The sequence below is a fragment of the Caloenas nicobarica genome, chromosome 23 (assembly GCF_036013445.1).
Source record: "Caloenas nicobarica isolate bCalNic1 chromosome 23, bCalNic1.hap1, whole genome shotgun sequence".
Classification (NCBI taxonomy): Eukaryota; Metazoa; Chordata; class Aves; order Columbiformes; family Columbidae; genus Caloenas; species Caloenas nicobarica.
In genome coordinates, this window is record NC_088267.1 from 744,727 (window position 1) to 877,027 (window position 132,301).

A 132,301-nucleotide genomic window follows, 5' to 3' on the forward strand; every position below is an offset into this window, starting at 1 on the left:
AATGTGAATGGATCCGCTTTAAATTGGCAAGCAGATGAGAGGGGAACAGGGCTCTTGAGTTCCCTGAACTTTTTGAGTTTTCTTGATTTGTCAGAGGAAACAAAATTTCACAGAACTATGTTTTCTCCTTTGCCATTTAAGTGATTCCTTTGCTGGTCACTGTAGTGGTAAAGAGCTAAGTGCACTAGAGAGCTCTGATTCAGACTAAAAACATCCAGGCGAAAGACAGGCAGGGCGATGGTCACTTCTGTGTGAATTGTCTCCTTTAAACAGACTTAGTCTAGTGTGCTCTCACTGATTCCTGTCTGAGCCTTGTCCTGCGCTGCTCTGCGTGAAAGGAGACCTGATAAACAGGGCTGGCAGTCCAGCACATATATAAGCATCCTGCCTGTAAGTGCCTTTAGGTGATAAGTGTCCACACCATCCTGTGCGACGCCTGTATTGAACATCCAGCTCCTGAGCACATCCTACATCTGAGACTTTTCCAACATCATGCAACATCTTTGAATTTGGGTCTTTGCCCTTTCTGGTCCAAGCCCAAGAGCTCATACAGCTCTGAGCACATCACCTTGACTCTCTCTGAAAGCAGTATTTGGGAGTTTGGGGACACAACTGGACAGCAGGAGCTCAATCTTTCCTGTTTTGTTGGCTGGTTAGAAAGGAAACCTTTATCCTTGCATGGCTGGCTAGATGCACGGGTGGGAGGGGTGGTCACGTTCCTCTAATGCCTTGAGGGTGGGTGGTTACTGCCAGAAGCAGGATGCTGGTTGATCAGGCCAATGGTCTTACTCAGGACAGCAACCCCTGTGTTCCTCAGCCCGACTGAGGGTGAAATCTTTTGTCTGATCTCAGCGTTGCTTTTCACAGCTGGCTGCAGGGAGAAGGGAGGAATGGCCTCCTGCAGAGCCGGGACTTACAAAGCAGCCTGTATGGGATGGAACGTCCCCTGCTCTCCGGCTCGAAAGAGCATGTAAGGGTGTGCATGTGTGTGCAGTGGGGGGAACACTTCTGTCAAGCAACGAACTTGTCCAAATAAACAAAAGGCCAAAACCAGCCCATCCTCAGCCCCTTGAGAAACCTCAGAGCAGATGTTGCCAGTGACTGCAGGTCCTTTTTGGGAATCCCATGGATAATCACTGACAGCAGGGGGACACATGGCAGCGTGCAGCAGCTCAGAGCGGGGCCTCTTTGTTCACTGGGATTGCTGGAATATCTGTCTTAGTGCTGGAGAAAAAGCAGCGGCTGGTTCAAGCGAGGAGCGAGCAGAGCTGCCGTCTGCGCTGTGTGGCCTCCAGCGAGTTGCCCCTCTCCTCCATGCTCAGCTCCTCCTGTGGCGCATTGAGGTCAGGGATGGAAAGCTGCTTCCCTGGGGATTTGTGGCCGAGCTTGTAAGCTTTGCAAGGTGCTTTGTGGCTGGAAGACACTGTGTTCAGAATAGAGAAATGTTCAATATTAGTATAATTATTTGCATGTGATTCGCAAGATGAGGAGGGGCTGAGAAGTTCAGCTGGAAGGTCAGCTTGTTATGAGACAGAATTTTTTTTTTTTCCCCATCAGTGAAAATGAGAACTGAAGCAAAGAGAGAAAGAGACTGGCTGGGCGTGATCAGAAATGACACTGGAGCAGGCTTGGCCTTGCTCACATTTAATCGTTTTCCCTCTTTTTGCTGCATTATGAGTTTACACTTTCAGATTTCTCCTTATCACAAACAGCCAGTTAATTGTCCTGTGGTAAAAATGAAAATGCTAAGCAAAGCCTAAATCTATAAAACCCTTGGATATAGTTCTAAGTGGCACTAAGCAAACCAACCTCATCATTCCTGTTATACCTGAACGCTACATAGCAGCATGGGAAGTGATAAGATTTTAAACTCATGCTCTGAAATCATGTTTTATGGGTTAGGGGCATCCCAGGGACACAGAAAAGCACACATCATATAGCACAAGACTGGAAAATACTCTGGGTCACCAGCTGCTAGTGGAAGTGTACGGATGTGGGTCAAATCTTGTCTTCACAGCTTCTGCTGAGTACTTGTTTATCCCTCATCTCCAAAAAGGAGGATATTTACTTGCTTTTGAGATTCTTGAATGTGGCCATTTCATGTTCCTGGGAAAGCCTGGCAGCTCCCTTTGTTTGGACAGTGCTGGTCACAGAAATCCATCATTCGGAGACGTGCTGTTAGTGCAGGAAATAGGCACCTTGAGGAGTGGAGTGTCAAATAGCTGCTGCTTTTCTGTGGAGAAAGAAAATATGTGCTCACAGGCACTGGCAAAACTTCTTAAGAAACCCTGTGATACTGTAAAACTTGCCAGGAGATCTCCAAATAGATACTTATCAGTTTATTTGAGATTAGTTCTCCTTTGGGCCATAAGGTTTAAATACCTCGATCTCGAAGAAGGCAAATGACTGATTCTGCAGAAAATTATTTTCTCTGTCTTGTCACACAAGTTTTTATTGATGAGATCAGAATGACTTTAGTGGTGCAAATAGGCTCCTGAAGCACTTAAACACTTCAGGAAGCCTCACCTGTACCTTCTTGTAAACTCTTAATAATAAGAGTGCATTAGCAAACAGTTTGTTCTAACTCTCCTGCTGCATAAACTCTTAATAGAGGCATAGGAACTAGTTCTCTCTTAACTTGCTTTGCCCATGTAACACCGCAGATCTGTTAATTCAAGAAGTTAGTCTTTCTTTAACCTAACCAAAAGCAGGATTGGCCTACAAAATCTAGAATACACTTTTTCCATTGTTTCCTTGCTGTCTTGGTAATCCCAGGGACTAGTTAGAAACTGTTGCGGTGGGTTATTTGGGAGGACAGATATCCCTCCAGTACAAACTGTGTTTTGAAATATCTTGGCTCTCTTTAGCCTAGGAAGGTTATAAATACTGTTCCCAGGACAAACATTCTCCATGTCTGTGAGCTAATGAGCCAAACAGCTGCTCTGAGGCTATCCACCTCTGACACCAGTAAACACTAAGCCATGTGAAAAATATTTTAACGTGCCCAGACACTCTGATCTAAGAGGTTGTACAAGTGTCTAAAATGCAGTTTTCTTGCCATATCCATTTTGCACCTTCAAAGGAAAAAGTGCTTTACTGACCATCTTTGACACCTGTAAATGTCAGAATAAGACGGGCACAGACTGTTATCTCTTTGACACTGGTGCAAATCCAGCTGTTTTCAGTAAAATGCATAATGTTTACAGAAGGAAGAGAGCACAAAGTGTCACAAACATCTCTCCTAGGGAGATATGCACTTTTTGTGAGGATCCATCGGAAATGTGCCATGTGCAGACGGTATTCACTGATATCCTCTGGCTGTCTGAGCAGCTTCATGTCCAAAGCACCAGCAAATCCACTTTAACTGGCCAGTTAAAGTGGATTTACAGCTGCTTTGCGCTACCAGAACATTGAAAGGTGTCCTGGCTCATGCTGACACATCTGAGCTCAAGTAGAAAAGAATTTGTAAACAGGATCTGGGAACCATTCAAAGAATCAAATAACCTTGTCCATAAATTTGTATCAACACAACACAAATGTCCACGGTTCACTTCAGAAGTGACACAAGCAGGAGACTTAAGTGTGTGTCAAACCTAAATTAATCAGAAAAAATGTGCAAGGGATCCTCCTCTGGGGCTGTGGGAACGGTCTTTTTGCCTGATGTCTGACCCGTGTTGACTTAAACCCAAGTGACTTTTAGTTCAGGCAATGTCAAGGCAAAGTTGCGAACAGGACCTTTTCATTCACGTTCCCAGTAAGCATGTATCTTCTTAAAAAAGAAAAAAAGCATATAAACTAGGTCAGTTGAGCACAGCAAATGGTTTTGTCTTTCTTGTTTGGGGCTTTAAAAAAATGTCCCAGTTGCTTAAGTGAAAATTGCTGCAACTTAGAGAAATGTGTCCCAAGGCTCCTCTTTTGTTTGCCTGTTTGTCATTAATTATTGTAAAAGTCTTTCTCTAAGAAATGCAGTTGGTCAATTTGCTTTGAGTAGCTCGGGGTTGGGTGCTGATCTTAGTTCCTCTGCTTGCATCTGTCATTAGTCTGCTGAATGGAGTGACTCAGGATTTATAGTTGTGTAAATGAGAGCAGATGCGATCGTCTGAAGCCTACTTTGTTCTTTAGCATCTGGAGAAAATCATGTATTTATTAAAAACAATACAAAACAACCAAACATCTAGTGATAACTGTTCTTTGACATCCCAGTCATGACTTTCTTTCTAACAGGGAGACAGGGCAAGTGTGGGAAGAGAACAAAAGCAGTGGGCAGGCAAAGGAATTAAGAAATCTGGCCCTCATATGTTCATAGAAATGAGCAGGATCCACTTCTCATGCTGGGTTTTCTCTGCTCCTGGCCCCTTGAGTTCAGTGGAATTACTCCTGATTTACACCCGTTTGAGTGGAACAGGATCACTCCCCGTTTTTCTTCAGCAAAACAAACATTTGTTACTTGGAAAGAAAAACAGAAGAATCTTAAAATGTGACCCACAGCTGAGCGGAAATTCTCAGTAATGCAAGAATTTTGGTTTCTTTAGTTTGTAAACAAAGAAGGAGCATGTTGATTAATGCCACGGGGGACTGCGGAGGGACTGATCCTGCGGCCGTAGAGCTGGGGACTCATCCTGCTGCGGTCACGGCAGTGCCGGGTATTTGCCATGGGAACGTGGGGGAGCAGGATGCTCTGTCAGAGGAGGGAGTTGAGCTTTGGGGGTGCTGACAGTGGCTCCTCTGCTGGCTCTGAGCCCTCTGGGCAGCCAAAACCTTCATCAAACAGCCCAACTGCCAGAAGAAATGGAGAGCCAGTGCTGAACTGAGGGTAGCTGTGGTCTAAAGGTGCAGCTGAGGAGAGAGTCTGATAGAGAAGAAACATGAGGACTGATGATTGCTGGCTGTTCCTGCCATGGCTCTTCTGATGCCCTCTAAAATCCAGAGGTTCATGCTGCCTGTCAAGCTCTTACCTGAGGCAGAACAACCCCAGATACTCCAGAATTAGGAGCTCCTTTGAAAGCTGCACATGGAATTGTCTGCCCAGGAGCCGCAGGGCAGATATTTCTCTCTTGGGAAATAGAAAGGACCCAGTTCTGATCTTGTAGGAGAGACCTGACTAGTGCAGAGGCTGAGGTGACAGTGGCACTGAAGAGATTGGGACAGACCTATTGTTGTTCCCTCGTAGCTTCACCCTGCCATGAATTGATGGCAGATGTTGCTGACTGTACAAAAGGGTCTGCTCTCCCTCCCTCCTTTTGAGTGAGCTGCAAAGAGCTTTAGAGTTGTCCAATTAAAACAACCTAGGACAAAAATAGGATGGGTGAGTGCTACTTTAAAATAAGCAAAGCCTATCCCTTCCCCTCCCCGGAGGCTCCTATGGAAGAGCCAGAAATCTCTGCTGAGTTGGGTATTTCTGGCATTCGAAACTAAAGCGAATACTGACCTCCCAGTGCTGGCTTTGGAGGAGAGGCTGTACCGTGGTGGCAGATGAGATGGAGCTTGCAGGCAGTGACACGTCTCCCCTGAAGGCTGGTGATGCTGTAGCCTGTGGAACAGCAGAGATGAGATTCTGAATGTGGGAAAGAGCTGAGCAGCCCCTGGCACAAGCTGCACGAGCAGCCGCCAAGGCCCATGGGGGGCTGTGCAGGAAACACCATTTCGGGCCTTAAAACTGAGAAAGGAGAATGGATTTGGTCTTGAGGTCACAGATCTGAGTCCAGGTCACTGAAACCTGGTGCGAACACTGCTTCATGGACTGGGTTTGTTGGAACCCCTCTTCAGAAAGCTGAGCTCTCTGCCTGCTGTTTGTGTGGCTTTGCCCTTAGCAGGGATCCTCACGTCTACTTGTGAAGACCGGCTGCTGCTGATGAAAAGGCACATGGCCAGTAGATGCACTGGGAGAAGGTTTCCGTAATCTTTTTCGAACGTGACAGCCTTGCCGACCACAGCAATGCTGCTTTAAATGTTCTGTACCTCACAACGCTTTGTTTGAGCTGGGGGATGACAATCCGTAAAGTCAGGCTCAAAATGACTAGAGAAGGAGCGACTGCCAGTGCTGTGTGTGTAACCTCAGAAGTTCAGCCTGCAGTGAACACATCCTTGAGCCCTACTGCCAGCTGAAATCATTCTCCGATGGAACCGGGGACTGGCATAATCACTGTGCAGTTGCCACAGGAATGCTAGGGGTAAAGTTCTGGCTTTAGTTATATCAGCGCAGTGTCAAATTAACCTCATGCTTCTGTTCCTGAGGTCCCTTTGTTGCGGGCAATTTTTCTGCCACAAGATTCTTTCTTTCAACTCTAGTTTTAGTCTATGTGAAGGATGACAAAGGGTCTTACATCCTTGTCATGAGGCTGGTTTGTGGGATTCCCCTCTGACTCAGCACAACCTGGCCTCTTCAGCTGAGGTCTCCTTGAAATCCACCTAAAGCCTAAAATATCATCACAAGCTCTTTCCCATGTACATTCTGGTAAAGCAAGCAGCCCCAGTGCGACCATGGGAATTTGTCTCTTTCCTTTTGTTTCTCCAAATTCTTTTTACAGGATAGCAGCACAGACTATGCCAACATATTATTTTGAGAAGAATTTGAGAAGCTGGAAGTAATTTTGTTTGTTTCCTTTGCTCTAGGAACCTCCTTGTTTGGGGCAGAATGAACAGGCTCGCAGGAATTTAAGCTGTGCCCTGGCCCTCGCTGTTTCCTCTGAAGGAAGATGAGCATAGCAGAGGAGGAACTTCACTGTTCCGTGGAGAGCACGAGTTTCACTGTTTTAGCAGAAAGGCGATGACACTGGTGAGTCTGTGCAGCTGGTTGGTTGTTTCCTCACTTGGAACATCAGGGAGACACAGAGTTCTAACAGTTAACACCAGGGTCAAGAACATCGCTAGTGGTTTTTGAAGGTGTTGAGTGCCAAGTGACCACGAGCTGCCCTTCTTTTTTGAGGTCAGAACACCTTGGGCTCAAAATTGTAATAATTTGAGAATCTCCAATAACCGTTTTTTAACAAAACCTCTTGACCTCACAGATTTGCCTATCTCTGCCAGGCAGGTCATTAATTTCCAGTCTAATGCACAAGGGAGAACATTGTGAAATGACTGCAAAAAAAGGCATTAGAATAAAGATGATTTGGGGCTACTTGCCTGGCAAAGAATTTGAACCAGCTACAGCTTTTCTTTTACCTGAGTGATGGCTGTGTTGCAGGGATCAGACTGGGAAAACAAACAAACAAAACAAAACAAGTGAATATTATTCACCTAAACTCTTCTTTCAAACCCATCTCTGTTGCCAGATGACATCACGCTTCTGAGGATGAAACGGTTTAAACTACAGAGATGAAAATTATCACTTCAAATAACTTCCTTAAAACAGCAATGACAACAGCAGACTGAGGCTTTGTAAAACTTATTTGAAAAAACATGTTGCTGTGTCTCTGGGGTAAAATGGCCTAAACCGTAAGAGCTTTAGTAGTCTGTTATAGTCGTTGCTTTACCAGCAACAGGGTAGCTAAAAGATAGTGTGGCAAAAGCCATACTGAAAATAAAGGCTCTGAACTTTAAGTGGTTTAAGCAGGTTTGTAACAGTAATGCTGTTGTACCTGTACATAAGATGGTATGAAAAAATGCAGCGTTTGTAGGCAGAACTAACAACGTTCCACTACTAGCTAATAAAACTGTCACCTCTAAATTTATCCAAAGAGTTTCTAACATCACACGAGTTTCTGGGGAAGAGAGACATTCTTATAATAGGACTGTTCATGGAGCTTGAGACTTGTCTTTTCTTAAACATTTGTGATGTGAAACTTGGAAAAAATCTATTAGTAAGGAAAGATCAACCTCATAAATGTGTGCCTGTAACAAAAATGAAGAACAAGTAAGTGAAAGTCTCACACTTAACGCATTATTTTTCGTCGGTGTGTAACTTACAGCAGTGTGTGCAGAGCAGATGACCTTCCAACTTAAATTATCCACTGATTCCATGTAATGAGCTGGAACTTTTCCACAAACCTGAATGGGAAAGGTGTGGGCAGGCTCCTGTTTGAATCCCAAATCCCTAATGAGAGCTACCCAGGTCCTGGGGGGCCACCCACCCCTCCAGGTCCTGCCCGCCTGGCAGAGCTCAGGGGCCTGTTGCTGCCTGTTGAGTCTGTGTGAGATGTGAGATTACGGAAGCCTGATTGATTTCAGCAGCGTTATTTTGATATTGATTTCAGCAGCGTTATTTTGATATTGATTTCAGGAGAGTTATTTTGAGTGAGGAGCTGATTCCTGGATTTTCAGGCAGAGATCTCTTGAGCTTTGGTGATGCCAGAGGTCTTTGGAGACCTGGAATCCGGTGGAGAATTCCCCCTTGCACCCTCGAGAGGTGTCTGTATAGACACAGCAGTGCCTGCCTTATGTGTTAGAAAAAACTCCTGGCGATTACGGCAGAGTGGCTGCTTATTCAGCGGGTAGCAGAGCCCGGTGATTGATGCAGTAGCCGTAATTAGAGAGCCCTCATGTTAGTCCCTCCTCTTTCACAAGCTGTATTACCCTGAGCACATCCTTTTGTGCTTCATCTGTGCAGGGACCACATTCCTTAAAAGACGGAGCATATTCAGATACATCAGAGCACCAGAGGAGTCTGTAGATCAGGCATCTTCCTTAACTGAGCTTAAGTCCACCTGAAACATCCCCTCCCTCCCTGCAGTTTTCCTTCAGGATAATTAAGCATGCAGTAAGCTAAGAAGTGGAAAAACCCCAGGAAGCATCCATTTCACAGGTGGGTGCAGTTGGCTCTTTCCTCCCAGGGCCTGTTCCTCCTGCCTTGGCACAAACCCTCCTGGCTGTGATGGTGACTCACATTTGTACCCAAATTTTGCAGTTTTTAAGGGTATCAGAAGATCACCTGCTATTGCGCTACCACATGGAGACTCGTGCTGGTCTGCAGGTAGTAGGTACTTTTTCATTGCGCCTTGGCAAACCCGGGGGCACAGCATGATTGCACGCAGCTTTCTCTGCATTGCCCTCCAGGTCTGATTTTCCACATGGACCTGAACGCTGAGCCCCAGGGATCCTTTTCTTTCAGGAAAGCTACTGGTTGGGGATGGTGAGTGAACACAGAATGTAACAAGGTGAATTAAACACCCAGTATTCTTTGCTTGGGGGAGATCTTAAGCAGGGTTGACATCTTTATCCCTTTGCTTGAGGCAGCTCAGGCAAAAAGAAGAGGCACAAATCGGTGTTAACATGGGTGTTTCCTCCCTTTGATCATTCTGATTCACTCAACCTTCACGTTCTTCTCTTGCTTCTTGGCAAGTGGCACATCCAGTGGGTGAACAGTTCAGGTGCTTGCATTAGGGGTGGTTTTGGTTGTCCCAGTACCCTAAGAAAATCTTGACCCAGGGGTGTAGGGAGCTCCCTAACACTTGTCCTTCATCCTGCTGCTCCTTTGCTTTTTTTTTTTATTTAAAAGGTGCCTTTGTGGCAGACCTGCTCTGGGCTACAGGAAGGTACTGGTGCAGGATGTCAGTTCTATTACCCAGTAAAGGAGCTGGAGTGGATCTGGGTGTTCCTCTCCTGTGAAGGCAGGTATACGGCTGGCTGGCCGTGGCAGAGCTAAAGTGACTTGAAGGATGAGCAGGATTGCAGCTCAGTACATTTTATTTATGCTGCTGTTCTGGGAAAATGAAAGCATTCAGGTGGATGTTGGTGAGCAGCTCAGTAAGGATGTTTTATAATAAAATTATTCTTTATTTGTGTTGTAGGTTGAAAACTTGATCAGCCATCATAATGCTGGTTTAGTGCTGAATATTCCCCACAAAACTCCTGACAGGTGAGCGAGCGTTATGATTTGTGTTGAACAGTTCATTTGAGGTCATGCAGCAAGTTGAAAGAAATTTTCAAAGCAGAATTTGGCAGATTATGGCTCAAGGTGCAATTGCTGCTTCTTGGACAAGGAGCAATGTGTGAATCAAGCCATACATTAAGCAATGTCCTTTTTAAAAGGCACAAATATAACACCTTCAAGTGCCCGGTGTAGCTTGGAATTCAGCTTCTTGCTGTGTGAGAAAGTGAGAGCAGAGGTGTGTAGCACTTTATCCCCATCTTATTTACAAGCAGTAGAACATCCTGCAAAATGTGAGCAGCTAATTTTAGGTGACAACATATTTTAAGGTGCCAAGCCTTCCAAACAGGGAAGGAACGTATATCCAGCTAGACTGCCTTTAGCTCCCAGCTGCTCTAGGACACTGGATGTTTATGCCACCTCCAGTACATAAAGTCTTTTGTGCAGAGACATAATCCTTTGTTGTGACATTGGTAGAGGTAGCTAGTATGGAAACGATTGTGAAATCCCTCGTCATATGGAAGAGGAGGAGAAGGAGGTGCATCCGAGGCGGTTAGCATGGCGCTAATGCTCTCTCGCCCCAAATCCCAAGGGGCTTTCCAAGTTCTAATTAGTTTACGGTCAGAGTTATCTGTTTTCAGCAGTGGACAAACAAGTGGCACAGGGAGTGTGGAGCCTGATCTGGTGTTGCATAGAGACCTAAAAGGACCTGAGTAAAATGCAGGGCTTGATTCCCAGCTGAGAACTTCCCTAGGAAAGTCTCTGACTCAAAGACACGGCTCCATCTTTTTAAGGCCACTCTGTGAACAGCACCGGGGGTTCCTGTCCGGTACCCAGGCCAGCAAGGACTGAGAGTGCCCTCTGCTGCACTCCTCCTCATCCTTCCATGGCAGCATTCCGCCTGCTGCTTGGGAATAAACAAAACAACTCTTTCATATTCTAAAGGTCTTTTTGTGCAGCTTGTGTGGAAGCCTGGTTCTATATTTCAGCAGCAAATAGAAAAGATTATGTCCTAATATAAAAAATATATATATATTCTGCATCAATCCCGAGGTGCAATTAAAGCACTGCAGGGAACTGCTGTCCTTTATCAATAACCTTCACCCCAGAGCTTTTCATTGCCTCATAAAACAAGCAGCTCCTCCTTGCAGGAGTTCAGACAGCAGCTTTTATAATCATGAAACTTTCATTTCTCGAAGCTGGCAGCAGCGAGCGCTGGTGATGCACAGTTGGTTATGGGACCTGTTTGCACCTAACAGCGCTGAACTTTCCGTCCCTTCCTCCTGTTCAAAGAGAAAACATTGAGCACCACAAAGCTCTGCTTATTTAAGTCCTCTATTTCTTGCAGCCAAAAAGGAATGGACGTAGGTGAGGAAAGGGGGGTTGTGTCAAGAAAGCTGTCCCAGGCATCATACTTCTGGAGTTAAAAAGAGGAAAAAAAAAAAAAAATCCTGCTTGTACTGGGATTTGATTTACTCACGTGGAAAGTAACCAAGCTGCGGGCTGTGCCGGCAGTCCTGTAACCGCCAAGGCCACAGGAATCTGCTCGTGTTCCCTGGAATTTGGACATTTTTTGTTGCACCCATTTCAGCTCGCTTTCCAGATTGTCACTCAAGCACAGGGCACGCCCCCTCCAGGAGGCTATTTAAAGAGGAGCTGGTGTGCAACTTTCTCCAAAGAGAGAGGAGAAACTATGAAGGAGTGGGACCGAGTTATTTGGCAGCCTGGATCCCCTCTCTTCCCTTTCCTCGGGATGCTTGGCAACTTGGGGACAGCGACCTGGACCCTGTTCCTCCTCCTCCTCACTCCTGGCTGGGTACGTATCACACGGCACGGCAGCAGCTCCGTTTGTTGGCCGGGCATTGCAGCTTCTTGCTTTGATGCATGTGGATGCTTTAGGCTGAATAACTCTCCGCAGTTGCCACCTGCCTCTTGGCAGGTTTCTGAGAGAAGCTTGGCTGTTCGCAGAGCAATGCAAATGCACCACGGAGCTGAATCACGCTCGGAGCTGCACCGTGCGTGACGCCTGTCATCTGCAGGTCTCAGAGCTCGTCGTAAATACAGATGGATTTTGTTTCATTCCACTTGCGTGAGCATGAAGCCAGCCCTGGTTTACGAGGAGAAGAGAACAGAGAGAGGTGAAGTCTCTGAGTTTATGTCACTGCAAAGAATAAATTCTCATACCACAGTTCCTTAGCATCACCATCACTTCCTCAGCTGCCACTGAATCCACCCAAAACCAAGGGGGAAATGGCCTGGCAGCCTCTCCAGAGCAGGATTTGTGCCTGGTTTTGTGTTAATACAAGTGCTTGACAGAGCAGCTGATTTTGCTTAGGACTTCTGTATGCAAGTACAGTGCCAGCAACAGCAGGAATATTGCTGCAGTCATTAATGTATCTAAATTGCAGTAAGTGCCTTTTGGATTGCTGAAGAAATCACCGCTGTGCCTTGCAGAGTTTATTATACTGAGAGATGCAATAACCTCCTGGGTGACAAGGTCTGATAGTTCCTGGCAGCACCCAGCGTGTTCCAGCCCCTTCCTGCTAGGCAGGGTGCCCTGTGCACTCTGCACTGCTGTGACCTAGGGGTAATTCTGTGATTTGGGATGTTTGTCTGGTTTCTTGCACCGGCCCAGCTTTGGCAGCATCATATGGGTCATATAAATGACAGGGATGCTTTGTGATTACTCTGAGATGATGTCGTTTTCCCTAAACTTTCCCACTGCCTTGGAAAAGGGACTTGTGGCTTTCTTTGAGCTCTGAGAGTGATGTTTAGTGGATCGTGCAAGGAAACAAGAGCTGTTGACCCGAATTTGCCTCCTGTGTTGTTCAGAGGTCAGAGTAGAACCAGGATTGCTGGGAGTTGTGTTTAGCTCAGCCAGGCTCAGCCTGGGTAAGTCTCCATGCTCTGTCTGTGGGATGTGGGTCTCATCCCCTGTAAGAGGCTGTTGTACCTGAGAAGGTGGGAGAGCAGGGATTATCCATGATAAATCGGTGTTTGGAGGATGTGAATGGCTGTGTTTTGACTGATTTATCTACTGCCAGGCTTGGAGGGTGAAAGAGAACCAGGTACGTGTTTATCATATTATTTCTACCTTACAGTGTTAACCCCTGGCTCCCAAAGAGTGAGTTCAGCTTCAAAACTCTCCTCTCCCAGCCCTTTGAATGCAGTTATTTTTAAAATCCTCTTTGGCTTGGCCCTCGTAGCTGATTTCCTGGGCTCATGTGGACATTGATCAGGACCGAGAAGTCCTGATGATGCCACAGAACTGCGTCCCTCCACTCCTGCCTTCCCAAGGGTGTCAGGGAGGAGGTTTTATGTGAATATGAAGCAGGAAGAACATTCTCACTTTCTCTTTCCCCCCAGATTTGGTGCTGGCAGTTGGGAGGAAGCTTGTTCTGGCTTGTCAGGGAGCAGATGGGACCTGGGAGTCAGTGGTGGAGAAGGTGTGTGGGCACAGGCGAGGAAATCCTCCCGTTTTTACTGGTTTAACTCCCGCTGTGGCTTGGCCATCGCTCAGCGGCCCCGGGAGTGGCAAATTCAGAAGCGGTGTTTGGGATCAATACAAGAGCTGCCAGCAAAGCTGGAGAGCTGATACTCTAGGTTTTAGCACTTTCTTAAATCTACAGCCTTGATCTCTAATCCTGGTTCTGTTCTGCTGCTCTTGAAGTTCATGGAAACGCACTGCTAACCTCACCAGAAACAAGGTCAAGGCTATAGTGAAATTGATGTGAAAATCCTGTTCAGTGAAGGTAAAAGTGTCATTTTGGGGACAGACCCTTCTGCAGAGGGGAAGGAAATTAAACGTTTTCTGAGTTGAACCCCCTTCACCCAGGTTGGTGGCATCATATGTGGAAATGCTGGTGTTTGTGGCACGTATGGGTCTGAATGTGAGTCCTTGCTATTCTTTGGGACAGTTTGGGCAATTTCCACACTGTATTGAACCAGCTCCTAGAAGCAACCCTTGAAAATCGTACAGGATGCCCCATGCGAATGCCATATAATCCGTTATTTAGCCTGTTTGAAATTGCTGTGAAAGCAAATTAACTAATGGAGAACTCCAGGAAGCTGGTTCAACATTGACTTTCTACCAGCTATTCCCAGCTCAAGAAGTTCCCCTTGCCAGCCAGTTCTTCAGTGCTCACTGCTGAGAGTCCATGAGCCCAAATCGATTTCAGCTCATCCTCTCCTCTCTTGGGCGCGTGAGAGGAGCGGGAGTTATAAATAGCACGAGCCAACTTTGCTCAGTAATAAAACAAGCAAACAGGAGCCCCAGCACACCCAGGTGCACTGGGTGACGAAAAGGGGCAGGTCTGAGCTGACCGATGGGAAAACTCAAACTAAAATCCCTGCAAATACAGGTGAGTTGGGCTTTTTCAGCCGTGCTTGTGCTTGGAGTGGGAAAAATGGGGCACGGAAGAGGTGGGGGTGCAGAGTCATCCAGCAGCTCTCTGGTACACCCGAGACCTGGATCCAGATGTTCTCATGCTGAAAACCAGCTGTAATATAAGGAGGAAGTGGAGCTGGTTGTAAACAGAAGGTAAAACCAGGAGGTCTGGTTTCTTTGGGTGAGTTATTAAAGGAAATAAATGGTGCCAACAATGATTAACAAAGGCGAGAAAGAAAACTCAGTCGCGTTTAATTCCATCACATTCTCTGTTACCCTGAAAGAGCTTGTTTTAGTTGGTTTTTCAGTAGGAGAGCTATTTCGAGAGCGTTTCTTTATATGGCCTGTGGCTGACACTGCATTGGAAAATCCTTGTTGTCATTATTTTTTTTTTAAGTGGATGAATTGCATCTTAATATAGGTCCTGTGTTATGAATGCTTCGCCTCTTTTATGATCTTGTGTACCCCCCACCCACTCATCCACACTTGAATAACACGTCCTCCTGGCAGCTACAGTGGTTGCATACATGAAAAACAGAATTTCTCTATTTTTAGTGTCTTTTTAATGCACTTCAGCAGTGGGGAAGAGATCCCTGTGACGTGCCAGCTCCCAGCACCGCTCCGAAACCGCCGTCGGAGACCAGCTGGCCTGCAGGCCGGAGAGAATTGTTTCCAAAATACTTTGCGCTTGGAGTTTTTGAGGAGAATTCCGCCGGTTCCTGCTGAGCGGGGTGAGACTCTGGGAGGGCTTGTGAGCGAAGATTTAATCTGATCTCTGTCATACACCAAACTGTGCGGATTTTCACTGAAACACAGAGCAGTTGGCATCTCCTGACCCCACGTGAGCTCAAGTCAGAGAAGCTGTTTTGAGCAACAGTCAAAACAGCTGGAAAAGTTTGACTCCTCTTATTAGTGGCAAACACAATATCCGAGGAAGCTGTTTCACAAGCGAGGGCTGGATGAGATGTAACAGGTGCAAACTGAGCTCTAAAAAGAGGTATATTGGCCTGTGTTCCAGGTGTGCCCCCCTCCCTGGATTAACAGTTGGACTCAATGATCCTGAAGGTCTCTTCCAACCAGTGCTCTGATGTTTTCTCCTGAGCTGGGAATTACTTACTGTTTGTAATGATTATTTTAGTGCTTCCGGGGAAGCAGGGGGCTGAGCTGCGCATGGGACTCTAAGATACTTCTTGTCCTGTTTGTTTTGGCCTTGCTTCCTAGAGGCATCTTTTTTTTTAAAAAAAATTTCCTTGAACTCCAGATGAATTAGGGATGAGAAGAAGCTTAATCTTGCTTAATCCCCTGCAGCAGGGCTCTCTGCTCGAGAGCCAAGTCATTCTTCCCTCCTCTCGTGGGGTGTCTGAACCCTGTTTTTCATTCCCATGCCTGCGGGACACTCATTCTCTCCATGGTTTGTCTCCCTCCAGGTGGAACCGCAGGCCTGCGCGTCCCCGTGCCGCTGTCCCCCCCAGGCTCCGCAGTGCCCCGCCGGCACCAGCCGCGTCTTGGATGCCTGCGGCTGCTGCAAGGTGTGTGCCAGGCAACTGGGCGAGCTCTGCTCCCTGCAGAAACCCTGCGATCACCACAAGGGACTCTACTGCGACTTCTCCAAAATCCACAGAGGCAGCGGGATCTGCTTAGGTGAGAGCTGTGCATTCTGTTATCACTTGGTTTTTCTTGCGGGCCCTTCTAGACCTCCCAGAAAATGTCATCAGAAGTTCCTGGAGCGCTTGGACCTTTGTCCAGCACCACATTGTGTGGTCTGTGCCAACCCCATGAGCCAACAGATTCACTGATACCAAGATAACCCACTTCCTCCTGCAGTGAGGATGTTTCCAAAGGCACCAGTGAGGGTTTGGAACCCTCCTTTGTGCCCATGATGTTTTTAGGAGACGTCCTCCAGCCCTGTAGTGCCTGTGGGTAGATATCAGAAATCTGGACTGGTACTGGAAAGTATATTGCTCGTGAAATCTCACGCAAAATCTCACTGCCTTGTGCTGGAGGTTGGCATTTTGCACTTGAGCGCTTACATGCGAGAGGGAAACTGAATTTCTGGCCATAGCACGTGGGTGGAAAGAGCTGAGCAACTCCTTTGCAAAATAGTGTATATGTAGAACATAAGAATTACTGAGCCAGGCAAATACAAATGCAGACTTGTTTGCTCTAAGTTAATCCTAGTGCCTCTTTTCAGCCAGAAAAGACTTTTTTTTTTCTTAGTAGCTATTTTTAAAGCATGCAAAAATTATTTGGGTATATTGTATTTCCTCAATCTTTGCTTGAAAACAAGACTCCTCTGCTCCTGTCTCTGCCAGGAGCTGACCATTTTTTTAATCCAAGCTTTTCAAAATAGCCAGGAGAGCTGGAAAGCTGATGGGAACACTTTGGGAAGCGTTTGGCCGCTGCACGGGGCATCTCTGGAAATGCTGCAGCAGCTGCGCCACTCGCTCCAACCCCAGATGGGTGTTGCGGTTTGGAGTGGAACTGCACTATTTGCTGTGCCAGGATCACATACAGTATTTTTTTTTACTCTAAATAATAAATTTAACTTGTAGAAGGTGTTTTCTCCTTTCTTATGAGAAGTTTTTATCAGTTGTTTAATTTTCCTCCCCCAGTTATCATGATCTTTAGAAACCACATGAGCTTCCTCATTCTTTCTGTAGGCATCGAGACACCTAAGAGCTGAGAAATCAAGTTTAATTAGGTAAACATAGGTGTAATGACATCCAGTGGGTGTCAGCTGTAAACTGCCTAATTACAACTGGAAATGAGGTGTGTGCTTGTAGAGTGAAGGTACTTAAATCACCGGAACAATTTACTCCACAGTGCGGAGGAGTCTCCATCCTGAAGACTTCATGTGAAGACTGGACATCTGTCTAAAAGTGCTTCGTGTTCACTGTGCCATAGGGGTTTGGTATGAGGATTTTGGAGGGGGAGTCCCAGCTCCCTGCCCTGTAGAAAATCAAAGACAAATGTCCTTCCTGCCTTTAGGTGAGAAATTAACAAAAATCCCGGATGAAAACAGACCAGGATATCTCCCTAAATTGGACAGAGGATTAGGGACATAATGTCCTCGGGTGATCTTTTTGTGATGTCCACACTGATCTCTTGGAACACGGGGGATTTGGAGGCAGTGAAGGAAGGTGGAGGTGGAGTAATGGATTCAATGAAGGGAAAGATGTTTTTTTGTGAATCGAGAGGACTTAGAGGTGTCCAAAAAAGACAGATGTGATGGGAGCAGAATGGAGCAGAGATGTTCAGGTGTCATGGGAGAAGCTTCTAGGTTGGGTACCAGCCTGAAGAGACAGGAGGGGAACAATCAGACTGAAGATTGCTGTATATTTGTTTAAAGTTATCACAATATGTAGCACTTCACATATTACAGAGGAATTAATGCCTTCTGCAGAGACCTTGGAGTATCAGAAAAGTCGAGATGATCCTGTAGTAACTCTAGAGTAGGGGAGAGCCCAGTGTGGTGGGTGGTGCAGGAGCTGGCAGAGCTGCAGCAGTTCGCTTGAGTTTGGCCGTATTTCCTGCAGAAAAGGGCAAAAGTCTCCTCAGCTGGACGTGGTGGTTGGAGGCGGGAGGTGGCTGGTAAATGAAGAGCCCTCTCACTCCGCTGGCACAACCCGTTTTGGGGCTTTAATTGGATCAGGTCGAAGGGAAAGTAAGGTCATTTTTATGGTAACAAAGGGCATGGAAAACGATTTGAGTTTTGAAAACATCATAAAAGCCCCTGGCAGACTGCTGGGCCCTGGGTGGGGAGGAGAGCGGCTGAGGGAACAGCATGGTTGGTTGCGAGAGAGAGAACTCAGGCTGAAAAACAGGGAAAGGGGATTTAAAAATAAATATGAATGGCTGTGCAGAGGGAAAGCGGATGGCTTCCACTTTGATGGAAAAAGTGAGGATTTTGCAACTGCTAAGTAGGAGCACAGGAGTATTTTTATACCCACGGCATTGAGAGGAGTTGCAAGTTGAGATCCAGCTCTGGTTAGAAACAAGGTATGAGCAGCCTGAAGGATTTGCGTCCCCTCAGGACTAGGTGGGATGGAAAGAGGCTTCACTCCTCCTTCGGTCCAAACACTTTCTGTCTGAAACAATGTTCCACAGGCAAGTGAGACCAAGGGGAAAATAGATCAAGTTTCCTGGTAAGCCTCTGCAAGCAGCCAAGAATCCTCCGTTTTGGTAACTTCCCAATAGAGGTTTGCATGGATTTTTTTTTTTTTTTTTTTTTTTTTTAGATTTTTTCTTTTTAAGGGTCAGGATTGCAGAAAGCAGCAGCTGATGAGAACTCAAAAGCAGGATTTCTGTTCTGTGAACAAATCAGAGATTTCAACAGTTCATTTCAGGCTGAAAGAACAACAAGATTCTCAAAACTTTCCGTGAGTTATTTAGGATACTCGTTTGGCTGTGTCAAAACTTTCCACTTCCATTCTATCAAAATGTTTCATCTTGATCTTTATAGTTTCTAAAATAATTACTTGAGCAAAATGCTTCCCCCTATGAAGACTGTCCAACAAGTATTTTGGTTGAACCATTGTAAGAGAATAAAGGAAATCTTTGATAGCAAATTGCAATGCTTCAGTTGTTTCTCATGAAAATATTCCTGACATTGATCTGTGCCCGCAAAACTCTTAATCAAATGAGAGTTTTCTGCTGGAAAATTTCCACTGGAAAAAAAAATTGGCTAATACAGACGTAAGAACTTATGAGCACGTCTCACACCTGCAGACTGAGGATTGCTCCTATGTGTCAGATATTGGTGCGTTTCCTCTTTTCCTTCATTTAAGTTTTATCAGGAAGGAGTGACAGACCCGTAGCAGGGGTGGAGATGAGAGATGTGCAGTTCAGAACAGAGAGAAATAGAAAAAGTTGTGGCTGGAAGGAAGAAGAGATTCCTGCATCACAGCGGAGCCAAAAAGGTCATAAACCCAAACCGTTATTTTCCTTTTGTAGATACCTTTAGACACGTGGGGAACCAGCTGCTCTTAGGAAAATGTTGCCTTTTGGTCTTGTAGGAGCGATGAGGAGTAAAAGCCGTTGACTCGTGTTGTGTCAGGAGTGGATCTTGCACACCAGTGCTGACTGGAGCACTCTCAGCTGGAGGACACCCCTGATGGGAACAAGCTCTTTACAGGCTATAGAGACAAAGTCCCACTTAGCAGCTCATCCAAAGCCGAGAAGAGATTTTTTTTAGAGAATTTTGGGAGGTCTGGCACAGCTGGAGCCAACCTCCTAAAATTGGTGTCGGGAATAACCTTGGGTCCAGGGAGCCAAATATTAAACGTGCTCAGCATCTCCTCCTCTTCCTCCTTCCCCCAGCTCAGGAGGGCGCGACTTGTGACCTGCTGGGCAAGATCTACCACAACGGGGAGAGCTTCCAGCCCACCTGCAAGCTGCAGTGCATCTGCATGGACGGGGCCATTGGCTGCATCCCCCTCTGCTCCGAGGACCTGCGCCTGCCGTCCCCCGAGTGCCCCAACCCCCGGCGGGTGAAGTTTCGCAATAAGTGCTGTGAAGAGTGGATCTGCGAGGAGGGCAGCGAGGAAAACCGCTTCGAAATGGCCATGGCGGGTGAGCGGTGGGCAGAGGTGACAGGGCCAGGAGCTCTTTGCTGGGGGACAGGGGTGAATCCAAACTGCCGGTCACGAGTGGTGACCCCCAGGGCTCAGTATTTGGGCCAGTTCTGTTTAATCTCTTTATCAATGGTCTGGATGAGGGGATTGAGTGCACCCCCAGTAAGTTTGCAGCTGACACCAAGCTGGGTGGGGGTGTTGAGCTGCTGGAGGGTGAGAAGGTTCTACAGAGGGATCTGGGTCGATGGGCTGAGCCCAGTTGTCTGAGGTTCAACAAGGCCAAGTGCCGGGTCCTGCACTTGGGTCACAACAACCTCATGAACGCTGCAGGCTGGGGAAGAGCGGCTGGAAAAGGACCTGGGGGTGTTGGTGACAGTGGCTGAACATGAGCCAGCGTGTGCCCAGGTGGCCAAGAGGCCACCAGCATCCTGAGTGTGCCAGCACTGGTGTGGCCAGCAGGACTAGAGAAGTGATTGTGCCACTGTGCTGGGCACTGGGGAGGCCAAACCTCAAATCCTGGGGGCAGTTCTGGGCCCCTCACACCAGGAAAGAGCTTGAGGTGCTGGAGCAAGTTGAGAGAAGGGAACGGAGCTGGTGAAGGGCTGGAGCACAAGTGTGATGGGAGCAGCTGAGGGACCTGGGGGGTGTCTTACTTCTGCTCATGGGAGGGATCAGACCTTTGCTACTGTCCCTGAAGCGTTAGACAGGGTTGGGAGCAGCCGTGGGAGCTGCCACACTCTGTCCTCAGCCCTGAACCTTGCCTTGTGTTTCTTCCACATGGCTCAGTTTTCAAGGAGGATCCTGCACACAAGCCAGAGCTGAATAACCTACAGGAGAACTGCTTGGTGCAGACCACCGAGTGGAGCGCGTGCTCCAAGAGCTGTGGCATGGGCATCTCTGCCCGAGTGACCAACGACAACCCCCAGTGCCGCCTGGAGAAGGAGACCCGGCTCTGCATGGTCCGGCTCTGTGACTTCCCCATGGAGAAAACCAAGGTACAGGGCTTGGGGAGTGATGGAGACAGAGCACAGGCCTGGGGGGAGCTTGTCATGTTTTGGAGTGCAAATGTGCTGGGGAGTGGCTGAGGGACCTGGGGGGTTCAGCTGGAGAACAGGAGCTGAGGGGAGACCTTCTGATCTCTGACCTGCCTGAAAGGAGCTTGGAGCCAGGGGGGGTCGGGCTCTGCTCCCCAGGAACAAGCGCCAGGACCAGAGGAAACGGCCTCAAGTTGTGCCAGGGGAGGTTGAGGGTGGATGTGGGGAACAATTTCTTCCCCAAAGGGCTGTGGGGCACTGCAACAGGCTGCCCAGGGCAGTGCTGGAGTCACCATCCCTGGAGGGGCTGGACAGACGGAGATGAGGTTCTCAGGACATGGGGCAGGGCCAGAGGTGGGGTATCGGTTGGACTCGATGAGCTTGAGAGCTTCTTCCAAGCAAAATGATTCTATGAGTCTATGTCCTTGTTAACCCACCTGCTCTCTCTCTAGAAGGGGAAGAAGTGTGTACGGACCCCCAAGCCACGCCAGAGCCTCCGCTTTGAGTTTTCTGGCTGCACCAGCACCCATTCCTACCGGCCCAAGTTCTGTGGCAGCTGCACGGATGGTCGCTGCTGCACCCCGTACGTCACTAGCACTGTGGAGGTGGAGTTCCGCTGCCCCGAGGGGGACTTCTTCCAGCGGAAGATGATGTTCATCAAGATGTGTTCCTGCCACTATGACTGCCCCCGAGACAATGACATCTTCCTGGCCACATATCACAGGAGAATGATTGGAGACCACGTCAAGATGGAGAGGCAGTAGCCCTCTCGTGTCAGATCCACAGGCCAAGGTGTCAGGAGGGCTCTGCAGCGCTTTCGTGGCTGTGTTCCCAGACAATGCAGCCTCTTCCCCCTCTGTGAGGGGCTGTGATTTTCCGAACAGCACCAGTGGTCCCTGTGGCCTTCCGAAAAAGCTGAAGTGTGGGGGGGATCAGCCTCATCTGCCCCAGGCTCCTGGCCTCCCCCCGTGGTGCTGTGAAGGTCAGTGAGGGAACCAGAAACAAGCCCATAGCTCCGGTGAGGCCACCGGCATGGGGACCGTTGGCCCCAGCCTGGCTGGCGCAGCCAGCAGTGATGTGGCCCCCGTGTGCCTTGGCACCTCTGAAAACTCACCCGTTGTGTTCAGTCTCTGCTGAGTTTTAGCAGAAACATCCAGGTAGGAGCCCGATTTCATTCCTTAAATCTTCCTGGCCTTTCACCACTGGAAATCATGATGAATTCCCGCTCCTGCCTGGAGCAGGGGCCATGCCGCAGCACCGAGGCTTTGCCCCAGCACATCTCCCACCCCACAGCAGAGCATGGTGCCGGAGGATGATCCCAGCATTGGTAACTGCTGCCCTGCAGCCCATCACGCCGCTGGAACACCAGCTCGGGGCCCGGCTCTCCTCTTGGCCCCTCTTTTCTTGCTCCCTCAGCCTGCAGAAGCTCGTGAGCCTTCAGCCTCCTTTTACCTGTAATCAATTTGAACTGTAAATAATTTATCTGATGTTTTTCTTTCTTTTTTTTTTAAGCCTTTATATGGTTTTTGTGTCCTTTTAGCACGACCTTGCTCAGGGCTTCTCTTCCCCTTGCCCTCCAGGTCTGCTCTGAACTTTTCTCAAGCTGATTACATGGCTCCTGCATGTAAAACTACGTTGAGGTTGCACTTTACTTCAACGCTAATAAATCTCTTTATTTTTTATATCCCTGGCAGCCATCCCTCTGTGTGAGGCTTCTGCCTGATGTCCCCCCTGGCCTTTCCCCAGTGTCACCTGCTCACTGGGACCAGTGCTGGGACCCTCTGCAAAGCTGATGGCTGTGTATGGATGGGAAGGGGGTCCTGGGGGGCCTATTCCCCCTCCCAAACAGCAGCACGGCTGCAGCTCTGCCTGCTTAAGGCCCCAGAAGTCCTTAATACCCGGTTAAAAATAGCCCCAGGAGCAGATGTGAGCAGAACCGGCAATAACGGGGCCAGAACACGAGGGGCTTTGCAGTGGCTTAACAGCTTATGGACTCATCACATTAGCCAGGGGCTCCCCCTGCAACCCCGGGAGTGGGAGGCTCTTTCTCCCCCTAAAACCCTCCTCCTCCTCCCCTGGAGAGGTTTAGGGGGTCTCTGGGGAGGGGCAGGTGACAGAGAGGACAAGCTGGAGGGGGTCGAGGCACTGAGCACGGAGCAGGACCCCTCCTGCCGCTCTCCGGGAACCGGAGAGGCCCCGGGGAGAGGACACGGGGAGGGGACACGGGGAAAGTCCTTGCCAGTGTCCCCAGGGCGGTGGCCACCAGGCACCTCCCGACGGGGACACTCCGTCCCTAAATTGGGTCCCGGGGGAAGTCCCCGGATGCTGAGCCCAGCCCGGGGCAGCACCCACCTCCCCCGGCCCGGGCAGCCCCGCGAAGCGACCCCTGGGGCCGGGCCGGGGGAGAAGTTTGAGCGGGGGCTTCCGCCCGCCCCCTCTCCCCCGGGAGCCCCGCTGCCCCTTATCGCCCGCGGCCGCCGCCTGCGCGCAGCGATAGCCCGGGCGTGTCCCGGGGCAACCGGAGCCAAAAGGGACCCGGGGGGAGCGGGGGCGGGCCCGACCCCCATCAACCCCGCGACCCTTATCGGCCCCGGGCACGCGGAGTCTATAAAAGACCCAATTCTGCCGGTTTTTTGGGGAGGTTTGGGGCTCCGCCGGCAGCCCCGGTGACATCCGGGCACCCAGAGCCGCTCTGGGGGTGCCCGCGGCCCGGGGAGTGCTTAGGGGAACCCCACGGCCGCGCTTTCTCCTTATATGGAGTGGTGACGTCACGGTGGCACGCCGCTCTCCTGGCCCCACCCCTCCGCCCCCCGTGACGCCGTAGCGTCACTTGCTCGCCCCGCCCACTGCAGCGCCGCGCCGCCGCCGGCCCCGCCCCCTCCGCGGCGCTGACGGGCGGTGGCAGCAGCCAGTGGGCGCGGCTGGCGGGGCGCGTGACGTCACGAGGGGCGGGGCCCGCGGTGCAGGTGGAGGCAGCGCGGTGCGCAGCGGCCCCGGCCCGGGTGAGTGGGGGGGACCGGGGGTTCGGGGCAGCCGTGGGGGGGCTGAAGGGGGGTCTGGGGTGGTTGTGGGGTGGAGAGGTCGCAGGAGAGCTTGGGAGGGTCACAGCGGGGTCAGGCCGGTTGTGGGGTGGGGAGAGGCGCGGGGCGGCCTGGGGCACCCCGGGGGGCTGCACTGGGGTCAGAGGGGTTATGGGGTTGGGGAGGATATGGGGGGGTTTTGGGGCTCCCAAAAAGGGCGTCAGTCCGGTTGTGGGCTGGGGGGGATATAGGAGGATTTGGGGTGCTCTGGGGACACATGGGGGTCAGGCTGGTTATGGGGTGGGGGGGATTATGAGGGGTGCTGTGGGGGGGTCCACAGAATCAGGCTGGGTGTGGGGTGATCTGGGCCCGGGGGGGGCCGTAGAGGTCGAGCGAGATGTGAGGTGCTGCAGGGTGCTCTGGGGTTTTGGGGGATCTGTCTGGGTGTGGGGGACCCACAGGGGTGAGGTGTGGGGTGGGGGGGTTATGGAGAAATGAGGGAGACCAGGGAGTACCCGCAGTGGGGTCAGGAAGTGTATGGGGCAGAAGGGGGGATGTGGGGTGCTCTGGGGTTGGGGTGCCCCATGGGGTGTTTCCCCACGCAGTGTCGTTCTTGCTGGTGCAGCGCAGGGGAAAAGGCGTGTGCAGGCTCAGGGTTCCCCCTGTACCCCGTGGTCACGGCAGCGGCACCTCCCGCATTGGCATCTGGCTTTGATTTCCCGGAGGTGTTTGGTGCTTGCTGGGTTGTGCCGGAGCTGCAGCGCAGCCGGAGGGTTTGGGGGGGCCGTGCTCTTTCTCCTCTCTCCAAGACACCGTCTGCACCCCCCAAGACGGTTCCCAAAGCTGTGGAGCACTGGGAGCCTCCTCCTCCCGTTGATACCTATCCCGGTGCGGATCGATACTGCGCTCAGCTGAGCGGCACTAAAACCTTGCTAGTGACTTTCCGTGCTGTTTGCCCCACGCAGCTGTGGGGGATTCGTCTCCCCACATCCCCTTTTACACGGGGGTGCTTGGTGCTGATGTTGCAACCAGAGCAGTGTGCGGCGTGACTCGTTGTCCCCAGTGGTTCCTGCAACTTCTTCCCTTCCTGGATTTCACCCTCATGAGGGGTCAGTGAACCTGCTCTCTGGTCCGTGCCATGGGGGCTTCTGCCTTCCCTGCTTCCTGGTGGGCTCGGCGGGGTCTGAGCCACTGGCCGAGGTGACGGGACAGTGTGGCAGGGGCCAGCGGCTATCTTTAGGGCTGTGTTGCAATGGAGGGGTGTGCCTTGGCTGGGCACTGCCAGCAGCCGCCTCCTCGCCTGAGGATTGACTTACACTGCATGGGAAAAATCAACATTTGCTCTGCAGGAGCGGGTGTTGGGGTGCCCTGTCATCCAGGGGGCCCGCTGTGGGTCTGCGGTGGGGTCACTGCCAAGGCTGCTGGCTCAGGCGGGCAGGGGCTGATGCCAAGTGGCTGTGCAGAGGTGTGTGGGGCTGTGGTTCGGCGTGGGGTGCTCTGACACCCCCTGGCACCCCCACCTGTGCTCTGTCACCACCCAGCAGTGGGTGAGCCAGAGTGAAGATGGGGAGGCTGATGGTGCAAGGGGATCTGTGCTGCCCCACGGGAGAGGAGCTGCCCTGGGGTGCAGGAGCAAGGTGGGTTCTTGAAGGTGCACCCCAAAACTCTCCCCCTCCCTGTGCTGCTGCCTTCCTGAGGCTTTAATGATCCGAGGGAGCTGCTGATAGCACTCGCTCCCCTCCGCATCTTTTCTGCCCAAGTAACCTGGTTAATCAGTGGGAGTAACTTGCACCTGCGCCAGAGCTTGGGGTGACATGGGGCCGAGGTTCCTTGTTCGGCTTAACCCTTCCCTCGCAGCCATTGCCCTGCTTGTGCTAAACATGATGCAGCTGGTGCCTGTCCCCGAAAGGAGGCAGCTGAAACTCGTGAAGCGTTGTGTGTCCCTCCAGGTGCGCAGCTCTCAGAGTGTCAGGTGTGTGTAGATGTGGGCCTCCCCGAGCTTGTTGTGGCACTGGCAGCCCCTTCTGTATCTCGCCCAAAGCTGGGCACATGCCGCTTCTGCGTGTCGCAATGGTAACGGCAAGTCAGGGGCAGCGAAAAGTTCCCCTGTGCATCAGACTGCTTCCCCGTGTTTGCGCTCAAGCTGTTTTGCGGGTGGCGGGGGCCTGTCCCCCGTCCCTTCACTTGGCTTTGCCTCGTGCTGAGGAGAAACTTCAGGCCTTCTGGAGAGGGTTTGAAACCCTGCCGAGGAGAGAAAGTGCCTGCTCATCTGCGGCGCTGCCCTGGCGTGGCTCTGTCCTCCCGGCACGCAGCCCGGCAGCCGCTGGAATCGCCTGCAGCCGCATCTCTGCACCGCGTGGTCTTTCCGAGCCGCCGGTGGGTGAAGATCGCTCGGAGGGTAAGCAAAGCGTCAGCCGTACTCTGAAGCTATGTCACTGATTTAATATATAACGAAGCTTATTCCGAGCTCCGTTTGCAGCCCTTCCGTGGGGAGGATGTGGGCTGCAGACCCTGGAGGGCAGATGTCGTCCTGTCGGTGCTGAGCAGCGTTTTACCTTTGTGTGTGTCCCCAGCTGTGGGAAGAGGCTCAGGGCTGCAGGGGCTGGAAGTTTGGGGTCCAAATTGGCTCTTGGCCGTGCTGGATGCTGCGGGTTGGAGGTGTGGGAGCTGCCCAGGGTGTAATTCTGGTGGGGGGGATGGACTCGCCCAACACCAGCCCAGAGATTTCTTTTTGAATGAGCTGCCCAGGAAGGACTTGGATGATTTGGTTGTCCCTCTTATTAATTTTTTTTTTTTTTTCCTTCACCCAGTGATTTGTGCGAGGCTCCGAGTTGGGCTTTGCAAGGAGGTGCTGCTGCTGGTTGTCCATGCTTATCCCAGGTGTGGGACCGTGGCTGGTGCATGGGGACAATCCCTCTGCACCGTCTCCCACCCCAGATGCTCCGCCGAGGCCATTGGTATTTGGTTCATTGCTCTCGGGGTCCCTGGGGACAGCCAGGGTGGGCTCGGGGTGGGGCTGTGTGTTCCGGGGTCTGTCCGAGTCACTTCTCCCCACTAGAGGCTGCTGATGATCAGAGCATTTTTCTTTCCCTGGGATCTCGAATTCGCAGGGCTGAGCATCCCAGCCTGAGCTTTTCCTGCTGATTCACCACAGAGACAGAGGCCGCTGGCTCCCCCCCGGCAGCATCCAGTTTCAGGGGGCACATCTGCTCCCCTGCCAGCTCCACAATACATCTCCGCACTTCGTTAGGTCTTAATTAGGCAAATGCACTGGGACCATGTGCGAGGCTATTGCCAGGGGCCACTGGCTCCCATCCCGCCTGCCCTGAGGCTGCCGATAGGGTTTTTCCAGCTGGGTGCTAAATGCAGAATGATCCAGCCTCTCATATAGTTTTCCCAGAGGATGTGTGTGCAGTGATAACTGGTTCACCCCCCTGGCGTAACTCAATGGGCAGAAAAGCCAAGAATTAGTTAAGCCATGGGACGCTTTGCTGGGTGCAGCCACGGCAGCAGCTCAGGCACAGAGGAGAATCTTCTTCCAGGGCAGCTGGTTTAGTCCCCAACGGATGGTAGCCTGGAAAACAAACCCAGCCCCTGGGAAGATGATTAATCACATAATAATTAGGTGTAAGACAAAAGGCAATAATAGCTGCAGTGGAAGGTGCCTGGGAAGGAATTTGCGGTGTTGCACAAGAGCTGTGCCGGTGCGGGCAGTGCAGTGCCAGCTGGCTCCGGCGCCGAGCGGCCAGTGCGGCTTCCCTGACAATGGCACACCAGCGCTTTACATAATCCGGGACTTGCAAAACAAGCTCGAAAGTCTGGAAAATCCTCCTGCTATTGTTGGTGCTCAAAGTTTGCTGAATTTCCTGGTTTGATCTGCTGGTCTGGTTTTTGTTTTGGGACCGCAATGGGGGAAGAATGCACTTTGCAGAGAGAAAAGGGCATTTGTGGTGTTTAATCCACGCCTGCTCCTTAGATTAAGCTATTTTTATGGTTCACAAGGGGTTTTGAGCAGCTGCTCACAGCTTTGTAGGGCTGCAGAGGACTCCTCGTCTATCCAATTAGCATGGTTTGTCTCTAGTCCCCTATTGATGCCCTCTGAGAAAATGATGAAATATCAAGCGTGCAGGCGCAGGGTGCAGCTCACGCCAACACCATCTGCGCTCCCAAGGACAGAAACACTGGGTCCAAATGGCTTTGTGCTGTCTGAGCCTCGCGGGAGCCTGAACCTGCTGCTCCGGGAAGGCTTTAAAGCTGCCTCTCGCTTGCAGATTTTAGGAGGAGAGGCTGGAAGGAAGCTTGGTTGGCTTATTTTGCTGCACCTCTTGGCTGGAGTTGTCTGCTGCTCCTTCCTGCAGCTTGGGGATTTGAAGGCAGCTGTGAAAATGCACCCAGGAGGATGCTGAGGCTTTATTTGGGTTGGCAAAAGGCTTTGGAGTGAGCAAATGGAAGAGCAAGGGTAGGTCCTACACCCCAAAACACTTCCCAGAGGCCAGGTGGTCCCTGACAGCCTCACGTGTGCTGTTCAATTAAACGAGTCAATCCTGTTAAAATATTCTCCACTCCAGTTCAAAAACAGGTGACTGGGAAACCTGCTGTCCCTGAGAAAGGCAGGTCTGGTAGTGAGGCAGGAAGTGAAGTTCTGGCCAGTCCGGTTGATGTGAGGCAGGTTTTGGCAGCCTGGAGAGGAGCAGGAGCCCTGGCCCAGCGGCACAAATCCGCCCCCTTATTAGAGGCACTTTCCAGCTCCTTTCATGTCAGTAATTACATCTGGCCATGCTTGACCTGAGCTGGGTTTGAGCAAGGGGTGTGAGGCTGGGAGTCTTTGGAGCAGCCAAATTCCAACCTCAGTGGTATTTAAACCATCTTGGAGGTGTTGCAAACATCTCAGCAACAGGGTGGGAGATGCAGGGAAGCTCTGAGCTTGTGTACAGCCTGGAGAACCCTGTGGTGTTGCTGAGTTCTGCTCAGTGTGGGTGGACTGGTGCCTTCAAGCATCATCATAGCCAGGGTGTTACTGCAGCCGATGCATTACAGCTTTTATCATCCTGTATGTGATCTCTGTGAGCTGATCCCTGCCTGGTTGATCTCCCCTGATTGCAGCGATGGTTTAGCCACTTGCCAAACAGCACCAGCATTGAAGGGCTTGCCTTTCTATACCTGTTCTCCAAAAACCCTTGGAGGTGGGGTACAGCACTTGTAGGCACATAAAAACTTGGGGGGAGCTCTTTCTCTGCATCGAGGGTCTCTATCAAACACCGAGTCACCTCCATGCATCTGCACGAGCTTGAACGCTGAGCACGGGAACAATAGAGGGCGGATGCCAGCCCGGCCTGGAGCCACGTTGGGCTGGAATGTGACTTTCTCCGTCTGTGTCGATGTTGTGATGTGGAGCTGAACCTCTTCCATTCAGTCGGGATTGGCCTGGGTGAACCTGCGGCTGGAGGAGCCTCGCGCGGGCTGTCACACCTGGCCAGTGCTGCTTGGGTGCGGAGCGGAGGCTTTTCACAGCAAACGCGGTTGTCTGTGTCATCGCGTAGCTTGAAACCTACCCCTTAAAAATACTGACTGGCAGCTGAGATGTGGCTGAGCTGAAGAAGTCTATTCCTTTTAGACTTTTTCCCTGGTTTTTGATTAAAAATCAAATAAGGTTTAAAGCTGTCACTGGTGATGCTAACATGCTGGTGGGTTTGGGGTGCAGTTCCTCGCTGGGAGGCAGCCTGGAGGTTGTCTTTTTTGAGAAGGTGGCTCATCCCCATGAGATGGTTGGATCCTTCCCCATGTGCTGACAAATCCTGGGCTTCAACCAGGTGCCAAGATGCTCCTTCCAGGACTGGCCGCAGGGCTGATGTGAGTTTCCCTCACTGACCGGTCCCTCGCGAGCGGCGATCACAGAGTCGCAGGTGGCTCACGCTGGGGTTGCAGCGCTGTTTGGTCCACCCAAGCTGCCTTTTGGTGGAAAAACACAGGTTATTGAGTGCAGACTTGGTCTGTGCTGTTGTCCAGGCTTCTTAGCGTCACTGTTTTCTTTCCTACCGCTGTAGCAGGAGGCAGACGCGGTTCTGGCTCTGGCAGTTTGCGTCTTGCCCTCCCCTACAAACTGCCTGCAAACTTGTTGGCTTTCTGGCTCCCTGTTTGGGTCGATACAGGGCTGTTATCAGAGCTGAGCAAACCGTGGTGGTCACATCCAAGCGCTGCACCTCAAACCACGAGGCAGCGCTGGGCTGGATGGAGAAGCTCATTTGCATGAGGCGGTTAATTCTCTGTGTGTTTTAATCTCCGTGACCATCTGTGTTCTTGCCTGGGCTGGGGAGGCGGGAGCTCTTTGGATTTATTGCGGGAGATGAATGTAGAGAGAGCTGCGTGTTCTGTGTCTGCCAAAAACTGCCCTGGGTCAAAGCAGGACAGCCTCATCAGCTCTGGGAATGGTTGTTCTGTATCTTCAGGCGAGGAGGCCTCAGTGAATGTCAGCTCCATCCTGAAAAGCCACAGGGAGAGGACGGGGCAAAAGGCACTTATTGAAAATGGGGACATCTGGGAATGCTTTCCAGCATAGAAACCCAAACACAGAAGGGCTGCCACAGGCTTGGCTGGTGCCTTGCGGGGCTGAGGTCCCTCTGGGGAGATAAAAGCATCTCCCGGCCTCCCCAAAAGCTCTGCCCCAGGTTGAGGCAGCCTCTGGGGTATGAGCATGCCCCATCAGCAGCTGCTGTGGTCTCTGCCCTGGTGAACACCACAGCTAGAGATGGGATTTGAGCTTCAGAAGCTGCCGAAGAGATCGGGGTGGTCACAAATAGCACCAAAATGTGGGCTCCAGCACCTATGGATGGGCTGCAGTAGCACCTCCAGAGAGACCTGTGCAGGCTGCTGCTGACCCAGAGGAGCTTTTTTTGCAAACAGCACGTAAAGTCTTTGCTGTTTTGGGTTCTCATAGTTGTGAGCTGAGGCTCTGCAGCTGATCAGAGCCCCAACCAGGATCCTGCTGACCGCAGGCTCTGCACGTGGCGCAGGCAAAGGCTGCGCTTGCTGCGGGCTGTGTCGAGGAATGTCTGTCCCGTGGGGCAGCTTGGCACCCGGACCCAGAGGGAACCATCCCTGCCCTGTAATTAAGCTCTTCTGCTCGTGTTCACCATGCTAATGAGTCTCGTGGATGTGCTCCTTGCAGCCATGGTGCTCTGGATCGTCAGTGTGGCTCAGGAGCTGGAGGTGGCTTTTCAGGAGCCACCTGCAAAGGGCAGCCCCACATCTCCATCAGGGTGATGCTCACGGGCTGGGAATTTTGACTGTAAAGGCTTTACCTTGACTATACCTTCCCGGCCTGCGCCCTGGGTGCTGTAAATTCATCTGCCAATGTACATTCCACTCTCCTAAGCGAGGAAAACCTTCCCTGCTGGTTGGTGTGGGGTGGGATGGAGATGTTTTCCCAGCCTTGGGTTGAGGGACCGAGGCTGCCTCTTGAATGGAGAGCCGTCCTTCACCTGCTTGCCAGGCTCTTGACATCAGTGGATAGTAACGCTTACAAACAACCAGTGCTCCAGCTGGATCCTCTCCTGGTTCAGCAGTTCAGGGTGTCGGTCTTGCTGGAGGTGACAGCTGGGACTGTCATCATTGCGGGGCATCCCAAAAGATGGGTATGGGCTTGTGTCCCTCTCTCCCGTGTGGCTGTAGAGGAGCCCAACACTGTGCTGGACTTTCCCGATGTGCCATGAACGCTTGATTGTGCACTTGTGTCGAGCAGGTCCCTGGATCCGACATGTGGCTGGATTTTGGGACCTGGCACGTCCCCGTGGGAGCTGAGAGCACAGTTGCTCCCTTGAATCTCTCCATTTAGTTAATGATCCTTTTGTTGAGAGGGTTAGAGTTGAGCGGCCTCTGGCAGAGCGTTAATTAAATTAAGTCTCTGAGTGTTTTGTCGAGTTTTTAAAGCCCACTAGAGGGCTCGGTTGGGGCTGGAGGTGCTGAGCTGCATCCATCCCCCACAGAGGTTTGCACAAGAAGTTATGTAAAGCTGGAGGAGCTGTACAGACAGACGGACAAGCGCACAGGGACAGTTTGCAGTGTTTGCACTGCGATCACCGCTTCCCCAGCCCGGCTGTGCCCAGGACACCTGCGTCACTGCTCGCTGCGTTATCAGCGTAATGTTGGGTTAAAGTTTGGGGTTTTTTTTTTTTTTTTTTTTTTTTCTTCCTTCCCCTCTCGGTGTTTACATTTCTAAGAAGCGGCTCAACGTGAGCGTCCGGTTCCACCTTCGGTTCTGGGAAGGGTCAGGCACCCCAGTTCGCTTATGTGAACTCTTGTGGCGCTCGTGTGAAATACAGATGTGAGCACTTGGCTTTTTGTGGGTCGAGGGGTTTTTCATGCTTAGCTGGAACTGCTTATTAATCAGCGTCTCTTCTCCTTTCTCTTCTATACACTGCCCCATGATGAATTTTGGTGCTTTGCCTGCATGGTTTGCCCGGCTGGCTCATCTCTGGGTAAGTACCTGCTTCATTAGGTCAATGATGGGAAACAGCTGAACTTAAATAATGGACTTAAATAACGAACTGACTTGTTTATTCTGTCTTAAACTCTGGAGTATTGATTGTTATAAAACTATGGGATTTATCTTGTGTGTGTGTGTGTGAAGATTTTGGATATTGAAAAACACTTCATACAGCAATTTCCAGGCCAAGTTTACAACACGCAAAAGCCTCTGGCAGTAGTTTTTTTTCTTGCGAGCTTGGGCTGCAAAGCGCGGACCAGGCGATAAAAGCACATTGAGGGCCAGCAAGTGAGCAAATGGAAGGGAAAATGGTTTTGGTCATGGAAAGCAATAGTCCCTGCTGCTCCCCAGGTTCCCCCTGGCAGCTGTTGGTGGTAAATTGGTGCCGTGATTGTGTAAGGGATGCTCTGAGTGCCTGAGCCCAGTGCTGGGCTGGTTTCCCCTTCACAAACCTGCAGATCAGTGGGGCTTTGCAGGGCACGGAGGAGCCTGAGGCCCTTCTGGCAGGAGAGGAGGGGAAGCGTGTGTTGAGCTTGGAGAATTGCGGCAGGCACCGATGTTTCCAGCTTGTGTTTGCAGAGATCCTGCTTTGCATGGGGGGAAAATCGTCCTGGTGGGGGGGGTTCTGGTGGTTTCCCAGCAGAGGGTTGGTGCCGGTCCCTGAGCGTGGCTGTGAGGGGCCGTTTGTGTGTTAAAAACTGTCAAAATAAGGTTTGTGTGCTCAGGGTGGAGGGAAGGGAGGGGACTCTGCTTGGTAAAGCTGGTTCTCAGGGTGCGGGGTGCCTTTGCATTGAGGTGGCTCCCTCTGGGAACTTCAGGAGTTTTTAATTTACTTTTGTTTTTTAAATTTTAAGTGTCTTCCCACTAAGCTTTCCCCTTTGCTGTCCATTCTAGTAATATCTCTCCTCTCCCAGTAACAGGAAGGACTGGGCGTATTTAAAGCAGCTCTGCTCAATGTGCTGCCAGTCACTGATGTACGACATGAAGGGAAAGCAGAGGAAGGTGCTGGGAGCAAATTGCTTTATTCTCAAACTCGGCATTTTTATGTGATGCCTCACGGGAGGGCGGGAGAGATGAATCAAATCCAAGCACAAACCTGTTGTTCTTAGACAGAAGTGAAGCACTATATTTGTAAGCTGAACAGCTGTCTCCTGTTCTGAATGAGCTGTTCTTTCTTGCTACCAAGCCTCTAAAAGAAGGCTCTTTAATTAACTAGAGAAGGTGCCTTAATCAGAGGTGCTGAGCGCTCATCCTCACCAAACACCCAGCAGGCATTTCAATGCAGAATAAAACTCCTCTGTGCAGATGTAGCTGCAAGAAATGCAGGTTGGCAGCTTGGATTTGGAGCAAAATGCAAGTGTTTGCTGGCGTGGCTGTGGGAGAGGGTTAGCGAGAGGCACATCTACCAGTGCAGCGGCACCTGGACCGGTGACGAGCAGCAGGATCTTCCTCCTTCGTGCTTGAGCAGGCCCTCAGAACAGTCACCCATCTGGTGATCGCTGCGTGACAAGGCTCTGGTCAAGGGTGAATTACTGGAAGCTGGTAACCTGAACAACCCCTGGTTTCATAGAATCATGGAATAGTTTGGGTGGAAGGGCCCTTCCCAGCTCCCGCAGTGCCCCGCCTGCCGTGAGCAGGGACATCTGCACCAGCTCAGGTCGCTCAGAGCCCCGTCCAGCCTGGCCTGGGGTGTCTCCAGGGATGGTTCAGCCACCACCTCTCTGGCCAACCTGGGCCAGGCTCTCACCACCCTCAGGGCCAACAATTTCTTCCTCGTGTCCAGAATGAATCTCCCTCCTTTAGTTTGAAACCATCACCCCTTGTCCTATCGCAACAGGCCCTGCTCAAAAGTCTGTCCTCAGACAGTCTCCCCAGAGCTGTCTCGCTGCGACTTTTGTCTGTATGAGCTGTCTGTAGTCTCCCAAGTACTGTACAGAGGGCAGAGAGTCGCGTTTCAGTGCTCCTGCTTATTAGAGGCTTTTGGAATTCTGACCCTTATATGAGATGAAGTTTGCTGCTTGCTGAATATTTGGTCTTAATCTTGGCCAGCAAACAAGAAAGCTAAAGTGGTACCTTGTTAGCGATGGCAAAGACAAAGGTCGTGTGGTTCAGTTTCACTGGATCAGGGACAGCCCTGACCTTCACCAAGCAGAAGAATCAGCAGGCTTGGGTTGCCTTCCCATCTTTAAGCCCAGCTTATCTCTTGGGTAAACATAAAATGCATAGGAGCTGTAGTAAGTGAATCTCCTCTCCTGGCCTGGTAAGAGTGTTGGACATCAGTCTTAAAAGTAACACATGAGCAGGTTCCACGAAGGGATGTGCTGTGTGGATCTGGAGGGCAGAAACCATGAAGAAAAATGCTGAAGATGCAAGTGCAGCAAGAGGAGCCTGTGATGTTTGAGGTTGTGCTCTTGACCTTCACGCTAAGATGCACATATGTTGCCATTATTTGAAGCCCGTCAAGAAATCCAAAGTGAAGTCAAGTGTGCTGGCTGAAAAAAATGTTCGGAGCTGTATTTATGGAAAGGAGGTGGTGAGCGCTGTGTGTGTGTTAACGGGCTGCTGCTGGGCTGTCTGTCCACATGTTGGCACTGCTGATGCTGGAAGCCGCATGTCCGGATCTTAAAGTTTACCTGTACATGAAATTGTTTCTTTCCATCCCATAATTCGTGGGTCACCGTGGGGTGTTGCTTTGCAAAGCTGTTGAACAGCAGTTGTGTTGTGAACTTGGGTCTCCCCTTAATTCTTATTCACATGTAGCTCAAAGAGGAAAAATAAATCACGTCTCCTGCTTTTCTGTCTTTCAGTGAGATTTTCTGCTTTGAACCTCTCCTGGAAATCAGGAGATACCCTTTTGCTTGTCTCACTCCTTCAGCAGAGACCACCAGAATCTGACACGGTGTCAAGTTCTAGGGTTGGCTTAGCTCAGCAGTTTCACTTCAGTGCTTTGTAAGGCAGTGAAATAGTTCTCATTGTGGTGTTTAAAATAGCAGCGCTGCCTTCTGAATTACCGTCTCATTAAATGAAAGCAAAAAGACTCAAAAGCAAGTGAGCTTTCTGCGTCTCTTGTTGCATAAGAAAAGCTGTTTTAGTTGACCTAAAAACCAATATTGAAAAACAGGCTAAACAGAGATGCTTTCCTGCTGCTCGGTGGGCAGTTCAGAGCAGTTGCTGCTGTTCTTGGAGAGCCATTCATGCGGTGGCAGCTGCAAACCTTTTTCAAAACAGCCACTCCTTTGAGACTTTGCTTCCCTTTTGCTTGGTGGTTGGAGGAGCCCCACTGTGGAGACAAATAATTAGAAATAAAAGATGGCAGCTTAATGATTATTAGCTTCTTTCTGATGCTGGCTGCGGTGAATGCAGGGCTAAGATCCTGCTAGTGAGCATCTTGAAGCTGGTGCTGCGTCTCTTGCTCAAAAGATTCACCGTGTGCACCATGTTAACCTGCAGCTCTGTGGACCTGCAGGACACACTGAACTAATATTTGTTTCAGTAACAAACCTTTTTCAGAGAGGACAACTCTTGGCAATTAACTGACAATGGCAAGAGTTCACATGAAGCTTGATTTCTGTCCTCCCCCCATCTCTCCATCCTTGCCCACAGCTTTCCTCTACAGCTCCTGATTTTCCCCCCTCTCCTTTCCTTGGATTCTGCCTAGAAATCTGAACCGCTTTGGGTTTTCTTTATAAAATGAGCATAGAAAAATAGGACCTTAAATAAAGCCTCAAAATGCCTTATTTTGTAAAGCTCCAGAAAAACCGGTGGCAGTGTGATGCCCTCCTCTGGGATTTTGTCCGATTGATATTAATCTTTTTGAAGCGGGTATCCATGACTGCCAGTTTCAAAGGTTAATATACTGCATTTCAACCAAGCTGAGAAGTCTCTTCTTTTCTTTTTTTTTTTTTTATTTTTTTTTTATTTTATATTTGTGATATCTACAGCAATTAATGGTGGCGCACCTGCAGAAATGCCTCTCTCAGCAGAGTGTGGCTGTGCTGTGTTAGGTTGGGGGATCATCTGTAGAAAGGACTTGGGGTGATAAGTCTGATCCAGTTAGGAGCTTAAGACAAACCCTGCAAGGTCCAAGGAGACAGCAGGCAGGGAAACAGCTCTGGACAAGGTGGTGTGGAGCTTTGACTCAAATTTCTGCAAGAAATAAGGTAGCCCAGGCTCTGTTTAGAAGTTGTGTTTGCTTTCCATAGGTAAAGTCTTAATTAATTAAATGTTAGGTCTTGCCAGGTGTCCCTCACGGATTTGCAGGTCTCGCTCACAACAGTGAACTGTCGTCTAGTGCCAGGGGAGGTTTAGATTGGATATTAGGAAAAAATTCTTCATGGAAAGGGCTGTTGGGCATTGGAACAGGCTGCCCAGGGCAGTGGTGGAGTCACCATCCCTGGAGTAGTTTAAAAGGCGTTTAGACGAGGTTCTTAGGGACATGGGTTAGTGCCAGGGTTAGGTTATGGTTGGGCTCTATGATCTTGAGGATGTCTTCCAACCAAAATGATTCTGTGATTCTATGAGTTTGCTGCCAGGCAAGTTACAAGGGGTACGTTAGGACAGACCAGAGTACCTGGCTCTAACTTACTGCTAGGTACACACTAGTCCTAAATAAACCCTGATCCTGAAACTTTCCTTCCCTAAACCAAATTGCATTTCGAGTATTTTGAGGCCAAGGGAACATAATCTTTGGCTGGATTGGGACCATAACAGTATGGATTCAGTTCTGCACTTGAGCATCCTTTGGTGAGAGCTTCGCCTAACCGGCGTGGAGAAGCTACAGTGCAAAGTAGACCTACCTGGTGTAATTTAAATAAGCCAGAGCCTCTCCTCACTGCACTTTGGCTACTCATCCCTGCAAGGAGTAAATCAGCCACCAACATCCTTTGTTCAGGGCACGGCTCTTCTGCCTCCCCACCTTAGTGCTGGTCCCCAGGTGGTACTATCTGTTATTTTGGGGTTTATTTTGACAAAGGTTGCGTAGCTGAGCTTGTCCCCCACTGAAGTGACAGCTGCGTCCCTGGCCAAGCTGGCTGGGTTTGGTTTGGGAGACTGGCACGAGGGCTTGATCCTCCTGTTGCTGCCTGAGCACGGAGGTTTCCAGCAGTGTCTCCTGGAATTTATTAACGAGGGGCAGGGAGTCGAGCACTGTGTGAGCGTGCTCCTCTATTTTTAGTTGTGTCTTTTTTTTACTAGGACTGCTAAGGAGTGAAAAATGGGTAAGTGCTGGAAACGAGGGGGAGCTTGCAATCTGCTGTGTTATCTCTCTTGTGACAGCTTTTTCCACGGTTTGGTCCATTTTTCAGGCTGTTTCCGGAGCTCAGGTTCATGCCACGCTGATTCTGCCTTTTTCCTGAGCATCGCCTGTAATCTATTCTCCAGGCTTTCTAAAGCACTTTCTAGATCCTTTAAGTGCAGCCACTCATACGTTTAATACTTCCTACCCATACTTAAGGGGAAAAGTATTTCTCTCTTGCTGTAGAAACATTAATCGTGTGAAAACTCGATCCTGCAATCTGAAGCTGAGCTCCTCTAATCTCTCAGTGGAGCACCTTGGCAGAAATGTGATTTACACGCTGTCTCGAAGCTGACTTTCCAGGGCGTGCAGCCCGCAGAGAGCTGATGCTCCTCCTCATCTGTTTTATTCCTCTTTCTTCTTGGAGCTGGTCTGCTGTGACACTGCTCAAGTGGACATCAACTTCACTCAAACCAACGAAACCCACGGTGGGAGCTTTTTCCATAAATTAACCAGATTCTGGGTGGGATGGGAATTCCTAGGTATCCTGGCTTATTTGCCCAGCCATCCCTTGCGCCTTTGCCGTCTCCCCAAAAAGCATCTGCATAAGCCAGCCCAGTACCAAAAAGATGTAGCAGCTCAAAAACCAGATTCTTCTGCCCACAAGCTGGAACATTCTGCTTTAGTTTGGCAACAATGGTCCTTAAAGGGCACAGTTCCTGCTGTTCAACCAACCAACAAAGGAAAACTCTCCAGTAAGAAACTGCACAGAAGAGGGTTGGAGAAGCTGTTTGCATTTGGCAAAACTCGAGAGTAACTGCTGTGATGCCAAGTGGGGTTACAATAGCAAAATCACTCAGTCTCTTTAACTATGCAGGGTGTTGCTTGGCCCTTTGATAGCCTGCTCAACAGTGAATTGATTGTTGGTTTTGGATTGTGCTACAGTGGACTGGAATAGATCTAATCTTTGGTTAAATTCCTGACACAGAGCCAGGTGAGTGTGGATGTCCCAGGTTGCCTTCACTGCGCACATACATGTTGCAGCGAAGTGCTGCGGCATGTCCTAATTTGTGAAAATTTCTTGATTTTGCAGTTTGGCCCGTCAGAGGCTTTTTCTGGCACTTTTTCTGGCTGTACCTGTCACTTTGTGTGCTAAATTGAGCGCTGGACAAACACAGTGTCAGCCAAAGCACCCCTTCCTTCTAGGTAAATCATTTACCTGAAATATCTCTGTTATAGATCAACATTTTGCTGTAAAACGAAACTTGTGAGATCGAAGGGAGATTTCCTTTGCGCCTCATCCCGAGTTTCTGCTCTCAGCCAAAGCAGCACTACCGGTGGTGACAGTAGATCTTGGCAGAGGAGCCAAGGGCAGGGGGCCAGTAGATGGCAAAACGAAGCCACCTGCTCTCCTCCCACCTTGTTTGCTCTCGTGAAATGGCTGCTGCTGCTCCGGAGACTGTCGCTCATTAGCAAAATGTGTGAATGTGGCACGTAAACTGAATTTGCCCATTGTTGTGTGTACAAATGCATGTGTAACGCAGCCACAGACAGCTTATGTAGAGCCATAGTGGATGAATTATTCCCTTAAACAGCTTAATTTCTTTGTTTTCCTAGAATTTGGCATAATGCTGAGTGTTTCTCTTCATCTTGAACTCTGCTTGTTTTGGGGGAGGGAGCACCGGTACCAGTGCAATGCACGATTCCTTTGTTTGGATTGGGAATTCCTCGCGTAGAGAAGCTCCTCAGGGTGAGGAGAGCTCTGTGCAGTTTGTTATTTGTGCCAGTAACACTCTAGGCGCAGTGTTCGCCGGCGCTGGTGTAAACTGGGAGCCCCATTTTATGAAAAATCCCACCAGGGATCTGCCCTGCAGAGCGCTGGATCACCTTACAAAGGATTTTTTTTTTTTTTTTTTAATGAAGAACTTACTTGAGCTGGATTTCATCTAATCTTGAGATGCTTTTAAGAGCGCGTACTTCTGAGGCACAGGGTATAGTTTGGCAACGTTCGCCGTTGTGACCCAGTTGATTTTCGCAGACCGAGTTCATCGGGATCTGAGCGCTCACTGAGTCGCCTTTCAGCTTGCAAGTAACAACCTCTGCCTTGGAGCCTGCAAACACATGCCTCACATGAATATAATTCCTCTCCTTATTCCTATACCCAGCAGCCGAATACCAAGAAATCCTGACTTATTGAAATAATTCTCAGTCTCTAATTGACTCCTATAAAGCGACTTAAACCAGCTATAACTGGGCGAGTTCTTTAAATATTTGCAATTTGGGCTTGGCACGGGGCAAGCTGTTCTTATGGTGAAGAATTTAAGAAATTTCCATTACTTCCTATGGGATTGCAGAGGTCAGTTTGGGGCTGTGTAGGAAAGAAAAGGTTAGAAGTTAAGCCAGTGATTTTTTTCAGCAGAAGTGTGGTGTTGCTGGTGGTATTTCCCTACGCAGAAAAGTGTTCTGTTTTTTTTTCCTTTTTTTCCTTTTACATTGTTTTCCCTTTTTCTTTCTTTCTTCCCCCCCTTTTCTTTTTCTTTCCCCCCCTTTTCTTTTCTTTTTTTTTTTTTCCTTCTTCTTTTATTTTCTGCTCCCTACAAAGGGATTTCTTTGGCCTCTATTCAAATCTCCCTGCCCCAGAATAACCATTTTCAAGGTGCTGACATAGCACAGGCTGTGTGCCTCTTTTCATGTCTGGTTACTCTACTGCTCTGACGTTTCCTCCTGCCATTTATTTGGGGTCTGAAGAGGTAACAGCAGCTTCGCCCTCGTGTGCAGCATGTATGGCAGCTTGCACGGGTGCTCCCTGTGGATAAACGCTTCGCTTGGGAAATAATGTCTCAAAATAAAGGAGCTGCCGCTGTCTGTGCTCAGATGCTGGCAGATGGAGTCAGGGATCATCTGGGGATGTGGGCACGGTGGATGACATGCTGCGTGGTGCTAAATCACCATTTTGATGTAAAGTTTTCATTGCTGTGGTCTCCAAATAAGCTGCAATTTGCTGTCAGTCAGCATGTGTGTGTGTTATGATGAAGCGTGGTTTTGTTTGCTTGTTTATTCTTAATAGCAGGAAGCTGTTGCCAGCCCCTCGCATCCAAAAACTGTGGTTTCTTTGCTCAATGGTTTTCTCCTTAAAGCCCTTTGGACTTGAGTTTCTGTTTTCAGCCCACCATGGGTGAGCAGCATCCTTTATTGTGGCAGGTCAGCACCAAACACCTGAGCCTCCTCCCTTCACAGCCCGGGCTATTAAAATGTGTTAATTTAATGCCGTGGGGAGTGAAGTTAGAGCTTCAGGGCACGTTTCATGCCCGTCTCTGATGTAGGAGCAGCGACTTGCAGCTGCCAGACCTTTCCCAGCCCGTGTCTTTGAGTCAAACGTGCTCAGATCTCCCAAACCACCAGATACTCCAGATTTAAGGCAAAAACACCTCTCTTCCCTCCCATTGAGGAGCTATTTGCAAGTGATCTCAACACCTAGACAAGGGGAAACCTGCACTGTTTTGCATGTTTTGGCAGAGCCAAGTGTTGTAGGCACAGAGGAGAAGGGGTAAATAGCTGTGAGAGGCACGTTTTGGTTTGTTTTTCTAGAAAACTGCGTTTGGTTCCCATTTAGCAGAAGCATCCTTAGTGTGAGTGGTCCCCACTAGGTCAGTACTAGTGAGGGCTTCAGCATGAGGAAGAATCCCAACCAAGGTGCCATCTCAGTTATCGCTTTCCAGGCTCGCCATCGACTGAGGCGGTACCTGTTTGGTTCTCAATGGCTTTATGTTTTAAAAAAATAAAGTAAACCCCAGCACCGCCCCTCCCCGCGTCCTCCCTTCCGAGCTGGGCCACAACTTTCTCCGGGAGACGCGAGCTGTATTTAAAATGCAGGTCACGGAGGGCGGCAGGAGCCGCCCGGCGTTACCGGCGGGCAGGGCCCCGCCCGCGCCTTCCGCACCGGGGCCGGGCGGCGACAAATGATCGCGGCCCCTTCCCTTGCTCCACCACCCCCATCGGTGTAGCGCCGAGGCGCGGTTAATCCCGACAGTCCAGCCTCCCCGAGCGCGGGGGTGTTTTTCTGCTGGGCTGAGGGAAGCGGCCGAGCCGGACAGGGCCGCGGTCCTGAGGGAGCCAAACGGGGGAGGGAGAAACGGGGAAGCCATGAGGGGGCGCGCGCTCCCACTTCTCCCGCCCTCCCCGCCAGCCGCGGTTCGCCCTCCGCCAATAGCGAGGCGGCGCCAGCGCCCCGCCCCTCGCTCTCGGCCAATGGGAACTTACTACACTGTTGTGGGTAGGGGCGGGGGTGCGCGGCGCGGAGGGCAGAGCGGTGGGGCGGGCGGCGGCGGCCGGGGGGGCGGGCTCGTTGCGGCGCGGAGCCGAACGGGCTCGGAGCGGAACGGAGCGGAACGGCCCGGGGGCGCCGCACCGGGGGCCTTCGCACCGCCCGGCGTGAGGGCGACGGGCGCCGCGCGCGGGGGCGGCCGCGCGCGCCCTCTTGGCGGGTGGGTAAGTGCGCGCGGGAGCGAGTGTGCGTGTGTGCACGACGGGTGTCTGTGTGCACCCTGTGATGTGCACCCGGTGTGTGTGTGCGTGCGTGCACCCCGTGATGTGCACCCCGTGTATGCGCACCCCGCGGTCCGTGCGCACGGCGTTATTGGTGCACACACGGGCTTTGCACGGTGTGTGCGCGTGTATCGGTGCACGCGGGAGGTGTGTGTGTGTGCAAGCGGCATATCGGTGCGTGCTCGGTGTCCCTGTGCTGTCTGGGCATGTGCGGTATTTGTATGTATGTCTATTTATGCCCGGTGTGCGTGTGCAGGGTCTCTGCATGCTGTGTCTGTGCACAGACACACTCTGCACGCAAACCACGCGTGCATCTCTGTGTGCACACGCTGCGTGTGTTCATGTGTGTGTGGTCTGTGTGCAAGGCGGATCTTAGTGTTCGTGCATGCATGGTCTGTGCACCCTGCGTGTAAAGGATGCGTGTGTGTGGGGTGTGAGTGTGCACACACAGTCTGCACATGCACAGCACCTGCACAGGCACCGTGTGTATGTGTGGTGTATCCGGGGTGCATCCTGTGTGCCTGCCCTGGTCTTTGCGTGCATGTGCTGCCTGTGTGTGTGCACACAGTGTGTGTGTGTTTGCACAGTATGTGTTCACGATGTGTCTGTGCATGCACGGTGCGTGCGCATGGTGTATATGTGTGCGCACAGCGTATCCGTGCATGCACAGCGCTGTGTGCCAGCCCTCTGTGGGGGTGCATGTGTCATGGAGAAGGAAGGCAAAAGGCTGAGGCTCAGCCAGAGACAGGTTCTGTAGGACGCGAGAAATAGGGGAGGGAAAGCGGGCTGGGGGACACAACACAGGGGAGCTGGCACCCAGTGTCCCCTCCTTGCTGGGACCGTGGGTACCCGGGGCTGCTGGTGGCCCAGCCGGGGTGTCCAGCTCTGCGCAGAGTCCATTGTGCAGGAGGAGGAGGAAGGAGACATGGCGGGGAAGAGCTCTGGGCTCTGCTAGCCGCCCCGCACACCTACCCGTGGGATGGACGTGGGTGCCATGCTCCAGCAGCGGCCGTGCATCCTGCTTCCCTCTGAATTCCAATTCACGAAAATACCTCACCCTGCTGGGAAGCAGCGGTCTTCGGCTAAAAGGGTTTTCCACCAAGGCGTGTTTTTATTTTTTTATCTCCAGCGAGGCACCGTTTACAATGAAAATGATTCTAAGCGGCCCGGAATGAGTTAAAATTGTACCTTGATCGCATCTGTGAGTGCTGCGTCTGCAAGCGTTGCTTTAATGTTTCTGGGGGAAAAGGAACTTGCTCCCTCTTTGTGTGCCAAGGGGAGTCTGTGCGGTTTTGGGGGCTGGTTTTGGGCAGGGGCCAGCAGCCCCCCTGGCTGTGGGTGCGTAAATGTTTATTTAAGAATTGCATGTCCTGCTGCCAAGAGAAAATTTCTTGGAAACTGTCTGAATTCTGGGGCAGGTGTTGCGCTGGACATTACAGTTCAGTTATAATTCAGTTCTTTGTGGTATAATTTAATTAAGATGCTGGTAAAAATACAGAGAAGCAAAGCAAAGTCCTATTTCTGAACAACAGCACAAAACCAGTTTGAGACTTACCTTACTCTTCATATTTAGGATTTTAAGGCTTTCCAAACATGCTAGCTTATGTTTGCCTGAGTTAGATGGATCTGGAGGGACCGTCCCTCTAATTAGTTGGTTCTTATTTCACAATTGAGTTACTGATGAGGTCTCAGGGGGAGGAGAATACGGCTGTGTATGGATGGGAGATGCGGAGAGGCTACTGTCTGTTCATCGCTGGGGAGTACAACTCCTTTCACAATTAGCTGACTTGCAGGAGCCCTGGAAAGGTTGTTCTGTGGAGGTACAGTAGTATTATTTTTTTTTTTATAATGGCTGGTATGATAATAATTTTGAATTCCTTGAAGGTTTTCCTGGGTTGTTGTGGTGGTTAAGGGGGATGTCCCGCTCATGGCGTGTGTCGGGTGTCAGTGCTGCGAATGCACTTGATGTTTATTTTTGTACATCGTGGTGCCAACCTCTGGCATCTTTGGTTACATTTCAAGGACAATTTTGAGCATTTTATGTGATTTAAAAGACAGCAGGGTCCTTTGCATATCTCTGTTGACATGGCCTTAATAAAGAAGGTGAGGATTTTCTAGGATTCCCATGGACAAACATAATCTGCTGCAGGAGGTAAACATCAGGATAAACATAGCGCTCCTTACCTTTAAAACTCAATTAGAGCCTTATGAAACAGAGAGAATGATGTTTTGTTTCCTAACATAAATGCATTAATTATTCCCTGTGTCAGTTTTGATTAGAACAACAGGAATTACCTGTGTTTTCAGCTGATCTCATAATTGCAATTTAAACCAAATTTTTATCAGCAGCAAAGCATTTGATGGGAAGGCAGCAGTTTCTCGGCCACTCCTGACCCAGGCGAGGGGATGGCAGACACTTCTCAGCCTGTTCCAACACACCGTATGTTCCCAAAGCCTAAAAATGCTTATAGACAATTACACTCCAAATCTAGAGCTTCTGTCTCCAGTAACGCACTGCCAACTGCCCGCGTGCTCCGCTTGAGCGGCTGCGATATTTTCACTTGACAGCGTTTGATTTTCGGCAAGCGGTAGAACATATCTATCCCGACGCCCCATTTACTGCTTGTCGAGCAAAATATTTGAATTGATGGGAGGTAAGCTGGTAGATATGTTGCTTCTCTAGTGAGCAACCGTGTTTGCAAATTCATTCATTAGCGATCAAAGCGTTGCTGTGCCGGGGTAGCTTGCAGGCTTCCAGCCACGGGATGTTGGGATGCTCCATGAGCTTTGATATGTTGATGGGTGGATGATGATGTTGGGAATATGGTATATAACGTGCTGGAATAAAATTGGACGTACAGAAGTGCTGCTGACGGAAAGCAACTGGATTTTCCAGGTTGCTGGATTTTCACCAGCAGTTATGTAGTGTCTCAAAGAGATCTTGGGGTTTTGGTGTCAGAGTTCCCAGCTCTTTGTCCTTGAGGAGGTTTGTGGAGATGTTGGTTGTGTCTCCACAGCACCTGCCTAGGAGTTTCTCATCAAACACCTTTTCCTTGATGTGTTCTCTAACGAGGGATGTTTGATGAGAGCCTCTTCATTTGAGGGGACCACAACACTACTTGTCCTGCTTCAGAGCAGGTTCTTCAGCAATTTACGGCCACATATCATCTGTTTTCTGGAAAAAGCCCAAGGAGCTGGTGCAGCCCAGAGATGCCGTGTATCACAGAATAATCTCCAGGCTCTTCCCACGTATCGGGGCCAGAGGTTCTCCTGGAACAGAGCGCTGGGAGCGGGGAGCAGCATGGTTGTGTGTGTCTGCTGGGGGCTGCGTTTCTGTGCTCTGCTGGGTTTGTCCGGACTTGCTCTGCTTGCCAAAGCTGCTTTTACCCCCCCGGTAATGAGCAGTGGTGAATCAGAGGTGTTGCTTTCATAAAGTAGCCTTTGCGGGGCCTGCAGCAGCAGGCCTGATGGATGCAAATCGTTTCCTTTTATAAACCTTAACTTTATGTTTTTAAACTCTGCTGCAGATCTGCTACTTCCCAACCGCAGTTGACCCCCATGCAACTTTTCTAGAGCATTAAGAAATGGCAGAAACTCAGATTGTTCAGGCCTGAGCCGTGTTTCGCTGCTGTTGCACATCTCTCTGGGGAAGCCCGATGAGAAGCTTTGCATCTCAAGTAGAAATTGCGCTCTGGGCTTGGGGAGCTTTTGCAATGATTGTTCTGTTTTCTTCATGCTTGGCTTTTGCTGTAATCTTGTGTAGATTAAGCAGGTGGCTCTCCATAAAGATTTCACCTTCTACTCTGTTTTGATCAGCGCCGTGGTTCTTTAAGTTGCAGAGAATGGGAGGACGTGGCATAGTGGGGATTTATCTTTGTCCGTTGGATGGATTAGGTAGGAATGTTCATGGCTTGTACTTAATCCAGATTAATATTATTAGTTTCTTTACGTTCAGTCAGTTGTTTACGCTTGTTTTCTGTTTATGTGAATTTTTGCTTCTGTAATGATGCTAACATTATGTATTAAAAGCAAATACTTCTAGTTCATCTGCGTAGATGGACTAAAAAAAAAATTTTTTTTTTTTTTTTTTTTTAATGAAGCAGTTCCACAGTGAGGAAAATTATTTGGGCTTGGAGTGTGTCTCAAGCATTTGTCATCTTCCAGGGCACACTCCTCCAGACCCCACTGCTTTTCTGATACGGGCTTTTTAAACAAATTCCCATGCCAGCCCGCTTCAGCTACTGTGCTCAGCACAAACACCTAGAGCAGTGGTTTGTCGTTTCTAATTTATTAAGTTGTGCAGCACTTGAACTCTGGTGCTTTTGGAGGGAACGGGGTATTTTGCATCTCCCTGATTTTGATGCAGAGCCTGGCAGGTGTAGGGAGAGGAGCAGCTCCGGGGAGCATTTCTGTTCTTACTGCGTGTTTCTGGAGGTGCGATCGCTCTGTGGCACTGGCCGGTTGCAGGCTGATTATTCCCCTCCCTTCCCCGCCCCGTGTAACACGCGTGTGCGAGAGAGATAATTAAAAGCTTTTAGTTAAATAAATAACTAAGCCGCTGGCGCAGCTCTGTAGTAGAACACTGGGAGGTAGAAGATGGCGTGTGCCGCTGGTCCCCGCGACGGCTCCTCCGCGGTTCTGTGCCAGCGCAGGCCAGCCGGCTGGCGGTGCGTGGGCACGTGGGCTTTCCGCCCCCCCAGGGCTTGCATATTGCTAAATATAAGAAAAAGCCGCCCCGCTAAGTGGGAACAGTCCTGTCCCATTGTGCTGGGGGCCCTGGGCTGTGTTTATTTCCCGCTATTCAAACTCCGCTCCAAAGACAGGATTAATAATTCCCGCCTGGGTTCATCCACGATGCCCGAGTGCAAATGCATCAAAAGCAGGAGCTGATCTTTGCAATGCGCTTGTGAAACGGGGCTGGGTGCTTTGGGAAAGGTAACGGTGTAAACCTGGAAGAGTGGTTTGGTTTTATCCCCTAGATGCGAAGCACGGTGGAATGTTTTATGTTCAAGCCCTGGTTTCTGCTGCCCTGAGCTGCCTGCAGTGCCTCGAGCCAGGCACTCGGAAAATGAGAAACACGCAGCTGGTGACCATTCCTGGGGAGTTTTAAAGAGTCATTTGTCATCAGGCAGGGGCTGGTTCATGGAAGGGTAAAAATCTTTCAGGTCCAGCTTCAGCTGCCTTAGCTTGAAATTGGTTCTCCTCTTGCAGCCTGGCCTTGCTGCCTTCTAGTTGCTGAAACAAATGAGAAGAGGGTCCTACAACCAAATATCCCTCATTTCTCCTCTTAAAAAAAAAAAGTGGAATTCTCTGAGGCTTTGTGGGAAGATGCAAATTTTCAGAGGTGCAGAGGCAGCTCAGGGTGGCATTTTGCAGTCTGACAAAAACAAAAAAAACCCCTTGAATCCCCAGTCAAAACTTGCAAGTTTGTCTTTTAAATACCAGATTCTGCATGCATGTAGTTTTCTAGTCCTGCTTGCAAACACACAAATTCCAGTGGTATCGTTAGAGACACGAGATGTGGGACCATACGGGGACGCGGCCTCTTGGGCGGACGGGGGAGAGGAGCCGGAATCCTCCTCTTTTTCATACAAATGCCAACACAGGATTCATTTTGTGTGAAAAAAGTCTTAAAATCCAGCATTAGGCCAAAGTTTTCTGCCTTAGGACCTTGTTTTTATGACTGTTGGCTTGGCAGTGATTGATGTGCAGAGACGGAAATTGTGTGTTTAAAGTTGCGTGGGGCGTTGTTCTTCGTGCGACGTCAAAAGAAATTCTGCCTGACAGATATCTCTGTTTCTCCTCCGTGTGTTTAAGTGTATAGGGGCAGTAAAAAGGCCATTTACAATGCAAATGTGCCCTGACACAGGCAGAAGGCAGAGAATGTGTTCCCAGGTGGCTTGTACCCTGTTTTCCTGAAAATAAGACCTACCCCCAAAATAACCCCTACCCCGAAAATAAGCCCTAGCGTGATTTTTCAGTATTTTTGAGGATGCTCAGTATATAAGCCCTACTCCAAAAATAAGCCCTAGTTAAAATTCATTTAAAAAGTAATTTTAAATAGTGTCCAGGCAGCAAAAAATATTATCCTTTTTGGTTGCATCCCATTGCTCTGGATCTATCCCCTCCTGCAGACGCCCAGCTAATTACATCTTGGCTGGGAAATGGCGTGGGCAGCGTTACTGGCTTCATGTTTTGCAGCTGCCGCCCTTGGCTTGTTTAAAAATGATGATGGACTCTCTTCAGCTGACCTGATGATGACAAATGGCGATATTCCTTTTGTAAAGATGTAGTTTATTAAAAAAAAAAGAGAGTTCCCAATGCATGATGAATAGGGAGGGAGAGCTCGGGGAAGCTGGATCTATTAGTGTTACATGTCTCTGTGCCTCCGGAGGCAGGAACGGGACCAGATAATGGACATGAGAGATGGCTTCAGCAAAGCAAGGAGGCTTGCAATTACAGGGAAATTGGGTATTTCACTGCTTCTCTTGCAGCTTTATTTCTTCCTATAACTGAACTGGACTCTCCAGCATGAATATTCCCCGATTGTTACACCGTTGGGTTGTCCAGGTTGGGTTTGATCTATGCAGTGCTAATTGCAAAACACCAAGTGATCTAGTAATGCAAACTTTTTTTTTTCTCCTCCTTTTTTTGAGGTATATTCACAGCTGCATCTCTGCCAGCGATTAGATGAATTGCAAACAAAGGTGAGGTGAGCGGCAGAGGCGGTGCAGGGAGATCGATCACGCATAAGTTTGGGAGGTCATTAAGGTTTGCATGGAGCTAATTGTTGACTTGCAGAGGTGCAAGCCCGATTACGGGGTTAGCTGTTGTTTGCCAGGCTGATGCTGCTGGTGGAAGTGGTTGCACATTAACGACTTCTTGTGTTTTCTCATCGCAAACAGTTGTAAGTTGCTCAGGCAGCAGGAACAGATGCAACATGCCCCCAGCTCAGGTTTTGCTGCGCAGCGTATCGACTCCTGCCTGCGTTTTTTAAATCGAAACCAGAATTGGAAGGAAACAAGAGAACTGCGCCCTTTTGATGCATTAAGTGTAAAATCAACTGAAAAACTTGTGCTCATTTTGGAAACAGTTTAACCTTCTGAAACCTCTGACTCTGGCAAAAAAGCAAGTGGCGATTAGTTATACTGAAACTGAAGTTTGATTAATTGTAACTTCCGTCACCCTTTGGCTTTACCGCTAGAAAAACATCTTGGGATAGGTGGAGAACTCTTGTTTTAAAACTAGAACACCTGCTCTGTTAAACTTTATCATAACTTAGCTGGGAGTGGAGAGGATGTAGAGTGAAGTACGAGGTTTGTGGGTGTGTTTTTCCTGTGTACATCAAGGGTTTGTTTATTTTTTCCCCTGTGTTGAAGATCCTGATCCACTTCAGCAGGCACATTCCCTGAGAAAATATTTTGAGACATTTCTTTCAAAACAAACAAAAAACCACAAGCCTCTCTGTATTCCTTTAGTTAGAACCCATCATTAGAGCTTTTTTAGTGGAACAACAGCATTTGGGATTTATGAAAACTGCAGAAGAGCAGCTCAGGATGGGGCAAGTTTCTTGGAAACAATCCGGGAGATCCCCAGGTTTTGCACAAGCTTAAAATTAAGGGTTGGGTCCAAGACACAAAAAGATCCAGACCTCTTGGTATTGGCAGCTATGAGCTCTTTTAATGGTGCTTTTGGGAAATAATGCTTGAAATTTGTTGCTCTTTTAAAGAAAAATCTGTCTTTGCTGCTCTAAGCAGTGAATTATGTATTTTTCTAAATGTAAATGGGAAAAAAGTCAGCTTGCAGAAGTGCAGATCCTTGATTTTTAAGTCAGTAGTTTGTCATGCAATGTGGTACCCAGTACCTCCCCTCACAGCTTTGTAGGATGCAGTGATCATATATGCAATCTGGCACATGTGGATGTGGCACTTGCATTTTAGTAGCTGTTCTGTCTTTTTGGTTGAATTGCTGTAAATGGAGATTCAAAATTCAAGATCCACCCATCTCTTTTACTAAACGAGTGTATTTGGTACATGCCACCTGCAGTCAAAGCCTACGCAGCTGTCGCCTAATTCCTAATGGCATGAGCGTGTTTATGTTTGTGTAGCATCTTCCTGGTTTACACCTCACTGGAAGCTGGGTTTGCTGCTTAAAATGAACTCCTTTTGTAAACCGGCAGCTTGTGACCAGTAATTGATTTAATTGCTCTTCTTGATATTAAATATATTATGGATTAGAAAGGCACGTTCTGCTGCCCCAAAGTCCTTGACCAAAGCTGTCCCAGATGCTCCCAGATGTGCAGGAGTCATCCCCATTCCCCATGTCCCCATGCATGCATGTCCCCGATGTGGGCAGTTCATGTCACCACTGTGTTACTTTTCTATTTTTCCAGTTGTATATAGAACAAGTTGAGCACTGACCTTCTCTCCTGTTGCCAAGAATAAGTTTTGCAGTGCTGCTCATGAAATACTTTGAAAGTGCACTGCACCACGCAAAGGGAAACACATTTTTAAAAAAAATCTAATATCCAATTAAAAAATGGGTATATGATTGTGGTAAAGCGGTATTTCTTTCTGACGTGTGGCTGTTTCACACAAGTGGCACCGCATCAGTCCTTTGTGCAATAGATGTCTATTTGTAGAAAGGCAGAGAAAAAGAGACCAAAGTTGATGGGATCTTTCTCAAAATGGGACAGAAGGGTGTCTTGCGCCAGGGTGGTTGTTAAATCTGAGCAAAGCAAGTTGCAAAATAACTTCTCAGGCCACAGTCTGCAGATGCCGGTGCCTCGGGGTGGGTTTGTGAGCTGCAGAGGGCCGTTCTGCACCGTTTCTGAAGGTTTGTGCTGCGCTCCAAAAAGGAGTTGGCTTGGGTCTTGCCTCCCAGGGCTGGTGTTGATGCCTGAACAGACCCAGTGCATGGTTTAAAGTGACCCCTGCTTGGAGGGAGATGGTGTTGAGGTGTTTTCCACATAGTCTGGGGAACTTGGGGTCTGCATCTGGTTTGCCAAAGGCACTTGCAACTCGCGTGAATTAATACGGCACCGGCTGCTGATGGTGATGTGTGTCCCATCCCAGAGGTTTCCAGGTTAACGTCCCTGGTCCTGAACTGCTGCTGTGTTATTTTTTGAGTTCCAAAGCAGAAAACAGCCATTTAATGGTGTGAACGCACAGGGCATTCCAGGGGCTGGCAGGGGCTGCTGAGATCTGGGCGTTGAGGCCACGGTGACTTTTTGCTCATCCCCTATTTCACCAAAACTGCGCTTTTTGCTCAGTTAATCTGCCACCAAGACCGGGAAACTCTGTTTCTTTTCCCAGAAGAGAGGCTGAATGCCGGCAGGTTTGAAACGATGCAACTCCGTGCAACCGGCAGCATCCTTGTGCACAGGGAATTCTGTAATTAATGTTGGCTCTTGAGCACCGGGTAATTGAGAGCAGTAATTGGATGGTAGCTTAAGAGCAGGAGCACGGTTAAATAAAACAATCAGGCTTGCAGTCGGAATGTCAGTGGGTAAAACGCCTGGGAAACAGCAAATCCACGTGGCAATGACGCAAGCAACGTCTGTGCCGAATGTGAGCGCGATTCAGAGCAAACCCGACAAAACTGAAATGTGTAGACGTGGACCAGGGACAGGCTTCTCTCCTCCTTCCCCGGCTGCTGAAGAGGGGACATCACCTGGTAAGGCACATATTCTTTAAGCATCTCTCTCGCTTAGGAATAGGATGCGGAGTTGTAATTCACCTTCTAAACAGTTCTTGCAACTTGTTTAGTTTGGGGAGCTGCAGCGCACTCAGGCTGCTCCGTGTGCACCAACGTCCTCAGTGGGAGACCAGCTCGTTGCGTTTGTTTATGCCTTTGCTTTTTACTCTTAAACCATCCTTCTTGTCACCGTGAGGGCTGCTAGAACCAACCTACTTTCTGGAGCTGGTGTGGCTTTACTCTTATTTTCCGTACTGCCCTGCTAACAGCTTAGACCGATGAGGAGGTGTCATGGAGCTGAACCCCAGTCAGACCTTGTTTGCGCGTTCAGTATTTTCGTTTTACGGAGGAACAGGTGACCATTTACCTTCAGCTTGTGTATGTATAAAGAGAACCTGAAGGAAGTGCAAAGGAGGTGGTTTAATAATATATTTATTGGAGGAGTAAAGCGCCGGTTTGGCATCGGGAGCCTGGGTGAGCTCACCGGCGCTTTTTGCTCTCTCCACACTTTCACCCTGGTCTCATTTGAAGGGTCCTCTCGTGGCAGTTTTAGCTTGAACAATGATACTGGCAGAGCTTGCAGGAAAGAGGATTTGCGTGGCATTTTATTCCCTTGTGCTGCATGAATGCGGGTTTCAGCAATACTGTTGTGTGGCTCCTGCCATCAGCAGCTCACTTGTCTGGTATTGCGGCTCGCAGCCCTTTTGCAGCATAATTTTAGGTGAGGCTCCCCATTCAGTCCTCAAAACTGGGTGCCGGACAAGACCAGTGGGTTTTGAGTCCAAAATACTGAGGATAATGAGGTTTATTCTTAATTTTCTGGTGGTTTTGGTACTTGATAAACACCCAGGCCACACTGAGCCCCCTCGAGCCTGCGGAGCTTTCAGCTGGATGAAGCAGCATTGGGCTCAATGAGGCTTCAGCTGTGCACAAGCCAATTGCACGACTGGGATTTAAATATAAAAAAGGGAAAAATAAGCAAAGCTTCTCCAAAAAAACATGCAGTTATTCATACCGCTTTTGTATGGTCGGATGTCACGCATGCTCACACTTTGAATAGAGTAAGGGCTATTCTGAGACCTAACTTGTAAAATAAGTATCAGTAGGATGCTAAATTGTGTACACAAGACCAGTAGCTTATCCAGAAAGTGCCATTAGCGTCAGCTGTGATTTATATTAACAGGGAGATATTTAAACCACCTGCTTTCTGTTTTCTGCATCTGCTTTATCCCTACTAAAGGAAATATTTCATCTTGCAAGGCTCTTTTTTAAAAAATATTGCAATATTTAAAAAGTTATGCGCTATTTGCTGTTGTCTTCTCAGCCGGATGGTGCCCAGCGTGTATCGGTGTGCCAGATGGCAAAGGTGGGAGTCAAAGAAGTGAAAAATACCTCTTGAGAACTGCTCAAACATGGCAGGACTGGTGTTTGTTGAGTGAAATCAAACCCTACGTTCGACTTGGCTCTTCTCATACAAACCCATCGAGCGCAGAAAGGAAGGCAACCCTTCTAATGTGGTTGCAAAGTGCGTTTCTGTCCCCCTCCCCGCAGGTACTGAGGGTGAGTGTAACTTCCTTTTCCTTTCCGTAGTTTGAAGAAAGCAACATTTGTGCACGTTTCCTCCATGCAAATGTTTGCGACGACTGTGAGCAGGAGGGTTGGCGCAGGAGCTGAGCAGAAGGTGCCATGGGGACCAGTGAGGGTGCTTGCTTGGGTCTCCAACAGTGGAAAAAACTCACAATACCATGTTAGCTTCCTTCCCATTTTTTTAAATCAAGAAGATATTTAATATTCTGGTTACTATTTGCTATGGCTGATAGGACAGGCTGCACATCGGAGCTCAGCTGCCGTGTGCTAGCGAGCTATTAGTGCATGAGGATGGGAGTGTGACATAATAATTCAAGACAAGAGCAAGCACAGGCACCCCGTGGAATAAGGCAATAACGGCTCCGTGGGCAGGCAGAAGGTGTTGGCGTAATTATTTTTGTTCGGCAGCAGAAGCGGTTGGTAATAAAGTGCTCACTGGGTATTCAGTGTCCCAGGGGATCAAAGGGATTCCCGACAGCTGAGTGGCTGGAATGGAGCGCGCCATTGTCTGCCTTTAACTGAGCTGCAGAAAGGCGATGTACTGAAATAACCAAGTTGGTCGTTGAAATATTGTCCCTCTATCCCGTGGGTCAATATTGAGAGTATTGCTCAAAATGGGAACTTTTTTGCTGCAAATCTTTAGTAGCTGCTTTGAGCAGACTGATGGTGGTTTCTCAGTGCTGCAGTCGCTTTGTGCTTAAATCCTGCCAAAGAAACAGGTGATTATTTAATGAAAATCACATTTCCAAGCTGTGTGTGAGTGTTATCTTGTTAAAGCATCCAGAAAGCCGGGTCATGTCTTCTCCCCATCAGCGACATAGCGCAGCCGGTGTGGGAATGACGACGGCAGTTTTGATTCCAAGCCATCCCCAGCGAAAATGGTTGTTTGCAAATGTGTTGCATCAGATGTGTCAATAGATGTAATTAAGGAATGAAGGCTGCCGCACACCCCTAATTAAGGGGATTAAAAACTAAAGCTGCCTGATTTCACTGCAGGGTGGAAAAAACAAACAGACGGACTGGTGGAAGAGGCTGGGAGGGCAGGTTTTGGGTAGGATGGTTCTGCAGCCTCATCGGTGCCGACAGGAGCAGCTCTGGGGAGGGTGACAGCACCGAGCCAACCTGTAATTTGTGCGTAATTGACTGCTGAGCACAGAAGAAGAAATTTAATCACTGCTTCACACTCCTTCCCCATTTGGTTTCTGTTCCTGGTGGGAATGGAGGATTTTCATCCCCTGGCAGCTGGGATGCAGCCTCGGGCAGGTCCCGGTCCGGTCACCCATCCATGGGTTGGTGTCCCGGTGTCTCTCGGCACCGTCACCGGCTCTTGGCTGTTCAGGATGGGGGTGCAGGATCCTTCTGCGTAGAAGCAGAAGCGCAATGTGTCAGGAGGAGGAGAAGCAGTGGCTGATTTACAGGAGAAATCAACCCTGGGTAGCATCGGTGCTGACTTGTTTTAATATCCTTCATATTCAGTGCAATCTTGCAGCAGTAAGCCCAGCTTAAAGCCCAAGCTGAGGATGCTTTCAGATAGCTTTTAGCTGGGCGAGCCTTGCATGACTCAAGCCACACCAGCCCGTCTTGTAGGTGGTTCCCGTAGATATTTTAAATGTGCATTTATTGTTCAGCAAATAACTATCACAATAGGTTATTTTCAATGAATTTTGGGCGTTGTACCAGGGTGTGGCGGATGTACTCGAGGCAGTCGGATGAATGCAAATTGTATTGTAGCCATATAACTACAAATCAAGTGGTTGAGCGTGCTGTCCCCAGCACAGAGCAGAGGAGCAGCAGGCGATGAAGCCTCTTAAGAGCTTTTTAGCGTCAAACATCCTTCTGGCTCTCGGTGCTGCAGCGGTATGTACTTGGCAGGTGCCTGCATGTGTGTGTGTGTGCACGGGTGGTATTTATTTAGCAGGCAGCCCTTTATCAAAGGAGTGTGCAGGTCCCTCTTGGGTTCTAATTATAGCCTTAGTTTGGAAACAGCCAAAGGGAAAACAACAAAAGCAAAAAAAGCACTTTGCCCCTGTGCTTGAGAAACTGTAAAGAAGGAAAATGAACCCTGTTATGTTAAACCTTGAGTGTAAATGAGGCACAGTGTGAGTAAACACATCTGTGTTCAGGAAGGGGAAAAAAAACCCCTTATGAATAATGCATGGAAAAAATCCTCCTATTCAGTTGATTGGGATCCATTGCTTGTTCCTGTTGAACTGCTGCTTTAGAAAGCGGCGCATGCTGCCGGAGGAGGAAGGCCATTGTCACGTGTGATGCTGGCGTTATCTTCTCTGTTTTGTTGTCATCGTCACTCCGGGTATTCCTCAGTGCAAAGCCAGGAGCGGCTGTGATGGAGCGACCTGCTGGGATGGAGCCCGCGTGTCTTCACCTTAGCTCGCCGTGTCCTCCGCGGGTGTTCGGTGCGGCGGGGTGGTTCAGAGACTCATTTCTGCAAAGAAAATCTTCAGCAGGCACCGCAAACTGTTGTTTTCTGCTCTGAGCTCTGCTGAAGCAGGTGAGGAGCCCCCGGAGTTGCTTCTGTCACTCGCTACAGGACAAGCAGCAACACTTGTATTAAACCAACTGTTTTCTGAGTCTTTTTAGCAAACTACTGATCTGCTTCGGGAGGCAGAATCTATGAGCAGCTTTATTTTGGTGCATGCGCCTTCTCCATGGTTCTGTTCTGCGTCCAACCGCTCAAAGTTCAAGTGAGTTTATTTAACAGGCCCCGCATGGGCAGCCTTTTCAAACCCATTGCTGTAGACAAGGCTCTAGTGACTAGTACAATACATATTTTCATTTAAATTTCAGTGCTTTACCAATGAGCAAAGCCCATGAATTCCTGCGTGAGGAGTTCTGCAGCATCCGGGGAGGTTTCTGAGGATACAGGGGAGGAGCTCCCGGTTCCCCTTGGTTGTAATGCACTTACTGCTCCATTTAGTCGGGTCATTTTATAAGCCCAGTCTTCAATTTGAACATAAATGATTTGCTTTCAGCAGATGGCAAGCTCCTATTTTTTGCCCTCATTTAAATAGGAAAGCTGTACGATAGCAGGAGATGAAAGAGGGGTACGGTGCTGCCAGCATACAGTAGATTATGAGGGCTGGGCTGGTGCAAATTAAATCCGAGTGGTTGTAACGTGCCATCTGTGGTGTGTTCGGGGGGTTGTTTTTCCCTCATTCGATGAGGCTCCTGAAGTGTCCTGTTACTGCCGAGTGAGCAACCACATCCCTTTTGTTCAGCGCCCAAAGTATCGGCACAAAAAGATGATGCGCATTAGTGCTCACAGTGGTTATAAAGTGCCAGCGCTAATTATTCCTCTAATAAAATATATTAAATAAATTTTGACAGGTTCTGGTGCTTTACAGCATTGTAAAGTTGTCTGATTTTCTTATTGAGAGGCTTATTGCATTGCATTTCAATTTCTTATTTTGGTTTTAAAAAAAAAACAACCCACACAACCAGTTCTCTGCTGGGCTTTTCTAGCTGCGGTGAAAATCACGTGTCGGATATGTTGCTCAAACACGCGCGGGGCCCGTCCTGCTTGTGGCAGTTGCAGTTTCCTCCCCTCCCACCTGCAGGCACAGTTTTGTTACACATGCACCAGGTCTTGAAAAAACTGAATTTTCAGCCTGTACTATCTATTTCAGAGCCATGTTCTGTGTAGTTTCCCTGGTGAATTGTGTGCTTTTCACACACATTACAAAACGGGAAGGAATGCATCTTTAAAAAAAACCACACGCTCTTGCTGAAACTATTTGATTTTTGTCTATTTTTAGCAGACATTTATCTCTTATTGTCTCCAGCTCTTGCTGGACCAGTAGCCTTTGGCAAAGCCACATTTTTGGGTAGGAAGGTCAAGACTTCGTTCCAGTGGCGTGATCACCTCTATCTGGCATTGGGCATCGGTTGCAAAACAGTTTGTGTTCCCCAGAAATGAACCTTCCTGGTGGACAATCCTTTTTTTCTCTCTTCGAAAGACTAAAACACCGTGAATTAAGTAAGTTATGGCTTGAACCATAAATGTTTTTTCTGGGTTTGGAGTCAAGGCTAAGTTACATTTTACTATTACTATGCTTATTTTTGTGGTTAAATAAGGGAGACTGGAGCACGCTGGAAGGTAGGAGACAGTGATAGACACGTATCTAAATATTAGTGGGTTTGTGAGGCTCTGTAACTTGTCATGAAACAACCCAAACAAGCAGAGTAATTCAGCATCCTCCCGGCTTGAAGGCTCTCTTGACCAGGAGCTATTGGGATCTGTCATGCTCCTCTAAAATGTGTATTTTAGATAAATTGCTCTGTGTGTGTGCAGGCTGGAGAAGAGGAATGGTTTGGCTTGGAGGGTTGTTGGATTTTGACGTCTGCAAGAGCAGAGCCTGTGTAGCGGCGCAGGGTGGATGCCGAGTTTCACAATCCTCTGCTCGCCAGATATCAGTGAGCGTTGGGTCAAACTGTGGATATTGGGAAGACGACGAGCAACAAGCCGTTATGCTCCTTTTAAGCCTCAAGTCTTTTTTGTTTAAAGGATTTTGATACAGAAAGGGGGAGTGCATAGATGACAAAAAACCTGCAGACGTGTTGTGTGCTCCCAACAGCCTTGGGTAGAAATGGGGGTGAGCCCTGAGACTGAGGGAAACTCGGGATATTTGGGTGGCTTTGACATTTGTCTGGTGTCAGTGATGGGGTATGTGGTTGTTGGGGATCTGCTCGGGTGGGAGAAGCTTATTTGTCATCTCCCCACAGGCTCCTCTGGATATATTTAATTACCTTTGCTTCCTGTTGCTAAAGTCTTCTCGTCTGGAGTAAGATGTTCTTAAAGGTGCTTAAATATCACTACACACTTGAACTCTTTCCTGATTTTTGCTCTGAAATCTCTATGTGGGATCATAGTGAAGTTTTGCTGTGATTTGCTTATTTCCGTAGCGTTAGACGCCTTCTCTACTCCAGACTTGTGAAGAACCTGCCTTTTACAGGCTGTCTGGCATCAAACCCTCATCCTCTACCAAAAAAAGAAAAAGAAAACCTAAACAAACCCAAACCCAGCATATCCGGGCACGACTTGGGTGCTCCTGGAAGAGCAGAGCATCCTCTGGCATCCAGGGAGCTCCCAAGGCACCTGCGGAATTGTCTTGTGGAATTGTGACAGGAGAAAATGTGATTTAAATAAACACCTGCTTGTGGTTTGGCTATGGGCAGCGATTTCTCCAAATAACGAGTTGGAGAGCAACAGAGCAGGAACCTTGCTCTTTGTGTCGGGCTGGGTTGGAAGCAAAACACTACCTAGCAAACACCTCTGTGCAGCAAACGTGCTTTTTATTTTTTTAAAATAATGTGTCCTCTCGATTATGTCGCCTCTGTACAGATCTTTTTGCTTTTGAGCTCAGGAGACCGTTTCTGAACACAAAACTTCAAAGGGAGGGAACCAGCCGTGAGCCCACGCAATGGAGACGCACACGTGGGTCTTGCAGCCAGATGTTTGTCTGCACCCAGTGAGTTACTGGTGCTGCTATGAAATGTTTATTGGGAAGGGAAGGGAAGGGTTCGTACGTGCCCATCTCTGCATCCCTGGCCCCGCCGAGGGGATCTGGCCGAGCTGTGAGATGGTTCCTGGGGACGGAGGAAAGACGTGGAGACATTTGCTCATCGCCAGCGAGATTCACCTTTCCGCCCTGGGGAAGGTCCAGGACTGTGGCTTTGAAATCCAAACAAGCAAACATTTCTTCTTCCAGAATTGTTGGTATTTAAAGAGGGAAAACTGCATCCGGAGGACATGTTTGTTTGTGGACTGTCCCACTCGTTTACCATGCTGATAAGAGCTGCTCCTCAGCTGCGCTCTCCCTGCAGTCCCCATCTCCAGAGCCTCCGTTCTGCCGTTTTAAGAGCAATGTCCTTCCATTGCTTTGTGTTGTGATAACGATTCTTACAAATGCATTTATTCCAAACAAACACAGTGGGAAGCATCTACAAAGGAGGCTGCTTTGGCGGGTGGTGCCAGAGGGAGATCGCTGTTTTCATGCGTTCATGACAGGATGGTTTTGCAGTGTATCTGTCCTGCTCTGCGTGTGTTGGGCCTTTGGGAGGTGGCCGTGGCGAGTCTGTCCTGCATCGTGGCCTTGGGGTGATGTGTGTTTGGCTGAACGTGGCTTGTTGCCTCCAGCACCAGGTTGTAGCATCTCCGTGAGTTTTTGGAGAGTGAGAGTTGGCTGCGTGGTGACTGGGGTGATTCTGCTGCGGGGGTAAATCACCCACGTGCTGCCATCTGCAAACCGATCGCAGCCCCGTGCCCCGCCATGAGTGTGCAACCCCTTCAAAACCTCTCCTGAACCGAACTGCAGATGTTTCTGGTTTAGGGGAGAGGGAAATTCAGCATTATGAGTTGGGTTTTTTTTGCTTTCCCCCCAAAAAGGGAGCAGCAGGCGCGAAGCCGCCCCATCCTCAGGGGCAGTGGGAGCCGGCTGGGTGCTGCCTGAATCTGCCGTAGCCTTTCGTGTAACTGGGATTTTACGGCTTTCTCGTGGAGCCTGTTCTGTGATAACCTTGCAAAAACAAACTCCTGCAAGACCTCTGGGGAAACGGGGTGATGTAACACCCAACTCCACAGCGTTTTGGAGAATTCCCCTTGGGTGCTCTCACCGCTTTACTGGCCTGTCTTCTCCCATGCAAAAGCGCTGGAGGAGGAGAACAAACCTTGTAAACCCAGGAAATTTGCATTGCTGGGTAAACAACTTCAGTGAAGGTCTTTAACGCTGCTTTGTTTGAACCACGGCTTTAGGAATAATATTAAGCTTTTGCATTAAATGCAGGGGAAGAGTGCTTTGGAAAGCTAGGAGGGCTTTTCTCTTTCAAGCACTCTGGTTATTTTGGCAGTCAGGATGAGTTAAAATAAAATTGTTGAATGCAATAATACGTAGGAGGGTAACATCTTGAAATGTTTCTTAATTTTAAGTGTGTATTTTGAGCAAATGTTTGTATGCCAAGGCTTGGGCTGGGCAGATTGAAAGCCATATTGGATTATATGCTATTTGCTCTGTATAAGCAGTGGCAACTTATTGCTGCGGATACATGTGATGCAATGCACAAAGATTAGTTCTATCCTCTCTAAAGCATGATTATTTTGGGTCCTCTTTAGACCTTAAATAGATATTCTTCTCATGTGATTTCCATGTTTCTGTGTTGACAGCCCAGGCTAAAGTTGAAATAAATATTGCGTCAGCTTAATAGCACAGACTCTGAAGAAATCTGCTCTCCATTATGGGGATTGCTTGGAACCCTTTTCATTTTACATTTTCCCAGTGTGCAAGGCAAAGATCTCATGAATCCTCAAGCCTGCTCGGCTCCACTGAACCTGTCTTGTGCAGATAAACGTAGTTGATCAACACCAGTAAGTCCCGTCCTAAGCAGAGCATCAATGTGGTTTGTCATGTTTAAATATCCCCCTTTTTAGATCATGGTGAGATCCGTGGCGTCTTCCAGGGACATTTAGAAGCGAGCAGCCACTAAAATTTGTTGTGGCCGTGCAATTTTTGGCTTTCAAGTAGCAGATTGCTCCTTCCAGTTGCCGTGGTGAAGGACGCTCCAACGCCACAGCCATCGCGGGCTGTCTGGGCTTTTGATGTGGTAGGAGAAAAGTTGCCTGGTCACCTCTGTCCCCTCATGCGGTTGGACTTGATGGTCTTTAAGGTCTTTTCCAGCCTCAATGATTCAATGATTCCCATCTGCTCTGCTCCCACAGCCAGAAGGAACAGGGACTTGGAGGAGGAGGGCACGTCAGGACAGCCCTGTGGAGCAAGACATCTCCTTCCCTTCCCCTAATCTTGGTTGCAATTTTTAATCATTTGCTCTTGTCAGGCTGCAGACCTGGTGCCAGGACATGTGGCAGTTTGGAGTCAGCGTTGTCCAAATGGTGGAATATGCATGGGCAAATGTCGACAGAGACATTTCTATCAAAGCAAACCTTAGCAATATGAATTATTTGTTTGCTCTTAATGGCTGGTATTGGCAGGACAGGGTGGTGTGACTGGGAAGCGTGGGGTATCTGTGCTTGCGGCTTGGCTTGAATAGCTTAATGCAGACTTAGATATTGGAAAGCTCTTGACTGAGACCTCTCACGCCTCTCTTGCAGCCTCATCATGACAACAGAGAAGGGTCCAGCGGTGGATGCCGACAATTCGCAGCAGCAGCAAGCCAAGGAGGAGGAAGGAGCTGCTGAAACACAAAAGCAAGAGGCTTCTCTAGAAGAAGGGGCTCAGCAGACGCCAGAGGGACAATCTGTGGCAGGGCAGAAGCAGAAGGCGTCCAACGGCGACACCCCCACGCACGAGGAGCAGAGTAAGAAGGAGCGACGCACGTCCGAGGGCCGGGGTCTCTCCCGCCTCTTCGCATCCTTTCTCAGGCGGCCCAAGTCTCAGGTGTCCGAAGAGGACAAAGACACTGATGCTCCTAAAGAGGCGGGAGGTGACCAGAAAGAGCTGGGATTAGGAGCCAGCCCTGATGAAGACATCCTAGTGAAAGCACCCATCGCAGCTCCTGAGCCTGAGCTCAAAACTGATCCATCGCTAGATCTCCACTCCCTAAGCAGTGCAGAAACACAGGTAAAACACCCATGCTCCCTTCTGCTCTTGAAAATGCACCCGTTTAGCCAAAACCGTGAAAACTTCATATCCTAGGATGGTAAGCTTGGTCAGAAAAACTCATGAGATGCTAAAAAGGCTCTTGTCAGCTCCCTGTGGTGCATCGTGTACTTCCCACTCTTGCATTCCTGTACCAGACCATCCTGCTCCTGAAATTGTGCTCACACTTGACAGCATCAATTAAAATGCCCCGTGCTGACTCTTGGCTGAGTCGTGGGAAGTCACACCAGAACCAGGGTTCAAATTCGTAATTCACAACAGAGCGGTTGCTCAACATGATGTCCTTGGTGTGCGCAGAATGAAGGCAGGTCGGTGGTGTGAGGTGGGGAGTGCAGGAGGATGTGGATTTGAGGAAGGGCTTCTTCAAGAAGTGCAAGCGTGGCACTTCAGGACTTGGTCATCTGTTCAGTCCAGGCTGGTGCTGAGCCTGCCAAATACGAATATTTTCTGCTTATGTATCACACAGACAGGGATTTCTGCACAGTATGTGGGCTGAGCCCAGCTCTTGGTAGCCGCCTGATGTCTGCTCTTTGCAGCCAGGGTCAGTTTTCATGCAAAATTAAAAGATTTTAAAGCATAGTAGAAACCAAGACAAAGACACAAGCCTGCAGCTCGTTATTGATTTGGGGGTATTGGGTGCCGTCTCTTACTCCTTGTGTAATTGCAACTCTGCTGTTACTCATGCGGCTGCCCAGACTTAGAGAAAGGTGAGAGCCCCTTCTCCTGAGATGGGGATTCCTTTAAACCCAGCCAACGTCTCTGTATTCCTGATAAAATCTGGATTATTTACCCGGCTGCTTTAAGTTTTGAATGGGCTCCAGAGAGGTGTTGTATATCAACAAACTCTGAGTTTTGGAGCAATACTTTATAAATTAGAGCATTGCTGGCTGTAGGCAGGAATTGTAATTCCACCTCCTTAAAACTACAAAGTTGTAGAGAAGGTAGTAGGTAACATTTTAAAAATTTCGTCTCTTGAATTTCCGAGCCTGTGAAAACCATGGGATGATCTCTGCTCTTGTTTTGGTACATCTGAGGGTTGGGATTAGCAGAGTGGGAAGGAGCTGGAAGTTTTCATGCAATTTCAGCCCAGAAATTGTATATTCAAGAGGAAATGCATTGATTTCTTTCTCTATTTAACTTCGATTTGCTGCTTCTGAGTGCATATGAGTGTGCACCCACAGCCTTTCCTCACCACGGGCTGCTCATTTCAGACGAAGCATTTGTGCTTTTTTTTTTAGTTCTTATTTTAGATCAATGTCAATGGCTTTTTGAACTGTGACACTCGGCAGATATTTCTGCTGTGAAAGCATTTGCGAGATGCTGCCTGTTTGATAAATGCTGACCGATGGGCATTAACGAGCTTTGACTGATACTCTGTTCCTGATTGTCCCAGCCTTGCTGGAACAGAAGTCAGCAGCTTGTGGACATTATTCAGATTTTTAAATACCTCCGTGCGGTTTTGCCTGGGTGTGATATCATGAGATGCGATGGGCTGAAAAAACGGGGTTTTGCTCTTCCTCGGCCGTGGACATGTGCTCCTGCTGCATCCAGTCACTTCCAGCACTTGTCAGAGCCTGGCGCGAACTCATTTAACCTGCTGAAATGGCAGTGGGGAAAAAAACAAACAAACAACAAACCAACAGCTTTCTTCCTCTTCCTGTCCTCGAACTGCATCTTTCTGCTATTTTAGCGAATTAAACTGGCTCCTAAAGTGCTTTGGTAGGCAAAGGGAGGGCGGTGTGGAGGCTGCCTTCCCTTTTCGGTGGCAGATTGATGCTTGATCAGCTGAGATGGCTGGAAAATCTCAGCGCTGACCCCCGTTTTCGTGTCCCTGCTGCCATACCGACAGCCAGGACAAACCCATCACTGTGCTGGGAGTCTGGCCTAGGAGGGGAAAAACTGACTGGTCCAAAAGGTGCTTTTGTTAAGAGCATGAAGATTAGCATGATGTAATCTGCCCTGATTTCTCTAATCAACCCTTTCTCCTTTTTTTATTCCATCCTTCATTAAATGGAGATGTGAGAATGACTTGAAGGGCTTTAAAAATTAACATAATCACCTTATGATTCCATGATTCTATGATTATTCAGCCAGGCTACTGCTCTGCATCCCAGGTTACACACACAAGTCAGATACCTAATTTTGGGGTAAGAACCCAGCCCTAGAATGCACCTGTGCTTGCTTTGTGTGATTTTTTTTTTTTTTTTTTTTAGTTTGCTTGACATCTAAATTGCATCTTGGGGGTTTTAGCCCGCACAGGAGGAGAGGAGGGACGAGCAGGAGCCGGAGAGCAGAGAGCTCAGCGACAAGGACGGAGGGGAAGCCAAGGAGGAGAGCGCCAAGCCCGAGCCCAAACCGGAGACTGCGGAGACCAAAGCAGAGAAGGATTTAAAAGCTGCCCAGAGAGCAGTAAGAAGGCACAGAAACATGTACTGCAAGGTTGTCTTGCTGGATGACACCATTTTTGAGTGTGCCGTGGATGTAAGTACTTTTGGGATTTGTTTCTGCGTCTCCTCTTTTCCTTCTCCCTTCTCCTCCCCTTGAAAAGTCACCACAAACACTACTTAATAGGGGTCTAATTTGCTGCCAGTGAATTACATGCTTTACTGAAGAACAATCTTGCTGTAAGCTATAACAGATTTTGTTAAAAAAAATCTCTGGATGCCTAGGAATCTTTTTTTATTGTTCTACAATTTCCAGGCTACCTTGCTTTATAAATGTCGGAGAAGTCTAAAAAAAAGTTCATCTTTCTCATTTGTATCCTAGACTAGGGTTTAGGTTTTTGTGTTAGGTTGAGATTGTCTAAATATCTTCTGCCCCTTTCATTTGAATGAAATGGGTTGTCAAGCTGATCTGTGCTTTTCACCCAAGGTACCTTCACCTATCAGGCTAACATAACTCCTGGAGGTTGGATGTAAAGAGAAACATGCTGTGTTTAGCCTACAGTTGAATATATCTGCAGTAAACAATTTAAAATTATTATGTTGACTTACAGCCCTGCAAACCCATTCATCTGAGAGCTTTTCCTCTGCTTTATTTTGTGCATTCTCTCACAGGGCTCTCTTGCTGTCAGGGCAATAAAAAGCTAGCAGAAATCCCCATTTCAGTATTGAAGTACTCGTCCAGAATATTAATAATCCGGTACTTACCGTTCGAGCAAGCTTCCGTCAGCTTGTTTTTCCCCAGTCCCGCTGGCTAACTGGGCCAGGAGCGGGGATGTGGGCACAGGGCTCCTTGTGGCAGCCGTCACCTCCGGTGATCCTGGGCAAGTAGGTCAGTGTTTGTGTAACGACATCGCTGCTGTTAATTGCACGGGATGAGCTGGGAGCATCGCCACCCCTACCGCCTTCCCCTTGGACGGGGATTTTGTGTGCAGCCCCACCAAAAAGAAACTGTTCCCTGAAATACTGGTGGCAGCTTCTTGTGGCTTCGTGCGTGAGTTTGCTGCAGCGATGCCTCCAAATGCCGACGTCGCACGGACACAGTGGAGGTTCGTAGGGGCGTGGGTTAATGCCAGGGTTGGGGTAATGGTTGGGCTCGATCTTGAGGGTCTTTTCCAACCAAAATGATTCTGTGATTCTCTGACACTGTTGGTGGTGGGGTCGGTCTTGACTCGAGCAGGATGTTAGAAATCTCTGTCTGTTGATCCTGAGGGATTAGGAGGGGCTGCCATGGCTCTGAGACCCTCTTGACTTGACAAGCACCCTTGGCTTTAACACCAGTGTAATCCTACTCTAGCACTTAAGACTTACTTGAGAAGGAATTGCAAAGGTGTAGGCAAAGTCCAGCACAAATGACTTCATCCAAGAATCACAGAGTCCCAGCTTGGAAGGGACCTCAAGGGTCATCTGGTCCAACCTTTCTTAGCACGAGCCTGGTCTAGACAAACTGGTCATCACCCTGTCCAGCTGAATCTTAAAACTGTCCAATTTTGGGGAATCCATCACTTCCCTGTGGAGGTTATTACAATGACTGGTTGTTCTCATTGGGAAAAATTCCCTTGTGCCCAGTCAGTCTCCCCATGAATAACTCGTACCCATCACCCCTCGTCTTTTCCACGGAATTCCTTGTAAAAAGGGACTCTCCCTCTTCTTTGTAGCCACCCTTTAAATACTGGAACAAGAACAATAAGTACTTCCAGGCATCTTTTCCAATTGAGGGCCATGGAAGGTTTTTAATTCCTAAATGTCCTATATTTCCCTGAGAAATACCCAGGCTGTAACACATGCACCATGTTACCTATAGAGTCACAACATATGCACCAAGGTCCTTCCAGCTGGATGACTGGAATAAAACAAGACTACGCTCTTGGCTCAGTTGCTGTGCAGATACGACTAAAAGGAGAGATGTGGGCCAAGTGATGCATTAGTAAAGCTTATTTTGCATCACTGGAACTGCACTTTCTTTTTAGCAAAGCCTCCAATAGAATTAGCTGGTTCTGGTTACCACCGTTTTGTGCCTCAGGGATGTTTTCCTTTGTGCTTTTGGACTAAAAGGGTATCTGTTCCTAAGCCCGTTCACTTCTGCAGGATTTGGGAAAAAAAACGGAAGAGGAAATAGGAATGCTCGATTACATTCCTTTTCTCCCCTCTCCTGTGAAGAAGGGCAGCAAAAAGCCAGCCCATCCTCCAGAATTTCCTTTTGTCTCCTTGCAGAAACACGCCAAGGGGCAGGATCTGCTTAAAAAAGTCTGCGACCACCTCAATCTCCTGGAAGAAGACTACTTTGGTTTGGCTGTATGGGACACGCCGACATGCAGGGTAAGCGGCGGCTGCTGCTGCAGCGTGTTCTGTGCCCGGGGTGGTTCAGCTCTTTTGGAGGATCATCTCCCTGGAGAGGACGTCGTGCATAAGCTCTTCTTAAAATATCTTTTCGTGTCCTTCCCAGAAAAGGGAATAAATGAGTACCAGAGTGTGGATTTTAGTAAAAAAAAGTACAAGCTGCTGCCCTGGCACCAATGTCATTTTTGGTGAGAGCAGTTTTGAGTCGAGGCTTTGCCCTGCGAACACACACGTGTGACTTCATACCGAAACTCTTACTCATGGTTTCAGTTTAAGGTCTTTGTTTGGTTAGACTCAAGCAGTGTCTTATCTTTTAAACCCTTGGTTATGCTTTAACCCAAGCAATTGCTCAAACCGTTTTGTGAAGCTGGCCAAAAGTGTGCTGAATTGAAATCAAGGGCCCGCTTTTATGTCCTTAAACCAATTACATTGGTCCACATCCTGACTATTCCCATGCTTCACCTCCAGTAATCACTTATGGGCCCGGTTATGATGGCTGACAGACATTTATCATTAAATAATTACTAATTGCAAGTGTGGATTTTTAATACACAAGCAAAATAACACCCCATCACTATTTGAAGCAGGTTTTCTAGGTTAGAGGGGCAAGTGTATAAAAAGACAAGATTAAACGTAAGTATCGCCGTCCTCCTGCCGTGAAGTTGCATGTCCTTCTGGTCAGGACAGATTAGCTCGGGGGATTCAGTGGGTTAATTCCTTCACCTCGGGAGACCTGCAGGTCCAAATCCTGCTCAGGGCTGGTGAAAATGAAGAAGGTGGTTTATTGTAGGCTGTCCAGGAGGGCTGTGAGCACCACGTCCCCCCTTCGGTGGGACAAACCCTGATCTCTGCAAAGGTTTATCTCCGTTTTAATGTGCCGGGAGTTGCCCAGATGGTACTGCCAAAAGCAGGAGTTGTTTATTGAGGCTTATGTTGCACCCCAAATTACAGAGGAGGGGGGGAAAAAATTGATGTATTTCTAAATTTGTAGCTGAGATAGTTACTAGAAACTTGAGTCATACTTAAAAGAGACAAAGTCTATGTCACGCTGCTGTAAAAGATTCCAGCCTTCCGCAGCGATGGGACGTTTTCAGTTGGATTTCAGTGATTAGGTTGTCAAAAACCATCGCTGATAATAGAAAGTCTCGTCAGTCTTGTTTCTGACTAGGGTAAGTATGGAGACAGGGCGCCTAAAATGAATGCAGACATCATATTTGCCTGGTTTTAAAGGTTCTGGAGAAAAAAAAAGTGTTGTAAAAGTGTCCCTGGTAGCTGGATGTGGCTGTGACGGTGTGTGCTGCTCTGTGCTTGCAGCCCTAATATGCTGCGCTTTTTTTTGCCTCCCATTCCTTGTGCCTCCCATACGAGTACCTGGTAGTTGAAGGGTTGGAAATGCACCTACCAAGACTTCAGACTGGAGTAAAAGTTGTGAAAAACGCATCGTCTCTCCAGTTTCTGTGGCTGCGTTCATGTCAAATGTTGTCCTTTTTGCCATATTTTTGGCGATTTGCACTTTTCTGTGGTGTTTCTGGAACATCTATTAAACTGTGAATGTTTTTATCCTCTTACAGACGTGGCTGGATCCTGCCAAAGAGATAAAAAAACAGGTTCATGGTGAGTAGATGGAATTTATTACGTGGATGTGTGTGGTTTCTCCTCGCTTCCCTAAATAAGCCTGGCTTTGGGAGGCCCAGGGATGGGTTCAAGTGAGAGTGTCTGGCAGGGATCAGCACAAGTTCAAGCAGCCTCTGCATCCTTTCTCTTCTTAAGGATTTAGTGATGCTCTAAATTTAGGAAAAATATAATTTCCTTTGGAAAACATAGTTTGAGGTGTGTTCGCTCTATGCAAACCCGCACTGTCCTTGCTAACGTGCAATGCCGAAACGGGAGATCTTCCCATTGGAGGGTGGGAAAATTTAAATTTCAAAGGAGATTTGGAGAGCCCAAGCAAAATTGTATGTTGTAGCAAGGTTTTATGGACTCCAAGGCTGTTTGAGGGTCCAAATAGTGGTATTGGAATGATAAATGTCTTGAGTAGCATCAGGGCAAACACCAGCTGTTCTCCAAAGTTGTATTTTAAGCTCTGCTAGCACTGAATTAGTTCAAGATGAGGTCGGTGTCAAAGTTAAATACATTTTAGAGGCTTTTTTTATTCTCTCAGGAGCAAATCTGACTGCTTTGAAACTAAAATACTGTTTTACAAAAGTAAAATGCTGTCTTACGTCTGATTTTGTTGGGGAGCACAAAGTAAAATGTGTCATTAAATGCAGATTAGGGCAAAATGCTGCAGGAGCAGGAAAAGCTCCTGCTCTTACAACTTCTCATTACCATGCAGGTAAAATTCAGCTTGTAAGTTTAATAAGCAACTTGCTATGGAATCCGTTCCCCTGAGATGGGTTAAATGGCAAGTTATTTGATTTTACTTGAATATATGTCGAAAGTACGTATGAATATGTGTACACCAATGTACGTTGGTTTTAAGTAACCACTGCCACCTAAAATGTTTTCTTGGAATAACTTGTTTTGAACTGTGTATAATGAAAATAAGATGCCTCGTGTTTAATGCCAGTTATGGCATTGCATAAGAAGTAAATCCATGGATGTGACATCCCCCCTCCTCCCTGTTGAGATTGTATTACATCTCCGAGCAAGTTAAGCGCAGGGTTATCTTCTCTTTTGGAAATAAATATTATTTTGAACTAGTGTTAAAGGAGGAGTTGTAACTATGAAAATTACTTTGAGCACTTAACGAGTTGGCCAGGACTGTTTTCTGCAGATAAATGTGATTATTTTCAATAAAAAGAGGGAGTACAACGTTTGCAACAAGCTGTATTAAAGCATTTAGGCCTGGACTTGTAAAGCTCTTCCTATCTCAGTGCTTGCTGGTGTCTTCCAGAGATTGATAATACTTGTGTTGTGCTGGGTTTAGACTGTGGTCTGACCACCTGGCCACAGTGCATTAGGCTGCTGAGTGAATTAGCACATCTGCTCCTTACCAGAAATTTGAAAATTGGGTCGAGTGATAAAACAGTGCTAATTCATTAACCTAGAGCCCACGCCTTACCTCTCTTCATGAATCTTTTTTTTTTTTTTTTTGAATCACTGGAAAAATATGTGAGTAATTTAGCCTCATAGCAAGGAATTTAATTATTTTCCGCAAGCTGTGGTTTATTCACGTGTATTTGCCTGCCCTGCTTTGTTTTCTCCTGCTTATATCTTGGCTCCCATAAATGAAATAGTATTTTATACCATCTGCTCAAGCGGGTGAGCACTATTAAAATCAGTATTACAGTCCTCTGGCCGTATTTTGAAGACCAGACTGGATTTCCCCAGCTTTTTGTAACCACTGACTATCACAAAGCTCTTCTGGTGTGTTTATTTTTCTCGACCTCTTCTTCGTAATTGCAGGAGGCCCCTGGGATTTCACCTTCAATGTCAAGTTTTATCCGCCTGATCCCGCGCAGCTGACGGAGGACATAACCAGGTGAATTACCTGGGCGAAGGAAACCGCTACAACTGGAAGACTGAATAGAAATTGTTAATATTTGGATGTTATTCCATCATTCAGCAAGGAGATCAGATGTCTTGGGAGGTTTTTGGTTTGTTTTAGTGAATGCGTAGGATGCTTTCACTCTCCACCGAAGTCTACCTGCATCAAGCAGTGTCATTTATAATCCTGGCATGTGTGCGTTTGCATAGAAAAGTAAATTTTTATTTAAAACAGAGTTTTTCTGATCATATGTGTCCTCTACTCCCTTTCCAGAATGGAGGTGACCTCAAGTCCTCCTCTCCTCCATGCTCTTTACCATGGGAGTGTTACCCCATAAATAAAAATATGGGTCGAAGTTAGAAACAAGCATCATGCTGCGTTCATCAGTGGCATGATAACGAGATTCTGTTTGATCCTTAAGTTTCTCTGTGCTCTCTGTAAATAGTATTTTGTTGGTTTTTTTCCCCCCCAGGTATTACTTGTGTCTTCAGCTTCGACAAGACATCATCACGGGGCGGCTGCCCTGCTCCTTTGCCACTCTGGCTCTGCTGGGCTCGTACACAGTCCAGTCCGAGCTGGGAGACTACGATCCTGATCTACACGGTCCCGATTACATCAGCGAATTTAAACTGGCCCCAAACCAGACAAAAGAGCTCGAAGAGAAGGTTGTGGAGCTTCATAAAACATACAGGTAAGGTACAGTGGCTGGAACAGCCTGAAATAATGGAAACAATGGGGCTTTGCTTTAGCAGTGAGGCGTGAATTTTCAGCTACCGAGAACATCGGCTATTTAAAAAATGTCTATTGCTTTAAAGTTGTAACAAAATCTTACTAAAAGCCGAAATTCTTCCTGCGGAAAGGAAATATTATGTTTTTAGTGAGCAGGTGCAAAATCTGTCAGTTGCTGGTTTTCAACAGTATAGCCATGAAAGTGAGTTTTATTTAAGGTGAAAATGTAAAGTTTTCTTGTTTTAACCTTGCCCTTTGTACTTTTTTATATATATTTGCTTTGGGATGTATGTAATGTTTGGATTGCAGTCTGACCGGAGCAGATCTCTTCTCTTCGTGTACGTGCTGTAGCCCACAGCACGTTTGGGGTTTTCTGCTTCCACATTACATGAGTAATACATTTTTTTTAATGTGGAATTATTCCAGATGATGCAGGAGGTATAAACCTGCTGTTAGGCTGTCCTGCTCCTGTTTCCCAGCTTGGCCGCAACGTGGGCAGGTGTCTCTTGTTCAGGTGGAGTTGAAGGACTCAACGTCCCTCTGGTACCAGATTAAAGGGTCACAGCAACTGAACCTCTTCCTCATCTTATTTTGAGCTTCTTTTCATAGATGCTCTCGAGCTCATGAATTGGAGAAGCTGTGTGAGAGTGGCCAGTGTTAAATAGAAAAAAAAAATCCCATAAACCAGTTTGTGACACCGAGACCTGCAGCCGACAGCCCCTTGACCTGTGAACTAATAACGAGAATGGAGCAAAGACGAGATGGGAACTAATGATTCAGTAGGGAAGGGTGGACTTGTGTCCCTGGCTGCGACCAAATCTACAATTAACACCTCGCTCAACCCCACAAATCAATACCTTAAATTGATTCCCCTCCATTTGCACCCAGAGGAGAGGAAATGAGGGAAAATAAAGGATGGGGCCACAGACAAAGCTTCATGACTTGGAGTCAAAGGTTGTCAGCTGTGCTGGAAGTGGCAGATCACACTGCTGAATTATTCATGGCTGCATTAGGAGGAAACTTCAAGGTATTAGGGTGTAGTTACATTTAACCTGTAGGAGGGAAGAAGCAATATGCACCCATTTAATTTCTGGTCCTTATTCTGTGAACATTCAACTGTCAGAGAGTTTTCAGTGGGAAAACTCTAAACCACATTCCATGTTTTACTGCTTTATTTGCAAAGCACAAAGCACATGTCAGATGGGGACTGCTCCTGGGTGTCTCCTAGAGGATTTTCTTTATTATTCACCTGGTCTCCCACTACTAAAACCTCTATTTACACCGCACATGAGATGTATGTGAGTGCTCAGTAAGGAAGACGTCAAAGCAGGGAACAAAATGAAGTGCAGACAGCTGAATGCTCTCCCAGCAGAGCTGTTAGATGTTCCTCCTACACCAGGAGCTTCTGAACAAGGGCACTTCAATAAGGTTGATAATAGTTTCCATTATCAGGATGGTTCTGTTAAGCAAAGTTGTGTCATGTTGCCCCTCCTGCAGAACCATCTGTTCCCAGAAAACCTCTCATTCGTCTGCTCTGCCCGAGTCACAACTGGTGCCGGGGGGTCTCAGCTGTTGTTGCATTGGCTTTAGAGAACAATCACTGGGTTTTGGGGGGCCAGAGGTCTTTGGGGACAGTCCCCATCACCCGCTGCCTTCAGCTGAACTGGCGGGGTTTTTTCCACTGAATCAATTTTTGGACCCCATACCACAGTTCCTCGCTGGATAATTTGCTTTCTCGTCCAGGGTCTGTACAGCTGTACAGAAATAAGGTGCGTCTGTTTTATGAGGGTGTCTCACAGCACAAATTTGTGCATTCAGAGCAATTTAATAATTCTTCATCTAGGCACAAATTTGAGTTGGAAGCAAAAGAAAATCTAAAGAGTAAATGGTTTTGTGAAGTCCGTTCTGTCACGTCCTAAAAGCAACGGTTATGGGAACAACAAGCCCTTTATCTCTTTCCACAGATCCATGACTCCAGCCCAAGCAGACCTGGAATTCCTTGAGAACGCAAAAAAGCTGTCTATGTATGGAGTCGACCTTCACCAAGCCAAGGTGAGAATCAGCGTGTGTGCACCTGCCTGTGGATTTTGTAATTTGATTATCCTTCCCTTGCAGGAGCAGGTTTACCCATTTCAGGAGGCTCCTTTTCAAAGATGTAGGAAGTAAAGCAGCTGCTGGTACAAACACACAACAGAAATGCCTCAAGCGCTGTTGCAAGTGTTCCAAGAGAAGTGGTTCTTCCTGGTTGCTTGTTATATATATATAACATGAAGTTTCACAAAGCTACTGATGTGGGTGGGTCTGTGCTCTGAGGGTGTTAGAATAAGGCCCTGACCCTGCAAGGTGAGCTGCTCTGCTCTGAGAAGTGCGGGACAGACTCCAGACCAGCCCTCGGAGCAAACAGCGCCAGGATTGATCTGCAGAAGGGGGAAGGCTGTGAGGAGAAAGGGAGATGGATCCGGGAGAGCCTCAAGGGAAAAGTGTCATTTGGAGGACAGACGTAGACCTGCAATTTGTAACTCTGACACTGCTTAAATTCTCATCCTCTTTCCCAGGACTTGGAAGGGGTGGATATCACTCTGGGAGTCTGTTCCAGTGGCCTTCTTGTTTACAAGGATAAACTGAGAATCAACCGCTTCCCTTGGCCCAAAGTCCTGAAGATTTCCTACAAACGCAGCAGCTTCTTTATTAAGATTCGACCAGGGGAGGTATGTTCTGACTTCTTTGTGCTCGTGTCTTCTTTAATTGCCTTTTGATTATCACCAGCCCATGTGCTTCACTAGAACAAAGTGGGGGTAGGGAGCACGCTTTTCTCTGGATGGGCGTTTTACACTCAATCATGTGTCTGATCTCGGCTTAGCGGGCTCTACCTGAGCTTAATGTGGACTTTGCTGAAGCGATAAAACAGCGGGTGACAATTTGAGCAACGTGTCATCCAGCACCATCTCCTGGCACTGTCTGGTATTCCCAGCATCCAGGGGAAAGCGCTGGGAAGTTCACAGCTGGAACTGGGAGAGGATTAACTCCTTTTTTGGAAACTGGGCAAGACAAAGGCTTTTGTCTCACTTTAAAAATATATATATATTTAGAGGGAGAGACGCACCTTTTCAGTTAGACTGCAGCAGGCACATTGTGGAGTGAGTTCAGCTCTTGGGCTAAACCAGCAGTGTGTGCTGCAGCAGAACAGGTCGATGAGCTGGGAGCTGCACTCCTGCCACATTTTTTTCTTGCTATACCTAAATAACTTACATTTTCCACAGCAAGAACAGTATGAAAGTACAATTGGATTCAAGCTCCCAAGTTACCGGGCAGCGAAGAAGCTGTGGAAAGTATGTGTTGAACATCACACGTTTTTCAGGTGGGTTTTCTGAACGGTAGGCTCGCCTCGAGTAACTAACACTTTAGATTAGCTGCTGAAAATGAGCACTGCTTCAGTGTTCCTTGGCGTTTCACAAAATTTGGAGTGAAATGGTTGCAGAGACTTTGAGTGTTTGTGTTGCAATAGTTTTCTAGGCAGTTTTTGCTTCGTAAGATACATAAGACAGAGTCTTCCAGCTTGTGTAGTTGTGGAGTATATTGCTAGCATGTTGTTTTCTTAACCATATGCAGCGAGTCCTTTAATTTGTATTTTAATTTCTCTTTACCTGCCGCTTCCTACATCTGGAGGTATGATTTTTTTAAATGGTGTGTGTGGTTTTCAGGCTGACCTCCACTGAGGCCATCCCGAAGAGCAGGTTCCTGGCACTGGGCTCCAAATTCCGCTACAGCGGCCGCACGCAGGCGCAGACGAGGCAGGCGAGCGCCCTGATCGACCGGCCTGCTCCCCAGTTCGAGCGGACGGCAAGTAAGCGAGCTTCCCGGAGCCTGGATGGAGGTGAGTGTCTGCCGCCCGTTCTCTCTCTGTGCCTGGATCCTGCAGGATGTGAAATACTCCTTAAATACTACAGAAATTTAAAAGACGCAGAGATGAGGTTCTTAGGGACGCGGCTTAGTGCTGGAGTTAGTTTAATGGTTGGACTCGATGATATTGAGGGTCTCTTCCAACCAAAATGATTCTATGATTCTAAATACCCTGCTTTAAAAAAAAAAAAAGCTTAGCTTCTCACTTCCATATAAGACCTGGATATAAAATGCAAACTGATAGTAGCAAGAACTGCCTGACGAAAAGCATGTAGGTGGGTGCTGAAGGCTCATGGCAAAGCTCTGGTTGTAAAGGTACATCCTCATTCAGTCTCAACGAATTTTCCTTTTAGCAAACAGGGAATTAAGCTATTCTAGGATTTGTTTTGTTTAATGTAGCTTTTTAAATGGCATAGCTTTCCTTGAGGGAGAGATCTTTTTTTTTGCCACAACTGTTGGAAACTTTTCCAGCATCTGGTAAAGCGATGCTGATGTTCAAGATTGTGGCATTATCGATCACGTGGGCTCTTCCCTGACAATTTTAAAAGATCCGCGTGGCAGCAGGCTAGAGAAGGTGAGGCATGGAAGGGGGGGGTGCCTAAGTTTGCTCCCCTTTTTCTGGATCATGGGGTGCCTTTGCACCAAGAGGATCCAGGACTGAGCAAAGCCAAACGCTTGCGGTCCCGGCGTGTGAGGTTGCGCAGGCATGATGCACGGAGACGACAGGACCGGTGCTGTTGGTTGCCCCTTGACCATTGGTTGACCCCTTGGTCTACCCCTGTAGACCGTTATGACCCCAGATGAGTAAAAAAAAACCCCGCTGCAATCACGCACCCAAATACCAGAGCCTGGAAAAGAGCAGCCTGTGAATGTAACCGCTTCTGCAGCCTTTTTTTCCATCTGCCGTGCGGGCAGTCGTTAACATGTGCCCCGTTTCTTCAGCTAAACGTGCGACTCAAAAAGTTGAGTTCAGAGCCATAGAGGAAGAGAAGCAGGAGGAGGTGGTGGTGGTTGAGGTTCCCGAACCAAAAGCTGCGGATCAGATCCGAGAGAAGCCAGGTATAGCTGTGGTGGTGGCTACTCTTCTGCAGCGCCTTTCCTCTCCTTTACATGCCTGTTCCTGTAAAGTTTCACCAAACCTGGCAGCTTTCTTTTTCATTTTTCTTTTGCAAGAAGAATTTCGCAGTCAGAGGACAGACAGCCCGGCTCTGAGAGACTTGTTAAATTTCCACTTTGCACCTCGTTAGCCTGTAGTTCTTGTGGGGAAAAGTTCAGGATGTGCTGGCACTTGAGAACTGTCTCCTTATTCAGTGTGGATGCTTTTGTAAATGTGGATTAGAAAAGTGTAAAGTTTGGTCTTGAAACTTCTTGTAAAGCTTCTGAAATTCTTCATCCTGGGACCTGCTTGCCATTTTTTAAGCCTATTCTGGGTTTTTTGGTGGTTTGAGAAATGCCATCCATTTTGCTACATGGAGCTTATATTTCTCTTCCGATAGGTACTATTAATAAATATTAATACTCTTAAGAGGTGTGTAGGTACAACAACATATCTAAATACTAATAAGCGTATCACAGCAGTGGTGGTGTCAAATATTTGCAGTTCCTGTCACTTGAATAGCGAATGCCTGTGCTGCATTAGGGCTGGAGATAATTCATATACAAATGCATCGTGTGCTGCTCCGCTTCCCTTCTCCCACCCTGATTTTTTTTTTTTTTTTTTTTTTTACAATGTGCTTTCGACATCACTGTTTTGCTGGTTTGAAATCTAGACCAGGCTTTCATAACGTAAAGTGACAGACTGTCTCCCCACCACTGTCTTGCCTTGAATTCTTGTTAGTCAGCGTCGCCTGGCAGGGAGAGCCTGATGCTGTAAAAACAGAAGGTGAAGAACTAGTGTTTAAGACACCAAGATAGATGGCTGTACATCTTAGTTTTTAGATTTGAAGTTGATCAGACAAGGTCATTTAATTAAAACTGCTAGTTTTTATATAGTTTTTTATCTAGAGGAGCCTGGGTGTGTTTTTCCTGGTTTTTTCCAGCCAGCACCTGCGTCTCCCCAGACTTTGCAGGCAGAACTGTTTGCGCGTCCCCTGCCTGGGCAAGACGCCTGCAAACCTCGTTTGTGGTTCTTTTCCCCTCTCATCCAAGACACTCTTGGGCCTGGCAGCACTAGAAAGACTAATAAATAATTGCACAGTGAAAACATACTATTAAGCTGCCTGGTTTACACACCACCTCGCTGTTCTCAGCTGCTGCCTCGGAGAGGGATCTGCTCTCGCTCTTTGCTGTGGCGACCGTTGCGTGTCCCACTCTATTAACACATGCAAACCTCTTTCTAGCCGAACACCCTCTCAAAACTTTTGAAATGAAACCCATTGCAGAGGAGGAAGAGGAGGAGGAGAAGGTAGAGGTGGTTAAGGCTCCCGTTGCCGAGCCCACGTTCCCGGAGCCGCCGCGGTCAGGTACAGCCGCGGCCTTTGCCATCGGCACGGCTCCGGCGGCCGCCCGTGCAGGGACCCGCCGGGCTGAAGTGACGCCGTGCTGTAGGACAGAGGTGTCATCGTTTGCAGTGGTGTTAATTGCTGTTAAAATCACACTGGGCTTTGTGCTGTAATGACACGAGCGCTGCTTTAGCGGAGGCGCAGTGGCGGTCTGCGTGCCCGCGCGTTGGCTGAGTGTGCGGTGGCCTTCGAGCGCTCCTCTGTCGCTGTCCCTTCTTGTCAGGTGTGTTTCCCTGAGCTGCAGGAAAAATGAGGTCGTGTGCTGCTGGAGGTCACCTATGCTCCACTTTTTTTCCTCAGTAGGCAGCCAAATTCTTCCTTAATGAGGGTTTTTTCTTCAGAGCATCTTCACTGCCGCAGACAGATACACCCTAATCATAATTAAAAGCAGATTTGGTCATTGCAGGAAGAAGAGATTGAAGCTGTAGAGGGAGGTGACTGGGAACTTCACCTTTTTTCTTGAATATTATGAAAAATACTAAAGCAGCCCCTGCGTTTAGACTAGAGGACGTTCCATGGGACGGGCCCAGGGTGTCCTGCTGCAGCTGCCGCCTCTTCTCATTCATCTCCTGCACTTTTCTTCCTCTCGACACTTGTGTTCCCAGCAGCAACAGTTTTCCTGGCCAGGGTGAAGTCAATTGGTATTTTAAATCTCATATTTTGGAGCAGTGCTTTTTACTGTGTTTTGACAGTTATGTGTCCAAATAGCTAGAGGCGTATAACTAAAATAGCTCAGTTCTGGACAGCACAGAACTTGTTGCTGAATCTCGAAAGAAAAAACTACGTTCTTTTATTATTTTTCCCATGTTTTGATGCTCTGAAGCACTGTGAGAGAAGCAGCAGTCCCTAAAGAGAGGGGGCCCTGCAGATTTACTGCTGCAGTATTCCCTTTGCTACTCGATCTTTGAGGTGGCTTTTTAACACCTGCGTCACTTTTTTAGCCAAACGTGCTCGTGGCAATGTTGAGATAAGCCCAGTTGAAGAGGAGCATGAGGAGGAATTAAAAATGGTTATGATGAGAGAACTAGAGCCTGTCTCGAGGGAACCAGGTACCACCACAATGGCTTTGCACACCTGGCAATTGCTTAAAATTACAATTTCTTTAACGCCAGATTTTCTAGTGTCTGACTAGTTGGATGGACACTAGTAACCCAGTGTTGGCTGGAGGGGGTTATGCAGTACTTTAGGAATATGAGGTCATGTCAAAGAAATTATTTTAGGTAACGAGGTATATTTTCAGGGCAATGGCCATAAAAACCAATGTCAGGAGAACTAAATAGTTTATTGTGTCTATAGTGAATTAATTTGGGCTTGAATATCTTGGAGGTGTTGGGCCTTTCAGGGGTCGGGAAGTGTCGGGGAAATCAGGAATGCAAGGAAAGGAGCAGGCAGATGATTTTGTGTGTCCCTAGTGCTTGTATTCAGGACTGCCGTCCTCTGGGAAGATGATTTTTTGGCAGCATGCTGTTCACCTCTGCGCTGTCGCCCATCTGGAGATGCTGGGTATCTTCTGGCAGCAAGAGATACCATCGTGGCCATGCGGCCCTTGCCTGCTTTGAAACCCACCTGGAAGATGCTGTAAAGTTTTGTAGATCAATGCGTGTTGATTTTTTTTTTTTTTTTTTTGTCTGAATTGCTGGAAAGCCTGTGGTGCCATTCCACAAACATCCGTTTCTGGTTGAGGAGATGCCAATGAGTGAAGAACTCAGCGCAGCTTTAAGTGTTTCTATTTTAGTGGCCATACGGGAAAGACTTTTGTGTCTGTTGTGTGTAAAGGACTCAGAAATCAATGGCATGGTGTCAAAAATAGATTTGCCTTTCTGGTGTGGCTTCTCTGCAGAGTGCAAGCTTGCTTTTTGTAACCCATCTGGTGTGAGGTTTTATTTTACTTTATGTAAACCATAAGGAAAATAATCTCAGCTTTCCCATACTAAACGCACAAGCTGCTTTGCTCAACATCTTTATTTCTTTTCCCTTTTTTTCCCCCCTCGTCCTCCCTTGCGTTTTAAACAACAGCGCTGTAGTTTGGAAGGACTTTGCCCGGTGCTTTAGAAACGTTACCAGCTCTGAACCTTGTCCCTGTCTCTGTCCCCCACCGTCAGCAGTGGCCGTGATCACCCCCGAGAGGAGTCCCCGTCCCACCTCCGCCCCGGCCATCGCCCAGAGCCACGCTGCAGAACCTGGCCCAGCTAAGCCTGGCTCAAAGGACGTGGTCGCTGCCTCTAAAATAGAAAAGGAAGCAGCGAAACCCGATGTGAGACGGGAAGAAATCCCACTGGAGAAAGCCAAGCCGGAGCTGGCCGACGCATCAAAGGTACCTCAACCCTGAGTCTCTTTGGAAGCAGCTGGAGATTCGGTTGGAGAAACTTCCCTGGAGCATCAGCTCTGTGCCCCGTCTTGGGTGAGGGGTTTATCCCTCGGCCAAGCATGGAATTGGGGTGAGGAATGGGGATTTGGGGCCAAAGAACATCCCAGCCCTGCCCCTCAGGATGCAGGGCAGCCGGGTTTTGGTGGCTGCAGTCAAACTAAATGCAACTTGCCGATAGGTGGTTAAAAAACCCGGCAAGAATCGCACACGAGTTCTTGAATTTTGGGTTCGCCCTTCACCAGGCCGTCTCTGCCGGTTCCTGGTATGACAGCCAGAGCAATTCCAGTGAAACTGGTGATAGGGATCTGGTCCGCAGCCCAGCGTCTGAGTGCAAATGGTTTTTACGTTGATAGGCTTTCCCTGGGAGAGCTGTTCATACGTTTCTGCACACTGGATTAAAACTTGAGTTGTGAATGGCACTGTGTTGAGATCTTGAGGGGTTTATTGTTTAAATGATTTTTTTTTAAACATTATTTGAGCTTTCTACAAATGTCCGAGACCTCTGCTGATGTTGATCTGTGTGTATTTGTTCTCCTAAGTGAAAATAATGTGATTACATATTACAGTGGCCTTAATATTCTGCAAATTGTATTGACTGAAACCTTCCGGTGTTGCAGCAGGGATGTATGCCCAGAGATAAAATTTTTACGTTACTCTGAATACTTAGCTGTTCTCAGCATTACTGGAGCCGCATTTTTGCTATAATATATCATGCAGTGGGTCTTGGATGACATACTCCTGGGTAGATCACTATTAATTAAGATTGGGAGATGAAGATGGAGAAAAGAGAGTTGCTTTAAAAAATTTTGTGGCCTGTGTGACCTGTAATTTTTAAATTAAAATGCTGAAGAGATCGTCAGGATGGCACTTAAGAGTGTGCCCCGCGACACACAGTCCCTATAATGCTGTTCCTGCTCACCCTCCCTAGTGTTAAACTGAGAATAAGTAAATTTTATGCATTCCATCTCACTTATTACAGTTTTTTTCCCTAAATGCTTAAACACTGTTTTTTTTTTTCTTTAAATATAGCAGTGGGAGGAAATTGTAGATTTGAACATGCCCAATTTACCCTGATCCTCCAATGCAGCTTCATCACTTTATTTAACACTCACCAATGCTTTCGCCTGCAGAATACTTGGCAATCCAGTTTCCCTAAAACACTTTCCTTGGAGTGTTAAGATAATCTTGGCTCTCTGCTTGTGGACAGCAAATAATTTATGATGTTACGTTTGATTTTATAGATAGGACTCTTCTCACTGACCCTGCGAACATAATACCTGTGCATAACAAATAATCCTCTGTTTTTGAGAAGGTCTGCGTTAATTTGAGCATGTTGCTTTTGGGAAGGATTTCCCTGGGAGATCCAGCTGCAAATGAAATTTGAAAACATTGCCTGGCACAAGAGAGCACTGGTTTCAAATGCAAATAATCCTCAAGCTGGAGGAATTATTGTCAAATGTGCCGTTAACTAACAGACTGTCGAGAGCTGCGGTGTCATTAACTCTTTCCAGAGAACTGCATGTTGGTTTTTTTGCATGTTCACCCAGCATTTCAAAACCAACTTGATGCAGCTGCATTTTGAAACTAAATGGTCTACTAACAAGAAATGTTTTTACCAATTTATTTCTTAAATGTAGGTGAGGAAAACGCACATTGAGGTCACAGTACCCACCACGAATGGTGACCAGCCCCAGGTTTGTGTTAATAATTCAGTTAGGTTGCTCACTTTTTTTTTTTTTTAAGGTTAAAATATTGAGGTTCAACACAGTTAAATGAACCAACAACTTTTTTTTTTTTTTTATCACTGCCCAACAGCAGCAGCCTGCAGAAAAAGAGGAAGAACTGATAAGAATGAGGAAGGTTAGCCATTTTACACTTTCACCAAAGAAATTTGCCATATCGTTCATGCATCTGTACCCTGTTTAAAAAGACAGTGCTCCAAATTCTTGATGTGCTTTGGGTTGCGTTTTTGTTTGGGTTTTGTTTTTTGGTTTTTTTAGACTACAACCATTAAATATTTTATTTCAAAATGAACAGCTGATTGCTAAAATTATGCAATTGAATTTTTGAGAGAAATGCGCTTGGTTTATAAAATCCATCTCTACTTCTCTGTAAGAAATTTAATTGGAAACCAAAGAAAACTCTAGTGTGCATTCCAGGAAATGCAGAAAAAAAAAAAAAAAAAGTATAATGCTTTTTTAAATTAAGTAAGAGGGGGCATATCCAAGATGGGACAGGTGGTTAAGACATAGTGACTGCACAGTGAGACGGTGTGAAAGTGACACCGGTAGCACCAGTAGAGCCTCGGACCCGGGGTGGGCGTCACTGGCAGGAACATGAAGTCGTGGCCTCGTGCGAGGTTTCCACCCCACCCCAGTGGGCCCGGAGCTGTCTCTTTAACACACCCATCGCATTTCCCTGCTCTCCATCAGCCAGAACCCTGGTTCCCGACCGGGTCCCTGCGGCTGGTCCCCCCCACGCTGCTCCCAACCTTGAGTTAACTCTTTTAATTTGCCAATTTGTCAATCCCGCAAGAACAACATTTTAATTTTTTGTGCTTTTTTTTTTTTCCTTTTTGTTTTCCCCTTTTCTTTCATTTTCACAGAAAAGATCAAAGAGGCTAGATGGTGAAAACATTTATATCAGGCATAGCAATTTAATGTTGGAGGTTTGTATGAACTTGAAGCTTTTTTCAGTTGCGTTTGCCTAGACCTTCTGCATCTGCACTGAACTTTTTTCTTCCTCTTCTGCCTCCGCCTTTGTTTTTGCATGCTGTTGCATGAAAGTCCTTTATTTATTTTGTTACTTTTTTTACATACGCTTTTGCATGGTGATGGTAAACCTGACGATGTGCAGGCATTCTTCCTTCTACCTCTTCTGACTTTCATTCTCTCATACTTACCCAAAATATATGATTGGCAGAGCCGTGCGCTCCAGTCAGCTCTGGGACCTGCTCGGGGGGCTCATTTACACCTTCCTCCTTGCTTGAAATATATTGTTTTCCTGGAGGAAGAGTCTATGGAATTATAAAATTCAGGATAAGATGCATTGAAATTATAATCTCCATGATGTTCCAGCTGTTTGCTTCAGACAGGAGCGCGTTCTCCTTTCAGACATCGCAGCGATGCTCGCAGTGTTGCAATCTTTCTCCCAGTGCTTTCTTGTCCTGCGGCATCTTCTCGCCCCCCCAGCCCCATCCTGCATCGGCACCAGGTCCCTTGGAGGTGACACGGGGACTCGATGGCCGTGGGTGGCTTGTGAGCGAGTGAGAAGCCATTTCATACCCGCACTTACGGCTGTTCTCCTTGGCTTCGGGAGCCCTTTACGCTTGGTTTTCCCCAAGTACGGTCTCAGAACAGACCATGCCAATCATATATTTTATTTATTTTTTTAATACACTGTGTTATGGGAGATGTTTTGTGGCTTCTGATCCTATGTTCCTGTGTTACGTGTTTCTCCTCAAACTTGCAGCACCAGCAGCTGGAGGGTTTCCCTGTTGGTATCTCTTGAAAGTTGAAGTGTACTAACTGCCTTCTCCAAATATGAATTTTTAAAGTTTTGCGGCTTTTGAGTGTTTTTTAGGGTTTTTAAAAATTATTATTATTTTTTTACTGCTGCAACTTAGAGCTCTCGTCCACGAGTGAAGGGTCTGCGGCTCTCCGGGCAGGGTTTGGCCGCCGTCGGAACGCTGCAAAGACTGTGCCTGTTATTTACTTTCGTCCGACTCAAGCAGCTCCATCTCCCCAGCCCCAAACAGAGCTTTTTCATTGCTTCTAAACCCCTTTTTTTCCCATTAGTGCAATACTTGGCTCTGGCACCCAGCCTGTTCCCTCTCTGTTGCCCTTCCCACCAGTTCTGTTGCAGGTGCTCCAGCCCTCCCCTAGAAAAGGGTTGACTCCAGCAGCTCACCCACCTCCTTTATCCCTTTTTTTTTTCCTTTTATTTTTTTCTATTTTTTAAAATCCATGCAATTGGCAGATCAGATATTTTTCCAGCAGATCCTGAAGTTACTGCTTGATTTTATTGAAAGCCGTTTATTGCTCCTGTGCTTGATAACCCGCGCTCCGCGTTCTTACAAAAAAGGGGCAAAACAGGAGGAAAAGTGTTCACGCTTGAGCGAGCTTGTTCCTCCAGATGCTTTCAAGACCCGTTGTAGCTCCTGGTGGCTTTTGCTTCTCTGCAAACCCTCCCGGAGCAGCTCATGGGGGATGCCGAGGTGGTGACGCTCTCGTCTCTAAACCAGGAGCGGCCGTAGGGCTCCTGGAAGCCTCAGCAGATTTATTTGTGCTTTTTTTTTTTCCCAATTAGCAGGGACTTGCCTTGCGCTTTCATCCAGGACAGAGGCCAAACCTGTTGTTTCCCCCAAAACCGTGCCAAAAAGAGCGAATGTTGTTCGTAGAATCATTGTGGTTGGAAAAGCCCCTCAAGATCATGGAGTCCAACCGTTCCCCACCCCGGCACTGCCCCGTGTCCCGAGAACCTCATGTCCGTCTGTCCAACCCTCCAGGGGTGGTGACTCCAGCACTGCCCTGGGCAGCCTGTTCCAATGCCCCACAGCCCTTGGGGGAAGAAATGGTTCCTAATTTCCAATCCAAACACGAGGCGCTTGGGGCTGTAGCCCTGCGCAGGGAGGGCAGCGTGTCCTGGGTGAGCTGCAGGGATGCAGATACCAGGGGACCCTCCTTTAGGGATGCATTTGCTCTCCCATCTTCTAAAATCGATGGGCCGAGTACCAGCTAAAAGCACAAAGATAGTGACAATTTCCCAGTGATGCTTTTACTGACCTTGATTTCCCCCTTTCTAATGGATGAGGCTTGCTGCTTTTTGGCACTGTCCAGAAAAACTGTTGTTTGGCTTAAGCCTATTTTATGCAAAAGCTTTTGTTTTCCACAAACTGGTTTGCTTGCAAAGAAAAGCTATTTTTAAACAAATTGAAGAGAGCTGGCTTGCCTTGAAGTCTGTGCATTTGCGCTGTAAACTGGCATCACAGAGTAGAAATCTGGCGTTTTCCAGGTGAAGCGTTTTAGCAGGAGTTTCTTGATTGATCCGGCATAAAGTAGATCCTCAGTCTGATTTTTAAAGGGCTGTCATCTCCTTTTCAGAAGCCTAAAACCTCCTGTGGTAGCTCCTGGAGGAATGAAATCAAAGCGGGGGGGGAAAAGTAATGGGGGTATTCTGGGAGCAAAGATAATTCTTGGTAGGATGAAAAAGGAATAGGTATGAAGAGAATAAATAAAATTTGGAAAGTATTTTCTTAAATATTAAGTGCATTTATACCCATGAATATTCAGGCTAGCAGAGTGAAAAGAAGGCAAACCCACCCAATTCAAAGGCATTAAAGTAAATAACCCAAGCAAATATATTATTGCAATTAAAAAAAATCCCATATGGGGCAAACCCATGAGGTGACACCTCAGCCATCCTCTCTTTCGATGTAGCTCGAGATGAGTTGGTGGCATGTCCCGCTCCCGGAGGAGACCCCGCTCCGTGCCGATGGCAGTTTATCCCAATTAATAAATTAATAAAGAGGAGAGAGGACGTTCCCTTTGTGTGTTTGCGGTGTGAGCGCAGTCAATGAAGTCAGTAACGGCTCTGCTGAGCACAGCTTTGCTACGCAGCAGCCTAAGCCATCGCAGGGGCCACCTCCATGTCCCTTTACTTATCCTGTCCTTTTAACTAATAGGATCTAGATAAGACACAAGAAGAAATAAAGAAGCATCACGCCAACATCAGTGAGCTGAAGAAGAATTTCATGGAGTCCGTCCCGGAGCCTCGGCCGAGTGAATGGGACAAACGCTTGTCCGCTCACTCCCCGTTCCGAACCCTCAACGTCAACGGGCAGATTCCCACGGGAGCGGATGGAGTGAGTACCCGGCGGTGCTGGGGGGTCAGGGGGCGGTTCTGCAACCCGGGATTCAGCCTCAGCTTCCCTTAGTCTTCAGTGATATTGAATTTTAATAATATTGACTTCTAACGTGTTGTGGCCTCTGAGAGAATTGATGCTTTAGCTGTAGTATCACAAAAACGTGGGTTGGTTTTTTTTTGGTAGAAAAGAACATAGGAATTCTTCACCTGGTTTTGATGCTGCTTTTCCTCGTGTTGCTGTCATCCGTGATGCTAAACTTTATTCCCCATGGCTGTTTTGGCAACTGGCTTATTCCAGGTGCCAAGGAATGCATCTCCCTAAATACAGAAAAAAAAACAATCTCCAAACTGCACATACCTGAATTAAAGGGAATTATTACTTCAGAGATAATATTGTAGATAACAAGAAGCACTATGGTAGTATCAGTTTTCAAAAGTCACTTTATTCTCCAGTTAATCCAGAATGCCATTGGGTTTAGCCTTGCGTTAGGATCTGCAGGTGCTCCTGTGCTCTGGAGGCTTCAAGAAAATGCAGGTGGCTCCAGCGGGGCTGTTCCTACGTAGTGAAAACCTTCCTCCTTATAGGAACGGTGTGTTAGTAGCCACATTCAGTTTCTCTGCTAATTTCCTTAAAAAGGTAATTTTTCAAAGAAACCAAGTTGCAGCAGCAGAGATCTGTCTGCCAACTGGTTTCTTCTTGGATAACACACACCTTCTCTGTTTAATATTGGCGTTACCTACCTCAGACTTGAAGCCTGTGAGTAAAATGGTAGTTAGAGCCCATGACAATCAGTCTCTTAAATAATAAATGTGATTTTTTGCTATAATTGAAAAATTGCATCCTGGCTGCAGAGACAGCAGGCGTGGGCTCTCTCTCCTCGCTTCTCCCCTTCCTGCCCCCGGTGCTGCAGATGAGCTGGTGTTTAATCTCCAAAGCATTGCAAGGGAGATATTTTTTAATCAGACATCATCTTGCAGTGGAGGGAGGGTTATTGTAACAAGGGGGTTTAATGGCCGAGTTTGCTACAGGCTCCTCAAAGCATTGGGAAGGGCCATGACAATTATAGGGATTTTTGCCCCATTAGGGGAAAAAAAAAAAAAAAAAAAGACAAAAAAACCCGCCAAACCACCCAAAATCAACTAATTGAGGTTGATTGTTATCCTTGGAATTACCCATGGATCGACTTGAGTCTTTGGTTGCTGAGCCTCAGCGTAAATTCTACAGGAATTCAGGCGGTGGGGCGATGCAGAGCTCATGGATGTGCGGGTGGGATGGAGCAGGGGCTCTCCAGCTCCACACCTGCTGTTCAAAAATGATATTCCCGGTTATTCTGAAGACTTTCTTGCATGGTGACTGCACGTGAGGTCTTGGCGGGGGCTGCTGTTGGCGATAACCGGGTGCTGTGGGCTTTCCACACCTAAAGCTGCAGCAGTCCACAGCGATGCGAGGACTGGTGTCAGCCCTGGATTTGCATTTCTGGAAATTCACTCTTAATTTTAGCCTGTCTGAAGTGGTCTTGCTCTGCGGTGAAGGTGGACATGTTCTGATGTGAACTTCCAGAAATGCATCTTCACCAGGCACCTCCCGGGGAGGATGTTTTCCTTCACCTGCACACCTTTAAGGATGGTAAATCTCTTAATCATTATTTATCATTGATTACTAAAGATCATTCCATGTTTAAGGATGGTAAATCAGTTAAAATGCAAAGCAATCTTATTTCCCCTGTTCATGGCGGTGTGTTTGGTAGCGGCCAAAGGATATTCTGCCAGGGGCTGCTTTTCTGCTGTTCCGAAATGTTTTATTGCAAGACAACTGAACCTTAACACGCTTTGTGTGTCCAGGTCAAGAAAGTCACTGTCCTATCTTCTGAGAGACAGGTTGGTGGGCTTGAGGTAAAGCTGATGTGCTTCTGAACCAGACTTTGCTATTGCAATGCCACCAAGCAAAAACTCAACAGCAGCTGCTGGATAACTTTTTTTTTCTTTTGGCTACATGAAGTAGTTTCATACCTCGCACCAAGAGGACTTTTGCACTGCTGCAGCTTTTGCAGCTTTCGATTTTGCTTATTTTGGTGCATGGCTGGTTCGAAAAAGCTGCATGAAAGATATAACCATGTATTCGTCGAGAAAAGCAATGATGAAAGTTTAACTGTACCCTGTTCTTTTTATGTTGTCTTTCTTTCCGTTTTTTTATTCTGTTTTAATGATCATGTTACTCTTGCATTTTATATTTTCTTTTGCTGCCCAGTCTCCGAGCTACTTTCTCCCCAATTCTCATCACTTAGGGGTGTGCAAAGAGCCAGTCCCAAAATACCGCACTGATCAAAGGAGGCTAGCTCAGCTCAGAGAGCTTAGAGCCAAGTTTTTCCTTTCCTAGATACACTTGGGCTTGACCAGGTCTGCCAAACTAAAGGGATGGAGAGTTACTAAACAGCAACGTTTCCCACAGTCTTTTCTCTCTCCGACAGAAATGCTAGAGCCCTTGCATGATCCCCTGTGGTGATTTACTCACGCCTTTTTTTTCTTTTTTACATTCTTTAGACTCCAGAAACAAAAGTGCTAAAATGCAGAGCAAAATTTCAGAAGTTTGCAGTGCTCCTACTGCCATCCTGCCTGTGCCACCTGGGGATTTGTAAGATTAACAGTTTTTCACTTGTTCCAGTAGAATTTTCGAAAGAAACAATCGAAATTTTGATACTCTCATCAGAACTTCGAAAATAGCATTTTGTATCTGCACTGCAGTCTGGATGTTCGGCGATATTTAACGAACACCATTTTTTAAGGGCATTGTAGAATAGGAAGCTATCAGAGACCGCATTTTGTATGACACCATTTCTAAAGGCCTCAAAACTTTTTCCTCAACCATTCCAATTCCAAAACACTTCAGTAGGTTTTTGAGCACACGCTTTTCTGGGAGGGCAGGGGCAAACCGTGTGTGATCGGGATCCAGATGCACAGGAGCTCTGCAGAGGGGATTAGATTTTGTCACCCTAAGGCTGGTGTGACTTAAGCCACCAGCAGCTCCGCTCTCCAGGGCAGTTCATTTTTACGTTGAGAAGAAAGCTGTCCTAATGCTTTGCACACCTCCAAGTATCACTGTTGGGCACTTCCCATCTGTCATTTTTGTTCATCTCTCTCTGTCTTTCTTGATCTCCTACCACGAAAGCAGACACGGGAACGTCCTCTGTTAGTACAGGATGAAGACAAACTAAAAAAGCAGGAAATACCTACTGAGACAGCCTTTCCCTGGCCAGCAAGCGAAGCAACTCTTCCAAAGGTTTCTATTCCAATTCCTGAAGATCAGAAAGCACTCAAAAACTGTCAGCTGTACTCTAGCCTTTTTCCTTCTCCACGTGTTCCCTTTATGATGTCCTTTCTCCTGGTCGTAGCACTGACTGTTTGGTGGCTGCTCTTTCTCTGAGGTCATGTTGAAACCTCAAGACCAAAGCTCCTGAATTTCTTGGCTGTAGCCTCTGCCACATCTTCCTTGTCCTGGTCTTTGATCTCCGTGTTTCGCTGTCCCGGCAAGGGGATGCCCTGTGACCCTTGTGTTAAATCCCGCTGCACGTCGCTGTGTCGCTGCCATCGGGACCTGGCAGGAGTGGTCATGGATTGCCAGGTCCCTTCGGAGGTTTTCTAGTGTAAAAAGAAAGTCTCTGAACCATGTTCCTGATTGCTGTAAGACGAGTGTAAACATGTGGGAGAAAACGTTTGCTTTTTCAGCCCCTGTAGATGCCACGTAGGAATTGCTGAAGACTTGCTTAGAAGCTTCTTGTTTTAAATGTGAGATGTTCGCAAGCTGGGGAACATCTGATACTGAACCAAAAGAGGCTTTACAGCGATCTGCTGAACCTAATCCATAACCACTCCTTCTCTAGGAAACTAAGATTGGCGTTTAAATAAAAAGCGTTGATTATCAAGTGTTAACTTAGAGACAGGGACAAGCAGCTTTTCATTTTCCTGGTGCGGGAAGCCTTTGGCAAAGCATCGCAGCTTTTCATATTCTCGTTTCCAAGAAAATACATTGTGTTGTAGGAGAAAACCCATTGCAAGGAAATATTTATTGTAAATGTAGATTAATCATTTTGCTGAATCCGGTGGTCTTGGTGCACTTCAGATGTGTTTTATTTTAATTTGTGTCGAACTAAGTGACTAGTTTGCATAGATCGCAGGAGTGGAGTAACCTGCCCTTAGGTATGTCTCCTCTGTCAGCGTGTTGACTTCACCACATCAGGAAACGCTTCTAATGTTAAAGCCATCAATTGTTTTAACTTCCCTAACAAAACTGTCGCATGCTACTGCTTGTTTATTGCCTACAAATGTGAATGTCTGGACGATGCTCATGTTTATCCAAATGACCCCGGTTGAGCTGCGTAGGCTCCGAGAGGAGCTGCCCCGCTGGGCTGGTTTGCGAGCCGGAGGGAAGGTGAGACTTTGTGTCTAAGGGGTTTCTTTTCTGTATATAGTAATTATGGGACTGAACTGAGCCAAACACTTCTCCTTTCGATAGGAATCTGCTTTCTGTTGCATTCTCGAGAGGATCGGTGTAGACATGATGACTTCTGAGAACAGCCACCAGTGCCATCGGAGTTGGCAGCTGCTCCGGCAGCACAGAAGAGAAAGGAGTAGACCTTTACTGCAGGGACTAAAATGTGTGAATATATATAAATACATGTATTTATAACCCTTTCTAGATCGGTATCGGTGTGAACAGTGTTACTTAGGAACTAGCAGATAAGCTTGCAGGAAAAAGGCAAAAATATGGCATGTGCTGTCTGATCCGAAGGGCCGTGGTGTGTCACGGACCACTCGAGCCGCCTATTGCTCTCCGTGTACAGGTTGAGGCTCTCTAAATGCTGTCTCAGAAACTTAGCTTGCTAGTGAAACCCTTTGTTTTAATCTCACGGGAATCTTTCCGATTACTCTTATAACCCACTCCGATTAGTTCACCGGTTTGTGCCTTTAGGTCTTTACTTTGTGAGGATGCTGATTTTTCATCGGAGAATATTCTTCCCTTTTTAATACACTGCCTTTATACAGTCTTCCACTTTTAGAGATTGGAAGTGTGGAGGTCGCTGGGTCGTCATACAGGCGTACTGCCTTGGGATACGCGTGGAGCTCGGTGTGAGGTTTAGCAAGACCATCTCAAGCAGGTGGGCCCTGGGAGGTGGGGAAGGATACCGAGATGCAGAAGATGCAGGATGAAACCTGGGGATGCTTCTGGCTGGGATTCTCTGCCGGAATCTCCCTCCCCAAATGGGAACGGGCGCAATGAAACACGAGGACCGTTTGTTCTCCGCAACCTGACGTGGAGAGGGAAGGGACGGGAGTTGTTCAGGTCTCTGTCCATTTTCTGTCTGTATTTCCTGGAGAAGAGCAGCTTAAACACACACCCGCTTCCTTTCAAAAGCCATTGCTGGGGTTGGCTGCCGCAGTGCACGCCGTCTTTCTGAACCCATAACAAATACTTCAAAGCCATACAAGTGGCTTTTGCAAAGCCGTGGTTTCTGTAGCTCTGTCTACCATTTCCAAAAGACCTGAAGTCTGAAATCTTTGCCCAGAGCCGTGTTTGAAAATAGTGCTCAGGGTACCTCATCCCAGAGTGATGAGAGGTGCAGTCTGCTGGTCACTTCAACTCAATTCTTGAACTTCTTAAAACAGTCTCTCTCTCTTGCTTTTTCTTTTTAAAATCTTGAGGTAAGGCTGGTTATCATCAAAAAAACCCAAACCAAACCAAAACTCTACTTTCTGAGAATGCTCAGGAACATTTTTGCAATTTATATAACAACTATCACTGCAGAGTATAAAGAAACTGAACAAATGCTTTATATTTCTATGGCAGCTGAGAGGCCAGTTACATTCATCCAGGCGGATATGATCTCTTCTGACAGATAAAGCCTGTTAATTTATCAGGAACAGAAACCTCATCCGTTCAGCGCTGCAGTGATGTGTCCGCTGTGCTCCAGCCCCTTTGCCAGTCGCTTCCCCGCTTTTTTTTCCATTTGCTTGCAAAGCAAAGGGAGTTACGGACATGCCCTGTGGCAATCCACGTCAGGTCTCGTTCCTGCACATTGTGTATCTTGTCCCTGTATCATAAATCTGGTACATACCAGTGCTGTGCTGGTTGATTCCTGGTTTTACCCCTTTCCCTCGATGTCTGTGCAAGATGCTGTGCTGAAAGAAGGAATTTCGGGATGTCCACAGCATGTAACCTCATCCAGACTGGTGTGAGAAACAGAATCACAGAATAGTTTGGGTAGGAAGGGACCTTCAAAAGTCAGCTAGTCCAACCCCTCGGTGACGAGGGGGGTTTCAAATCCTGAAACTCACTTTCTAAATCTTCTTATGCCAATATCAGCTCTTCCGAACTTGAGATCAAACACAGAATTTTGTGCTTTCGTGCTTTAGGAGAAGGTGGGCATCAGTATTTTGAAGCAGCAAGAGTGCCAGAGCCAGTTGCTTGGAACTCGGATTCAGCTCTGAGGCTGCATTTGGTATCGGGTTCTGTACGTGATGGTCATCGGTGGTGTCCGAGGTCTGCATTACTGTAAAATAACATCCCTTTTTCCTTTCCCATTATTAAAAGTGAACAGATAGATGAGGGGATCATCCGCATCTCCCACCGGGTGCTGCTTTGCCGTGCGGGTCAGTGGAACATGAACTGAGGACTCTCCATGTGTCAGCGTGGGGTACGGAGTTAAGCTGAGACCAGCGGTCCTCCCTCGCCGTTCGTGCACTAACTGGTGATGACCCTGAGAACTAGATAGTCGGTATTGCCCCCTATGCTGAAATAATGAGGAGAGGTGGATTTCCCTGCCTTGGCTCCAAAGGGCTCGTTGGCGTGTGCAGTGCTGAGGTTGCTGGACTCGCTGTGTCCGCACCACGGGTCCTCGGGAAGGTCGTGGGCCAAGTGTCTTTCATTTCACACGAGGGTCAGTAATTTGTCACTCTGACAATTATTCCACTGGTTTATTGGATTTTTATTTTTCCTGGTCTTGAGTTGATGGCTCCTTTTCTGACCTACAGACTGACTGATGTAGGGTGCTTTCCAGAAAAATTTAGCCCAAATCTGGGTTATGGATTCATTTAGAAACTCTTTGCTGTGTGCTTAAGGTGGGCGACATCTGCTCTGTGACTCTGTGACATGGGAGAACGCGATATCGGTGGTTTCTCTTGCGTCCCTGGTTGCCTCTGTCATGGTTTGTGAAGGTGGAGGGAAGGACGAGCTTTGGTTTGTGCCTCTTTGGGTTCTCCTAGCAGTGGCACGCAGTCGTGTTGGATCAGTTTGTGGGGACTAAAAACACTTTCTTTTTTACCTAAAATGCTCTTTTGGAACACTTTTTTCGGTTTTATATTTTTTCTCAGATTTTTCTTTGTAAATATGTACATTTATCATTAATAAATGTTATTGCAAATCAGATTCTTCTTTCCACTGCTTATTAACAAAAAAAGCTATATACGGCCTGTGTTAACGACTTCCTTGGACTAACCCTCAGTATTGCTTTCTCAAACCAGGAGCCACCAGATCCCAGGTTGGATTCATGGTGTTGGGTCTGTTGGGTTTCGTGCTCCTGGGGAGCGGCTGTCAGTAACGCACACTCCCTAACTGGCCAGAATAATTCCATTGAAGATTAAGTCCGGCTTGATTTAAGAAAGACTTTGTTTGCAGATGGGTCAAAAAGGTTCAGCTCTGTCCAGAATACTGAATGTGACACTAACATGTTCTCCCGCTTCGCTTCTGAGACTGAATAGTAGGAAAAATCGTTTGCAGAAAGTTGTCCCAAGAACCAAAGCGTCACAGGTCCTGCGCAACACAACTGCAAAAGCCTCTCCCCGACACGCTGTGTTCATTTGAGGACAAAAATGCTCCTTTCTATTTTTGTAAGTGAAGAAACCATGTTCCTGATTAACCACTGCCTTTCTGCCTGGCAATACAATATAAGCCCCTGGTTGGAGCTGCCTGAGGTTGTTTCTAGAGGCTGGATCCAGGCCCGTTCTTTATTTTGACTTGCAGCTTTTCTTCTCTAAGATTATTTACTTCTGGATAAGCTGTTTGGCTCGTTTTGTGCAGTCATGAGCGATCGCAGGGAAGCAAATCTGGCTGCGATGGAGCAGCACGAGGTTTGTGCTGCTGCTCTCCTGGGTGAACCTGCCCCCGGAGCAGAAACTTCATTTATGGAACGCTGCGAAACACAGTGATGTTTACACGTGCTGCTACTCTAAATGATGTTCACAATGCCCCTAGCAGCTTTTTCTCTGCAGAGGAAATTTGGAATAAGAAGTGCGCAGCTTCATACCCCCATCCAAGGGCACCTGCCCCGCGGAAGGGATGGGAAGGGATCAGGGTGGATGGGGGGAGGAAACGCTTCTGGCATCATATTGCTCAGCAACCTTATTAAAATAACTTACATATTGATCTGGAGGTTGGTTTATGGTGCAAAATAGTTGATGCGGTGGATTGGAAGTGGCTGCTGCATCATGTAATATCTTGGGATTCTAGTTCATGACAACAAGTTTAGTATTTTTAAGCTTGTAGCACGCTGTGTATTTTCTAGCCTTACTTTTAACTTTGGTCAAATTCTCTTTTATCCTTCTGTCGTCTGACTAGGCTGGTCAGGATGTTGTGACCAGATTAATGGCAATTAAAAAATCAGCGCCAAAACGCAAATCCGTAGGTAATGGCCATCATTTTCAAATACCGAGAGTTTGCTGAACAGCTTCTAAACTTTTAAACTTCAGTCTTTAAGGTAAAGAAATTCTGTAAGGCATGGCAGGTATTGTAAAACCCGGATCTCTTGTTTTCTGCTTTATAATACTTTCTACCCAAATGCTTGGACAGCTGTGAGATTGAGCATCAATTGAGCCAGGAGCTCTCGCTGGTGAGTGTGGTTCACTGCAAAAGCATCATCATCATCCACTCGTGTGTCTGTCGACGGTCACACTGAGCCCGTTAGCTCCTGTGGACACTTGTTCGGGGATGACCTAATAACACGCGCCAGCGCAAACGACCGCGATGCCATAGCAAACAAAAAGGGGACTGGGAACTACTAACTCGCCTGAATTTATAGGGTTGAATAGGGTGGCTGTAGAGAGTTGGCATGCACTGTAATTTCATCTTGTTATCAATTTTTATAAAATGTCTTTGCAGGTTGGCATCGTTTTAGCGCTCCTTAAGTTTCCTGCAGGGTAAGAGTCTGGTTTGGGATGAGGATAATTGAGTATTTCTGGGGAGAGAGGCAGCAGTGTGTCTGCACAGGCTGCAGAAAACCAGCATCCGCTCGGGCAGCTGGTTCGTACGAATATAGCCCGATCCAAACCAGTAGTTTCTTGAAAAGATACAGGCAAAAAAAATGCATACAAAACCACTTTTTAAGAAAAATAAATCCTTTTGGTATCAGCCATGCAATTAAGCCTGTTATTAATTTATCCCCAGTCTGAGTTATCCTGTGTCATATTTTACATGCTAATGCTTGAATTAAGCAATATCCTCAGTATTTGTCAACATCAGGTGCACAAAGATTTATATTTAGCAAGGTCACGTTTTAGCTGCATTCATGTCTGGCTTGATTTTTTTTCTTTTGGAGCACTGCACCCTGTCCTGTATTTTCTTTACACTGTGTACGGCTTATGCGAATACTCTGCTTTATGCTTGATTTAGGCTTCCCTGGTTTGGGTTTGTGTCTCTGGAAATGAGGAGTTTGCAGCCCAGGCGCTCCCAAGTTTCATGGGGCTCAGGGAGGGCTCGGAACTCTGCAAATCTGAGTCCTGAAAGTAAGAATGCATTTGCATTTGCAAATTAAAATAAATCTTGATAAGATCAGAATTTGTAGCAGGTGTTCGAATTCCTAGGGAAGGTGGTTTTTTATAAGAAGATAGTATTTTCCAGCCTACATGCAAACTGCATTTTAAAATACAGGAACAGACATTGCTGTGTCTAAAAAAAGAAGTGTGTGTAAATAGATTATTTTATCTAGAAACAAATACCTTTCAATTAGTCTGACAAATACCTTTCAATTAGCCTGTCTTCTTACCAGTGGAACAGGAAGGCAAGAAAAAAAAAGTGCTTTTGATCAGTTGATCTTATCAGGATTTCATTCTGTCTTTAGAGTTTGCATGTTTATTGCTGCACTTGGCTCTACTGATGAGCAATTTATTTACGCTATAGGCTTCATTTCAGCTTTTCTCTTCCTTTATGCTTTTACCATGCAAGATATGTCCAAAATGCAAATCATTTTTCTGTCTACAAAAGGGAGCTGGGAAGTTGTTTTGAATGGATGCAAATGTTTGTCTCTTAAATAGATTCGTGTTGGTGAAGCTGCTTAATCTGCTTTGTTTTATCTGTGATTCTTCCTCTTGGTTCAAGTAGTTCCCTGGCTGGTACGTAAAGAAATCTTCCTCCTGAGGCGTTTTCCATTAAACTCCAGAAGATGTGCTGCATCTTTGCAAGATCTTATGATTAATTTGTAAGATTTAGCATATATAATTAAGGAGAGATGAGTATATTGGCAGTATATAAATACAGGTTTTAAAGCAAAATTAAGACACGGGTGTTCAAGGCTGAAAACATCCACTCCCATTCTGTTTTTTGGAATATTGCAGTAGAATAACATCTTGCATTAGGCAAAATGAGGGTGGGAGCTGGCTATACCTTTGGGGGAGCACATGGAAGTGGGTTTTGATCAGAAATAACATTTCCCTGTGTGTGCGGTCAGACCTGATCATCACAGTGCTGATCGCTGTCTCTTCAGTCCTATTAAATGCGTTTTCCTAAGCAATATCCCAAGAACCTAAGAGAAGCCCAAGAGGCTTGAAATCCTAATGGACAGAAATCTTCCAGGTAATCCATCTGCAACAATAAAGAAGCAGGGGACTGAAAAATACCCGGGAGGAATGGTGGAAGAATCATTTTTTTGAAATGATGCTAAAATAAGCATCTATTTGTTCCTACATAAAGCAGTTCTTGTTCTTAATGCACCATTGAGCTGTGCCATTAGATGGGGTCCATCAGGGTGAGAGCCTCTGGTGTGCAGAAAATGCACCGTACTGGATAACCCACAGGCTTCGGACCCCACATTTTAAGCACAAATTACAGTTTTTTGGTTGCCCAGAGAATCTGCTTAATAGAAAGTGAGGCAACAGTTTCTGCTCATCTTAATACCACTGCCAAAATTAGAATAAGAGTTGACAAAATGGACTTGCTGTGCTTGTATGAAAATTTAATCACTGGTTTTGGATGAACAGATACATGGCTGTTTTTATACAAAGTTACAAGAAATCCCCTGTGAGGTTAATTATCAAGAAGCAATAGTAATGGCATTGATTAAGCAGCATCTCTCTGGGATTTTCCCCTCCTTGTTCCCTGATGTGACAACTTTGATATGTGTAAAATTGTAGGTGCTTACTCTGCCCATCCTTGAAGGCAATTTTCCACATCAATAATGAGAGAAACACAATTTTTAGGACAGGGCTGTAGCCACCATTCACCGCCCGCGACTGAAATGCTGCTTCTCAGTGCATATAAAATATTAATCATTGGGGCAAAAAGCTGGTTTTTGCTGAAGCTTTTCTGTCTTTTTCATGTTTTAACTCTTTTTTTTCTGTCACTGTCAATTCCCTCCTGGCCAGAGGGACCCCAGAGGTGTGAGAAGCCCTAGTTGAGACCTTGCTCGGGAGCTGAGTGGAAAGCAGGATAGTACCAGGCTTAGTTAAACCCTCTGCCCAAACCTCTCCAGTGCTCTGGACACGCTCGTTGGTTCTCAGAGGGCTGATTTGCTTTGGTACACGTCTTCTCCTCTCCCATGCACCATCGCAAATGCCAGTTATGTTGTACCTGCAGGTGGTTTTGCTCCTGCAAAGGTTTCCATGCGCCAGTTGCTTTTTGGGATATAAAGTATGTTAGAAAAAATTCAGTAGTGCCAAATAAATGGTCAAACACGCTGTGTTGAGCAGTCAGACCAGCACGACAATGATGGGGTAGCGTGAACATCTGACTTTCCAGTTAAAGCCAAATTTCTTTATTCGTCAGCTGAAAAGTATTGTGCTAATTTGTGCGAGTTAATTGAACTGGTTTCTAGAAGAAATAAGACAAATTCTTCCAGGTGATCAGGCTGCGTCATCAGTTTAGGAGCCTCTCGGTAATTGAAGCAGCTGATTTCAATAATAACTTGTAGATGTTCTTAGAATAATTGTATCGATGCCATAATGACAAGTCTGTGTTAATTATCCTGGAGACAGCAACAGCCAAGAGGGTGCTGTGAGCTGTGAGTTTTCCAGGGGCACAGGCTCTGGGGATTGTCATACACATGAATTCTGGGCTTATTCCCATCACCTCCACGTGCAAATTAAAGCTCAGTTTAAAATATTTCAAGGAGTTAAAAGCAGAATTGGGGTGTGGTTTTGGTGTAGCTGGTGGGTTTTGTTGCATTTGTAAATGTGCCAAGTCCCCACTTGCTATACTGGAATTATTCCTGCGTCCAAACTGAGCAGAAAGTGCTTAGTGGTGGCTCTTCCTTCAGTTGCAGAGAGTCGTTTTAATAAATTCCTTAAAGAGTGGGTTATTAATGTACCAGGAAGGCCGTGTCAGCACGTGCACTGGATCCATCATGTAGCACAAAGGTTTTCAGGCGTCCCCACTGTTGCATGTGTTATTGGAGGTGTGATTATTATAAGAAACAGATGTTTTGTCTTGATGCTCCATGACCTCCTATTCTCCCTAACGCTCTCTTTCTCTCTCTCTCTCTGGCCTTTTTTTTGTTTGTGTGTGTATTCATTTCTTTTTAGAAAATGAGTGACTTTCTGTCCCGAGAGGATGTGGCGGCAGTGCCAGAGAGCAGCGCTCTTACCTCTGGCTTTGCGCGGGGGGGCTCAAAGCAGGTGGTAGCTTTTAGTGACACCCCAGTGCCACCCGCCTCCGAACCTTCTCCCGGCCGGGACTCCGCTGCTTCCTCCCTAAGCAGCGAGGAGGAGGAGGAGGAGGCGACTCCCAGCCTCCCCGCGAGCGAGGAGCAGGACCCGAGATGCAAAAAGGGGGTTTGCGCAGATGCGGAGAAAGACGGGGAGCTCTGTGGGCCCAAGCCCCCCGCCAGCCCTGCCACCTCTCCCCGGGCAGCGCAGGAGGAGGTGGCGGAGGATGGCGAAGACAAATTTGCTTTTAGGAAGCTAAATGGCGAGTGGCACGACTCGGATGTTAATAACAGGCTGCCGGTGGTCATTCGCTGCTTCCAGGTAGTGAGTCCCAGCGCCTGCTCCCCCAAACCCCGGGCTGGCTTTGGAGCGGGACCCCCAAACACTGCAGCAAGCAGACGCCACGGAACCCGAGGGATTGTGTTTGCTTGGCTCGGACTCGTGCTCAGAGCTGCTTAGCCGGTTAATCTCCCGCAGTCAGTGCACACAAGCCCCTCTCAGTTTATCTTTTGCATTAAAATGAGCCCCTCTCAATTCATCTTTGCATTAAATACAGTCACCACAGCGCCTTTCTTTGCTCAAAGCATCCTGTTACATCCCCAAAAAGGGAAATATTTAGGCTCCAAAGGCACGTAATTTTAGTTCCTCGAGGTTTTTGCCGTCTCCCACTGTACTGGAGACTGAGCCTTAGCGCAGCAGAGCAAATTTGAAGCGCTGTCGAACGTACTTTTCCATGGTGAACATGGCTTTGGTGTCCCCTTTCTGCTCCCCACCATGGGAGATGTTTTTTGCCTGCTTCAGTGTTGCCGTTAATTGCTTGCCATCAAATGGATGTTTACTCCCCCCGCTAACAATCATGGTGGCATCTGTCAGGTTTGGGGACGGTGAGCAGAAATCAAGCCCTCTGGGAAAACACTGTGGGTCTGAACTAACTTTGTCTTTTTTCTGGATAATTATCAGGTGGTGGAACAACTGATTTCTCTTTTTTCCCACCCCCATTTCTCTTTTGAGATGTCACGTTTCTGTTTTGTCTGACATTGATTTAATAAAAGTTAAAGGACCTAGGATCTGATGAGGTTTTTAATAAAACAGCATTTCACTTGCAGTCAAGATAAAGCTTCTCAGCTGTGATCAAGTCTTTATTTGACCAGGGTTTGTGTTAATCTCAACATCATTATCAGTAGATGAGGGTCATCTTTTACTGGCAGCTGGCAATGAGCTCCTAGTAATTAGAAAGTTAATAATCAGCAGAGACAGTTTCTTTGTGGTATTGTGACACACCGGATAAACCCTTAAAGCCTGGGCTGGGCTGACCCCAGGGCACGGTTTGGGGAGGTCTGGAGGATTTTTCTGCCTGTTTAATCCTCACCTCTGCCCCCTGAGCTGTGTGTCATTCTAGAGGCTTAAAATCCCAAGATCTCCAGGCTGAGCCTGGTTCCCGCAGTGCTTTTATCAGATCAGTGTCAGAACATTTCGCCAGCAGCACGGTCACGACATGGAAATGCTGAATTGTTCTTTATGGAGATGTTTTTAACCCTGTCCCGCAGCCGCCACTGGTGAAGACCCAGACAGTCACCATCTCCGACGTGTCCAGTGCCGTCAAAAGCGAAATTCCCACAAAAGAAGTCCCCATCGTCCACACGGAGACGAAGACCATCACCTACGAAGCTGCACAGGTAAGGTGTGTTCTGATTCATTTTCCAGGGCTTAATTAAACTCAAGTGAGCATTTTGTTTGTGAATCTTCCAGATGAGGCAGCAGCACAGACTTTAACCAATGCTGTGGACGCAATTTCCAGGTGCATCTGGTGTTTTTAGAGGAGCAGTGTCTTACTATCCCTGAAGAGTAATTATTTTTTTAAGATGTGCGTGCAAACAGAATTTATCTTCAGCGACTGCTGGCTTCAGGATGTAGATTTGACTGCATGGAATTAACCTGAGTTGGCATTTTTCTGCAAGAGATGCCTTGTCTTGTTTTCCTGGCTCTCTTTGCTGTTTATGCCTCTTCAGAACTTGGTTTAAAAATTATTTGATTGTCCTTTAGGCTCCAATCCTGAGACAGGTGTTGAAAAACAAAAGTATAGTATAAAATGCAACCAGGGTGGATATCTGGTGATGGGAGACGAGAAATATTAGTGGAGCAATACCAACATATGCAGGTATGGGTCCGTTGCTGAGGTTAAAATTAATCCTCAATCTAAAACAGGTTTTATTTATGTATTTGAGAATTTGGAGGCTTTGTGAATTTGTCGTAACTGTGGTTGGTATTATAGTAACAGAAGCATCCAACGCTCTGCTGCTCGAGTGCAGTGCCCATGGGATGCGAGTTTGGTTACGGGTACCCCATGGACCAAACTTGTATAATTTGGGATTCCTGAGGAATCCCGTGGCTGCTCAGCATCTTCCCGAGTGCAATTTGGACATCTGCATGGTGAGCATTGCCCTGTTTCTCAGCGAGTAGGAGCAAAACAGGAGTTTTGCTCTGGCTACTGCTGTTAGAGTTTCTAACTGGAAAATGAGATGGACAAGGGCACCTCCGCGGCTGGCAGAAGTCAACCCTGCGCGCACTGCCTTGTGATGTGCCAGGAGATTTCTTCCAGTTTGTGGAAAATGGTCCCACCTTGTGGTAACTCCAGATACTGTCCCAGCACCGTGCTGGGGATGCTGTTCCTTAGGGATGTACTGGCCCTTCCAGTAAGGAAGACACGGACAGCACGGCCAGGATGAGTTGGAAAGGATGATTTATTTGAGGTTTTTTTTGCAAACCTCGAAAGGTTGAGTCATGCAGGATGGGAACTGAGTAACCTGTAGATCAACTCATGTGTCCTGTGGTCCACAATGGAGTTTCTGTCCTCAGTTTGCATCCTGCTCTGTCTGTGCGGAGACTCTTGTTGATGTGGAGACCCTGTTTCTGCCTGTCCTGCCTGCCCAGACTGACAGTCTGTCCTTCTGTCCCGCAGACGGATGGTGGCAATGGAGATTTAGACCCCGGCATCCTGCTGACAGCTCAGACCATCACTTCGGAAACCACCAGCAGCACCACCACCACGCAGATCACGAAGGTAACACCATAAAACAACAAAAATAACTAAACAACATGATAGAGAGATGGGCAGAGTCACATAACAGAAAAAAAGCCTAAACCCCAGTTCTTTTCAGAAAAATGCGATTAATACCTGAAACAAAGCACATGGGTCCCAGGTTTGCCTGTGTTGAATTTTGACTGTGTATTTTGTATTAAATGCAGCACAGTCTGCAGACGCAGGCTCTGACTGTCCTGCGGGACAACGGGAAAGAACCGTACTGGGAATCAAAGCTCTTCCCTGGCTCAGTCATAAGAAAATAAATATTTGACAGTTATTTCTTTGATCGGCAGCAGTTTCCTCCCATGATTCTGACACCGTGGTGTAACAGTAGGATTTGGTAACGCTATTTTTGGATACCGCCTTTAGACAGGCAGCCCCCGTGCACTCAAATTCCTTTTCATTGCCAGACTAACAGTAGTTTTTCCTTTTGTACTAGACTGTAAAAGGTGGCATTTCAGAGACGCGGATTGAGAAGAGGATTGTCATCACGGGAGATGCAGATGTAGACCACGACCAGGTAGGAGCTCGAATATGACCCAGAAGAGCTGCTCAGACCTGGCACGAACCAGACAGTCAGGCTGCCTTTCTGAAGATAACTTCGCCAGAAAACAACCTAGGGAGATTTTACTTGGGTAGAAAGAAACCTTCACAACTGATTTCAGCAATAAATTCCTTTTGGACAGTGTGGAGCTGTATAGCTGGGCCAGCAAAGCTTAATTCTGCTCTGGTATTGGCAGCAAAGTTTTGATTGGACAAATGCAATTTTTTTTAAAAATCCTTGAAAATGTGGGGGGAAAAAAAGTTTTCCTTGACATCTGGGTGATCTGCATTAATTTTCTAGTAACTTTGAAGCGCTGTTGTGCCAGAAGTCATTTCATAGTGCTCAGGACCTGCATTAAATCTCATCAGCTTTGTGTGGGACATTTCTGATGAGTCAGCTTCATTGGCCTCTGGCGTGTGTTGGAAGTGGTGGCTTTGTCATCAGAGAATTATACTTTGGATTTAATTTTAGTTGCAAGTATCATGGGGCTGGAGAATATTCATACAACAAGAACTAGTTTATTAATTTCAAGAGAAAATGTCTGAGAAGACGGGGACAGACTTTTGAACAGGGCCTGTTGCGATAGGACAAGGGGTGATGGTTTTAAACTAAAAGAGGGGAGATTTAGGCTGGACGTGAGATAATTTTTTGACACTGAGGGTGGTGAGACCCTGGTCCCTTCCAAGCCAAACTATTCTGTGATTCTGTGTCTGAAATGTGCTCATCACACTTGCTGGAAGAATGAACAGGGTTTGTTTAATTGCTCTCATACATCTTCTACCATGGGGCAGTGGAGAGATGTGGGGTATTCTTATAAAACAGCTTTTCCTTTTAAAAATAATCTAACACCATCAGAAGTCACCAAACTGCTCAGCTGAAGTGAATTTGTTTTTCTCTCCTCAGAGTCAGGAACAGTCTCGTGTCCCTGAGGAGCCCCTGGCACGCTCTGAACTGTGATTTTCTTTCAGGTTCTAGCGCAGGCGATAAAAGCGGCCAAGGAGCAGCACCCAGACATGTCGGTGACCAAAGTGGTCGTGCACCAGGAGACCGAGATCGCCGAGGAGTAGCTGGGCTGTGTAAGTGGGGAGATGCGCAGATGGGTGACAGGTGCTGCCCCCCATGGCGGGGGCTCCATCTCAGCGCAAGTGAGGTTTGGCTAAATACGGTCAGAGTTTTAAGCGAAATTATTATTGTTGTTATTATTATTGTTAGCTGATGAGTCCCATTCAGGCTGTTCCTATTAAATCATTTAAGGCTGATGAAGCAGTCATAAATACAGACTAAGCCTGCAGTGGATGTGAGCCAGAACTGTCCGAAAGAAGCTCCATGGCTCTTGTGCTGGGGATGTTTTTGCTTTTACTGAACACCCTGATGTACCAGCAGCTCCAGTTCAGAGCAGGGAACGGAGCTGGTGAGGGGCTGGAGCACAAGGGTGATGGAGCGGCTGAGGGAGCTGGGGGTTCAGCTGGAGAACAGGAGCTGAGGGGAGACCTTCTGGTCTCTGACCTGCCTGAAAGGAGCTTGGAGCCGGGGGGGGTCGGGCTCTGCTCCCCAGGAACAAGCGCCAGGACCAGAGGAAACGGCCTCAAGTTGCGCCAGGGGAGGTTGAGGTTGGATGTGGGGAACAATTTCTTCCCCAAAGGGCTGTGGGGCATTGGAACAGGCTGCCCAGGGCAGTGCTGGAGTCACCATCCCTGGAGGGTTGGACAGACGGACATGAGGTTCTCGGGACACGGGGCAGTGCCGGGGGTGGGGGAACGGTTGGACTCGGTGATCTTGAGGGGCTTTTCCAAGCGAAATGATTCTCTGTCAGTGCTGGGTGACCCTTGAGCTGGAAAGGTCCCTTTTCTGCAGTTTTGGTGGTTTTTGGAAAGAGCTGCGTGAGGAATCCAGGAGCTCTGTAAAGCCCGTCCTGCCCCACCTCGGTGATGTTGGTGTTGCCCAAGTCAGGGCCGTGCGCTGCCCGGCGCGTGTCCTGCCTCATCCCCACAAAACCGGAACTTTGGGACATGGAAAAAAAATCAGTGAGGGAAGAGACCGTGTGGTTTAACAGACATTGTAGTTGAGCTTTTTAACTCTCTAAACGTGAATATTAACAAAAATGGCACAGGTTTCCTAAGGGTTCCTGAACTTGTGGCTCTTCAGACATGGTCCTTGAAGGGTGTTTGTGCTGTTGGTGGCAACTAACCTTCTGATTTCAGTTCTCCGATGGTGTCAGGGCAGCAGGTTCCTCTCTTTCCCAGAAGTCCAGCTGTTTGCAGCCATTAACTTGCCGTGTGTTTCTCTCCCTAGGAAGCGTTCCTGCCAGACACAACGCCAGGAAAAAGAAACCAGCAAAACTACCAAGAAACTACCTGGAGCACAAAGACCTCAGATTTACAAGACTTGACGCTCAGAGACATTCATATAATGTATTAGGAGTTGTGCTTTGACATTTTACTTGGGATTTTCCAGACTCCACTGGATCCTATTGGATATAGGGTTTTGGATTTTTTTTAATACATATTGTGACAAAAGTATGCCATATTTCTAACTGTACTGAGTATTTTTTACAGGTTTTCAATTTTGCATTCCCTCTCATGCATTAGCCTCTTCAGCTACAGCCCCTGCCACACCTCACAGGGCTCCAAGGGTCGCTGGTTTAAGTTGTTATTCCCTCCGCCTTGTCAGGGAGAACGGAGATAAAGCCACATCGGTGCATATTCCATGTGCGGGATCCGTACGCGCCTTCCGAAAGCCATGGGTCCTTCTGCAGGGAGAGTCAGTTTAAAAAAGTCAAGACTTCAGTTTTGTGTGGCGTTTCCAATTGCCTCTTGATTTTTTTTTTTTTTAATTATTATTATTTTTGTGTGTGTTTGTTTTTGGTTTTGTTGGTTTTTTTTTTTTAGCTCTAGGAAGCTTGAGCTTTCACTCTGAATTTCCTTCCCATTGGGTTTCAGGCCCCCGATGTGTGAACACAAGTAGGGTTTTGTGGTGTAGCCTATGCACACATCTTCATAGCTGACTATAGATGTAAGGAATACTGGAAGTTGCTTCAAGTATCTTATACTGTGAATTTTAGAGCTTTAAGAGGACTGGGATAGCACCTCGCCTTCCTCCCGTGTGTCTCTGCCAAGTGCTACCAACCCGTTGGTGTTTTCTAGATGCTGTTACATTAAAAAGCCCTTAGAAGTGTGTGTTTAAGGTATTTGGACTCTGAATGCTATTAAGGTAGGTTTATGCAGCGTTCACAGTAACTCTTTTTTTTCGGTGTCGTAGTTCTTCACTTGTTCATGTTCATGATATTTAAATTAGGGTTTGGGGTTTTTTGTAAGTCATGGGTTGGCTTGTTGTTTGGGGTTTTTTTTGTCCCCTCACAGTTCTATTTAAAGCTGAACATGTTACCAGGGCTTATATCCTACTGTCATTTAATTTTAAATCCTTTAGACAATCCTTCCTAGGCCTGTAAGCTGTATTTGGAGAGGCTGAACAAGAAATCTTAGGATGTATCAGGTGTTGCTGGTCATAATAGAGCCAAACCATGTGGAAGGTGCTGCCACCCCCTCTTCCATGCTGGCTTAAAGGTCTGTATTTCATAACTGGCTTGCTGGAATGAAACACCAGGGCTAAGTGTCTGCAACTTTAGGGTGAGCTTACCAGCGGGGATGACCAGAAAATGTCTGTTCTGTGGCTGGATGCGCTTCCCTCCACAGCACCCGGGGCTGAGCTGCTGCTTTCTGAACTTCATGGAAATGTTTTAATCACGCCCTGGTTTCTCTTTCCAGCATTTAAATTTAAAAAGAAAACAAAACCAAAAACCAAGCAGCTTTTGTAAAGAGTCTGCCCAGATACTTGTGAACACTTTAGTACACTTTGAGGTTGTGATTTTTTTATATATCTATATATTTATATATAGTGTGGCACATTGGTAGCTGAGGGCAGGGAGTGCTCTGCTGCTGCTCCTCAGTCAAGGATGGGAAGAAAATGGCAAATTAAAAAAAAGCTCTCTGCTATTGTAAATTTGAATAGTGTGTTTCAGGAATCACTGGATTTAGCTCAGGCTGCAAAGACTTGGCTGCAAACAGCCTTTGAGAGACACTGGGGCTGGTGTAGCTTCTCACAGTCAGGTGCAATTTTAATGAAGCTGTCAGTATTGATTGGAGACTATGCTGGAAACACTGGAGCTGCTGTATTTTTTACTTTCCTTGAGTTTTGCTGGCCGTGTGCACGGTCACCTCCGGTGATGCTCTGCTGGGTACCAGCATCCTGCGCTGGGGATTTCGGGAATCCTCGGCCCCACAGCTGCAGTGCAGAGATCAAGTCTTCCTATTCCTGTCTGAACAGCCCTTTCCTTCCTTCCGCTGCAGCGCAGAGCCTGTGACAGCTCCGCGTCCCCGCTGTTCTCAGCTTAGTTGGGTAACACTTGCCTTAACCGCCTGTCACGCTGAGCATCCCTCCGGCCGTGGCCCTTTCCGAGGAATTTTGCTTTTTGTTGCTCAGTCCTTCCTTCTCACCCTGGAGCAGCTACCTGAGGAGCAAACAAGCACACTGAGCCAGCACTAAGAGGATTTCTGAGCTCTACCAGATAAACTAAGTTTGCCCATAGCACTTAAAGGCACTTGGGTGCCAGGAGAATTTAAAAGAACGTGGTATGAAGCTGAATCTTGGCCCTGGGTGGTTTTTTTTTCCCTGGATTTTGGGTGGCTGTTTCCAGGTTGCGCATTCTCACACTTCCCCCTTCTAAGTTTTTGCTTCTCCACAAGTATTTTTAAACAAGTTATCGCCTCGCTAAGTGTTGCCATCACCCTGCTGACCCTCCAGCTGACACAGCATCAAGCCCGGGAGCTGGACAGGAGCGGCCTGGGAAGAAGATAAAAGTTGTTACGAGCAGAAAAAGCTTCTTCCATGCTGGGCCAGGGCTGTGGCGGGGCTGCCCGTGCCCCTTCCACCGCTGACGGGTCTTTAAATCCTTGGTTCTCCACATGCTGTGTCATTTCTAGAGACAAACCAGCTAAGTAATGTCTATTTATATGAATGTTCCCAGCTCTTCCCACTCCACAAATTCACCCAGAGACTGTCTTGATTGTATAATATACATTATATGGAAGCTATTTATATATGAATGAATGTTTTTATAGAAAGGAAGGCAAGGAGCTTGCGTTCTCCTCCATTAAACTGGAACAGCAGCTCCGGTTGCCAAATAGCAGTCGCTGACCAACACAGATGTGTTAGCAAAGGACTGACTGCTTTCTGGTTTTCATAAACTGTGGTTTGCTGATTTTTCTTCTAATTGTACAATTACCTTAAGAGGTGGTAGTGTCCCAGCCTTAGAGATGAAACTTGTAAACAACAAAAAAAATAATTTAGTTGAGAATATGAAGGAGCTTTGTACAATTTTTTTAAGGCAATTGTGAATTGTCTAGGCTAGCTGTTTACATTCTTCTTTATAAAAATAGGAACTTTTAAAACTCACGAATCTTTATAGATTGACTAGTGATGGGAGCTCTTATTTTGAACTTTCATAGTAAATCAAAGGGAAAGGTGCCATAGCGTTTAGACATAAGTGTTCGGTATTGCTTCTTGTATTGCATTTTTCAATAAATTTTCAAACAAAACTGTCTCCTGGGCCCTGAAGGCTTTTTTATTCCTGTCTCTCCCCAGCCTGGCTTTGTGACAGTTTGCTTTTTCTGACCTCAGTCAGGCCTGTCAGTTCCCAAGTGCATCCCCAGCAGAGCCAGTGGGACCAGAAAGGGCTAAAAAGGAGCCCCAGATTCTAAGTTTTCCCTAAAGCATCATCTTCCAGTATCAAACCTCCTTGAGCTACAGAATTTGAGGTGAGCTCGGGTGCATTTCTGCTCCGCAGCTGCCGCCCAGCCCTGAGCAAATGTGATTGAACTGGAGCAGGAACATGGTCCAAACTGGCTTTTTTTTTTTTTTTTTTTTGTCCTGTCTCATTTTTGTTCTGGCTGCAGCATCTTTTGGAGGGACAGAAATACCAAGCAGAAAGCTGATGGTGCATCTTGGCCGCCAGGCTGACAGAGAACAAAAGCCAGTTGGCCCAGTTAGGGCGGCTGGAGACTGGACAGGATGAGCATCCCCCTGTGGTACCATCCACTGTGCCTCAGTTTCCCCAACAGAGAGAAAAGGAAGGGTTACACAGCCCTGTTGCTGCTCACGCACATGTCTATATTCACATGCTAAAAGCAACATAAATTCAAATGGCTCTAGAGACAAGTCACTGCATCTTACAGCCACCCTGCCTTTGGCCAGTTCACTTCCAAGCCTCTCCAAGTATTAAATCTCAAAGCAAAAATTACAAAGAAACCACAGAAATTGGCCCCAGATAACTGGGAAACAGCCACCACTGGAGCTGCTTTTCCCTAACGTGTCACAGCAGCTTGATTTACTTAAAACAATCAGGAAGAGTCAAACATCATGTTATTTCCCCAAGCCAGTGCTCATCACTGTGTCCGACCCCATTAGGGTTGCACCAAAATGCCCTTTAATTAACCCTGTCTTGAGGAGCTGAGGCTCGTGGGGGTCCCAGCTCCTTTAGGTAAGGGTGAAGAGCCCCAACCTGGCACAAACCGCAGCTCCGAAGACACCGTGTTTGGGGACAAACAGCCAAGAAATGGGTAAATTGCTGCTCAGCTGCACTTTGGGTGGTCAGTCCCCCACTCAGCGGCCACAGCATCACCATCAGGCTAGACATGAGGAAGAAATGCTTTACACTGAGGGTGGTGAGACCCCGGCCCAGAGCTGGGCTGGGCTGAGCCCTATCGCTCCCCTTTAGCCCCACCAAACTGCAAAGGCTGCCAAGCCTGGAGCCCTGTGGCATTTTGCCTGGCTACAAGCAAGGGAAAATATTAGGTAAACAAACACCATGGCAATCTAGAGAGATGCAAATAAATAAAAAAAAATCCAAAACAAACCCTTTGTCCCAACACCAGCAGAGGCAGCAGCCGCCCGCAGGCCCCCAGGGACCGAGCCCAAGCTGCAGCCCCTGGATCCCACACCAAAGGCAATGGTTCCATCGCGGAGGTCTCATCCTTCGGGAAGGAGCCACAAAAGCCATTTCCCTTCGTCGTCCATCCCTGGCCCTTTCGGGTCTCCATCTCAGACCCCGACCCAGGACCCAGAGGTGCAAGCATTCACCCTGGGAGGAAAAAGTTCCCATCCAAACGCCAGCTTGTTCCAGCCCAGGTTATTTTTAGGTCGTTCTTCTCATTTTGGGGCTCGAGCAGCCAGTCGTGTCCCCAGAGGGTCACTGCGGTGCCCCGGGGTCAGGGAAGCGCTGCGGGAGCCAGGCAAGGCGCAGGGCCGGCTCCATCCCATCTAGACGGGAGAGCCCAGGGTGGTTTAGGGTCTGGGATAAACAGAGTTGAAAGGAAGGAATTGCATTTGCAACAGGCCAGGTAGGACACGCTGAGCCCAGCCATGAGCTTTGCAACTGGGGAAGCTGAAGCACAGGAGGAAAGTCAAAGCCAGAGGCAGGGAGCGACCTCCCATCCTGCAGCAGCCGGGCTGGTGGCACCACGTTGATCCCTAACCCTCCATAGAAGCAACACCCTCAGTATCAGCAATTTCTTCCTCATGTCCAGCCTGAATCTCCCTCTTTTAGTTTAAAACCATCACCCCTTGTCCTATCACAACAGGCCCTGCTTAAAAGCCTGTCCCCATCTTTCTTACAGGCCCCTTTTAATTCCAGAAAGGCCGCAATAAGGTCTCCAGGAGGAATGTGTGGAACCTGGGGCATCAGCAAGTCTGTGCAGGACACCTACAAACCCACAAGAGCCAAAAAATAAAGAAAAAGAAAAAAAAAAAAAAAAAAAGTCAAGCAACCAAGCCCAAACCCACCCCAGCTCCAGCCGTCCTGGCTCCCTTGGGTGCCGGGAAGCATCAAGACGGGCACCCTTGGCTTCATACCAGCTCATTAATGCAGAGGGGGACTCAGCATTGCCCTTATGTCCTCTTTTTTAAAATAAAGCATCCAAAAGCAACACCCTGTATACCTCGCCAGAAAGTCACAAAGCTTTATAGCACCACAAAACACATCCACGCCCCACTGCGTAGCAGTGCACTGCACTATCGCTCGGTGCACATTGCAACAGCCTCAGCCCTGGCATGGAAAACCCCGACACTTCATCTTCCCAGCACCTGAGCAAGGAGATTTGTAGCAAGAGCACTCACCCTAAATAATGCACCAACATTTGCATTCCCTGGCTGTACGACAAGTGTGCGGCCGCTTACAGAGTGCTTTCCTGCCCAAGGACTTTAAATCTTAAGGAAGGACTTACCGGGTAGGTAGAGTCCCTTGCTGTGGGGTGGGGAGGAGTAAGGAGGAGGAGAAGGAAAGGCTGCAAACCAGCTCGATGTGCTGAGTAGCATCAGGTGTGGGGTGGGAGGATCATCCCCCAGCTGCGGCTGATCTTGGTGAGCAGCTGGGGGGTTGGGGCTGGAACCTTTGAAATTGGGATCTGCTGAGTTTTGGTGTGGTTGCTCTGGCCCTTCTCTCTCCTTCCTCTGCTTTTTGCCCTTTTGGGGGACATTTTTGGGTCGGCTCTATCCCTGTTTGGGCTGCACAGCCCCCAGCTCTGTTAAAGTGGTGGTCAAAGGGCTGTTATTAAACACGCACCCCAGGCTCCCTGGCCTCATCTGGCACAGCTCCTGTTCTGCATCCAAAAGGCACGAAAAAAACCCACATCAGCACCCAAGGGGGCCCAGGAAAACCAGCCCCACCACTCACCCCTTCCTCTCCACCCCATCACATCCCTCCCTTTGCCTGCATCCTCCCAGTACCTGCATCCTTCACCCCACCAAAATGAGCACAAAAAAACCCCAACCCGCAGACGGGCTTTGGGAATCGCTCTACCCCAGCGACTCTGTTTTAATCTGGCAGCTGCCTGCACAGCGGGAGGGGGGCAGCAGCACCTCACTGCCTGCAGCTCCCCCAGGCACCTTCTGCATCGTTGCTCTGCAAAAAACCCACAAAAGCAACCAAACCTTGAACTTATCCCCTTATCCTGCAAATATTCCACAGTTACAGAGCATCCTTCCACCCTCCAGCTAAGCCGGGGCAGGCAGCACGGCCTCGGACACTGCGCTGCCCACCCCGAGCATCCCACGGGGAAGGTGACGAGGTGAGGTGGGACTGCATGGCATCGAGATAATATTTAATAGCCCTGTCGGGCTTACGTGCTCCAATCAAGCAAATTTCCCAGTGGGTTGAGGCTTGGCAAGGGGACACCACCCCCCAAAACATCCCTCCCCCCAACCCTGCTGAAATAAAGTGCCGCGGGGGCCGGTGGGGCTTTGCCTGCCCCCATCCCACAGTTTGTGTTGGGTCCCAAAGCAAGGGCTCCTCTGGAAAAGCCACCAGGAGAAGGGCTTGTAAGGCCGAGGGCATCCACTGGGAAGTCATCGAGAGGCAGCCAGGAGAGGACACCCCACCCCAGGTGAGTCGGCCCCTGGCGCCGCACGTCAGTACATCCCTCCTGGCACCTGCTTAAAAACATCACCCCAAACCTCTCGCGGATGTGGATTCTGGGGTCGCTGGTGGGTGCTGGGGGCTGGGATGAGGGACAGTCCCCAATGCCCGTGGGGACATCAGACCCGCGTGCCCCCCGGCTCCATCCCCACGGCCCAGGAGCTGGGTCAGGGCTCGCCCCGGCTTGGGGGTTCGCTGGGCTCCAGCAGCCGGTCTGAGGACTCGCCAGCACTTTCCAGTTTGGCATAACCCACCAGGCTGAGGTGGTCCAGCCGGGGCCAGCTCCGGTTCTTCATGGGGGCCACCAGCAGCCCCCCCGGCTGGCCCAGGTCCAGGGACTTGGAGTGTCCCGGGGTGTGGAGCTGCGTGTCCAGGCGGAGCTCCACACCGGGGCAGCCGCCGTCCACGTTGACGATGACGTGGCCATCACCACCATGGTCCTGGCCACCGGGCGTGACGTTGCCACCCCTGGAGAGCAGAGTCCGGGAGAGCTGCGGTGCTTCAGTAGGGGGATCAGCAGGACCCCCCTCTGCCTTCTTGCCAGCCCCTCGTGCCGCCGCGTCCAGCAAACAGTTGTTGAGCTTGATGACGGGCAACGCCAAGGCCCCGACGGCCGAGGAGAGGAGGGACTCGGCCCCGGCGCGGCAGGAGAGGCTGAGGTTGGCCTCCGCGGAGGCGCCGGAGCGGACGCTGAGGAGGGAGGCGGCAGGGGACGCTGCCGGGTGCCGGAGGAGCTCGGCCGTGGTCTGGAGCCTGTTGGGGCCGTAGCAGTTGGACCACTTGCCGTCAGGACCAAGACAGGGCTGGCAGGAGAGATCCACCTGGTAGCAACCCTCCATGCACTCAGTGTTGGCCTGGGGCACGGGTTGGCTGTCCCCACGCTGGCAATGACCATCCTCGGGGCCGGTCCCCTCGGGGAGACCCCCCGCCATGGAGTAGAGCCCCTTCTGCATCAGCCTGCGGGTCTCCATGTCCCTGTTCTCGTACAGCATGGTGTTGGCGCAGATGAAGATGAAGAGCCCGATGCCCATGATGACGGGGCCGATCAGCTTGAGCTTCTCACTGTGGGGCACGTGGCGCCCGGCGGCCGCCTCCCTCCTCATGTCCCCTGCGATGCTGGTGTTCCCCACGCTGGCCCCGGTGCCACCGGGTCCCCGGTGGGGCCAGTAGCCCACCACGGCAATGGTCATGCCCACCAGCACCACCGAGATGCCCACCATGACAAAGGCTCCTGACGGCGAGCGCATGCGGAGCTGCCCTTTCACCGGGACCTCCGGTGGTGATTTGCGCCGCAGCCGGCGCCCCCGGCGCCGCGGCGGAGCGGGGGGCACTGGTGGTTTGGTCCCCCCTGTCTCCAGCTCCCGCATGGGTCCATTGGTTTTGGTGTTCTCAGCAGTCATCGTCTCTGGCTCAGCCGCAATTCCTGTGGGGTGGGGAGGAGAAAAAGGTGAAGAGGCATCACTGGGGGTCCATGTGTCTGGGATCTCAGGAGCATGGGAACCACAGGGATGCCTGGGACACAGAATCACGGAATCATTTTGGTTGGGAGAGACCCTCAAGATCACCGAGTCCAACCGTTCCCCCACCCCGGCCCTGCCCCGTGTCCCGAGAACCTCATGTCCGTCTGTCCAACCCTCCAGGGATGGTGACTCCAGCACTGCCCTGGGCAGCCTGTTCCAGTGCCCCACAGCCCTTTGGGGAAGAAATTGTTCCAAGATCCAACCTCGACCTCCCCTGGCGCAACTTGAGGCCGTTTCCTCTGGTCCTGGCGCTTGTTCCTGGGGAGCAGAGCCCGACCCCCCCCGGCTCCAAGCTCCTTTCAGGCAGGTCAGAGATCAGAAGGTCTCCCCTCAGCTCCTGTGCTCCAGCTGAACCCCCAGCTCCCTCAGCTGTTCCTCATGAGACTTGATGCACTTTATATCCAGTACCTTGTTTCCTAGAGGAGCAAAAAGGTGTCGAAGCTGCTGCCAAAACCAGCCAGGCAGGGCAGAATCAGCTGGGCTGGCAGCGCCATGCACGGGGTAAGCGCTGCCTCGCGACCCGGGGAAGCCAAAACACACCCTGAACACGTCCCAGACCGAAAAACATCTTTAAAAAAATATAAATAACCTCATGCTGACAGGAATCTCTGTACTTGCAGCCCAGCTGGGTGCCCAGCACTGGTGGGTGATGTGGGCAGGACGGCGTGTCCGTGCCCTCGCCCGCCCCCCCGGCACCGCCGGCGCTGCCGGCGCGGGAACGCCGCCCGTGCTGTCCCAAACCAGGGACGTGCCACCGGCAAGCGCTGCAAGGCGGCCCCCAGCCAAGGGATGCTGCGGGAGGGGGCTCGTTGTGCCGCTGTATCTTACATTGCAAAAGAAGAGCGTTCAGATGGCACGGCAGCATTGATGTTCAGCAATTAAAAGCCAGAAGGTAAAACCGAGGAGAAACACCCTGGCACAGGCAGCAGGGATGGCAGGAGGGGGGTGGGCGCTCAAGTTCTACTCCCCAAGATGAACGGAGCACCGAGCGCCAGCAACCAGCATCACCAACAGCCAAAAAACAAAATAACAAAGTGGTTTTTTTCCCCAGTCTTAATCATCTTAAGGTGTTATTAGCATCAGAGGGAAGGAATTAAAGATATGACTTTCAGGATGACAGTGTGTTCCTGGCACAAGGCTGTCAAGCTGTGACAATTTGAATAAGGGAGATTTTAAAAGTCCCAAACAAAAACAACCCAAACACGCAGCCCACTGCTGAGTGGGGTGTTAAACCTTCCTGTGAAACAAGCTGAGAATCCTACATTGCCAAAGGGGAAACACAATAAATCAAACACAATGGTCATCCTGATTGGAAAAACTAGTTTTAAAAATTTCAGTACTACAGGGAAACTACCAGGCACTTGAACACATCCCAAAGACTGTGCGGTGTTTTGCCACCAAATGCCCTGATTTAGGTTATGTCCCAGCTTTCTCTCATTACCATCTTAGGTTCAGCTTCTCTTAAATTCATATCAAATCCTCCACATGAAGCCTTGCTGGCTACTTAGGGATTAAAATAAGTAAAACCCACAAAGGCTCTTTGATACCATCTGTGGAGGGGAACTGTGAACACCCAGGGCTCACGTCCCCCAAAGTCACCCTGAACACACACACACACCCACCAGACACCTCCTATTTTTGGTCCTGAGCCTTGGCCATGCCACTTTAATCCCAATTCTACCACTATCTCCTTTAACCCCTAGAGCCCCTGTGGAGCTGCATCCCTGCTGGGGACCATAAGCATCCCTTTGCAGGGACCACAAGCATCCCTGCCGGGGAACTGCAAGCATCCCTTTGCGGGGACCATGAGCATCCTTGCCGGGGTCCCTCTCCGTGCGGTGCATCGGGTCCGAGTGACATTCACCTGGGCCGTGTCGAGCTGCTGTTCCTACATTTTTGTACTGGATACATCCTGAGGCTAAACTGTGGGATCTGGGGTTCTTAAAAACAGGGGCAGCAGGACCAGTGGGTGCCCATCCACCCCATATCCACATGGTCCAGACCCAGGCTGGGTCTAAACCATCTCCATTCCCCTCTTCCCTCCCTTTCCCCGTCACAGGGATGGGGACACAGAGGCTGACAATCTGCCCGCAGGCAGGGAATCCCCTCGGCCCCTCCCCAACCATTCCTGCCCCCAGCTCCTCTCCCATTATCTCCCCACTGCCCGATAGCTGTCTGCTTTCTGAAGTCAGAGTGTTTAATTGCTCATCGCCAGGGCTGCTTGTTCCCAGAGTTCAAAACCATTATTTTTATTAATAGAATCCCCAAGGTTACATAAGCTCTTTAAAAAAAATGAAAAAAAATACATAAAACCCAGCGTTGCCATCCAATTCTGCAACTCACAGCCGCCGACACTCACGCGAATGAACTAATTCAATGTTGGAGCAGCAGAACTAGACACGGCTCAGCTGGAGGGCAGGGCTGGGGGTCCCGAGGCTGCTGCCAGGGCAAGGGACAGGCTGGTGCCTTGGTGGGGACAGGCAGTGGCCCAGGGCTCCCGGCCACCTCCCTCCAGCTGCAGTTCACCAGGACCCAGCGCCTCCAGTTTGGAGGTTTTGATTCCCGCTGGGGGAGAATGACAGCACAGAAATGTAAATGCCGTGAGCGTTATCGAGCGAGATGAGGGCTGCTCTGCCACCGGGTTCCGAGCTAAGCTTCCAATCCCCACAATAAGCCTGGCATTAAAATAAACCCAAATATTTCTTTAATCCCCCCCATCACAAAGGCGTATTGCTGGCTCCACCCTCCTAGCCCAATCCTCTCGCATGGCCTGCACAGACAGACACTCCTAAAATTTGACACTAAATCCCAAGGCATCCGACAATAGCGGAGCTGGCTGGGGGGTAAAGCAGAATTTGGGACAGGTCCCTCTCGCAGGCAGGTCCCTGCATCCCATGGGTGCCCTGGGGATGCTCTGCCCCTGACCCAACTGTGCCATCAGCTGGAGGCTGCAGCACGCCACAGGCTAGCAAAAAGCAGATTTGGCCACAAAGCCTTCCTCTGGCTGAGGGATGAAGGGCTGTGCCAGTGCCTGGCAGTGTCACTCCAGTGCCATGTCCCAGGAGGTGCCAGCCAGGGGCCAGCAGCTCGGTGACGGGCTGGAGAGCTAGAAAAGCACCTCGTGGAAAATGGCCAAGTGCAGGGAATGCTGAGGGCAGCTGCTTTCCCCTGGCAGGTTTATCCCCCTGAACAGTTATTTTTTTTCCAGGATAACACCTGGAAAGAGCTTCAGCGAGGGACAGATTCCACCACATCAGCAGGGATTTAAAACCGGCATCTGCCCAGGGAGAGCGTTTCTATTGCTGCTGTCCTGCCCCACTCCAGCCTGCATTGCCCATCTTCAGGGCACCGTCCCAGCCTGTACCCAGGGTCCTGTCCCATACCAGGTGTCCCATCCTGTACCCAGGATCCCATCTCACGGATCTTCTGCACATCCCATCTGCAGTGCATCACCCCAGGGACCGGCACACGAACTGCTCAGGCTGTACTGAGCACTCAAGCAATGCCTGACAGACAGAAAACCCCTCATTTTGCCTTTTCTTCTCCTAAAATATCACAACTTTAAAGCCGCCCTCCTGACTTTGGGAATAAACTGATTTTGAAATTCATTGCCAGATCAGTCAGCAAATCCCACAGTGTGTCTAAAGGCTGTGGTGATGGGTGAGACCCCCAAAGCGCCAAGGTACAGCACAGACCCCCCCACCTCACCCAAAGCCCCCAGGGAGCCCCTGTCACCACACAGGGACATTCCCAGGGTTCAGAGCAGCCATGGTGGGGACAGGTCTCACCCAAAACATCCTCCTCCCCAGGAGCCCGCAGCACGCCCAACAGCCACACGCTGGCAAAAAATTAAATCGTTTAAATCGCTTTTCAACTGCTGAGATGCCCAAGCCCGTGGTGGCTGAGCTCCCCCAAATCCCCTCTCTGCAGGGAAGGGGGACCCAGGCAGATGAGACATTACGGGTGTGAGGACATGGGGAGCTGCGAGAGCCCGCCCTGGCTTCCCCACCCACCGGGGACAGTACAGAGAATGGTAATAACAGTCTGTGCTGAGAGGAGACGCTTAAAAATAACTCCCTTTTTCAGCCTAACCTCCAACGCCACCCCCGGCACGGGGCAGGGAGGGGATTGCATGGAGCAGCACCCCAGTGCCAGCCCCCCCCTCCCCATCTCGCCTCCCACCCTGGCTGCAGGAGGGATGAAGCCGGCGGGAGAGCAGCATCGGTCCCGGCATGTGGAGCATCCGTCATCCTGGATGCTCGGGGTGCTTTGAGGCCCGTGTGGTGCCGCCTCCATCTCTATTTTTCTCAGTCCACTTCAAATTTCTCCCTTTGGCTACATATTAAAGGTGACCAGACAGAAGAAATGAGATAAAAAGCCACCGGGCATCTTTCTGGGTCTGTCCCAGCAGAAGAAAACTCTGTCAGCGTCCCAGCACCCACCAGCAAAGCCCCATCTGGGCTCAGTCCCGAGGGGTAAATTTCCCTGCCGTGACCCCAGCACAAGCGTGTTCCCAACATGGTGACAAAATCTGTCCCTCCAGCTTCGGCTTTGGCCGGTGACACTCATTAATCAATCATAATTAATTAAGTTCTCTCATAGAAGCTTTTACATAAACCCAGTAACTCTAATTATCAGGGTGTGGGAAGGATTAATCTTCCCAGCAGGAACCACCTTCTGGTCCTGGGCTGGAGGGTCTCACATCGGCTTTTTAGTGGAGGTTGTGATCCATTTTCACCTTTGCTGCAGCACAGGACACCCCAGGTGTGACAATTTACCCTCTGCCCTTGGCCCAAAGGCTCATCAGTCTGAAACATCCCTCATTTCTCTCTCTGCAGCAGCCGAGACCTCAGTTTCCCCAGGCAAAGGACAGGACAGATGAGATGTTAACACACGACCACCTCCCCTAAGCACTGACTGATGGGGACGTCACCCCCACGCCTGGCTGAGCTGTGGAGAAGCACCTTCCCAACTTCAGGCCACACGTCCCAGACAGCAGCCAGGAGCCTCCGGGGCCACCACTGTCACTCGGAACACGAGCCAGGACAGCAGGCTATGGGGACAGACGGTGCTCGGGTGGTTTGGGGACACAGACGGGTCTGTCCCTTTGCTTTCTGCCCTGCGCTTGATGGGCTTCCCCAGGAGAGACGGTCCCGATCGGCGAACGGGATGCAGCAATGCCCAGGAGCGGGGAGAGTCACCAGTGCCACCAGTAACACCAGTCCTCTTCACCTTGACACCTCCAAAGTCCTCTCTGCTCCCAAAACGGGGACAACCGCTCAACTCCTCTCTAGCCCTCAGGCAAAGAAAGTGCGTGGAAACATCCAACTGATTACTAATTACAAGAGCTTGCCTTACTCAGATTTGCTCTACTAATTAGACTAATCTCCACAGCTGGGAAATGAGCTGCAGTTACCCATCGTGAGGAGATCACACAAGTTGGGTGGATGCTCAACTCATGTCAGACCCCCACGAAGGGGATTGTCATTCCAAGCCCCTTCTGACGGGCCATTGTTTAAGGAGACAATAGAAACGTCAACAAAGTTCATGTTTCTCCTCCAAGCTGATGCTGAAATCAGGACATCTGCATTGCTCAACTTTTTTTTATATGAACCAGATGCAAATAATTAATAAATCCAAATTCAAGATAATGCAGGCATCTAAATTTAAACAGAAAGTGGATTTCTAATGCAGCTTTTTGCTTGCTTGGAGGAGGAGGAGGAGTGGGGAGCTCGGGGGGATTTCCTAGGAGAATTCCTGCCTCTGGGAAGCGGTGCAGGGTGGCTGGGCACCCCAGGCGTGCAGCCTGCACCAGAGCACCTTGCAAATCCTCATGGCCAAGAGAAAAGGAAAGAGAGGGAGAAAAAAAAAAAAAAGCCGTAGGTTGGGATTTCCAGGGAATTAGATTAGGACCAAACTCTTTCTGAATTTGGCACCTTCGCTGCTGCTCCTTTGAAAAATCCCTGCCAGTGTGAAGGGAGGGAGGGAAGGGGCTGCCAAGTTCTCCCTGCTCCCAGGCATGGCCCAAGTTCTCCAGTGGGTCAAACACATAAAACCCATCTCCTCCCACTCCAGGGACCCACATCGCACTCTGCCTGCAAGCAATGAAGTTCCCAGCCCTATTCCCAGCTGGGATTACTCTTGCCTCCCGCGTTTTAAACCTTTCATCTCTTCTAATCTTTACCCTGCAAAAGACTCGTCTCCCCGATTTTGTGAATAAGAATTAAAACCCACCTGGAAACGAGACAGGAGCTGTGGGTCTGGCTGCGGTTGTTCCCCTCCTCCAAGCTGTAAAGCTGAGCCCCTTGTGCAAAAAGACCCTCCCGATCCCAAACTCCAGGAGCTACCGGGATAATTTCCACCCACTTCTCCTCTCTCGAGTGTCTACACCAAATCCTGCATGAGTGCTCCTCGCCTCACCCCGTGCGAGGAGCCTCGGGGAACTGCAAGAAGTGCTGGGGTTTGGATACTACGGCCAGATCCTCCCCAGGTCCCGGTTTCTGGCCATGCAAGGGTGCGTGTGCCCGTGCGTGGGCTCGCACACGAGTGTCCGTGCACGTCTGTGTCAGAGTGTGCATGCGAGTGTGCGCCTGCAGGCCGCATGTGTGTGTCCATGTGCTGTGTCTGCGTGTTTCTGGTGTCTGTGGGAGCGTGTTTGTGTCCGTGGGTGCAACTAATCTGCGGGTGCCCCGTGTCCGTGGGTGCCCGTTGTGCATCCCGCTGCGGGCTCGCTGTGCCCGGGCTTGATGTGCGTGTGTACAGCCGGTGCCGTGCCCGTGGATCCGCGTGGGTCCCCCCACTCCGGGACTCCCCTCCCGATCACCCCCCTATCCCGCACTCACCGGCGGCCGCCGAGCCGTTCGCCTCCCGCCGGGGCCGCTCCCCCGGGGGCGGCGGGCGCTGGGCTCCGCCGCCGCGGCCGGGGCCATGGAGCAGCGGGAGGCAGCGGGGCAGCCGGTCCTCGGCTCCCGGTTCCCAGCTCGCCGCCGCCGGGACGCCTGGGCGCGGGGCGGGGGGGCGGCAGGTTCCGCCCGGCCGCGGGTTCCCGCCCCGGCCGCGGCCCCGCGGGGGGGCGGAGCGCGGGGCTGGCGGGGAGGGGCCGGGGGGGACACAGGACGGGACCCCCCCAGCCCCGCTCCGGGGCTGCGGGCTCCGGCGGGGCCGGTTCGCGGCCGTGGGAAAGTTGCGATCGCTTCGCGGGGATTTTCCGGGCTCCGAGCGAGGCTGAGCCAAACCGGGCCGGGGAGCGGCGGGGAGGAGCCCGGGCCGGGATCCCTTCCCCGCCTCCCTCCCGGGTCCCTTCTCCGCCTTTCCCTGCAGGGACCCTCAGCCCGGCACCCCCCGCGCAGGATGGGACTCCCCGCAGCCCGCGGGGATGCTCAGAGCCCCGGGCCGGGGTCTCTTCTCCCTCTCGCACGGCACAGACCCCCTCAGATCCCATTCCTCCCAGCCAGGCCAGCCTGGAGCTGCAAATTTTTCCCCCTTCCAGCTGTGAGAGCACAGGAGAGTTCAGCAGTTGGGATAAAAACATTACCCCAAGTTAACTTTGGCGGCCGAGGCGTTTGCTGCAGCCCCCCCGCAGACAGACCGTGTTTAAAGCAGTTTCCTGAGGCACTTTCTTCTCCGGGCAGGCACACAGAAGAGAGAGCCTCTGCAAGGAGCCAGCTTTGAGTACAGCACTCTGCTTTTCTTCCTCTGAACTTGCCAAAAAGATACACGCAGACCTCTCTGTCAAGCCCAAGGATTTTGGCGCTGCATGCCTGCATCCTCGTGCCCACATCCCCATCCTAATCACCACATCCTCATTTTCACCTGCATCCCCATCCCTGCATCCCCATCCTCATCCGTGAATCCCCATCTTCATCCTCACATCCTCATCCTCACGGGGCAGAGAGCGGTGTCCCATGGCTATAAGTGCTGGTGGCACATCATGATGCACTGAAACAACCGATCTTACCAACATATTCATGCACCAGCACCGTGACACAATGCACCGGTAAATGCTGAGTAGTTTCGGCCCCATTAGACTCTCAAACCGCTGATATTTTGCGGGCATAGAGACTGTTTATCCACCTTTAAATAAAATGTACCAAGCTTCTGTTCTACCTCTTCCCCATAGCTGTGGTACATCTCAGAGCACCAAACAAGATCCCTGCTCTCCCCAGGGAGCCACAAGAAACAACCCTGCAACTCCCCACGTGACTTTGCCGCCAGTACCCCGTGGTCCATAAGCAGATGCAGAATCCAGTCGGCTGGCTCTGTGGCAGGGAGCAGTGCCCAGGAGAGGGGTTTAGGGGTAAAGCTCAGAAATGGGGCACAGGACATCGGGTTCCTCACCCGTCTCTGGCAGGGGAGCATCATCCGGTGAGTCAATGACGAGAGAAAATCCCCAGTTCTGGGTTATGCTGCAGAGATGCTGTACAGTGTCGCCTTCCCCTGCCAGGCTCAATTAAAGCATCATTTGGGAAACTTTGGAGCTTCTTGAGCAATGAGGGATTATAGCTGCGGGTTCAAGGTGCCAGCTGCACCACTGGACCGAAGCGATGCCGCAATCATGCTTGTCTCATCCAGACAAACCAACAAACACAACTGCCCAGATATTTGACTCTGGCTTTTCACGCTGTTCAAGTGACACATTCAAGGTCCCCCTTCATTACTGCTGGAGACCATCTGGGCACTCCACAATCCAGAAGAAATTAATGCTTTTGAGCAAAATTTGATTTCCATTCAGAGGCTGTACCTGTGCCAGGCGGAGCTGGCCAAAGAGCCGGAGGGGGAAGCGGCGAGAGCCCAGCGCCTGCAGCTTCAGGAGCGAGGGTCAGCGCTTTCGGCAGCGCGGAGCTGGCGCAGGCGCTGCCCATCCCTACACTGGAGCCCGCTCAAAAGCCATTTCCCAACTGCAGGTCACCCAGCGATGCTCAGAGGTGGTCGGTCTCCCCTGGGTTTGCCATTAATGTGAGAAAAGATGTCAGAGACAGGAACAGGGGAGAGGGCAGCTGCCAGCAGTTCTCCAGGGGTTAAAGCTGGACAGTGCAGGGGACAAGCTCCTGCTGAGGAGGAGGGAGAGCTCAGGTTGGCTCTTCCAGCCACTCGCGGTACCCAGCTCACAGAGGGAGAGGCAGACAAATCACTTCTGGAGGAGCAGAGAGGGGAAGAGGAGAAAAGAACCCACTGGGGACAAAATTGACAGCAGGAAGAGGGAGGGAGGAAGGGGCTCAGGGAGGTGGCTTTGGAGCAAATCTCATAGCAGGACCAGATCTGTGCAGGGCTAAAGCTCAGAGCATCTTCCCTGATGCTCTGGGAGAGGGTGGTCAGTGGTTGCTCTTACACACGTCTTGGATGGGCAAGAACAACAAAAGACGATATGAAAAGGAATCGATGTCACTGTCTCTCTTCAGAGAGAGGAAAAACAGATCTCATGGTAATTGGGCACATCCTCTTGATTTTGGGGGACAAAAGGGATCTGATTCCGCCTTGTTCCAAGCTCTGGCGATCCTGGCAAAGCCTCCTCTGCTCTGCGCTGGGGCCAGGGCAGGAGGAACCATGTGGAGGGAGGAAGGAGAACTAGAGAGCGAGCGATCCCAGCCAGGAGCTGAGATCAGAGAGAAGGAATGTTGTTATGGAGAGGCTGCGAGCTCAGGGTGGGGGATGACTCACGCTGGAGAACATACAGCTGTTGGAGCGGGATTTGGCATCGGCTCCCCAGGGCTGCGGATCCGTCCCCATTAGCAGAGCGGGGGGAGAGGAGCCGCCGCGGTGTCCCTGATCTGGCAGAGGCACCTGCCAACCTGTGCTAGAGCAGGGTCACCAGCCACAGAGGTGTTTTGGGCAGCAGGCTCGGCAGTGACATTTCTTGTTAGTAGGGTCCCTGCTGGCTGAGGGACCCACAGGGGCTTCTCTGCCATAGGGTGGGGTGGGTGATGCTGCCCTGGGGGAGTCAGGATGGGGTTGGATGGGTCACTAGCTCTGCTCAGCCCCAGAGCCACGGCCACGAAAAAGCACAAGCTACAAACCCAACATTTCCCTACTAATGGGGAAACTGACGCACAGAGCGGGGACGTGATATATTCCCACCACCAAGTCAGCTGTGGAGGTTAAAACAAGCCTCTTGATGGCTATTCCTCGCTGCTGCATCCTTGGCCTGTGGTCGTGGGGCACTGGGAAGAGACAGAAATTTGTGTGGCTGGAATCAACCTCTGGCTGAGGAGTCTGACCACCAGCCATCGCGTCCCGGGCTGCTGGCAGCTGGCACTTGTAGGGCATGAGGGATTCCATCCCATTTCCACCCAAGTTCCATCCAGCAGGAGATGCTGCAGCAGCTTCCCCCAGTATTCACAAGGTCACTGCTGAGAAAAGGGGGGAAAAGAAACATTCCCTGCATCCACTGACGCCAGGGCAGGAAGTTTGGGCAAGGCCTTAGGAGCAGGGGGATGAGCCAGCATCTCCCCGAAGTCCCTTTCAGAGATAGTTTTTTGGTATCACGCCTGGAAATAACCACAGCACCGGATTCCCAGCACCGGGGGATAAAAGGCTCCACGGGCGCTTCGGACGTGGCCCCGTTTCAGTGGTAAGTGCAGCGACTGTAAATATAAACAGCCTTGTTATTAATCATGTTCTGCAAATGTGGAGTCATTATCTTTATGTCCCTGGAAAAGTAATTATCTCCAGCTTTTTGCTAACAACTTGGAAAAGCCTAAAGACTTGAGTTCTGGAAATGTCACCCGTCTCCACGTAGAAGAAAACCTGCATATTTTCACAGATTAATACAAGTTAACCCAATTTAAAAAATGAGTTTTAATACATTTCCAAAGCTTTCAGTTAAATGCCTCTTCTCTTCCCACTGATTTATAATCCTGTTTTGCAAACTTTTCCTGTCTTGCACATGTCATACTGTACCGGATGGTGCTGTATTTTATACTCTACCCAGCAGTTCTTGTCCAGGAGACAAGGTGGGATCTGATTTATGGGATCTCTACTCCACTGCCATGTAAAGCAATTCCTCCTTGCCTGACCAGGCTCCCGGGTCACAGAGCTCCACGTAAAGAATTATTCCTTCCGTACAAACAACCAAAAAGGAACATTTTCCAGTTGAAGGGAACATCAAGCTGATAACTTCAGGCCAAAACGCAGCTCTGTCAAGTTTCATGCAACTGAAAGGCCACAGAAACATAACCACACTCGACAGAAAATATTTGGGAAGATAACATTGCCTGCTGCATTTACATTCCTGATGCTCCAGCAGCCGCTCGGGGAGAAGAGGAGGAGGAGGAGGAGGAGGAGGAGGAGGAGGAAGAGCGGCGACCAGGTGCTGCAACCCCGGGACCAGCATCAGCCAGAGGCCACTTGGCCATCGCATTTCCAGCTCCAACGATGCAGCGTTAGCGCAAGCTGGGGGAGGAAATCTGTGTTGGAGCTGGTTTTAATTTCACCCACTGTCTCTTTAAAGCAGAATATGCAATGCGTGTTACGGACAAAACAGAGCTGGAGGTGCTGTCTCCCATCGTGTACATACTCACCACCTTGGTGCACGGCTCAGGCTGGGGGTCCGTGCCCTAATTTTAAGCATCCAGAAGCATTCAGGAGAGGGGGGTTTGCTCTGGGATTGCTGCATCTGCCCATAACTTCGTTTGCTTGGTCACACAAGGGACCAAGATCTGACTCCTGATGGGAAGAGGAGACCATCTAGGAAGGATTATCCCAAAATGCACCAAAAGACTCATCCTTCTAGCTCTTTCCCAGGTTTCAGAGAGGTTTCCACATCAAAATATTTCGGTTTGTCATTTCAGTTACGTTCTAAATTACTAAGCATTAGCACTTGCTAATGTTGAAGTAACAAAAATAAAAGCTGGAATGAAGTGCTTCAGCTAAAGCTGGGATGGGATATTTCACAGAAATGCAATATTCTGAGATTGCCTTTTCATTTCAAAATGAGCCATAACAATTCCAGCTCCAGGTGGCTCTTGGGGGAAGGCAATTTGTATTTTCAACCCACTCCTGCTTTGCCGGCACAGGCAAGGGACAGGCAGGTACACAATGTCTTGTCCTACAGGAGAAATCTCCAGCCCTTCTGTGCTTCCCATCCCCTCCCTTATTAAATCATACCCTCGTTAGCACCAGGGCTTCATTAGCAGCTTGCTGTCCCCCGCTCGCAGCCTGATGGAGGGACCCTCTCGGCAGAGGTGACACTGACGGGATCTGGCTATGTCCCCCCCAGCAGGACACGGAATTGTCTTGTGCTGAATGTCCCTTTCTCAAAACGCTTCGACATTCATTTTGCTGATGCAGAAGTGAAGCATCTCCAGCCCATCACACAGGGAAAAGCGCAGAGTTCAGGTGTTCGGGCAGCCATGGAAGGAGAATGTCCCCTCACCTGCCTCCATCCACAGGCTGAGGACACACCTTAGGTCAGCACATTAAATAGGCATTATTGGCAACTAAGATAACTGAGCCCCGCATTTCCCAAACACAGCGAATACCCCCGAAGCAGAACTGTGCCCTCACCATTATTTGCTCACTTAAATTGCATCTCTTGCTGTATCTGAGCACCAGCTCCCCAGGCAGCCCCGGACAAGCCTCTGGTTCTGTTACCAAGCCTCTAAATGATTAGTAATTAAAAAAAAAAAAAAAAAAGGCACACCCAATACAATGCCCACAGCCTTTTCTTGTACATTAAATTAGTTACCACAAGTCAGGTAGGAGCAGGAGGAACCTGAGCAGCATCTCAGCACTAACACATTTATCTGCTCCTCAACCCATCAGCTGCATCTCAGCATCTCTTAAATGTTATTGCATTTTTCTATGTCCCTGCTTCAAACCACATCCCAGGGCACAGGAAGGGAGTGGAGGCCACGGGAAGGGGCAGGACTTGGGCAAAATCCCACAGAAAAGGAGATGAGCCTGAAGCTCAGACACAACAGGCTTTCTCAATTTGGGATATTCAGCATCATCCCTGGATCCCAGCTCACCCTCCTCAGTCCTTTCCCTGACAGATTTGCTCCCCCACCCATGCCGCTTCACAGGCGCAGAGCCGCTGCGCACAAAGAGCATCTCTCGCTTTCCAGGGCTGGGGAGGAGGTAAAACGCTCCCCTGCATCTCACCGCGATGCTCCCAGCCGGGGGGCTCGGCGGGGGCAGCCCCCCCAGATCTCTCCTGCCCAGTCCCCAGGGACCCCAGTCTGGGAGCAGGGCTGGAGCTGCACCTGGTCACATTTAAAGGCGATGACGGTAAAATAAAACAGCCATGGGGTGGAGGTGGGGGCCAGAGCAGGGCGAGGGGTTGGAAGCCAAGAGGGAACTGAAGAGCAGGAGCACCCAGGCATTTAGTGGCATCTTTGGGGGAATGGCTTCCCTCTTGCCAGTTCAGGCGTGGAAGTTTTATCCCAAACACTTGATTTTCCCTCCCCTGGGAAGGTCCCGGGGCCCCCTCAGCTGCTCAGCGAGAGGGGATGGGGTGGCCTCATCAAGATCAACGGCCACGGGGTTTGCACAAGGCTGGGATTCACCCAAAGGGCACATTTCCACCTTAAGGGCACGTTTCCACCCCAAACAAGCCAGAGCAGAGCTCCTTTGCCATATGGGACTGCCGGCGAGCAGCTGGGAGGAAGGCAGAGCAGCTTCTCCACGATTTCATCTCCGCAATTTTCTTGAGTGAGAAGATCAAGAGGAAGAAGCAGCCGAGAGGGGACATTTGCTGGCACTCCCCTCCTTCCATGTTGGAAAGTTTGGATGCTGAAGATATAAACCTGGCACAACAGAGATTTCCAAGAAATTATTTGGGCTCCGGCATCTCCCGGTGCTCAACCTTCCCAGCAAAGGCCGGGCAGGGACAGGACCCGGCTCCAAAACAGACGGGAGCAGTGAGAGCTATTAAAGCTAATGGGTGGGAAGTGGCCATGAATAAATCAGCAGCATCTTTCCAGCCATCAAAGCCTGAAACCCTCCCGTACGGAGAGAGAAGCGGAGGGGATGTCACCATGACCTACGGTTGCTTGATGATGGGGGCTATTCAATACCGTTACCTACAAATTTAAGACCCTTGGACCCCCACCCTGCTCTGGGCCAGGATTTTGGACCTCACCCCCCAGCCCCATGCAGAAACCCGCTCTGAAGTCCAGCGCTGAACATCGGTGAGCAAAGCTTTTCATTTCTGACCAGCTCCGGGCTGGATCTGTGCAAGGTTTCACGCTCGCTCTGCCGTTTCGACGCTGCTGGTGGGAGGGAAGATGCAGGAAGGCATCACCAGTTCAAGCCTCTCTTTAACCAGATACATTCTCCAGCCATCCAGCCTGACCTCAGTAATCCCAAATCCTCAGTATTAGGCATTTAATCTTACATTTTATCATGTCTCCTCTTACCAGAGGGTCTGAAATTAAAAGGGAAGCAGGAAAGAGCTGAGCTTCCGCAGGTTTAATTGGTTCTGGCTGGTGGATAAGAACGGAGGAAGAAGGAAAAGGCAGCGGCTTCTTTTGCTGCCGTTCCTTGGCGTTTCCCAAGCAGCTATAATTATTCCCAGAGAGGGGAAGAGATGCAGCATCAGGGGAGGGAGGGGAAAAACTTCCCCCTCCCCGGACAGAGGAGGAACTTGTGTTCACATCCCGGGCGGCCCCGGGCAGGAGGAGCCAAGCGGCTGGTGGATCTGAGCCAGCGGCCGGGGCTGAGGCCCAGGGACGTCATTTCACCATGTTCCATGATGCAAACGTGGCGGGGAAAGAGGGGCCAATGCGGGATACAGGCGAGTCGGGGGGTTGATGCATTTGATGTCATCTCCTGCTTGCAGGAAAGCAGGAGTCCTGGGATATAAAAATCCCAGTTTCCGTTCCCTCCCCCAGGCTGCTGCACACCCTCTGGACATCTCATTATTCACCCCAGAACAGAAATCCCCATGCAGGATACTTCACCATTAACGCCATCCCACTAGTCACCCCCAGATCCCACCAATGCTCATCGGAAACGGAGCTTCCCTGGCTAATAAATGCACTTGTTTAATTATTATTGGCAGAATGAAGAGCTTTTAATTACATTTCCCACCCCCCCCAGACGTAACATACTTTGACCTCAGTTGGAATATCTATTAGCAACAGGTATATACCTTCAATACACTAGTTTCTAAATAAAAATAAGCAGATCCACAGCTGATGGGATGCAAGAAAAAGCCCAGATGATCGATCTGTAATCCCGCTTTTCCATATTTACCAGGAAAAAGCAGGATGTGGGAGTTTCAGCAAGCTCATCCGTGACCAGTGGCTGCTGGGGAAGGTCACTGGGATGCTGCAAAATGTCACGGCTGCCAGCCTGTGGGAACCGCTGCATCTCACTAGGAAGGAAATGAATTTTGGAAGAACTACGCGCACTTAAAGAACAACACAACCTGCCAGCTGCTTAATGCAACCCAGATAAATGGAACCGCCAACTGGAGCTTACCCAGGTAAAACTGCCAGAACGAGAAGGCTCTGAGGACAGGCAATGAGGTTGGGGATAAATAAGGCACTTTTGGGTCCAAATCTGTGAGGTCTTTCCCTGTGCGGGTGTGCAGAGGGAGTTACAGCTTTGGGAATGGGGCAGGTCGGAGGGATGAACCCTACTCTTTCATCTTTTTACAGCGATGTCTCTCCACTCTACCTCTCCTCCAGCGCCAGCCCCCTCCACGTCCCTGCACATCAGGAGCTGGTGTCACCCCAGACACCTCTTGCAGAGCAGCTTATAAATTCCCAGCCGAAGGCTCAGCCCTGACACAGAAATCTGGAATTCAGGGCAATCTGCTGCTTCCTGCAAGGCCAAGCGCTGGGCAAACACGCAACCTTAACACAAGAAGCCATCCCGCTGTCCTTTGCCCCACGCTGTGCCCTGGGACACAGGGCAAGAAAGAGAGGCGTCAGGACAGTTTTGTGTCACAGCGTCAGCTACACACACATTGCACAAATATCCCTATAAGAGCTGCTCTGCCAGCATCCCAGGCTCGTGTTCTCCAGGGAAAAGGTGCCCACAAAAATCACATTTTGCAGCTTAAACCCTTTGTGAGAATTCGGCTCTGCCCGCTCCCAGCCCAGCATCCTGGGCGCATCACTCCACATGGCAAGCACGGCTGCCCGCGGCACCGGGACAGTTCGCACCATGCAGACACACACACAGAGACATGCTCCCTCCCCGCCAGCCTCCTGCCCTTCCTCGTGCGTAATTAGCCCCACATGTTAACGAGCAGGCATGCAAAGCCAGCCCGCCTCCCCCACGGAGAGCGTTTGCTGGCGCAGGGCTTGCTGCGCAACTCGCCTTGCCGAAAGGAGCCCGGCACGAGGGTGGCTCAGCCTTGCCCTGCTCCATCGCAAGCTTCGGCTTTTGAGGAGAAACATCCAAAAGCTGCTTCTCCAGACGCAGGGAGCAGCCGCTGTGAGCTCCCGCTTGCCTGGGACAGGCTCGGTCACGGTGTGCAGCCCTTTCACAAGCAAAGCCAGTAACGCTGTTTGCAATTAAAACAGCCCAGCCCTTTCCATTGCAAGGTCTGGCTTCTTGCCGCCGGACCTCAGCAAGATTCGCAGCCCTCAGCTGGAGTTTCTTGGCACAGGGGAGTTTTCCCTCTCTGGAGAGGACGGGGCTGCTTGGGCTGAGGGGGATGGATTCACAGACAGAAATTCAGGAGGTGAAATAACACCAGTTACTGCGCTTTGCTGAGAAGTTTTACCTAGAAAATGCCAAACACCTTGTACAACCCATCCCAGTCCATGCCTGCCTGTATATTTTTATATATATATATATATTTGTGACCCCAGCGGGTTGTTGCAGCCCAGCACAAGTCCCGAGATGGTCACAGCTGGTTGGCCATCAGTGCAAAGGCATCAGCAACCGTGACAAATTCTGGCTATAATCTCTCTGGAGAGGATTAAGTTGTGCTGATTTCAGAAATGAAGAAGTTTTATGGCCACCCAAGGACTAAGCACCAGCAAAGGGACCCGGGAGGGACTGAGCAGGAATAACTAAGAAACAGAGGATTTTGGGGGGAGCAAAAGGGATAACTTTCATTTCAGCAACCTGACACTGTTTTCCCCCAGCAAGTTTTCAATTATGGTCTGGCTAATGGAAAATCCTGCAATAATTATGTCAGTGTTGTAATGTTATGGAAAATACTGTAATGAGACTAGGGCTGTGCTGGGGGCAGTGCGGCTACGTGCACAGGCTGCCCCGCTCCCCATAAAGGTTTGGGGGCTCGGAAACCTTCCTGGTGCCCGAAACACCATCACACTGTGGGTAAACACCGTGGGTTTCTCCCATAGGCGAGAAGGTCTCGTGGAGGAGCCTCTCTAGAGCTCTGATCCTCTTTAGCTTCATCATCTCCATCAGAGATACTTTTCCTGGAGATATTTATGGCTCTTTCCGTGTTGCTTTCCGTGTCCCGCTGAATATTGCATGCGCTATTGCTCCCCGAGGACTGATAGTCTGAAGAAAGCTGCTTCTTTGCAGGCTTTTCTTGAGCTGCTAAATGGCACCTCTTCTCTTCGCCGGTGTGATTATATCTGTGCATTTACCACCGATTATGTTTGCAGGCACATTTGGGTGCAATTATTAGCTCAAACCTGCCAAGGAGTCAGGCTCAGTTGTTAGAGCATCTCTAGGGGCTGAAGACAAAAACCAAAAGCAGCATCTTTCCTTTTCACGGGGCACGTGTTGGGGGATCAGCGGAGCTGGGTGGTGGCAGAGCCAGCCATGAGGGTCTGAGCCACCCACAGGCCATTTATTCCCTCTTGCCACGTGGTATTTGGCTGCAGATCCTGACCCAGACACAGATGGCAGAACGCAAGGACTAGGAATTAAAAACAGTTAAGAAAAAAAAAAGGCAAGAAACAGGGCGAAGAAGAAAAGTGCAGGTCCAAAGGGAAGGTGGGGAACCTGTGCCTTACAAAGCTTTGCTCCTTACAAAGGTGCTTACAGAGATTACTATCGTTAATTTATGTAGATCCACACTTGTGCTAGAAGAACTTAGGAACTAATTAAACAGCAACCAAAGAACAGCCTGGCCTCGGCTCTCGTCCAGAGAGAAGCAATTCCCGGGAAGAAACAACCCCATAGCGAGAGGGAACTCAGCTGTCAGTGCTGCTTTCTCCTATGATATGCTGATTAATCTCCCTCAAAATTATGCAAAATTTGGGATGATTTTCTGGAGAAGAGGGAACTAATAGGCTCGCAAACCCTGGAGTTCTCCCCAGTGCAAACTCCTTTGGCATCTCAAGGCTACAAAGTGGGTTCAACTCTTCGCAGTCCAGTGGAAAGGGATCATCTGCTGAGCAATGACTTTTGACACCAAGTTAAGCAGAAGACTTGGATGTGATCTCCAAGCGACTGTGTCTAGATGAAAACCAGGCAAAAAAAGGAGCCATTTGGGAGAGAAATTCGCTCACCCTGCTAACAGGCGCTGGAGCAATTACACACGTGGCTCTAATAGGCAGGAAAATAATTAACACTCTGCCAAGGGCTCAAGTGGTGATTTTATGAGTCCTGCTGAAACCGAGCTCCCACAGGGGTATCAGAGCAGGGTTGTTGTTTTTTTTTTCATTCTTTTGGGATTATTTCATGATCTCATGTGCAACTATTGAATTTTTCCATCTATGGATTTATGCTGAGCTGCCCGAGCAGCAGCACATTTATTAACCCTCCTGCTCCATGAGGAAAGATCTCGAAAACACCTCATCTCCGGGACCACCCGAGCCACGCGCCCGCATCCTCAACCCCGCTGCCGATATAGCCCGGTTCGTGATTTACCAAAGTTAACCTTGCTGAACATTGCAAGGAGCCTTTCGAGGTTAATCACATTCTGCAGGAGAAAAATCCCGCTGTATTATTTAAACAACCCGTGCAATAAATACTAGTGGACGCATCCTGTGCATCTTGCCTGTGGGGATTCACCACGTCTGACCTCTGTTGTTGGGAGGTCTGCTGTCCGCCGGGCTCTCCCGAGAGCGAGGGGAAAAGTCAGCGTTTCTGCACACCCAACCCCAAAATAGCTGTGTGAGAGATGGGGATCCCTTCGTTGCCACAGATGCTGGTTTCTTCTCCCTCGACCAGCGCAGGAGCTGAGATGCCTCAGACATTCAGCAACACCAGTTGAAACCAATCACTTTTGACATCGCCCCGTGTATCTCTGGACCAGATCACATAAATCCTGTCCTATTTCCCGC

At 48.9% G+C, this 132,301-nt stretch overlaps 3 protein-coding genes across 24 annotated transcripts; 2 read left to right on the forward strand and 1 right to left on the reverse strand.

Annotated features, from left to right (window-relative positions):
- The first annotated feature begins 11,543 nt into the window (after positions 1-11,543).
- On the forward strand, positions 11,544-22,481 carry LOC135997746 (CCN family member 2-like). The gene is made up of 5 exons (XM_065650595.1): positions 11,544-11,621; positions 15,620-15,833; positions 19,512-19,763; positions 20,552-20,760; positions 21,252-22,481. The coding sequence occupies exons 1-5, from the start codon at positions 11,559-11,561 to the stop codon at positions 21,561-21,563; spliced, it is 1,050 nt and encodes a 349-aa protein (XP_065506667.1). The 5' UTR covers positions 11,544-11,558; the 3' UTR covers positions 21,564-22,481.
- Positions 22,482-23,724: 1,243 nt separating this feature from the next.
- EPB41 (erythrocyte membrane protein band 4.1) lies at positions 23,725-107,751 on the forward strand. 22 transcript variants are annotated; one of them, XM_065650475.1, is made up of 25 exons: positions 23,753-23,801; positions 61,482-61,950; positions 64,240-64,470; positions 66,645-66,749; positions 68,342-68,384; positions 70,179-70,254; positions 70,733-70,951; positions 72,954-73,041; positions 73,545-73,697; positions 74,250-74,347; positions 74,691-74,863; positions 75,832-75,948; positions 77,229-77,351; positions 79,493-79,704; positions 81,396-81,452; positions 81,574-81,618; positions 82,364-82,426; positions 85,442-85,621; positions 87,466-87,516; positions 98,404-98,847; positions 100,074-100,202; positions 101,486-101,587; positions 102,048-102,128; positions 103,121-103,228; positions 104,445-107,751. In XM_065650475.1, exons 2-24 carry the CDS (start codon positions 61,489-61,491, stop codon positions 103,217-103,219), a joined length of 3,351 nt encoding a protein of 1,116 aa, XP_065506547.1. In that variant the 5' UTR covers positions 23,753-23,801; positions 61,482-61,488; the 3' UTR covers positions 103,220-103,228; positions 104,445-107,751. The 22 variants fall into 22 exon arrangements, with proteins under 22 accessions (XP_065506546.1, XP_065506547.1, XP_065506525.1 ...); XM_065650474.1 differs by lacking the exon at positions 98,404-98,847 and having other exon boundaries at positions 23,725-23,801; positions 61,499-61,950; XM_065650453.1 differs by lacking the exon at positions 98,404-98,847.
- Positions 107,086-120,156, reverse strand: TMEM200B (transmembrane protein 200B). The gene is made up of 2 exons (XM_065650477.1): positions 119,981-120,156; positions 107,086-113,041 (listed from the first exon to the last, which is right to left on the reverse strand). Exon 2 carries the CDS (start codon positions 113,016-113,018, stop codon positions 111,786-111,788), a length of 1,233 nt encoding a protein of 410 aa, XP_065506549.1. The 5' UTR covers positions 113,019-113,041; positions 119,981-120,156; the 3' UTR covers positions 107,086-111,785.
- Positions 120,157-132,301: the final 12,145 nt, after the last annotated feature.

What these genes read in the sequence shown, in the direction of transcription:
- LOC135997746 (XM_065650595.1), top strand. Translation starts at nt 11,559, where the DNA reads ATGCTTGGCAACTTGGGGACAGCGACCTGGACCCTGTTCCTCCTCCTC. An exon ending in TCCTCCTCACTCCTGGCTGG is followed by an intron (nt 11,622 to 15,619) that starts GTACGTATCACA and finishes GTCTCCCTCCAG; the next exon opens with GTGGAACCGCAGGCCTGCGC. An exon ending in AGGCAGCGGGATCTGCTTAG is followed by an intron (nt 15,834 to 19,511) that starts GTGAGAGCTGTG and finishes TCCTTCCCCCAG; the next exon opens with CTCAGGAGGGCGCGACTTGT.
- EPB41 (XM_065650475.1), top strand. Translation starts at nt 61,489, where the DNA reads ATGACAACAGAGAAGGGTCCAGCGGTGGATGCCGACAATTCGCAGCAG. An exon ending in CTGACGGAGGACATAACCAG is followed by an intron (nt 70,255 to 70,732) that starts GTGAATTACCTG and finishes TTTCCCCCCCAG; the next exon opens with GTATTACTTGTGTCTTCAGC. An exon ending in CGAATGGTGACCAGCCCCAG is followed by an intron (nt 81,453 to 81,573) that starts GTTTGTGTTAAT and finishes ACTGCCCAACAG; the next exon opens with CAGCAGCCTGCAGAAAAAGA.
- TMEM200B (XM_065650477.1), bottom strand. Translation starts at nt 113,018, where the DNA reads ATGACTGCTGAGAACACCAAAACCAATGGACCCATGCGGGAGCTGGAG.